General features: G+C 42.1%; 6 protein-coding genes and 1 pseudogene across 7 annotated transcripts; 4 read left to right on the forward strand and 3 right to left on the reverse strand.

Moving 5' to 3' along the window:
- Positions 1-2,634: 2,634 nt before the first annotated feature.
- On the forward strand, positions 2,635-6,495 carry ADORA3 (adenosine A3 receptor). Its single transcript, XM_022584082.3, has 2 exons — positions 2,635-3,674; positions 5,371-6,495. The coding sequence occupies exons 1-2, from the start codon at positions 3,292-3,294 to the stop codon at positions 5,975-5,977; spliced, it is 990 nt and encodes a 329-aa protein (XP_022439790.1). The 5' UTR covers positions 2,635-3,291; the 3' UTR covers positions 5,978-6,495.
- Positions 6,496-17,819: 11,324 nt separating this feature from the next.
- On the forward strand, positions 17,820-24,775 carry TMIGD3 (transmembrane and immunoglobulin domain containing 3). Its single transcript, XM_089908617.1, has 5 exons — positions 17,820-17,874; positions 19,958-20,305; positions 21,994-22,060; positions 22,782-22,879; positions 24,684-24,775. Exons 1-5 carry the CDS (start codon positions 17,835-17,837, stop codon positions 24,773-24,775), a joined length of 645 nt encoding a protein of 214 aa, XP_089764743.1. The 5' UTR covers positions 17,820-17,834.
- An 812-nt stretch (positions 24,776-25,587) lies between these two features.
- On the reverse strand, positions 25,588-37,504 carry C1H1orf162 (chromosome 1 C1orf162 homolog). Its single transcript, XM_089918063.1, is given in 6 exon segments — positions 25,588-36,461; positions 36,691-36,741; positions 37,017-37,155; positions 37,157-37,317; positions 37,320-37,365; positions 37,367-37,504. Coding segments are annotated over 6 exon segments (678 nt in total). The 3' UTR covers positions 25,588-36,318.
- Positions 37,505-46,838: 9,334 nt separating this feature from the next.
- Positions 46,839-64,005, reverse strand: ATP5PB (ATP synthase peripheral stalk-membrane subunit b). Its single transcript, XM_022584085.2, has 7 exons — positions 63,889-64,005; positions 63,575-63,611; positions 59,790-59,935; positions 56,874-57,037; positions 56,360-56,485; positions 51,394-51,573; positions 46,839-50,287 (listed from the first exon to the last, which is right to left on the reverse strand). Exons 1-7 carry the CDS (start codon positions 63,926-63,928, stop codon positions 50,210-50,212), a joined length of 771 nt encoding a protein of 256 aa, XP_022439793.1. The 5' UTR covers positions 63,929-64,005; the 3' UTR covers positions 46,839-50,209.
- Positions 64,006-64,107: 102 nt separating this feature from the next.
- Positions 64,108-72,316, forward strand: WDR77 (WD repeat domain 77). 2 transcript variants are annotated; one of them, XM_089918014.1, is made up of 10 exons: positions 64,114-64,413; positions 64,675-64,860; positions 65,645-65,786; positions 66,065-66,114; positions 68,504-68,574; positions 68,711-68,765; positions 69,229-69,300; positions 69,902-70,010; positions 70,552-70,620; positions 71,206-72,316. In XM_089918014.1, exons 1-10 carry the CDS (start codon positions 64,299-64,301, stop codon positions 71,363-71,365), a joined length of 1,029 nt encoding a protein of 342 aa, XP_089774140.1. In that variant the 5' UTR covers positions 64,114-64,298; the 3' UTR covers positions 71,366-72,316. The 2 variants fall into 2 exon arrangements, with proteins under 2 accessions (XP_022439791.2, XP_089774140.1); XM_022584083.3 differs by lacking the exon at positions 70,552-70,620 and having other exon boundaries at positions 64,108-64,413.
- Positions 72,317-72,429: 113 nt separating this feature from the next.
- Positions 72,430-103,110, forward strand: OVGP1 (oviductal glycoprotein 1). The gene is given in 12 exon segments (XM_089918003.1): positions 72,430-78,892; positions 79,112-86,504; positions 87,483-87,539; positions 89,209-89,374; positions 89,859-89,983; positions 91,264-91,372; positions 91,473-91,658; positions 93,325-93,441; positions 94,671-94,806; positions 95,793-96,245; positions 96,248-96,397; positions 96,400-103,110. Coding segments are annotated over 11 exon segments (1,803 nt in total). The 5' UTR covers positions 72,430-78,892; positions 79,112-86,424; the 3' UTR covers positions 96,624-103,110.
- LOC149750683 (NEDD8-conjugating enzyme UBE2F pseudogene) lies at positions 74,703-80,544 on the reverse strand (annotated as a pseudogene).
- Positions 103,111-144,171: the final 41,061 nt, after the last annotated feature.

Here is a 144,171-nt window from a genome sequence, read left to right on the forward strand (position 1 = left end):
AGAAGCATGTGCGTAGGTGAGAGGAAGTGAAAGAGCTCGCTCTGAGCCCCGGGACATGTGGCCCAGTGGCACTTATGGTTTCCTGATGAACCAGGCAACAGGAGGCTGCAGGGGCTGGGAGACCCCCTCACAGAGAGTCTCCAACGCCATTCCGAGGAGTCTGGACTTGATCGCGGGGGCAACATGGAGGCTGCACCTGGGGCTGGGTTAGGGGGATCAGAGGTGATGAGGGCAGTTCCCTGACTAAGAGTGGCTGTGGACTGGGTTGGGGGGATGGGGAAAGGGGACCATTCCTCCTGGTTTCTCTGTCCTCTTTCCCTGGCTGCCCTTTGGTGTTCGGTCTAGAATGAAAAGGACACTCAGGGCCCCCCGTCTTACACCAAAATGCTAAGTGGCTGTGAAAGCCTTCCTCCTCACCCCTCACATCAGCCCCCTGAGTATCGATGGGCTCTGTCTTCTCAGAAAATATAAAGGAAGGGCTTCCTTTATTCATGGAGAGGAAATGCCCCAGGTTTGTGCAGAGGATTCTGGGAACAGTTCCTGGGGAAGGCGGGGGGGAGGCGGTGGCTGGGTCGGTGGCACCAAGTGTGTCCCCTGTCTCTCCTTGTTCCTGTGGGTTACAGCTTCACAGGCTATCCTATCCCCACCACGCTGCCCTTGTGACTGGTCCTTGAGCAAAACCCTTCGACTTGGTTTCTCTAACCCAGATGAGATGGGCTGATTCTGGGAGGACTCACCTGGGTCTTAAAGGAGGGGAATTAGGCTGGAATCTGAAAAAACACACCAGTCGGGTTTCCAGCTCCCGCTGTCACTTCCATCCCTAACAGCTCGGCTCACTTCCGGTAGGACGGATCTGTGGTTCAGGGACTTTCCCTGGCCTCCACCTCCTTCTCCCTCCCCCAGGCTTCTGGCCCACAGCTGCACAAGGGCCACAGGCTTTTTTCTTTAAATGCAGGAACTGTCCACTGTCTGCCCAGCTCCCAAACACAGAGCAGCTGTCTGTGCTCCACTCTGCCATGAGCCCACTCGCTCTGTCCTCGGGCACCCCAGGCAGACCCGGGGTTACCAAACCCTCCAGGAAAAATGTTCCTTAGCTATACCATCACCACAGCCAGGCAACACGACTCATTGCTACCCCAGAGGGTCTTTCTCTCCCACAAGGTTTTGGTGCTACTGGGTGGCTGAGGGTCGGGAGCCAGGGTACATTGTTGGCAGTGAATTACCAAGATTCAACAACGGCTTTATAGCGAGAAGGACTTGTTTCGGTCTCACACAGCCTCCTAGAAATTGCTCTCTATGTCTTCCTTCTCCCGAGCAGAGATAAAGAGAGCAGCTGCAGTAGAGACATTTATGAGAGGTCACGTTGGAGGCTGGTGACACCTTTCATGTTCCCAAGGTGCAGGGATGTGGGCACGGCTAACATTGGAAAATGCTGGAGCGACAGAAATGCAGTTGGAGAGGACTGCCACTTAATGTCTGGGGAGTTGGCTCATTTCCCTGAGCAAGTCTAGCAGGGATTAGCAAGGCACACCAGACAGACTTGGGATGCGGTGGGGGTGGGCAGTGGGGGGGTAGGGGTGTCGACGGATGATGCCGAAGCAGAGCAACTAAAGAAGACCCTGGCAGGCCCCATGCTGAGACATCTCGCCAGTGCCCCAGTGAGAGGTGTTTGTTAGTAAACACCAGAACAGCACTCCTGTGATCGTCAAATTTTATTTTTTGGCTCTACATAGATTGGTGCTTAGAGGTAAGTATTATCAACCCTTCAATCCACAGTGTGGGCTTAGGTCCAACTGTTCCTTTTGCTGTCTCTCTAAATAACCCTTTTGGGCGGCACTGAGAAACCCCTGAACCAGGGGGACTCCAAATAAAAATTGCATTCAAGTGTCTGATTCCCAGGAGTTTCCAGGTGAGCAACTTCAGGGAGAGGGTCTGATTTTCAGGTAGATGGCTGTTCCTGCAGGGCAGGGGTGGGGCTTGGGGCCAGAGGGCAGGAGGTATGCTGTGTGATCATGTGTACATGTTGCCCTTTCCTTTCTTTCTGCATGGCTGGTCATCCTGTTGTCCCTCAAATAGATTTGACACAGGCTGGTTGCTAGTGTGAGGGCATGGTGGGTGTGTGGGCTGAGAAGGGAAGATGAGGGTCAGCAGATGTGATGCTTACGGGAGGTGCTGAAGTTTTGCTCATCTGAACAGGGAATCTTAGTTTGTCTCTTTGGCAAAAGATCTTTGATACAAAGGCTGTGTTCCAGCTATGCCCCAGCAGAGTCAACTCATGTGGCCAAATTCTCAGTCCTTACTGTTATGAGCTGTCTTAGTACCTTTGGGCTGATATAACTGAATACCAAAGACTAAGTGACTTAGAAACAAGAGAGATTTATTTCCCACATTTCTGGAGGCTGGGAAGTCCAAGATCAAGGCATAAGTAGAACCTGTGTCTGGTGAGAGCCAACTTCCTCGTACATAGATGGTGGAAGGGGCAAGGGAGCTCTGTGGAGTCCCTCTTATAAGGACACTAATCCCATTCATGAGGGCTCCACCCTCATGACCTAATAACCTCCCAAAGCCCCCACCTCCAACTACTTTGACCTGAGGGTCAGAATTCAACCTATGAGTTTTGGGGGGACACAGTCAGTCTATGGAGTGTGCTCTTTAGAAAGAGTACATTCTGGCTAAGTTTAGGAGCCTGCCACCAAAGTCTATTTCTTTCTCTTCTGTGGGTTCTGCTTGCCTCCTTACTGTGCGATCTTTCTGATAAGCTATCAGAAAGCCAGAATGTTACGTAGTCAGTGCTCCCAGCTCCTCTCCCACCCAGAGTGACGTTCTTATCTAGTCCTTGAGTAAATGAATGCTGAGTCTTCTCCATGCTATGAACACACCCCCACCCAGCCCTCATTCTTTCCATCTTCTTGCTGAGTGTTCCTGGCTCTGTGCTTCCTCTTGGCCCATCTCACTTCCTGAAACACCACTGAAGAGCATTGCTTGTCTTGATGGAGCTTAAGTAGCCCTCCAGGGGCAGGGGAACTAACAGAAGCAGCATTTTCACTTTCAGCCCACATAGAACTGTCCTCCAGGCTTCTGGGAGCCCAGGGGTGTACGGCCTGCATTGGGGCTGAAAGTGATGGCCCTGTGATGGACTGTCTCTAAGGAGCGGGGGAGAGGGGATTCCAACAGAGAAGAGAAGGAATGGGCGAGTTGCGAGTTCTGGATTGTGGCTGCTGCACCTGGACCTCTGGCGAGATGTCTGGCAAGAGCTAGGCTGACTGGTCCACACGGATCTTGTTGGCACAAATGTCACCTGGGAGGCTACACCTGGAAAGCGAGATGCCTGTCAACAGCACTGCCGTGTCCTTGGCCAATGCTACCTACATCACTGTGGAGATTCTCATTGGGCTCTGTGCCATAGTGGGCAACGTGCTGGTCATCTGGGTGGTCAAACTGAACCCCAGCCTGCAGAACACCACCTTCTATTTCATTGTCTCCCTAGCCCTGGCTGACATTGCTGTCGGGGTGCTGGTCATGCCTTTGGCCATTGTCATTAGCCTGGGTGTCACAATCCACTTTCATAGCTGCCTTCTCATGACCTGCCTGCTGCTGATCTTCACCCACGCCTCCATCATGTCCTTGCTAGCCATTGCCGTGGACCGATACCTGCGGGTCAAGCTCACGGTCAGGTAACTTGCTTGGAGAGGGGTGGTGTGGGGCAGTGATAGAGGTGCCTGGGAAATGGGGCTACAACCTCCAGATCTCAGACTTTTTGAGTGGAAACAAATCCAAATTGGCCTCTGAGCTTGAAAGAGGTTCTTTTCACCACTTGGTGTGTGAAGGGTTTAACAACGATGAGTAGAGACTTGGGAACTAGAAACAGAGGAACGCTCCAATCCCTCCCCACTGACTACAGGAGTATATGCTCAATACCCTGGGGGGCTAAAGATGATAAAAACTCGATGCATCTTTAATTAGTGAAAAATGCTCTTGACTTTTAGAAATGATAGAAACATACTAGATGATAAGATAAGCAGAGAGAAAAGAAGGAGATAAACTGGTGCTTCTCTTTGCAAATGTAGGCTATTTTAAAGTTATTTTAATTTTGTTTCCTCTTCCATGTTGAGAAGGGGACCACAAAAGTTCTCCATTACAGAAAGTAGTAAAAACTTTTCAGGTGACCATGTGAACAGAACAGATTGCCAAATGAAGAAATTGAATTCCCCAGGTGTCCTGAATTACATTGGTATCTTGCTGCTCCTCTCTTCTCTTGGGGAAAGAGCATGGTGAGGGAGCTACAGACAACTTTTGATACAAACGAGCCTGGGTTCAAGTCCCAGATCTTGAGGCCTGATCTTGGGCAAGTTATTTAGCTTTCTGTGTCTCAGTCCCTCATCACAGTGTTAAGATGCTCTGAACTCAGATTCACCTCCATTCCATTTTAGCTCCAACACTTTTGGCTTCTACAAGTTGATTAACTTGTCTGTTTCATTTTTTTCATCTATAAAATGGGGATGATAATTGTACCTTCCCCATAAGATCAAATGAGTTAATACACGTAAAGTTCTTAGAAAAATGCCCAGCACACAGTCTGTGCTCAGTAAATGGTAGCTGTAACTACTATGATTTTCACCATTACCATCAATGAAATGGAGATTGTCATAAAAATATCTCCAGTTTATCATGAGATTTTATTGAGAGAAAGTCTACTGAGTACATAGCCAGTACTTAAAATCTGCTTCCTTCTTATAGCCTATGTAGAATGTTGTCAGGAAGAATGGTTTAAGGAGAAATGGTGACTTTTGATTGGATGAGTCTTTTAAGGTCCTGGAAGCACCTCAACATGACGTTTGCAACTCCATGAGAGTGGAGTCTAACTCAAACCCCAAGTGTGGTGCAAATAGAGAAGCAGAGGCAGACACAGGTAGGTGGTAAGTGTGGGACAGGCAGAGTCTAATTTATGGACAGCAGCACAACAGCCAAAAAACAAACAAACAAACAAAAACAGTGCAGAGCACAGCAGGCAAACATGCTTTGAGCAGATTATTTCTCCCCAGGTAAGGCGATCCCAGGAGACTTTGATCGATAACTCTTACCCCCCAGGGACTGAAGAATTCTTGGGCTGGAAATGGAACTGTGAATGGGGTACACAAGCCCCTGACTCTAGGCAACGTACTCCTGTTGCTTTGGAGGTTGTACTTCTTTAGAAAAGTTCCCAGAGAACTTTGCTGTATTTTTCTCTAATCATTGTCTGCTCATCTTGTCTTCATATTCAGTAGAGTTTAGCTGAAATCACCATAGAATACCAACACCCTCCAGCTCCATCTCCCCCCATCCATTAGCAATTCCTGCTGTGAACTCACCGACTCTCTTCCATTCCAACAGATACAAGAGGTTCACCACTCAAAGAAGAATATGGGTGGCTCTGGGCCTTTGCTGGCTGGTGTCATTCCTGGTGGGATTGACTCCCATGTTTGGCTGGAACGTGAAACTGAACTCAGAGTACCACAAAAATCTCACCTTCCTTTCCTGCCAATTCCGTTCCGTAATGAGGATGGACTACATGGTCTACTTCAGCTTCTTCACTTGGATTTTCATTCCCCTGGTTGTCATGTGTGCCATCTACCTTGACATCTTCTATGTCATCCGGAACAAACTCAATCAGAACTTTTCTAACTCCAAAGAGACAGGTGCATTTTACGGACGGGAGTTCAAGACAGCCAAGTCTCTGTTTCTGGTTCTTTTCTTGTTTGCTTTGTCCTGGCTGCCTTTATCCATCATCAATTGTGTCATCTACTTTAATGGTGAAGTACCACAAGTTGTGCTCTACTTGGGCATCCTGCTGTCCCATGCTAACTCCATGATGAACCCTATCGTCTATGCTTATAAAATAAAGAAGTTCAAGGAAACCTATCTCTTGATCCTCAAATCCTGTGTGATCTGCCAGCCCTCTAATTCCTTGGACTCAAGCACTGAGCAGACTTCTGAGTAGCTATCCATGAAAGATGACTCTCCGTTCCATTACCCTTCAGATTCAGCAGGGACAAACACTTGAGGGCCTATCCACCTGGGCCATGGGCTCTCACGTGTTTGATTCCTTCCAGTGATGTGGGAAGCATTTGGCTGTCTGTCTCCAATTTTATCTTCCCTACTACCCTCTTTCTCTAATTCAATTTTTTTCTTGTCCTTCTTTTCTAATTCAATTTTCTGGGTGTCTGACTTGAGGAAAATATTCTATTGGTACTACTGCCTGTGTTCCTCCTTCCCAAACAGAAGTCATGGAATCTGAAGGATGCCTCATTGACTTACTGACAAAAGGGTCCCAACTGGGCTGGACATGTAAGTAATGGTGACTCAGTTCTACTCCATTATGGAACTAAGCAGAGAACCCTGCTCTCAGCAGATACCTGGAGGATGGATGGAATGCAAGGAGTGAACTGAGTTTAAGAGGGACTTAACTTGCTGGATTCACCTGTAAATGTATTTGAGTAAATAAAAGATGATAACTAATTGCTGTGTAGCTCTTTGCTGAGGGTCAGGGTCACTTGGGTCTTGAAGACCCAGCTGGCTCCTCCTGGCACTCAGCCTGCTTCTACCTGATGCCATGTGGCATGTTCGCCTGTGTAAATTCTAGGACTCTCACCCCTGGCCCCAGAACACCCTGCTCCTTTTTCCAGGGCTGATCAGAACATTTGTCAACTTTATGAACCATTCATCGAGTGTTAGAGAAGAAATGATTCTTAGAGCTGAGTCTTAATCATCTCCTCTGGTATTTTATTATTTAATAGGAATAGCGGGAGTGGGGCAAAAAGAGATACCAGACAGCTATTATATGTTGAGCACTTTCTATGTACTATTTTGCATGCGTTCTCTCTTTTGGTCCTGACAGTCTTTTAGGTACCACCGTTATTACCATCTCTATTTTGCAGAAGAGAAAACTGAGGCACAGAGGTGTTAAGTAACTTGTCCACGATCACACAGTTAACAAGTATGAGAGCCAGGATTTCAAGGCAGTCCTGCCTTATGGGAGAACCCAAGATTCTTGCTACCTATCCCTAGACGTGCAGAGTGACTTGTCATTTCTACAAAGTCCAAACTCTTAAGTCCACCTTATGTACAATTAACAGAATCATGGGTACAAACTATGATTTGTATACTCAAAGACTGCTGGGGGCTTCCCTGGTGGCGCAGTGGTTGAGAGTCCGCCTGCCGATGCAGGGGACACGGGTTCGTGCCCTGGTCTGGGAATATCCCACATGCCGCGGAGCGGCTGGGCCTGTGAGCCATGGCCGCTGAGCCTGCGCGTCCGGAGCCTGTGCTCTGCCACGGGAGAGGCCACAGCAGTGAGAGGCCCGCGTACCGCAAAAAAAAAAAAAAAAAAAAAAAGGACTGCTGGTTTTTTTGCATTAACTGCTGTTGCCAATTGGGACACCAGACAGGGATGGCGTTCTAGTCAAGTCATTCGGGCTTTAAGTGTGGCTCTGGAAGTTTGAGGTGACATCTTTGATTGGGCTATCCAAACTTGCAGCTGTGGACTCTCACTCCCAAGACAATAAATATATTAAGTTGATGAGAGCAGCAAGATGGGGATTTCAGTTAAACCACATCAAAGAAGATAACTGTACTGAAAACGCTTTTCTAATTAATTCTTAGCCAATCTTGAAAGGTTATCCTGATCCTAATCTTAGGCCAGAGCCTGATAAGCCTATTTATCTTGTTAACATTTCACTTCAGGGAAATGTCCTCGTGTCTTCTCTTGTCAGCCCAGGAATAATCAACACCATGTGTGATGTTGAAAAGCTCGCACATAGCATTTTCTACCGATGCCAAACCAGTTGGTCACCCCGCCCACCCACTTCCTGGTGCCATTCACAATCTTATGTTAGAGGCAGAGGACTGCAACGCACCCCCGCCCTCCATTCCTGGGTGTCCCTGGATGTGGGAGGGGACTTTTGTCCTGACAAATTCCCCATCAACATTTTGGGGGATCTTTTTTCTTTCAAAAGACAAGCCTCCCCCACCTCTAATTTTTTCTTAATGGTATCCCCTCTTTTGATTTCAGCATTTTCCCCCAAATTAATTTTTGTGTTTAGTTAAAATGCCCCTCCAGGACGAGGCCCTGGGTCTACTCTGGGGCATTGGGTGCTCCTGGCACACTGTTCTACCCACGACTCACCTTTGCCCAGTTGGAGACTTGAGGGAAGTGCTGGTTGGTTCTTGGCCTCTAACCCAGTTGCTATAGCAACATTTGGCATGTGCCCTTTCAGGAAACTTGATTTAAAGGGACCGCTTGCCTCACAAGAAAACAGCAGTCTGTCCTGAGTCATTTGGTGTCATCAGACAAGCTGTAGCTCCAGAGTTTCAGAAAAACTTTGTTTTTTCTCCCTTTCTCCTCCTCCCCTCCTTCTCTCTCTTTTCCTTTCTGACAGTCACTGCTTAGTAAACCCACTGAAGGCTTGTAGGAAGTTGTATTTTGGGGGCTTGAGATTCAATGAGAATCTCTTGAGCTCCACCAGCCCAGAAGAGGCCCTTACAGTGAAACGTCTTTTGGCGTGAACTCAAAAAAGATGAACCAAGACTCACTGGTGAGGAGTTGGGCTGGAAGCGGCGAGATCTACCCTGGTTTCACGTTTAGAGATTAATGTCACTGGAGTTTCCCTGAGTCTGTCCCCTGGCTAGCTCCCTTCAGCTAAACATTGTCAAAGGTGGCTGTTGGGCTTTCATTTTAAAGGAATAAGATAAAAAAGACCACCAAGACAAAACTGAGGTTTGCTTCCTCCTTCCTCCTCCAGACAGATTTGCTGGAACAAAGGTAGATGCTGAGTAGCTGGGCTTATTTACTCAATTTTTAAAAGCAAATCAACAGTAGAAATAAGTGAAGACCAACCAAATGAGAGCAAACAAACCCTATTTATTCTGAGCTTTCTATAGCAAAGGAGTCAGTCACTGCCCCTTGCTTTTTGGCAGAGACTTAAAGGCAGGCAGAAGAGTGAGATACTTTTATAGTAGAAAAAAGAAGGCTTCAGGTACACCCCGACTGGAGACTGTTGGCCTGGGGAGGCTGTAGGCAGGCCGACTAGAAGTGGGGCATCCTGTGTGATGGGTTAGGGGGCATACTTGACTTTCTCTGGTTGGTTCGTAGATGGAAGCAGGACAAAAATTAGGGAAGCTGTCAGTTATTCATCAGGTCCTGGCCATTCAGGGCCAATTGTTACAGGGATTATTGTTTGGCTTTCTGAATTGTTACTAGGAATAATGGCCTGAGTTCCTATAAGTCTGGTTTACATCAGGCTGGCTTCCTGGGCCAGTTACTATAGATAAGGGGCTGGTTTCCTGGGCTGGTAGTGGGCCAGAGTTCTATTTTTATATGTGGCCTGGCCATGGTCCGTTTGTATCTTCAGTTTCTTACAATTAAATTCACATTTTCTAGAGAAACTCTGCCCTTAGGTACTATACTGGGTACAATGGGAATGAGAAAAATTAGGCTGCATCTTGCCCCAACCACTCGGGTGACTGGCATAATGTAAAATCTCAACTCTAAAGTGCTCTACAGTTTTGCGATATTGTTACTACTGGGGAAGCAGAATTGAGCGATGGAAAGAACAATTTTTTCTTTCAGATTTAGCATGAGCTCATGGTGGCTGTACTAGCTGTGTGAACTTAAATTTAGCAGTTACTTTAACTGAGCCTCCATTTTTCTCATCTGTAAAATGGGAGACTAGTAATACCTGTGTCAACGTTTTGTTTTGTTTTTTACTTTTTGTTATGAAAAATTTCGAACACACAAAAGTGGAGAGATTAGAATAACGAAGGCCCATATACCTATTGTCCTGCTTTAATAATGATCAACTTACAGCCAGCCTTGTTTCATTAATGACCCCACCAACTTGCCTTACCCTGATTATCCTGAAATTTTGCACATCAAATTATTTCATCTGTACACATTGCGGTTTGTATTTCTAAAAGATATTTTAAAAATTTGGTTTATCCTTATGACCCATTTACCTTTTTATTTACACATCAAACAGAGTGAAAATTAATTCTACCCTTAAGAGGGAGCAACAGAACTAATAACACCAGATAATACTCAGAACGCTAATAGACACACCTGTTTATTCTCTGTAACTCTTGAGCCTGTCATTTGGTTTAGAATGTTACTTTTTCATGTCTTGGGCATTTTCCTGATATCTGTGCATAATCTCCTTCTGTTGGTACTTTTTCGGTTTCACGGTGTGACATCTCTGAGCAATACTGAGTGTTTGTTTTACGTGCAGCTCTCTCAGCAATAGGGACTACTTTAAAAAAAAATAACCACAATGTCAGTATTAATTGATTGCTATGTAATGAACTATTCCCAAACGTAGAGGCTTAACATTATTACTATTGTTATTTATTTATTTTTGGGGGGGTACGCGGGACTCTCACTGCTGTGGCCTCTCCCGTTGCGGAGCACAGGCTCCGGACGCGCAGGCTCAGCGGCCATGGCTCACGGGCCCAGCCACTCCGCGGCATGTGGGATCTTCCCGGACAGGGGCACGAACCCGTGTCCCCTGCATCGGCAGGCGGACTCTCAACCACTGCGCCACCAGGGAAGCCCAACATGATAATAATTATCTCTTGTACTTTCTGTGGGTCAGGAATTCAGGAGCATCTTGGTTGGGTGGGTCATGCTTGACGTCTCTCGCGAGATTTCTGGGTCTGTAGTCATCTGGAAGTTTGATGGTGCTGGAGGATTTACTCCCAAGGTGGGTCGTACATTTACTCCCAAGGTGGGTCGCAAGTTGATTCCTTTCCACGTGGGCCTTTGCGCAGGTCTGCTTGAGAGTCCTCACAACATGGCATCTGACTTCCGCAAGAAAGAAAGAGCAATGTGACTTCTGAGGTGGAAGTTGCACACCTTTTAAGACCTAGGCTTGGAAGTCATATGCCATCCCTTCTACCATATTTTACTGATCACATGGGCTAGCCCTGATTCAGATTAGGAGGGGATTACACAATGGCATGAATCCAGGAGCCATCTTAGAGGCTGGCTATGACAATATCATTATCACAACTGAAAAAAAAGTAACAATAATTTCTTTTTTAAAAAATTTTTTTGATAGATCTTTATTGGAGTATAATTGCTTCACAATACTGTGTTAGTTTCTGTTGTACAACAAAGTGAATCAGCTATGTGCATACACATGTCCCCATATCTCCTCCCTCTTGCGTCTCCCTCACATCCTCCCTACCCCACCCCTCTAGGTCATCACAAAGCACTGAGCTGATCTCCCTGTGCTATGCAGCTGCTTCCCACTAGCTAACTATTTTACATTCGGTAGTGTATATATGTCGATGCTACTCTCACTTTGCCCCAGCTTCACCCTCCCACCCCGTGTCCTCAAGTCCATTCTCTATGTCTACATCTTTATTCCTGCCCTGCAACTAGGTTCATCGGTACCATTTTTTTTTTTTAGATTCCATATATATGCGTTAGCATACCGTATTTGTTTTTCTTTCTGACTTAATTCACTCTGTATGACAGACTCTAGGTCCATCCACCTCACTACAAATAACTCAATTTCATATCTTTTTATCGCTGAGTAATATTCCATTGTATATATGCACCACATCTTCTTTCATTCATCTGTCGATGGACATTTACTTTGGTTCCATGTCCTGGCTATTGTAAATAGTGCTGCAATGAACATTGTGGTACATGTCTCTTTTTGAATTATGGTTTTCTCGGGGTATATACCCAGTAGTGGGATTGCTGGGTCATATGGTAGTTCTATTTTTAGTTTTTTAAGGAAACTCCATACTGTTTTCCGTAGTGGTTGTATCAATTTACATGCCCACCAGCAGTGCATGAGGCTTCCCTTTTCACCACACCCTTTCCAGCACTTATTGTTTCCAGATTTTTTCATAATGGCCATTCTGACCTGCGTGAGGTGATACCTCATTGTAGTTTTGATTTGCATTTCTCTAATAATTAGCGATGTTGAGCATCTTTTCATGTGTCTCTTGGCCAACTGTATGTCTTCCTTGGTGAAATGTCTATTTAGGTCTTCCTTCCGCCCATTTTTTAATTGGATTGTTTGTTTTTTTGATATTGAGCTCTATGAGCTGTTTGTATATTTCGGAGATTGATCCTTTGTCCGTGGTTTCATTTGCAAATATTTTCTCCCATTCTGAGGGTTGTCTTTTCATCTTGCTTATGGTTTCCTTTGCTGTGTAAAAGCTTTTAAGTTTAATTAAGTCCCATTTTTTAATTTTTGTTTTTATTTCTGTTACTCTAGGAGGTGGGTCAGAAAAGATCTTGCTATGGTTTATGTCAAAGAGTGTTTTTCCTATGTTTTCCTCTAAGAGTTTTATAATGTCTGGTCTTACATTTAGATCTTTAATCCATTTGGAGTTTATTTTTGTGTATGGTGTTAGGGAGTGTTCTAATTTCATTCTTTTACATGTAGCTGTCCAGTTTTCCCAGCACCACTTATCGAAGAGGCTCTCTTTTCTCCGTTGTATGTTCTTGCCTCCTTTGTTGTAAATTAGGTGCCCATATGTGCATGGGCTTATCTCTGGGCATTCTAACCTGTTCTATTGATCTATATTTCTGTTTTTGTGCCAGTACCATGCTGTCTTGATTACTCTAGCTTTGTGGTATAGTTTGAAGCCAGGGAACCTGATTCTTCCAGCTCCGTTTTTCTTTCTCAAGATTGCTTTGGCTATTCGGAGTCTTTTGTGTTTCCACACAAATTGTAAAATTTTTTGTTCTAATTCTGTGAAGAATGCCATTGGTAGTTTGATAGGGATTGCATTGAATCTGTAGATTGCTTTGGGTAGTATAGTCATTTTCACAATATTGATTCTTCCAATCCAAGGACATGGTATATTTCTCCATCTGTTTTGAGAAGAATGGGTGTTAGCTCTTCTCTAAATGTTTGATAGAATTCACCTGGTCCAGCCACCTGGTCCTGGACTTTTGTTTGTTGGAAGATTTTAAATTATGGTTTCAATTTCATTACTTGTGATAGGTCTGTTTATGTTTTCTAATTTTTCCTGGTTCAGTCTCGGAAAATTGTACCTTTCCAAGAATTTGTCCATTTCTTCGTGGCTGTCCATTTTATTGGCATACAGTTGTTTGTAGTAGTCTCTTATAATCCTTTGTATTTCTGCAGTGTCAGTTGTGATTTCTCCTTTTTCATTTCTAGTTTTTTATTTATTTATTTTTTTTGTGGTACGCAGGCCTCTCACTGTTGTGGTCTCTCCCGTTGTGGAGCACAGGCTCCAGACGTGCAGGTTCAGCGGCCATGGCTCACGGGCCCAGCCGCTCTGCGGCATGTGGGATCTTCCTGGACTGGGGCACGAACCCATGTCCCCTGCCTCGGCAGGTGGACTCTCAACCACTGCGCCACCAGGGAAGACCCTCTAATTTTATTGATTTACTTCTCCTTTTTTTTCTTGATGAGTCTGGCTAATGGTTTATTAATTTTGTTTATCTTCTCAAAGAAGCAGCTTTTAGTTTTATTGATCTTTGCTATTGTTTTCTCTGTTTCTATTTCAGTTATTTCTGCTCTGATCTTTATGATTTATTTCCTTCTACTGACTTTGGGTTTTCTTTGTTCTTCTTCCTCTAGTTGTTTTAAGTGTAGGGTTAGATAGTTTACTTGAGATGTTTCTTGTTTCTTGAGGTGAGATTGAATTGCTATAAACTTCCCTCTTAGAACTGCTTTTGCTGCATCCCATAGGTTTTGGGTCATCGTGTTCTCACTGTCATTTGTTTCTATGTGTTTTTTAATTTCTGTTTTGATTTGTTCAGTGATCTCTTGGTTATTTAGTAGCACACTGTTTAGCCTCCATGTATTTGGGTTTTTTACAGCCCTTTTCCTGTAATTGATTTCCAATTTCATAGTGTTGTGGTCAGAAAAGATGCTTGATACGATTTCAATTTTCTTAAATTTTCTGAGGCTTGATTTGTGATGCAAGATGTGGTCTATCCTGGAGAATGTTCCATGTGCACTTGAGAAGAATGTGTATTCTGCCGATTTTGAGTGGAATGTTGTATAAATATCAATTAAATATATCTGGTCTATTGTGTCATTTAAAGCTTGTATTTCCTTACTTATTTTCTGATTGGATGATCTGTCCATTGGTGTAAGTGGGGTGTTAAAGTCCCCTACTCTATTATTGTGTTACTGTCAATTTCTCCTTTCATGGTTGTTAGCATTTGCCTTATGTATTGAGGTGCTCCTATGTTGGGTGCATAGACATTTATAATTGTTATATCTTCTTTTGGATTGATCCTTTGATCCTTATGTAGTGTCCCTCCTTATCTCTTGTAACAGTCTTTATTTTAAATTCTATTTTATCTGATACAGGTATTGCTACTTCAGCTTTCTTTTGATTTCCATTTGCATGGAATATCTTTTTCCATCCCCTCACTTTTGGTCTGTCTGTGTCCCTAGGTCTGAAGTGGGTCTCTTGTAGACAGCCTATATATGGGTCTTTTATTTATCCATTCAGCCAGTCTGTGTGTTTTGATGGGAGCATTTAATCCATTTACATTCAAGGTTATTATCAATATGTATGTTCCTATTACCATTTTCTTAATTGTTTTGGAGTTTTTTTTGTGGGTCTTTTTCTTCTCTTGTGTTTCCCGCTTAGAGAAGTTTCTTTAGCATTGGTTGTAAAGCTGGTTTGGTGGTGCTGAATTCTCTTAGCTTTTGCTTGTCTGAAAAGCTTTTGACTTCTCTATCAAATCTGAATGAGATCCTTGCTGGGTAGAGTAATCTTGGTTGTAGGTTTTTCTCTTTCATCACTTTAAGTATATCCTGCCACTCCCTTCTGGCCTGCAGAGTGTCTGCTGAGAAAGCAGCTGATCATCTTATAGGGATTCCTTTGTATGTTATTTTTTTGTTTTTCCCTTGCTGTTTTTAATATTTTTTCTTTGAATTTAATTTTTGTTAGTTTGATTAATATGTGTCTTGGTGTGTTTTTCCTAGGATTTATCCTGTATGGCACTGTCTGTGCTTCCTGGACTTGGGTAACTATTTCCTTTCCCATGTTAAGGAAGAGATTATAGAGTTTTCTATAATCCCTTCAAATGTTTTCTCAGACACTTTCTTTTTCTCTTCTTTTTCTGGGACCCCTATAATTAGAATGTTGGTGTGTTTAGTGTTGTCCCAGAGGTCTCTGAGATTGTCCTCAATTCTTTTCATTCTTTTTTCTTTATTCTGCTCCTCAGCAGTTATTTCTACCATTTTGTCTTCCAGCTCACTTGTTCGTTCTTCTGCCTCAGTTATTCTGTTATTGATTCCTTCTTGTGTATTTTTCATTTCAGTTATTGTGTTGTTCATCTCTGTTTTTTTGTTCTTTAGTTCTTCTAGATCTTCGTTAAACATTTCTTGTATTTTCTGAATCCATGCCTCCATTCTATTTCCGAGATTCTGGGTCATCTTTTCTCCCATTACTCTGAATTATTTTTCAGGTAGATTGCCTATTTCCTCTTCATTTATTTGGTCTTGTAGATTTTTACCTTACTCCTTCATCTGAAATTTTTTTTTTTTTTTTTTTTTTAATGAGTGGGATTGTGTTCCTGTTTTACTGGTTGTTTGGCCTGAGGCTTCCAACAGTGGAATTTGAGGCTACTGGGTAGAGCTTGGGTCTTGGTGCTGAGATGAAGAACTCTGTGAGACCTCACTCCAATGAATATTCCCTGGGGTCTGAGGTTCTCTGTTAGTCCAGTGCTTTGGACTCAGAGCTCCCACCACAGGAAATTTGGCCTGACCCCTGGCTCATGAACCAAGATCCCATAAGCTGCATGGGGTGGCAAAAAAACAAAAAAGAGAACAATAACAAAGTAAAAAATAAAATTAGACTAGGAAACTAACAGATATGTTAGAAAGAATATAAAAATATAGATGAATCAACAACTGGAAGGTACGTCAGTATCACAATAGTAAAGAAGAGGAGGAGAGAAAAGAAAAAAAAAGGGGAGGGGAAGGCCTTGGCTGTGGAGGGCGGGGCCTAAGCAAGGGAGAGGTTTGGGTGCTGGGCGGGGCCTACGCTCAGGACCCACAGGGTTGGAAAAGGCCCTGGGGGCTGTGGGGGTGGGGCTTAGGCTCAAGGAACAGAAGGGGTCCAGGCGTGTCCCCCACCACTGGTCTCAGAGGACAGGGGACCTCACCTGGGAGCCCAGCAAGCTTCCTGGACTTGAGTGGGTGCGGCAAATGCCTTCCTCCCTTCTCCTGCTCCCCTGGTCCCGGAGGCCCCCTCCTGCCTGCCTCTCCTATTCTCCCCTCGGGCTCCTTCCTATGCCCCCAGGACCAATGCGGCCGGGGTGGGGTGGGGGGGCCTTGGAGGGCAGGGGACTGGCCTGGGAGCTCAGCAGCCTTCCTAGGCCTGAGTGGGCCAGGCAATCGCCCTCTGTTCCTTTCCTGCTCCTCCCGGAGAGTCCCTCCTGCCTGCCTCTCCTGATCTCCCCAGCCTCAGGGGCACCAATCTTGTCTGGCTTCCAATTCTTCCCCCTCAGTGCCCCCGTGTCCTACTGGTTCACTTGGGGGTTCCTCCTGTCTACTTGGGCATCAGGGTCCCCCACCAGTGGCCGGCAGGTGCCCTAGTTGTGGGGAGAGCCTAACTCAGCGTCTTCCCACACTGCCATCTTGATTCTGTCCCCCAACAATAATCTCTGAATATCATCAACTATCTAGTCACTGTCCAAATTTTCTCAATTGTTTCCTTCAGTCAGAATCCAAATAAATTCCATATATTGCAATTTTATCAATATGTCTCTTAAGCCCCTTTTAATCTATAGATTCCTGCTTCATTTTTTCCCTGTGCAGTTTAATTGTTGAACTCATAAATGTTTCATAAGGAATAAATGAGGCAATATAAGCAAAACACCTACCATGATGCAGGTAAAACACGTACCATGATGCAGGCCTGCTGCTGGCCCATATGCTGACTTGGTGTGAATTAGAGAAAGGCTCTCCTTCCTCAAGAGAGGACATTATTGAAAACCTGGACAATCACCCACGTCCAGCCCTTGATGAGAAGTGCTAGCTCTGGGATGTGATAAGTAAGCATTCAGCTTAAATTCAACCGAGGGTGGTTCCATAATTCAAACTTTAAAAATCAGTGGCCAGGCCATATGAGTCCCATTAGGAATAAGGGGAAGCTTCTGCTGCATGGACAGAGAGCCTTGCTTTGTCCCAAGAAAGCTTTCAAGATGTCTGTAGGCTGCAGCCTGTCTACTGGTGCACAAAAACCCACACTTTCACCTGCTCACATGCTCCGGATGCCAGGCTCCACCTGCTTCAGGCTCCACCCTCTATCAACTCAGAAGGCAGGATAGTTATGAATCTCATTACTAGTCTTCCTCTCAGCTAAATAGGAATTGGACTTCCAAGAGTGGTGAACAGACAAGAGGCCTGGCCTCTTATGATACCTGGACCATTGGCAGAACAGGGCACTGTTGCAAAGATGAATGTGTGCCAGCGATGGTGTGTGTGCATGTGACCTTCTGAGTGTGCCTTGTGTGCCAGAGTGGATTTACCCAGGAGGGGGATCTTCACTGCTGTTCTGGGCTCTACCAGGAAGCCCAGAATTTTCTCATATTACTATATAAGTAAGTTTATGTCCACAAATGGCATCCCTCTCATGAGGTACCCTTGTGCAGTGCACAACCTGGGTACCTATATATAGTAGCACTTCTTGGATTAACTGGTTGGTCCTTCTTTTCCCTGGTCACTCCAAACAGGATAAAACCATCTTAAACTCAAAGATTCCTATTTCCTGAAAACAGATCTAGGATTCCTAAGACCCTTGGGTCCATCTGGTCATCCCAGTTGAAGGTTCACTTCCTTCCAGTCATGAGGCTCTTCATTCTGCTCTCCTTGACTGTCTTTTCAGGTAAGAGATGGGGAAGGAACATCTCCAGCCCTCCAAGCTTCCCAGAGACTGTGCATTTTCTTTTCCTTTCCTACCTGGAGTTCTTGCCTATTAGCTCAAACCACCTAAGGAGGGGATGGGAAAATAAAAGGAGGTGGAAATAGATCTTGTCCAAATTAGTCCTTGTTCTTTGATCTGATGAAGGGGTTGTGGGGGGAATTTGAAGCCCTCAGCTAAAATGAGGGGTCTGGATTCTCACTCTCAGTTTAAGTTCCCCCTTCCTTTCCCCCTTCTCCCCTTAAAAACACTTGTGCTGATATATGAGGACGGGACTTTCCACTTTCTGCCCATGCCTGACCCCAAAGATGAGACTTAGAAGACTGGGTTGGCCCCAGCTCTGCCACTGTCCAGCCTTGTGACCTTTGAGAGTCACCGCACCTCTCTCTGAGTCAGTGTTCAGGCCAGTAAACTAAGTATCACACAATCTTTCTTATGGGGTCCATCTGAGAACAAAATATCATACCATGTCAAATGATATCAAGGATGTGAGCCTGCTTTGTAGGCTGGTCGCACCCACTGTGAGCTACACTTGAGGCAGCATTTGAGGAGGCCCCAGTGCACATCTGGAAGGCTGAGGGGTGGTCTCTGTTGCCCATCTCGTAACCTTGGTCAGACACTTCCCCAGCCACTGTCACGCTGGATGTGAAGTACACAACTTCCTTATTATGCAACATCCTGAGATGACAGATGTGCCCACACTGGTCTGGTATGGAGGAAACATGAAGTTCTTAGCCCCTGAGGACAGACAGAACCAGACATCTCTGTTTTCAGCCCTATACATCCAACAGAAGCCTCTAAACCTCCTTACTTTCTTTTTCTATAATTCTTTTCTTTTCTTTTTTTTTTGTTTTTTTTATGGTACGTGGGCCTCTCACTCTTGTGGCCTCTCCCGTTGCGGAGCACAGGCTCCGGACACGCAGGCTCAGCGGCCATGGCTCACGGGCCCAGCCGCTCCGCGGCATGTGGGATCCTCCCGGACCAGGGCACGAACCCATGTCCCCTGCATCGGCAGGCGGACTCTCAACCACTGTGCCACCAGGGAAGGCCTATTTTCTATTTTTTAAAATTTTATCGAAGTATATTTGATTTACAATGTTGTGTAGTTTCAGGTGTACAGCAAAGTGATTCAGTTATACATATATATATTTTTTCAGATTTTTTTCCATTATAGATTATTACAAGATACTGAATATAGTTCCCTGTGCTATACGGTAGGTCTTTGTTGTTTAGCTATTTTATATATAGTAGTGTGTATCTGTTAACCCCAAACTCCTAATTTATTCCTCCCCCTGTCCTTTCCCCTTTGGTAACCATAAGTTTGCTTTCTATGTCTGTGAGTTTGTTTCTGTTTCAAACCTCCTTACTTTCTTTTCGAGGATACCAAGGTGGAGTGGGGGGCTAGGGGCAGAGGATATACTAACAGTAAGCCTCGGGCTTTTCTACCCTCCCCCACAAGCAACATGAGAAGCCGCCTAAATTCTTGCAGAGGGGGAAACGTATTTTACCCACTCTTAGGCCAGGGAAGAAGTCTTCTCCAGGGCTGCTGTATTAGTTTGCTAGGCCTCCTGTAACAACCACAGACTGTGTGGTTTACACAACAAAAATTTGTTTCCTTACAGTGATGGAGGCCAGAAGTCCAAGATCAAGGTTTTGGCAGGTTTGGTTTCTCCTGAGGTCTCTCTCCTTGGCTTGCAGAGGGCCGCCTTCTCACTGTGTCCTCACATGGTCATCCCTCTGTTGTCTGTGTCCTAATCTTTTTTATTAGGGCACCGATCAGATTGGATTAGGGCACATTCTAACGACCCCCTTTTAACTTAATTACCTATTTAAAGGCTCTAAATCCAAACGTAGTCACATTCTAAAGTACTGGGTGGTTAACACTTCAACGTATAAATTTTAGGGGGACACTATTCAGCCCATAACAGTTGCCAACCCCAAAGCAGGCAAAAATCGGCCTCCAATGTTTAATTAATTTTCCTCCAGGGTGCAGGAACTACAATGTGTTTAAAAGAACAATAGTGTTTGTCTATGTGTGTTTTCACAGATGCTATGGTCATGGATGAAAAGGTCAAGGAAATCTTTGTGCTGGACACAGCTTCTGCCATCTGCAACTACGATGCCCACTATAAGGACCACCCCAAATACTGGTGCCGAGGTTATTTCCAGGACTATTGCAACATCATTGCCTTCACGCCCAACAGCACTGACCGCGTGGCCCTGAGGGACACAGGAAACCAGCTTATTGTCACTGTGTCCTGCCTGACCAAGGAGGATATGGGCTGGTACTGGTGCAGCATCCAGCGGGACTTTGCCGGGGATGACATGGATTTTACAGAGCTGGTTGTCACTGACAACAGAAGAGCCCTCGCCAACAATTTTTGGTCTGGGAGAGGTAAGAGCCTGTTGGGGGTCCAGCTGCGGGTACCCCACAGCAGTGCATGTTAGCTGATGTGGTAAATACTCAGAGAGCAACAACTCGGGCTCCCCCTAGGTTCTCTGGGGTAACCTGGCCTCTCCTTCCCTCCATAGTAGGAGAGCTGCTGCTGCTGCTGACAACTGACTTGGAATTTGGGGACGAGGAGGGTCCATTGCCCTGGGGTGCTCTTGGCACCTCTCTCCCCTCACAGCCATCTGGCAGATGGAACTTGGGAGGCTGACAGGTGCCAGAGCATTGCCTTGCAGGTCTAGAGTCTTGAAGATTCACTTCTTGAGGCGTGACTGAGGCTGTAAAAAGTGGTCTAAGGGCTCCCCTGGTGGCGCAGTGGTTGAGAGTCTGCCTGCCGATGCAGGGGACACGGGTTCGTGCCCTGGTCCGGGAAGATCCCACATGCCACGGAGCGGCTGGGCCCGTGAGCCATGGCCGCTGAGCCTGCACGTCCAGAGCCTGTGCTGCGCAACGGGAGAGGCCACAGCAGTGAGAGGCCCGCATATCGCAAAAAAAAAAAGAAAAAAAAAAAAGTGGTCTAAGCACCCAGACAAGCACCTCAAAAACTGTCCACTTAAATAATTTCATAATTTACAGGGATAAATATGGTCCAAGAGGTCAGTGCTTTCTTTTAAGGAGTACAGTTTGCACCAGGAAGCTGCCGGAAGGGTGTGGGTGGAGCAGCCTGGAGGGGTGAGTCTGTATAAGCCAGTGTGTTGCTCCTTTGGGCCAGGGCGAAGGCATAGGGTCTCCAGATGCTCCCCCAAATCCTTCTGTCCAATGCTGAAAACCTCTCTCAGGCACACTGTTTATGGAAAGTACTATCTTTCTTTTCTTCTTCTTTTCCTCCTATGGCTTCTCATTATTTCCATTTCTAGAAGGCATGTCTTTTTCTAGTGCAGTCCAGAGCACAGTGTCAGTAGGAAAACAGAGGACTTAAGGGAAGCTCCGGGAAGCCTCCTCCTGGTGCTAGAGGGCCTTGCTCACACTTGACCAACTGGTTATTTGTTCAGCAAGCCTCTTACTGAATGTGTGATACCCTTCACGCCTGCAGTGTTTCTACTTTGTGTGGTTCTGCTTTTACTTAACTGTGTAGTCTGTCCTGAGTTTTAGGCTCAGGATGAGAGAGGTCCCACCTAAGTGTGCTCCTTAGTTTAAATGAAACACAGACACCCCCCCCACACCCCAGTCTTATCACAGGTGGCAATGTGGGTGACCATAGTGGCCCTTCTCCCATTGGGCTTTGGTGGCTGTCAGAAGCATGATGTGGCAATTATGTTACCTACTGATCAGTTCCTTAAGGATAGGACTGGCACTCAGCCTGGCACTCTCTAACCACAGGCCATGTCTAGTCAACACAGCGCCTTTGTGCAAATCTGGAAAAGATGCCCCTTCCTCCAGGTGCATGGAGCCCAGTGGCAAGGTGCATGGTTTGGCAAACGAGTATAAGGGCTGGATTACAGCCCTGATTGTTCCCTCCACCTCTGCCCTGTGCAGGGCACCCATAAACAGCTGGACTTGACCCAGCAGTCACCCAGGGCACTAATTCTCTGGAGACTGAGGGAATGACAGGCAGAGGTGCAGAGATGCAGAAGGCAAAGGAAGGGCCTGGGGATGGGCCTTATTTGATTCTCAACAAATCCTTTCTGACACAGACCTATCAGGCAACAAGAACAGAAGCTGCAGTTCTTCCAAAGTTGTCCACAAGGCAGATCACTCCAGGTGAGTCATGACTTTAGGAGACAAGCAGACTTTGGTTGGGCAGTAACAACACAACATGACAATGGGTTTGCACCTGCTCCTTTTCAGCAGTGTATTGTTTCTCTTCCTGAACTGTCTTCAGTGTGACTATTTGCTTCTTTTCAAAAGAATATTGTTTAGGACTCTTGATCACAAGCAGCAAGAATGCTCTCTGGTTATTTTAGCTAAAGAGGGAAATTCTTCATAAGGAGAGAGCAATGGCTGATGAAATGAGAGGGCAGGGATGTGGTAGCCCTGAGAAAGGGTCTGAATGTCATCAGGATTTATCTCCATCTCTAATCTGCTACGCTTATGTGTGTTTGCTTCCTCTCTCTCCCCACTGCCCTTTTATATTTCATTTTTGCTATAGGAGAAGATAATCCATTTCTAGCTGCCGAGTTTATTTTTCCCCCGTTCAAGAGACTCGCCAGCCTGAGACTGCATCCTCCCACTTCCAGTCCCATGTTAGTTCCCGAGGAGGGGGCTGGGCCCAGCTTGGTCAGACACCCACCGCAGGTCCAATCAAGTGTGGTCTGGAGGAGACGGGTTGCCTCTGAAGGAATCCAGGTTGCCAGGCGTTGCTGGAACTGGGCGAGAGCAGGGGCAGGGAGAGGGGACGGGTCCCAGAAAAGGGGATCCTGAGCAGAGAACCAAAAGATGGTGTCTTCCAAGGGACACGGATGCTGTCTGTGATTCCTTCCAGGATGACCATTCTCATCGTTTGCTTGCTGAGCACGGGCTTGGGGATCATCTCTATAATCAGTTACTTGTCCAGAAGAAGGAGAGGTCAAATGAGAAGGGGTAGGTAGCAGTTGGGGTGGTGTGGGTGGGAATTGGGGAAAATGAAAGGGGTCAAGGAACAGCTTTCAAATGGGTGAATGTGACCCTCTTCTTTTTGCCTGGACTCCTGGAATCCCGTGCAGCCTGCCCATGGGCTAGGGGCAATTCTGTTTCACGGTGACAAATGCTCCCTGAGAGGTGGCAGAGAGAGCACTGTAGCCCTCATAAGTGGAGGTGTGTGTAGACCAGCGAGGAGGGAGGCTGAGACATCAGAGGAACTTCTGGGGCCCCTGGGTAAGCAGGCATAGAAAGGTCTCCTTGAGAAGAAGGGTCAGGATAGGAAGAGGACAGGCCCAAGGGCCTCAGACCCAGCCTTGAGCCATGGGAGGAGAGGCCTTTCAGCTTTGTGCCTCCTTCTGCCCTTGGGCGATTGCAGGTAAAGGCCTAGCCAGAAGCCAGAAAAGCAGCCAAGCTTCCTCTGTGGTCCCCACACTTCCGGTAAGTTCCCTCCTTGACTCTCCTATCCTGGGCCCTCTGCCCACCACACTCTGATCTGTAGGGCGCCCTATTCCTAAATAGAAGAAGGCCACCATGTGGTGAATTGGTTAGCCTCTCAAGTGGACACAGGGTAGAGAGAGCATCACCGACAAGTGCCACTGTTTGTCTAATAGGTTTTTTGTTGTTTTCTTTTTATGCTCAGAAGCCACAGAAATACCTTGGGCAATGGAGAGACTGTAGGCATAATTACAAAACAGACTCCAACCTCCTCTGGGTATGGAACTGTAGAAAACAACATTTTAGAGAATGAGAGAACACAAACAAACCAGAAACACCTGTTAATGAAACACAGGGTCTACAGCCAGACAAACCTGAAATCCAAAGCTAAGGCTGTGAGGCCTCATTCTCTGTCTGTGATAATTTGGCCCCGGGGGCAGAGCAGGAGTCCTGAGAAATCAAAGCAGTGGCTCCCATGGCATTTCTGGCCTTTTGCCGTTTAAGAGCTTTGGGAACTGTGGAGGTGGGGGATGCAGATAAGGCAAAATCTCGCTTGGTTTTACCCAAGACCCCTCCCTTTGGGACACAATTTGAGTCTAGGTTTTTGCAAAACCCATTGTCACTTCCTTAAGGCATGACCCTGGGAAACTTGTTACTTCTCTGGGCCTGTTTTCTTCTCTATAAATTGAGGACCCCATACTCCCCAGGATTTTTTACTAATTCACTCATTCATTCATTCATTCATTCAATAAACAAGGACCACGCCAGATTCTGGGATACACAGCTGAGGCAAAGAAATATTATCTGTCTTCATGGAGCATATAATGTAGAGTGGGAAGTAGGCAAGCCATCTCAGACACACACACACACACACACACACACACACACACACGTGAGATCATCAACTAGAGTAAGTACTCTGAAGGAGAGATGCGTGGTGCTATGCAAGTTGAAGCAATGGCACCCAACCCTATTTTTTTTTAGCAAGGAGTTGTACAACTTGGTTTAGCCACGGCCTGCTTCCTCACACTCAGGCAATGGGAACATGACAGCCGCAATCAGGGGCCTTTATGGGTTCTGAAGGAGTCCAGCTGCATTCACGTCACCAGAGCTTGGTGAGAGGTGAATGCAGGCCCCACGCACCAAGTTTCCTGCTGACTGACTGATGACCTTTAAAGTCATGATGTCTGATTTCCACCCTGAAAACAAACTTGGGTGTTTGGTCTCCATGAAGCACCCATGACAGAGTTTGCCACCTTTGCTGCAGAAATACCCAGCAGAGGTAGGCAACAAATCTCAACTCAATTTTCCTTTTCTGTTTCCAACAAAGTAGACAACTCTTTGAAGCCCCTCTCTCATGTCCTGACTCCAAAGGCAATGGCTCATACTGAACAGATGGGACTGAAGATTTCTTTTATTTAGTTGAAAAATAAAATGATGCTACAATAGAGTCACCATGACAACCGGCCCACATCTTGGGGACTGATTCTGATCTCAGGCATTCTGAAGGCCCCTCTAACCTTGCCAGCGATCATTTGCAGTTACGTAAGAATGGTGGCAGCCAGAGGGGCTGTGCTAGGCCACGCCTAAGTAAGGCCACGGTCAGATAACATCTCAAGATCTGAGTTCTCATGCACTTGGCTTGTCAGAAGCGAAGAAAAGGGCCAGATCTTGGTCAGAGGGCCAGGAGATCACTTGTGTTGTATTTTTTAGCCAATAAATTTCTGACCCAGTGTTGAATGAACTCCAAGGTATGACTAACTTCTCTCAGGATATCACTGGGAGAGTATTTCTGGAAAAGTTTCTTTTAAAGTATAGTATTCCAATTTACTTCTGAATTGGTATTACATGCTGTTCTGCCCAAAGAAGGGGAGAGAGGCTAAATCAGGGGTTCTTAGATTCTCTTGGCTCAAAGACTGTCCTGTATGGGAAACTGCCACTAGACTGAATGGATACTGCTTCTGATCAGTGAGAAGCCAAGGTGTGATAAATTAAGAGAAATATTCATTCACATCAGGAAACACAAATCAATACAGGGGCATCAGCAGTTGAGGGTGCAGGTGAGGTGATACTGTCATTAATGCCAGAATTACCCAAACTCTTAGCTCCTACATGAATGTCTGTATCCTCTCTTCCCGTAGAGTGTCTCTCCTGCTATTTCAGACCCTGGCGGCTCCCCATCACTGCCTCTGTTGCCCTCATAAAGACCCTGCTCTTCCAGTCTCTTCTGATAGGGTGCTGGCCAGTCTCTGCACTCAGGACACTCAGTGGCTCTCTGGTCTGAGCAGGGCTGGGACAGGGTTCTGCACATGCCCTGCACGTGTAGGTCCAGGCTCTCACACACTCGTTTATGAGCACAGTTCCTTCAGCTTCCACCCTGAGCCCTCTCTCCATAGGTAGGGAACTCAAAGCTACTCAGAACCCTGATGGGGAGAGGAGGGAGTGTGGATGCCACTCCATTGCTGTCATCCTCCGTGTTCCCACACAGCTGGCCCCCTCCCTCCCAGAGTCTCAGATCAAACAACATCAAAAGTGCTGTCTCTCAAATGCAAATCAAAACTACAATGAGGTATCACCTCACATCGGTCAGAATGGCCATCATCAAAAAATCTACAAACAATAAATGCTGGAGAGGGTGTGGAGAAAAGGGAATCCTCTTGCATTGTTGGTGGGAATGTAAATTGATACAGCCACTATGGAGAACAGTATGGAGGTTCCTTAACAAACTACAAAGAGAACTACCATACAACCCAGCAATCCCACTACTGGCCATATACCCTGAGAAAACCATCATTCAAAAAGAGTCATGTACCACAATGTTCATTGCAGCTCTATTTGCAATAGTCAGGACATGGAAGCAACCTAAGTGTCCATAGACAGATGAATGAATAAAGAAGATGTGGCACATACATACAATGGAATATTACTCAGCCATAAGAAGAAACGAAATTGAGTTATTTGTAGTGAGGTGGACGGACCCAGAGTCTGTCATACAGAGTGAAGCAACTCAGAAAGAGAAAAACAAATACCGTATGCTAACACATATATATGGAATCTAAAAAAAATTTTTATAAAATGGTTCTGAAGACCTAGGGGCAGGACAGGAATAAAGACACAGATGTAGAGCATGGACTTGAGGACACGGGGAGGGAGAAGGGTAAGCTGGGACGAAGTGAGAGAGTGGCATGGACTTATATAAACTACCAAACGTAAAATAGATAGCTAGTAGGAAGCAGCCGCATAGCACAGGGAGATCAGCTCAGTGCTTTGTGCCCACCTAGACGGGTGAGGTAGGGATGGTGGGAGGGAAATGCAAGAGGGAGGAGATACAGGGATATATGTATATGTATAGCTGATTCACTTTGTTATACAGCAGAAACTAACACACCATTGTAAAGCAATTACACTCCAATAAAGATGTTTAAAAAAAAAAAGTGTTGTCTCTCGCCTCAGCCACAAAACAACCCCAATCCTTCCCCTGTGGCCATGTATTGAATTTGCATAAAGAAGCCACTAGCCCACCAGTCCTGCAAATAGCAATCCAGTCTGGGCTGGCCTTGTACACTGGATGTACAAGTGGGCTTGTACATCCCACTACACAAGGCAAGATAGTAGGCAGCAATATTCCACAACAGATGAAGACATCCATAGACGTCTTGAAAGATTTACACTTACTTATCTGGAAAACTATTTCCCCTGAGAATCCTACAGGTTTGCTCTGGTTCCACGATCCAGCATCCACAACCGTGTTTCTTCCCACACCAAGCAAAGACTTGTTGAATCTGTGGTCAATTACTTAATTACTCATTTCATCTTCCAGCAAGGCTAGTCACGCACCGGTTTTCATGATAAAGAGACAAAAAAACAAGACTTTGTAAATGCAAGGCTGTGCTATTAAAACTGGGAAGCTTCATGAAAACAGAGGGAAGAGCGATTAATCTGATATTTCCCGTATTGTGTGGCCATAGGACGATGTTTACATCTCCTCTTGCAGCTGTTCATAAGGTACTGGCCCTGAACTGGAAAGCTGATGTGGCTTCTAGCTTCAATGTTGGTAGAATTGTTTTGATGTCAGCTCAGAGTTTCAGCTGAAACTGAGACAGTCCTACCCAAGGATGCACGCCACAGCCAGCGGGGGGAGAAGGGCATTCCTGGCGCTCTGCTGACCTTGTGTGGCTGGCTGCACTGCGGGTGGTGATGGGGGCTCATTTATCAACTCTCTCTTCCTCTGTCTTCCCCTCCACATCCAGCTGTCAGCAGTAGCTGCTCCATCTCAGAGTGAACATGCTCTCTCAAACACATCTCCTGGCTTTACCTTTCTAGTTTCTCTGCCACTATACGTACTCTGGGACAGCTTGGTGTGGAGGCAAGATGCAAGGAATTTGAAGTGAGAGGACTTGATTTAAATTTTGTTCTGCCACTCACTAGCTGGGAGACATTGGGTAAAGTATGTCACCTCTTTGCACTTTAATTTCCTTACCTTGATATTCAAAAATACTACTTAATGTTTTTTAAGAGAGATTCGTGGAGGAAGCTTCCTTCCCTGTGGACTGAGCTCCACTGGGGGGACACTCCTCAGTGACACCCCAGCGGAGGTGGAGTGGTCTGTCTGGTGAGTGAGTCTGGAGGTAGGAACCAGGTGTGCCTACTCTGCCCTTCCTCTTCATTTTTTCTTTTTAGAATTTTATTTCATTTTTTTATACAGCAGGTTCTTATTAGTTATCTATTTTATACATATTAGTGTATATACGTCAATCCCAATCTCCCAGTTCATCCCACCACCACCCCCTGCCCCCGCGCTTTCCCCCCTTGGTGTCCGTGTGTTTGTTCTCTATATCTGGGTCTCTACTTCTGCCTTGCAAACCGCTTCCTCTGTACCATTTTTCTAGATTCCACATACATGCGTTAATGTACCATATTTGTTTTTCTCTGACTTACTTCACTCTGTATGACAGTCTCTAGGTCCATCCATGTCTCTGCAAATGACCCAATTTCACTCCTTTTTATGGCTGAGTAATATTGCATTGTGTATATATATACCACATCTTCTTTAATCCATTCGTTTGTTGACAGGCATTTAGGTTGCTCCCATGACCTGGCTATTGTAATTAGTGCTGCAGTGAACATTGGTGTGCATGTGGCTTTTTGAATTATGCTTTTCTCTGGATATATGCCCTGTTGTGGGATTGCTGGGTCATATGGTAACTCTATTTTTAGTTTTTTAAGGAACCTCCATACGGTTCTCCATAGTGGCTGTATCAATTTACATTCCCACAAACAGTGCAAGAGGGTTCCCTTTTCTCCACACCCTCTCCAGCATTTGTTGTTTGTAGATTTTCTGATGATGCCCATTCTAACTGGTGTGAGGTGATACCTCATTGTAGTTTTGATTTGCATTTCTCTAATAATTAGTGATGCTGTGCAGCTTTTCATGTTCCTCTTGGCCATCTGTATGTCTTCTTTGGAGAAATGTCTATTTAGATCTTCTGCCCATTTTTTGATTGGGTTGTTTGGTTTTTTAATATTGAGCTGCACGAGCTGTTCATATATTTTGGAGATTAATCCTTTGCCCGTTGATTTGTTTGCAAACATTTTCTCCCATTCTGAGGGTCGTCTTTTCATCTTGTTTAGAGTTTCCTTTGCTGTGCAAAAGCTTTTAAGTTTCATTAGGTCCCATTTGTTTAGTTTTGTTTTTATTTCCATTACTCTAGGAGGTGGGTCAAAAAAGATCTTGCTGTGATTCATGTCAAAGAGGGTTCTTCCTATGTTTTCCTTTAGGAGTTTTATAGTGTCTGGCCTTGTGTTTAGGTCTTTAATCCATTTTGAGTTTATTTTGTATATGGTGTTAGGGAGTTTTCTAATTTCATTCTTTAACATGTGACTGTCCAGTTTTCCTTGCACCACTTATTGAAGAGACTGTCTTTTCTCCATTGTATAGCCTTGTCTCCTTTTTCATAGATTAATTGACAATAAGTATGTGGGTTTATTTCTGGGATCTCTATGCTGTTCCATTGATCTATCTTTCTGTTTTTGTGCCAGTACCATGTTGTCTTGATTACTGTAGCTTTGTAGTATAGTCTGAAGTCAGGGAGTCTGATTCCTCCAGCTCCATTTTTTTCCCTCAAGATCGATTTGGCTATTTGGGGTCTTCTGTGAATCCATACAAATGTTAAGATTTAAAAATTCTAGTTCTGTAAAATATGACATTGGTAATTTGATAGGGACAGCATTGAATCTGTAGATTGCTTTGGGTAGTATAGTCATTTTCACAATATTGATTCTTTCAATCCAAGAACATGGTATATCTCTCCATCTGTTTGTGTCATCTTTGATTTCTTTCATCAGTGTCTTATAGTTTTCTGAGTACAGGTTTCTTACCTCCTTAGGTAGCTTTATTCCTAGGTATTTTATTATTTTTGTTGCAATGGTGAATGGGATTGTTTCCTTAATTTCTGTTTCTGATCTTTCGCTGTTAGTGTATAGGAATGCAAGAGATTTCTGTGCATTAATTTTATATCCTGCAACTTTACCAAATTCATTGATTTGCTTTAGTAGTTTTCTGTTGGCATCTTTAGGATTATCTATATATAGTGTCATGTTATCTGCAAACAGTGACAGTTTTACTTCTTCTTTCCAATTTGTATTCCTTTTATTTCTTTTTCTTCTTTGATTGCCATGGCTAGGACTTCCAAAACTATGTTGAATAATAGTAGTGAGAGTGGACATCCTTGTCTTGTTCCTGATCTTAGAGGGAATGCTTTCAGTTTTTCACCATTGAGAATGATGTTTGCTGTGGATTTGTTGTACATGGCCTTTATTATGTTGAGGTAGGTTTCCTCTCTGCCCACGTTCTGGAGAGTTTTTTTTTTCAAAATTGGTGTTGAATTTTGTCAAAACTTTTTTTGCATCTATTGAGATGATCATATGGATTTTATTCTTCAGTTTGTTAATATGGTGTATCACATTGATTGATTTGGATATATTGAAGAATCCTTGTATTCCTGCAATAAATCCCACTTGATCATGGAGTATGATCCTTTAATGTGTTGTTTGATTCTGTTTGCTAGTATTTTGTTGAGGATTTTTCTCTCGATATTCATCAGTGATATTGGTCTGTAATTTTCTTTTTTGTAGTATCTTTGTCTGGTTTTGGTATTAGGGTGATAGTGGCCTTGTAGAATGAGTTTGAGAGTGTTCCTTCCTCTGCAATGTTTTGGAAGTGTTTGAGAAGAATGGGTGTTAGCTCTTCTCTAAATGTTTGATAGAATTCACCTGTGAAGCTATCTGGTCCTGGACTTCTGTTTGTTGGAAGATTTTTAATCACAGTTTCAGTTTCATTACTTGTGATTGGTTTGTTCATGTTTTCTATTTCTTCCTGGCTCAGTCTTGGAATTTGTCCATTTCTTCCAGGTTGTCCATTTTATTGGCATAGAGTTGCTTGTAGTAGTCTCTTATGATGCTTTGTATTTCTGCAGTGTCCGTTGTAACTTCTCCTTTTTCATTTCTAACTCTATTGATTTGAGTCCTCTCCCTCTTTTTCTTGATGAGTCTGGCTAACGGTTTATCAATTTTGTTTATCTTCTCAAAGAACCAGTTTTAGTTTTACTGATCTTTGCTATTGTTTTCTCTTTTTTTAAATTAATTAATTAATTAATTAATTTTTGGCTGCCTTGGGTCCTCGTTGTGTGCGGGCTTTTCTCTAGCTGTGGTGAGCGAGGGCTACTCTTGGTTGTGGTGCGGGGGCTTCTCATTGCAGTGGCTTCTCTTGCTGCGGAGCACGGGCTCTAGGTGTGTAGGCTTCAGTAGTTGTGGTACGTGGGCTCAGGTTGCCTATCTCCACTTCATTTAGTTGTTTTTCTGGGGTTTTATCTTGTTCCTTCATCTGGTACATAGCCCTCTGCTTTTTCATCTTGCCTCTCTTTCTGTGAATGTGGATTTTGTTCCACAGGCTGCAAGATTCTAGTTCTTTTTTTTTTAACATCTTTATTGGAGTATAATTGCTTTACAATGGTGTGTTAGTTTCTGCTTTATAACAAAGTGAATCAGCTATACATATACATATCCTCATATCTCCTCTCTCTTGCGTCTCCCTCCCACCCTCCCTATCCCACCCCTCTATGTGGTCACAAACCACCGAGCTGATCTCCCTGTGCTATGCGGCTGCTTCCCACTAGCTATCTATTTTATGTTTGGTAGTGTATATATGTCCATGCCACTCTCTCACTTTGTCACAGCTTACCCTTTGCCCTCCCCATTACCTCTCTTGTAGGTTTGTGTCTTTATTCCCATCTTACTCCTAGGCTCTTCATGACTTTTTTTTTTCTTTGATTCCATATATATGTGTTAGCATACGGTATTTGTTTTTCTCTTCTTGACTTACTTGGCTCCGTATGACAGACTCTAGGTCCATCCACCTCACTACAAATAACTCAATTTTGTTTCTTTTTATGGCTGAGTAATATTACATTGTATATATGTGCCACATCTTCTTTATCCATTCATCCAATGATGGACACTTAGGTTGCTTCCATGTCCTGGCTATTGTAAATAGAGCTGCAATGAACATTTTGGTACATGACTCTTTTTTTTTTTTTTTTTGTGGTACGCGGGCCTCTCACTGTTGTGGCCTCTCCCGTTGCAGAGCACAGGCTCCGGACGCACAGGCTCAGAGGCCATGGCTCACAGGCCCAGCCACTCCGCGGCATGTGGGATCTTCCCGGACCGAGGCACGAACCCGTGTCCCCTGCATTGGCAGGAGGACTCTCAACCACTGAGCCACCAGGGAAGCCCCTACATGACTCGTTTTGAATGATGTTTTTTTAAGGTATATGGCCAGTAGTGGGATTGCTGGGTTGTATGGTAGTTCTATTTTTAGTTTTTAAAGGAACCTCCATACTGTTCTCCATAGTGGCTGTATCAATTTACATTCCCACCAACAGTGCAAGAGGGTTCCCTTTTCTCCACACCCACTCCAGCATTTATTGTTTCTAGATTTTTTGATGATGGCCATTCTGACCGGTGTGAGATGATATCTCATTGTAGTTTTGATTTGCATTTCTCTTATGATTAATGATGTTGAGCATTCTTTCATGTGTTTGTTGGCAATCTGTATATCTTCTTTGGAGAAACGTCTATTTAGGTCTTCTGCCCATTTTTGGATTGGGTTGCTTGTTTTTTTGTTATTGAGCTGCATGAGATGCTTGTAAAATTTGGAGATTAATCCTTTGTCAGTTGCTTCACTTGCCAATATTTTCTCCCATTCTGAGGGTTTCTTTTGGTCTTGTGTATGGTTTCCTTTGCTGTGCAAAAGCTTTTAAGTTTCATTCGGTCCCATTTGTTTATTTTTGTTTTTATTTCCATTTCTCTAGGAGGTGAGTCAAAAAGGATCTTGCGGTGATTTATGTCATAGAGTGTTCTGCCTTTGTTTTCCTCTAAGAGATTTATAGTGTCTGGCCTTACATTTAGGTCTTCAGTCCATTTTGAGTTTATTTTTTGTATGGTGTTAGGGAGTGTTCTAATTTCATACTTTTGCATGTACTGTCCAGTTTTCCCAGCACCACTTATTGAAGAGGCTGCCTTTTCTCCATTGTATCGCTTTTACTGTCTGCCCTCTGGTGGACGAGGCTATCTAAGAGGCTTGTGCAGGCTTCCTGATGGGAGGGACTGTTGGTGGGTAGAGCTGGGTGTTGCTCTGGTGGGCAGAGCTCAGTAAAACTAGTCTGCTGATGGGTCGGTCTGAGTTCTCTCCCTGTTGGTTGTTTGGCCTGAGGCGACCCAGCACTGGAGGCCACAGGCTCTTTGGTGGCGATAATGACGGACTCTGGGAGGGCTCACATCTAGGAGCACTTCCCAGAACATTTGCCGCCAGTGTCCTTGTCCCCACCCTGAGCCACAGCCACCCCTTGCCTCTGCAGGAGACCCTCAAACCAGCAAGTCTCCTATGGAGTCACTCCTATGGAGTCACTGCTCCTTCCCCCTGGGTCCTGATGTGCACACTACTTTGTGTGCGCCCTCCAACAGTGGAGTCTCTGTTTCCCCCAGTCCTGTCAAAGTCCTGCAATCAAATCCTGCCAGCCTTCAAAGCCCGATTCTCTGGGAATTCCTCCTCCCATTGCTGGAACCCCAGGTTGGGAAGCCTGACGTGGGGCTCAGAACCCTCACTCCAGTGGGTGGACTTCTGTGTTATAAGTGTTCTCCAGTTTGTGAGTCACCCACCGAGCGGTTATGGGATTTGATTTTATTGTGATTGCGCCCCTCCCATCATCTCACTGTGGCTTCTCCTTTGTCTTTGGATGTGGGGTATCTTTTCCGGTGAGTTCCAGTGTCTTCCTGCCTATGATTGTCCAGCAGTTAGTTGTGATTCAGGTGCTCTTGCAAGAGGGAGTGAGCACACGTCCTTCTACTCTGCCATCTTGAACCAATCTCCTTCCTCTTCATTTTTAAATCTCTTTTGTGCAGCTTTCAAAGAGCACATGGTCTCTTCTTCAACTTCTGTGGGCAGGTGAGCCTCTGTTTGGGTTGCCGGGAGGGGCGGGGGCTCGCCATGGTGCATGGAGTTCAGGGTTCCGAAGCCCACTTCTCTGCAGCTATGGTTTATGCTTATATTCTCCTATGTTTGTAATAAAGATACTACTTTGTTCTCCATCTCCTGAGTCCTCTTATTTCTCAGTTGGTCTAGAATTCAGGTGGGAAATGTGAACACTAGGTATCAGGCTCCCTGAAAATCCTCAACAAGGTAAATGAAGAACTTCAAAAGTTACAAAAATGTTTTTAAGGGAAAGCATACCTCCTCCCATCCCTGCCCCTCAGTCCCTCAGTTATCACGTTCCTCTCCCCTGGGGCAATTACTAAGATCAGTTAGTGGTGTTTTCTTTTAGAGACAGACTAAATAAATACAAATACAGGTGCAAACTCAGTAATAGTGTGTAACAGTGTGAACTCAGGCAAGTTGTTTGACCTCTCTGTGCCTCCATTTTTGTATCTAAAATGAGAATAATAATAACTGTAACCTCCTAGTGTTTTGTGGGGATTCCATGACCACATGCCAAGCGCTCCGAATAGTGATTGGAGTATAACAAGACTCACTAAGTTTTAATCAGTTTGATGAATGCTGCAATTCAAATTACATAGGTGACTTCCCACATGTTTAAGTAGGATACATTCTTAGAAATAGAATTGGAAATGTTGTTAGCTGTTGCCAAAATGCCTTTCATAGTAGTTGTGTCAACTCACTCTCCCACCAGTAGTATATGTGTGTCTTAGTTCCCCACAATCTTGCCGAAACGTTTTGTTAGCAAACTTTTTGAATTTTGCTAATCTTATTGATGAAAAATATCTAATTGTAGTTCTAATTATGATTTCTCTTAATATGAGTAAAGTTGACTTTGTCTTCATATGTTTAAAGGCATTTATATTTCCTTTTCTGTGACTAGCCCAACATTATCCATTGTCCTTTTTCTTTTCTCTTGAGTTGTTGATTTTTTTTCCCTGTTGATTTATAGGAACTCTTAATACATTAAGAAAATCAGCCCTTTGTCTACAAGATGCTCTGCAAGTATTTTCCCAACATGTCATTTGTCTTTTGTCTTTTGAATATTACTTTGTAAGTCAAGCTAATTAGTCTTTTCTGGTTTATTGAACAGGTGTCCTGCATTCAAAGTCATGCTCCACTCTGTTGTTTTAAAAGTCCTCCCATATTTTCTTCCAGTACTTTTACGATTTTTAAAAATTTTTTGACACATCTGGACTTTTGATACAAGGAGTAAGATATAGATCTGATCTTATTCTCATCTACATGGTTACTTAATTGTCTCAACACCATTTATGAATAAACTAATTTCCCCCAAATGATTTGATGTGCCATCTTCATCATACTCTAAACTTCCTCATGTGTTTTTGGTCTATTTCTGGTCTTGCTATTTTATCCATTTATTGATTCATGAACCATTAACATGTTTTAATTAGACATTCTTAAGAAAACAGTACTTTTAGTCAGCTGTTAAGGCCAGGCTTCCCATATTTTATTTGCTTATTTTTATGAATTTTCCTGGATTTGCTTTCTTGTTTATTGTTCACATAGGAGAGTTAGAATAATCTTACCTAGTAAAAAATAATCTTATTCATATTTTTACTAGGATCTTCTATGGGGTTATTCATTGGGATTTGGCAGAGGTGGTTAACATTTAGATTAATTTTTATTTCCCATAGAGTGTTAGGCATATATCATATGCTATAGAAAGGAGATGGACATCCACATTTGAATAGTGCTTTAGCCAATAGGGACCATGTATTTGCGTAGAGCTCTGGGATGTACAGAGTACTTACATATATGATATCTTATTTATTCTTACATTAAGAGATAAGTGTTATTAGTTCTGTTTTCAAGATGAGGAAATAGAAGCTTCAAAAGTTTAACATACTTGCCGCAATGAATGAAGGCAACTAGTTAATGACAGAGTTTGAGACCTGTGTCCCAATCGATCCTGAGTTAGTTCCAGAGTACCATCACCTCTTTAGGCTTTTCTGGCTGTGGATGAGCTCTGCACCTCTGGAGGTGATGGGGAAAGACACACCAATGATGGAGAGGGAGCCAGCATTGCAGAGAGTTTGCTTTTATTTGTAATCCTCTCTAGATTGTTCATTTGGTTGACTTGTCCCAAGTTGATCAATGATGCTGAGGGAATCCTCTTTGTGCCCTGAGCTCTGTACCACACATTTGGAAGGGGACAAGGAAGGCAGTCTCAGCCCTCAAGGGGCTAACTCGCTGTCCGTCCAAGTGGAAGGGCCAGCAATCTTTTCTCAGGCCAGGAAAAAGACTGACCCTTGGTCTTCAAAACTGTTGGCTAGCATTGCCCAATCACACCCAGACAACTCCGACTGTGGTTTCACCCAGGTCGTAGTCCAAAATTTGTTAAAAGGGAAAGTGATGTATGAAGACAATGGAGCTGAGATGAGAGGAACGGGACTCACGCCTCACTGGAAAGGCAAGGTGAGTTTGTCACTTTAGTTTGAGCGTAGACAACGGAGTCTGAGTCTGCCGAATGGTTCACGGTCAGGTGATTGCTCTTTTCTTTCGAGATTTTGAAAGTCATGTTGGCATAGGTAAGTGCTTCCTCTGGGGGTGAAAACTACACAGGAAGAAGGAGGAGGAATGAGTGAGTTCAATTTGGAGGAAGGTGTCTCTTAGAAGCAAGTGACATTTAGAAACAAAGAGATCAGAAGAGCCTTTCAAAGAATCACTTGCCCAGTGCCCAGAGAAATAACACTACTCTAGTCGATAGAAGGAAACTCCCCTGGCAGCAGGCCTCCATATCCAGGAAACAGCGTGGTCGTCTTACCTTGGCTGGAGGAACTGAGAGGGGGATCCAGGGCCCGGGGACTGGAGTGAACTGCCACAAGTGCCAGGAAGAAGAGGGACAAGTCTCACCAATGGGGCCTGGAGGAATTGGAAGCTGCTTTCTTCAATTTTGGGTGAAGGGATGGGGTGGGGGGGAGGTGTTGGAGGTGGGCGGGGTGGAGGGTGGAAATGACCAGGAGAGAAGTAAAGGGATTTGAGTCCTCGGTCTGTAGAGAGGGTGGGCTATGCAAATTTTACTCCCCCTTAAAGCTAACTCTATTCTCGAAGACAGAAAAAGAAGGGCTGTCGCAGCTCTTGGAGACTTACATTTTCTGTAGCTCTTTATGATGAGGAAGACAAGGGCCATCAGCAGCAGTGTCAGTAGAACCCCACCAAGAAAGGTTAAGACCAAATATTCTTTGCTGTTGTGGCAAAGAAAATGAGCAGATGACCCGCTGGGCTTTTTGAAGTCCTTTCCTAAAGACCAGAGGGTAACCTTTCTCACCTATGGGTAAATCCCTGAAATAGCTTTCACAGTGGTTAGTTAACTTTCAATCTCACCCCCGGGTTTTCAACTTTTGGCTTTGGGGTTCCAGATCCATTTGAGGGCTCAATAAAAGCTGTGGCTCTCTTCCCCCTTAAAAATGTTCACAGGACTGCACATAGCAAATTTTATCTATAAGATTAGGGAATTCATGAATCTCTTGAGGCTTGGGGGACCCCAGGTTAAGAAACACACTCTGAAGGTAAAAAACTGATTTAGTTCCTCCTCTGTTTCTGGTCCCTTCTCCTCAGACCTCCCTCCCCAAGTCCATAAGGCAAAGCACTCAACACAAAATCAAATGCCATGCAGTGTGAGAGGAAACGGGTGGGAGGATGCTTGCTTACTCGGGGTGGCCAGAGAAGCAGGGTGCAGAGGTCACTGCCTGGGGCTGCCGTGGAGTGGGTGCTTTGTCTGTCTTTGAGAGAACACGAAGGGCATTAGTGCATCTGCCACGTCTCTCTCCAGCTTAAGGGCACCCACATACCCCACCTTATCCAAGCAACCAGTGGAGACTAACGACAGGGCTACAGCTCCTCAAAAGGAGAGAACATTGTGTACTTCAACGCGAAAACTAGATCAGGAAATAAACAACAATCAGCTACACAAATGAAAGAAGAGCCTAGTATTTCTGCAGCCCCATATGTCCCTTTGAAAAAAACATTGCAGGGTGCTCCCTTAAAGATTTTAATAAGACCCTAGGGACAAATGCTTCCTGGGACTTAAGCAGAGAATTTCAAGGCCAGGGGGTAAAGAACCAAAAGTGAAACCCAGAACTAGCATTTCCCAAAGTCCTGGGGAATCTGCCCTTGGGAATAGCTGCCTTTTTTTGTTCATTTGTTTTTCAGGGAAGCTATTAACAGTGGCTAGCCAAAGGCAGCCTTAGTGAGCTCTCCTCACACTTATGCCACAAATAGAATAGCAGTTAAGGAAGGGAGCCAGAGTCTCGTAAACTACCCAGATGGTCTAATATTGAGCACAGAGATACCCTTTCCTCAAATTTGGAGGATCAGATAATTCTTCCTTGCTCCCCTTTTCACTCTTCTTGGCATCAGACCCTGCATCATGGTAAAATCTGATTTTTCCAACTTCGGAAATGTCGCCTCATTACAGCCCTTCAGCAGTTTCCAGTGATTCCTGTCCCTTTTAACTCAGCAGTGAAGCAGGTAATGGGTTCTGTCCTGGACTTACTATTGTTTGGTTCAAGTTTGGAAATATTACTTCCCATGTTGCTTTCTCCTGAGAATTAAAAATGGTACCTCTTAGAAAGCTTGCAAGGAGACGTAGCAGAGTGGCCAATTCTGAGACTGTGATCTTAAAATTAGAGCCGTAATGTGGGAGAGAGGCAAGTGGTGGGTGGGTGTTCTAGTGAGATCAGTGGTCACATACTTTACAGTGTGAGTACTGTAGCTCAGCAGGCAGTCCTCAGCTTTGCAGGTTCATAAGTTTGATCATATCAGGGCACCAAGAATTGACTGATTGCTCCAGAACTGACTCACACCAACCAACTCACAGGAGACTGATGTATGAACTAGAATAACATAAGAAACAAGTTGGTATAACCAGTGCATTCTATCAAAATGTATGAGAAAGCCAATTAAAATCATAATTTTGCTTGATGAACATCAAACTGAAGTATGATAGAAGCAGAATGGCTGATTTTAACATTGAGCGCCATCTAGGTCTGATGCATTTGCTTCACTCTTCCCTGGCAGTGCTGGATAAACCGACTAACTTGTTCTTGAAGGTCCTTCCTCTAGACTGCATCAGACACTTCTATTTTGTTCACACATTATATTTTCGAGTGTGAAAATGCCCTTATCTAAGCTATAGTTCTATTACGTTAAGCTTTCTGTATTTCCCTCATTTATTTATACTAAAAAGCATTAAGTACCTAAAAGCAGAAAAGTAAAATCACTCAAACTTCCACTACCTATTGTTAATATTTTAGTGTTTTTCCTTTGTGTTGTATTTCATGCATTTTTAAAAAGCTAGTTGAGATACTTTTTCATACCTCCTTGTTTTGTTTTTTTTACTATGATTTTTACCATAAACATTTTCCTATCTTACTGAAAATTTCTTTAAGCCTTTTAGTGGTGATAGGTCTTTCTGTTATAGCTATGTACTATAGCTTGCTTTTCCAGTTTCCTGTTTGTTGATAAAAATTATTCCCACTTTTATTTAAACAGAATCAAATAACAAAAAATTTTAGGAGCCCACAATTTTACTTTATACTTAGGCAAACCCATGATAAGAATTTTTGGCTCTGCTATATCTACCGTATTTTAAGGTAATTTAGTTAGACAATAAATGCCATCGATCATTTGTGTTTAATTGCTCAGCTCTCCAAAGTGAATCAGTTTCTAAGTCCTTGGACATAGAGAGGATTGGGAGAAGGACACCTCATTGCCATGTACCAGTTAGAACAGCAACAGCAACATTATCAAGTGCCTTACAATCAAACAAGCTTTTTAAGAGCATGTAATCTAAGATAACAAGAAAGGTGCCAACAGGGAAATTTGATGAGAATTCTGAGCCATGAGAATAGAAAGTCCATCATCCATGGCAGAATCAACAGTGGCAACAATTTTTCTAGCACTTTTTGCTCCTTTTCTAGTATAAAAGTCAACGGTGTTCTTTGTAGAGCACTGTAAAATATTTATATAGTATTTTTAAAATATTGAAATACATGTTTACACTAAACATAGTATAAACATATCCTATGAACTTTTACTAGACCATATCACTGGGGAGGTGGAAGAGGGGAGGATCATAGGTTTCCATAAAATCTTAACCTTCCCATGAGTGGCTCTGAATTTACAACCATCCCAAAGAAATGTTAGCACAGCCATCTGAAACAAAAGCTCGGTCCCCCACCCTGAAAGACAAAACCATCACATGATGCTACAGGGAAATAGTTACTTACAGATCCAGGCCAAAAAAAGCAGGAAACACATTCCCTTTGAAAATGACACTCCAAACATTTGATAGAAGTATAAATTAAAATAGAAACAGTGCTATATATGTATACTTTTTCATATTTTGTCCAGCATTGGTGAACCTTACTGACTGTCATAAAATCTACCAACTAAATTCAGCCATTCAAATGCAACCCTTCCCCCATCAAATAAAGTTAAAAAGAAAAAAGTTACGGAAACCACTATAAATTAGGTAGCATTTTCTTTTGGTGATTATTTCGTCTAGATTAAAAGCATGGAGTAAACACGTTTACCTTTTAAGGAAAAGTCTGGTCCTAAGATGTCATTGTCTAAGACTGAACTTTTCACCTGCTGCTTCTGTTACCACCCCTACTTTTCAGAATGATGAAATAGTGATTACTGCCGCTGCCACTGCTACATCAAGCTGTGTGTCGCAAAGATCTTGTCTAAACTCCAGGGCAGACATCCTCTTTGTGGCCAACACTGTATTTTTTTAATTCCGTAAGCAGAGGGCTGCTTTTATATCTTTTGACACATGAATGCCAGAACACAGGGAGATAAGTTTATTTCTAATTAAGTATTTATTGAATATGTGACCACCATGCCAGATATAGTAGGGGTCACAGTGGTGTGACATTATCATTGTCATCAAGCATGTCATAGTCCCATTTATTCTAGCCAGGGAAATGCTCTTGATAAAGAAAAACAAAGAGCAAACGGTGTTAAGAGTTTAGTGAGGGCTGGACAGATTTTTAAGTGTTTTAAGATCATGGAGATCTCTTCAAAGGGAAGGCGAACCATTTACCTTGTAAACATTTATCGATAAAATAATATTAATAAATATGCTCATTAAATAAACACAGTGGGCCATGCAGTGGGCTAAGTGCTGTGGATATTTCAGAGAGAAGGCAGAAAAGCTCCTCATGGGGCCTACCGTCTAATTGAGAAGAGCAACGACAAACAAGAAAACAACAGATTAATCACGGATGTGTTACGGGCCATGAAGGAAAGAAGCAAAGTGCCATGCCGGAGAGTAAATGATGGGAGAACATCTTTAGATAAAAGGGAAGGCCTGTCCAAGGAGTGATATTTACCCTGAGAACCAGAGGATAAGAACGAGCTGGCCGGGCAAAGAACCTCCTGGGGAAGACAGCTTCAGGCCGAGGGCAGAGCAACTCGCAGGCCTGGAAGAAGGGAAGGGCTGGCAGAGCTGGCAGAATCAGGCAGGACTGTGTGCAGGGAGACCTGGAGGGTGGATGGGGGAGAAGAAAGGGACTGTGTGAGGAAATGCCCAAGCCCAGGATTGGTTGCTGGGCGTTGAGTGATTTCTGGGATATCAGCATGGTTCAAGAGTGGGGCCTTGGTAAAGGGTGAGACACAGAAAAAAGTTGCATAGATAGATTTGAGACATATTGTGGAGGTCTTTAAATCCAAGCAAAAAATATATTTTAAACATTAATGACAAACAACTAAAGGTTTTTGAATTGGGGTATAATACGATAAACATGGCCTTTAAGGAAGATTATATCACATCAAATAAGATAAATTGTGGGTAAAGAAAGAGACAAGGAAATAAGCTGGAGGAGTATGGCAATATCTCAGGTATTTAATAAGGGTGGGAGCATCAGGATTGGGGAGGCATCCACAGGTATAATAAGATTGGAAGTTCTAAGACTTGGGACCTGGATACAGGGAATGAAATAGCAGAATGAGTCCATGATTACTCCAAGTGTTTGAATCTCAGTGGCCAAGAGAATTCATTTGTTCATTCACTCCAAAATTGCTTACTGAATGTTTACTATGTGCCATGTACTGAGTTCTAAGTTCTGAGGACATAATGGTGGGCAAAAAAACAGCTTTTTGTGCAGGATCCCTGGCTGTATATGCCTATGATACAGGGAACGAGGGACAGCTTCCTGGAAGAGAATAAGCCAAAATCTTTTGTGAGATGGAGTTCCACTAGGCCAAGATGGGGGTGGGTGGTGCTGGTGGTGGTAGTAACGATCAAAGGGAAGAGAACATTGAAATTCAAAAGCTCTGTGCAAGAAAGGAGGGCAGGAAGTGCCCCACCCCATGCCCCCCGAAAAAAAGACTAGCATGAAAGAGCAAGGAAGTGTGTGAGGTGATGCTGGGGTGCTGGGGGTGGGTATGGAGTATGATGGGGATGAAGTTTAAGAACCAGGCGGGGGCCAGTTCCCTGAGAGCTTTTGTCTTTATGACAAGAGAGGTGAGCTTATCTGCACTGAAGGTATTTAAACAAGGGTGATGTGATCAGACTTGCTTTCTAAACAATCACGAAAACTGGGGGTGGGGGGGTGAGAATAAATTGGAAGGGAGCCAGAATAGATATGACAAGACTGGTTAAGAGGTTATTACAGTGATCCAGTTGAGGGATAATAGTAACTTGGACTAGGGTGGTAGGTAGCAGTGGAGAGACAAAGAAATGTAAATGAACTTGAGAGATGTTTAGGAGCGTGGTAGAAAAAACAAGGGAGGATAAAAAGTCGAAGACTACGATCAGAGATATCTCCAAAGGGCAGAAGGAGGAAGAGCAGCCAGAGAAGGAAACAGCAGTAGTTCCAGACTTAGAGTGACGATTAATTAATCAGACATTTACTGAGCACTTACTATGACCCAAACATACTGTTAAGTTCGGGAGTAAGTGTAATGAAATGTTGTAGATGCTGTGTCAGACATACAGGATGGAGTGGGACTCAAAGAGAAAGGGCTCAGGTTGCACAATAAGGAGGGAGGGTGGGGCCTCCCTGGTGGCACAGTGGTTGAGAATCTGCCTGCTAATGCAGGGGACACGGGTTCGAGCCCTGGTCTGGGAGGATCCCACATGCCGCAGAGCAACTAGGCCCGTGAGCCACAACTACTGAGCCTGCGCGCCTGCAGCTTATGCTCTGTAGCAAGAGAGGCCGCGACAGTGAGAGGCCCGCGCACCGCGATGAAGAGTGGCCCCCGCTTGCCACAACTAGAGAAAGCCCTCGCACAGAAACGAAGACCCAGCACAGCAAAAATAAATAAATTAATTAATAAACTCCTACCCCCAACATCTTCTTTAAAACAAAAAAAAATTCAAGCCTTCTCTCTAAAAAAAAAAAAAGGAGAGAGGGTGGGTGTCAAGAAAAGCATCATAGAGAAAATGATGTTTGAGTTGCATCTTGAAAGATGAATCACATTTTGTAGGCAGACAGAGGAAGGAAGCATATTCCAGGCAGAGGAACAGCCTGAGCAAACACATGCTTTGTCATGTTTGTGATGTTCAGGGAAATGCAAGTATTTCACCGTCACTGGTGCTACAGGGAATGAGGGTGGGTGGGGATGGGGAATGGAAAGAGAAAGGCTGTAGAGGAACGACAAGCTCACATGGTGGAGGACCCTAAACAAACTTCACCTTAGAGGCAATGGAGACAGTGCTGAAGGATGTAACGTGATTACATTTGGGTTTGGGCAACAGAGTGTAGGAGGGACTGGTGAGGGGCAGTGGGACAGAGAGTGGGCAGGGAGTCCTTTAGTATGGCAGAGTTCTAGGTGAGAAACAGGGATGATCTGATTAGAGGCACAGGCTGTGGGGAAGAGGAGGTAGGGCAAAAAGATGATGAATCTAGTCTTTTTTCAGTTGTGAGAGGAAGGTAAGGGGGAGAGAGGAGCTCAAGATAACTCCCGGGTTTCTGCCTTGGATCACCAACTGATGGTGAGAATACAGAAGGGGGGTGTAGGGTTGGGCATATATAATGAGTTTACTTTTGGACACATTGAGTCTAGGGTGCCTATGGAGCATTCAGGTAGAGATGTCGAGAGGGATGTTGGATGCACAGGTTGGGGGCTCATGAAAGGGATCTAGATTTGTGTGGTAGGGAGTACTAGTTCTCAACCCTAACCAGAGCTCCTCTCCTCCTGGCCTCTGAGCCTCATTTGTGGTTTAGTAGTGCCATGTGATAAGCTCTGGCTAATGGTCTATGAATGAAAGTGATGTATTTCCCTTTTAGTTGAAGCATTTAATTGCTTAAGGAAGACCTCCTCTGACCCCTTCCCCTTCAGGGTGATTATGGAGATTTTGTGATGAGAAGGTGAGGTTGCAAGCTCTAAAGCTGAATCACTGAGTCGCCGTATGGAGGATAGTTTCTCTGGAGGGTCACCTGGACCTGCAGTGGATTCTGTGTGAGCAAGAAATAAACTTTTTCATGTTACACTACTGAGATTTTGGGAAGAGAATAAGCCATTTAACCTAACCTACCCTGCCTAATAGATGTGAGGTATAGATTAGGAAGCCATCAGCATACACATGATAGTATCAATAGAAGCCATGGGGATGGATAAGATCATCCAGGTACAGATTGTAGAATGAGAATAAAACATTCCTAGAACTCTGAGGAATACCACTATTTAACAGGAAGGCAGAAAAAGTGGAGTCAGCTAAGGAAATTGCAAGGAAACAGTGACAGCAGTAATAGCACACATATGCTACTAGAAGCCAGGGAGGAAAAGAAGGAAGGAAAAGCTGTGGCCAACAGTGCCAGGTGCTGCTGAGAGAGAGGCTGAGTAAGATGAGGACTGGAAAGAGTTGATTGAATTTGGAAATGAAGAGATCCTGATCTCTTTTGCTAAAGCAGCTTGGGGTGTAGTAGTGGTGGGGAGTCAGACTTCAGTGGGTTAAAGAGTGAATGGAAATCCCTAGACCTACAGCAGATTAGATCTTTTAAAGAGATCCTCTCGTTAAAGAACACCAGCAAATGCTGGATAAAACATTTGAAACACCATAATTTAAAAATGCATGGCTGGGGACTTCCCTGGTGGCGCAGTGGTTAAGAATCCGCCTGCCAATACAAGGGACATGGGTTCAATCCCTGGTCCAGGAAGATCCCACATGCTGTGGAGCAACTAAGCCTGTGTGCCACAACTACTGAGCCTGAGCACCACAACTACTGAAGCCCATGTGCCTAGAGCCTGTGGTCCGCAACAAGAGAAGCCACAACAATGAAAAGACCGTGCACCGCAACGAAGAGAATCCCCCGCTCACTGCAACTATAGAAAGCCCGTGTACAGCAACGAAGACCCAACATAGACAAAAATAAAAATGAATAAAATAAATTTATTAAAAAAAATGCATGGCTGAACTAGATGTTGGAAATCCTCAAAGATCAGAAAGAGGGAGTTGAGTGAGACCTGAAGCTAAGGTTTGCTCTGGGAATAGCCACCAATTTTTGGTGACCTGAAGATTGGGTCTGAAGGCCTTGTATGAGGTCAGGAAACCAAGTGTAAAGCCTGCACCAAAGTGGGAAATTGGATTGGACCCCCTGAAAAGGAACCCACAGTGGGTGAATCAGGAAAAATCATGCTGCATGGAAATGGCAGGGATCCTTGCTGTTATCAGTTTTCTATCGCAGTATAACAAATTATCACAAGCATAGGTGGTTAAAACAGTACACATTTCTTTTCTCACAGTTTCTGTGGGTTAGAGGCTGGGACACAGCTTAACAGGGTTTTCTGTTTCAGGGCCTCACCGGGCTACAGTTCAGGTATTAGCTGGGGCCTTAGTTTCATCAGAGGCTTGACTGGGGAAAATCCACTTCACCTATTTGCTGGACAAATACATTTTCTTTCAGCTGTATAACTGAGGGCCCTGGTTGTCAGCTAGAGTTTGTCTTCAGGTCCTAGAAGCTGCCTGCAGTTCCCTGCCATGTGGTCCTGTCCACAGGCAGTTCACAACCTGGCAGTTTGATTCTTCAAGGCCAGCAGGAGAGTCTCTCTCCAGCCTGCTAAGATGGAGTCTTAACACAATGTAATGTAGTGATCGGAGTGCAAGTCTAGAATCATGTTATCTTCCTCCAAACAAGGTTTCTTTTATTGCTTTTGCCAGCCACCTGGGGGCACCAGCAATCTGTGATCACCTTAATCCAAGTTTGGGGCTTGAGTTTTTACTGGGTCATCTGCTCACAGCAGGACACTGTTCATTAAGGACTGGTTATTTATTTATTTTTGGCCACGCCCCACAGCTTGCAGGATCTGTTTCCCAACCAGGGGTTAAACCCACGCCACAGCAGTGAAAGCCCGGAATCCTAACCTCTAGGCCACCAGGGAACTCCCAAGGGCTGGTTATTTCTGTCTTCTTCTTTATTCCTAGAGTGCAGCTGACTGTACGAATGGTAGTGGTGGTGGTAGGCAGTGGTGGTTTACTAGGGTCTCTATTCTTGATGGGTCCTGGACTCCATCTTTTGTTCCTCTAGCCCTGTGAAGCGACCAAAAACATGACTAAGTGTCTTAGCCATCTCTTTCAGATGGGCAAATGCTCCCAGGACAAAAATGGTCCTGAGGGCTAACCTCACCTCTCTGAATTTCCACTGTCTCTCAGTTCTTGATCTGATGATTTCTCATGATCTCTTGGTGCTTTAACATTTTTTAATTTTTATTGGAGTATAGATGATTCCCAATGTTGTTAGTTTCTGCTGTACAGCAAAGTGAATCAGTTATACATATACATATATCCCCTCTTTTTTAGATTCTATTCCCATATAGGTCATTATGGAGAAGTGAATAGAGTTCCCTGTGCTATACAGTATGTTCTTATTATCTATTTTATTTTATTCTATTTTTTGGGGGGGGGGAAGATAATCTTTTTAGTAGACTGTGCTGAAACAATTGGGAATTCATATGAAAAACAAAAAAGTCTTAAACTCTTTATTTCACACCATCTACAAATTATGTAACATATCCTTACCTGTAGGAGCTAAAATTACAAAACTTCTAGGTTAGGCAGAGATTTTTTTTTTTTTAATTTTTATTGGAGTATAGTTGATTTACAGTGTTTTTAGCTTCAGGTGTACAGCAGTGAATCAGTTATACATATACATATAGCCACTCGTTTTAGGTTCTATTCTCATATAGGCCATTACAAAGTATTGAGTAGAGTTCCCCATGCTATATAGTAGGTTCTTATTAGTTATCTATTTTATATATATAGTGCGTGTATGTCAATCCCAACCTCCCAATTTATCCCCCCCTCCCCCACACTTTCCCCCTGGGTAACCATGAGTTTGTTTTCTGCATCTGTGACTTTATTTCTGTTTTGTAAATAGGTTCATTTGTACCATTTTTTAAATTCCACATATAAGCGATATCATATATTTGTCTTTGTCTGACTTACTTCACTCAGTATGACAATCTCTAGGGCCCTCCGGTGCTTTAATATTTTTAAGATATGTTTTATATTTCACCCAGATGCGAAAAATTTCTTCAGTAGGAGAGTTGGTCTGAATTACCTAGTCCACCATTACTGGAAGCAAATGTTACAGGATTTTGCATCTTAATTGCATTTAACCTCAGCAACAAAGTTGCAGGAATCTGAATCTTAATTTTCTTACTCCCACAAACAGAAAATTTACTTTTAAGCCAGGTACGTTTTATAATCTTAATAAAGAATAGAAAGTCTTTAGAATAAATCTTACAAAAAAAGGTACAGGACCTTAACAGAGAACATTAAAAATTTTAATGAAAAACACTATGACCCAATAAATGGAAGCATAATCCCTAATTTAATTACTTCCCCTGGTGTCATTTATAATGTCCCTCTATCTCCTGCATTTCCTGGAAACTGGAATTTACATCTTAAGTCCTGAGAGATTCAGGTTAAATACGTCTGGCTAGATTACATCACAGGTGATACTGTCTACTTCATATTTCAGCAGATCAGGAAAGATATCTGGTTATTCCACCATGAATGATGCTAAGAATAGCCAGTGAATTAGGTAACTGACCACTTGATGGAATGATCTTCAGATTCTTATTAGTTATCATGGATTAGAAATTATTTTTACGGTCATACAAAATTTATGACAAAAGAACCCAACATTCCCCTTTTATCATTGACAAATGTAATCCATTTCTTTTGCTAATACAAAAATACTTCAAATCAATTGAACTTTTTCATACCATACATTTAAAAATTAACTGTGATACTCTTGAGACTGCACAACCAATTACCATGCAGCCAATTTGTACATACCAAACCACATCCACCACATAGAAATGAATTTCTGGTATTCTGAAGGTAGAGATTTGGGGCTGTAGTCTGGAGTTTCGCCTCTAGGAAACCTGCTCAGCTTATTACCTCCTTTTCATTCCTGACTGGCTTCACTTTGCGTTGTGATACCATGCTCCTCGGGCACAGGTAAACAAACTCCTCCAGCACATCCTTGTCCAAAAGGAGCAGCATATGCTCTACAGCTGGCTGCAACAGTAAAGTCCAGGTGTCAGAGCATCGTGTTGGCTATCCATACAAACATGTTGTAAGTGTTGCTGTGAGTACAGGATGTCATTCATCTGGCTCCCTGGTTCTGGGGACTATGGGGCACACTGTCAGTCCCTGCTTGGATCTGATAGCCTTATGAGGAGACCCAGATGAAACTGTTCTCATTATGAAGTGACTGGCCAGAGGACTTTAACAGCCTCATGCCTAGCCTAGCTGTCTTTGCGAATGCAAAGAAGCAACTTTGTGGCTTATACGTACTGGTGCTAATCTGTTAACTCACCAATTGTAGCTGGGCCTATAACTTCCCAACCCTTCCCTGGGTCATCCTTCAGTTTCTCTAACCTTTGGACCAGGTGTGTGAGGAAAGGCTTGGGGTTCTGCAGGACAATCATACCATGAAGATCTGAGGTAATAAAAACTGACAAGGGTTTCAGTCCGTGCTTGTGATTTCCACTTGTTCCTACCCGCTCCCATTTCACATCCACCTTCCCTTCTTAAATGCCTGCTCCATGCACGTCAAGCTCCTTCATCAGAAACAAAGATTAAGAGCTTACAGAGATTGCTTAACCAGCTCCCATGACAGCATAAAGTCAAATCCCTTACCTATAAACATATATCCTAGTAGCTCTGCTTCTCTGACTGAATGCTGACTGATAGTTATGTACAAGGAAACTGATGAGGTTATTGAGACTACCTAAAATGGTGCTTGTCATTTCACTCTCCAAACACCTAAAATCTGTACTGTATCACATATTCTTACTGCCTTTCCAGTAGATATTTAACTCCCTGAGGTAGGAACTTTTTATCTCTGTATGACCAGTGCAGGATTGTGCTTAGCACAGCAATTCTTTGTTTAACGAATAATTTGGAACACCTCTGCTGACCCTATCAAAATCTCCTTTAAGTAACATCTTAATAATATCAGTCTGATTTCTATATAAGATGAATACATTAGCCATCAATAAATAAATACTGACTTAAATGATTGTTATATCATTAAAACCTCAGGAAGTCAATGAAAATGGCAATTATCCATATGGTACGTATTTTCAAGTATTTCCTATTATGTAAGTTATCCCTCTGTTTACAAGTAAATCCTTATACAAGTATGGGAGAATTAACTACAGACAAACCAACGGAAGGGCAGAACCTTCTAACTATCCGCTGGATTCTTCAGAGTGATTTTATGACACATTGAGTCCATAATACTTTCTGTTGACATACTACTAAAATGAAAATAAAGTCAATGATATAATTTGATATACAAGATTCCCTTTAGTTATTTTAAGCATACTGAAAAGTTTTAAATTCTCCATAACCTGTCAGCAAGAAATAGCTTACCACTAAGTTTTATAAACAATATTATCAGCTCAATGACATCTTTAATTTTTACCCATATAATAAATGTTGAAATAACATTTCAGAAAATTATGCATCTTGAAAAACTTTGTTTCAACGGTCACTTTATTGTAAGATGGCTGAATTAATTCAAATTTAAACTCTAACTTGACAATTTTTAGTCAGGTACCAAACTTTATTCAAAGCAAACTGCTTATTCAAAAGTGATCATGGAACAACTCAAAATGCAGAGCAAGAAGGATGAGAGAAACATCTTACTGGCCAATAGATTGTTTTAATTCTCTCATTATATGAAACTCAAACTTTTCATTTTTAGGAAAGGGAAACTAACTTCAGTATAGAGCAATACAGAAAGATTTTGTCACATAGACTAGTTTCCATTTAGTCAGTCAACTGTTTCTAGCTGTCTCAATTGGGACAGGTGCATTTACAGAGCTGGCTGTGCTTGAGCCTTCTTTGCAAGCAGCTTTAGATCTGCAATGCACTTGGCAATTGTCTCCTTCTCCTGTGATAAGGAAAGAGAAAGCTGGTTAGAACTTTTCAAATCATGGAAGGGTATAAACACTGTAATTCTAAAGGATACCTCCTATAAGAGGTTCCTCGGAATCTCAAGATGGATTACTGGCTTAATATGATAGACTACAAAAAATTCTTTAATTATTTAACATGGGGGAGATGCAAAATTTATTTTAAGCAAATGGAGGGAATTTAAAGTCCCCTGGCTCATAGCTTTCATGAGTGAAACCTGTTTAGAGGTTGAAGCTAGATACTCCTGTAACCATGTGCCACTGATGTTAGGTTTTACAGCTAACAGCTGCTTGAAAAAGACCAACCTAACAAACATTAGTAATAGAGAAATGTTAAGAAAGAACAAAAATAACTTCTAGTCTCTTTTGTATACTTTTGTCTTTTCAAGTTTCTTAAATAACACTTTTATGTAAAAGACAGTTTATTTTAAAAAACCCAAGGCATTAAATGTTGACAGACCCTGTTTTTCTAGTCCTGCATGGTTATGCAGAAAATGATCAGAAATGCCTAAGTATACTATAAATCTAGGAAAGAAGAAATAAAGTCAAAAGTAAATAAAGAACATAAAATTTAAAAAGGAAATCACATTTAGGTAAAAAATAGAAAACATTTCTGTTCAAGACCAATGAATTAAGTGGCTGGGAAGAGGAAATGGCATGGAATGGAAATCATGGAATTATTCAGAAAATGGAAGAGGCTCAGAAGTAGACTTGTCCAGCCTCTGTTTTACAGAGAAATGAAATATGTTGCTTAATATTTCCCAAATGTTGGTACTTGAACATACGTCTGTTCAACGAGTGTTCTCAACCATCTTTCCACTCTTCTTTTTTTTTTTTCCTTTTTTTTTTTTTTCTTTTTTTTTTCCACTCTTCTTGATCCATGAGGTGAGAGACTCTTTGGAAGCCAAACTTTGAGGAGGGAGGCAACCTACCAAGGCAGTTATACAGCATCTTCTAGGTTACCACTAACCAGAAAAGTGAACCAGGACCACCCCAATGTCTCTAGGCTAAAGACTCCTTACCAGCTATTTTTATCCTGTCAGAGATATCAATACAACTCCAGAAACTTCAAAACATCATGTACCTGCTGCACAGAGATGCTCTGTACCACGTTCTTCTCCACCCAGTTTATCATGTGCTCTTGTTCCTTCTGACGTGTCATATTCTGCACAGAGATGTGATAGTCCAGGCGATTCTTTACCTCCTTGTATACTCTATGCAGTCGTTCCCGGTAAGCAACTTCCAAAGCCATGGCAATGTTATTCTGAAGAAAATTAACAAGTGATGAAAACTGTTTGCACAGTTAAAGGATCACTTCCATTCTGAGGATTCTGCCCATTAGAATACCCATCATTACCTGTATTTTATGCAAAATTCATTTGTTTAATATGAATAGGTAACACATGCATGTGGTAGAAAAATTCTAACAGCATACAGTAAAAATATATTTAAAAGTATATGCAGTAAAAAATAAGTCTCCTCCAGCCCCTCCATAGGCTACCATCTTCCTCTATTTCTTGTATTCTCTCCCAGAAATATTTAATAAACAAAACATAGGCATATGTACACACACGAACATCACTTTTACTGATTATGACACAAAGACCCACCTTGATTTTAAAAGTTACATTGGATTCTACTATTTTGGTGTCTCATAATCCATAATTTATTTAAGCTCTATTAATAGATTAGGTTGCTTCCAATTCTTTAACAAATAATGCTGCTGCGTATATTGTATGTGTCTTTGCACTTATGTGTGGATACTTGCTGGGTCAAATAATAGCTAATAACTGTTGAGTACCTACTATGTTCTAAACACTGTGTGTCAATTCAATTAAATCTTAAAATCACACCATGGGATAGTTACTATTATTATACTCATTTTACAGTGAGGAAGAAACAGAGGCAGATGCTAAGGAATTTGTCCAAGGTTATAGAGCAAATGAACTGTGAAGCCAAGACCTGACTACAAGGAGTCAGGCTACAAAGCCCAGGCTCTTAAAGATCCATTTTAACTTGTGATTAACACTGTCCAATTCCACAGAAAAGTTGTACTGCTTCATACTCTCACCAGCAACACAAATGCTTGTTACTCTAAACCCTGGCCAATGGTGTTTATAAAACATTTTACTCTCGACTATTCTGATAAGCAGAAAAAAATATCAATTTAATTGTCATTATCTAAGGAGAAAATTTACATATTTAGAAACCATTTACATTTACTTACATTTTTATAAATTGTGCATGTCCTACACCTAGTTTTCTACTGGGATGTTGGTCTATCCTAAGGTAACTACCCTTTTGTATCATATGGAATGCATGTGTTCTTCCTAGTTCGTCTCTTAACTTTGTTTTTGGTAACTTCTACATGTAAAACTTAAATTTTTAATGAGATCAACTTAATTTTTCCTTATAGTTCCTGGATTTTTAAAAATTGAAGTATAACTGACATACAATATTACATTAATTTCAGGCATACAAACACAATGATTCGGTATTTGTATATATTGTGAAATGATCACCACAATGGGTCTAGTTAACATACGTCACCACACAAGTTTCTGCATTTTGTTGTCTTTATTAGAAAGGCTTTGCCATTCCAAGGGTATTGTTTTTCATGTTCTCTTTTTCTACTTTTATGGTTTCATTTCTTATCTAAAGATCTTTAATTCATCTTAAATTTGTTTTGGTATAAGGCAAAAAGTAGGAAAACAACTCTGTACCTACAAAGATACCCGTCTGTCTTTCCCCTCTAAGATGAAAATGTCACCGATCTAAACTACCTTATGAGTTTAGGTCTATCTCTAGACCCTCTCTCTCAAGTGCTGTGCCAACCTGACTTTCTATTCATGTAGTGTGCCAAGCTATTTATTTAAAGTTCCTTTACAATTTTGAGCTTTAATATTTGGTAGGACTGTTCACTACTTCTCTTTTTCAGAATACTCCTTAATATTTTTTACTTTTTCTAGTAAAAATCAATTTGTTCAAGTCCCAACACCCCCTACTCCTAGTCTATTAGTATTTTCTTTCTAGGAATGTGTAAAATTTAGAGATTAAAGTAGGGAAAATTTGATATCCTTATATTATTGAGTCTAGGTTCTTAGAACCTTATACCTCACAAGCATTTCACATTTTTCAAAGTAAAAAGACTGTATATTTCTAGTTAAGTTACTCCTAGGTATCTCTTCCTAAATGGTTTACCTTTTTCTCTTATATTTTCTAACTAATATTTATATACAGAAGGCTACTGATTTTGTTTATTAGTATTAATTTTGTACCCAAATACCTTACTGAATTTGCTTATGGTTTTAAGAGTTACGTTGATTCTCTCAGCTTTCCGAGGTATATAATCAGGTAATCTATAAGTAAGGATAACTTTATGTTTTCTAATTTTTATACTTCTTATTTCTTTCTCTTCTCTAATATCAGCTACTACTGCCAGAATAACACTGAATTAGTAATGGTGACAGGTAATTGTCATCTTCTAGTCTGTAATGAGAATCCTTATAGGTCTGCCTGTTTTATATAAAGCCTTGAGATATTAATCTCAAGTAGGCCCTTAATACTTCTAGGTACATTTTTTTTTTTTTTTAGTCCATTCACTCTGCTGTTCTTCTTTCTCCTGAAATCTCTAGTATATCTCCTTGACTACTTTCCTTTTCAACAAATGACCTACCTTCCTATTTCACTGAGAAAAAGGAAACAAAGAACTTCACAAACTTCTACCACCATATAAACCAATCTACCTGGACCCATACTCACATACTTTGCCTTCCTTTCTTTAACTATGGCTAAACTGTCTCTGCTCTTGAAGCCAACCCTTCCACCTGTGTATTCTAAACTCTCTGGCCTACTGAAGGACATTGCTCCAGCAAATTCCTCCCTACCCCCACCCCTTTCTTGCATCAATTTTTCTCTCTCTACTAACTTCTATCAGATGCTAACATGTAGTTATACTTTCCATCTTTTAAAAAATCTCCCTTGATTACTACATCCTACCTTCTGAGCTACTGAGTAATTTCTTTGCCCAATACAGTAAAACTCCTTCACAGTTTTGACAGTGATCTATACTCAGACTCCAATTTCTTTTCTTCCATTTTTTTTTTCCTTCAACTTACTCAAATAGCCCTTACCAAGGTCACCAACCTCCATGTTGCTAAATCCTATGCCAAACTCTTAGACCCTTACTACTTGACCATAAGTAGGGCAACTACAAATTAAAATAATCCTTGTTTCCTCCAGTTATTTTCCTTCATGTTCCAGTCTTACAGCTGTGCCTCTTGTAAGCTCATGATTCCCTCATCTCCAGTCTGGAATTCTCCCCAGTGATTCCAGACTCATATATCTAATGGTCTACCTAACAACTCTATTTGGCTAACTCACTGGCATTTCGAACCAATGCATACAAGATTGAAGGCTACTTTCAACAAGGCAATCAGAGTTGCCCTTCAAAACACGAGCAAGATCATATCACTCCTCTGCCTAAAAGATTCAGTGACTGTCTCTCTCATTCTGAGTACAAGTCAAAGTTCTCATAGAAGCCTATAAGACTTTACATGACCTAGCCCTTGGCCACTCTCTGCCTTGCTTCCTTTTACCTTCCTCCTCACTCATTCCACTTCAGCTACAGTGGCTTCCTTACTTTTCCTTGTCTATACCAAGCAAGCTTCCAGGATTAGGGCCCTTGCAATTGTTCTTCCCTCTGCCTGGAATACTATTTCCTCAGAAATCCACACAGCCTGAACCATCACTTTGACAGGTCTCTATTCAAATATCCCATTAGAAGCCTTTCTAGCCTGCCCAATAAAAACAGTAACTCCCTCCTTCTAAAATCTCTTTTCCTTTAACATAAGTTCATTATTCTACATGTACTTCATACCAGTTGACATTCACATCTGCTTAATTAGTTTTCTCCTGTCCTTCTCTCAACCCCTGGCTAGGAGAGAGACCCCAGGAAGGCAGACTTTGTTTTGCTCTCTGCTGTATTCCCAGCACCTTGCCTTGACCAGTGCCCACATATAAAATATACCTATTAAATATTTCATAAATAAATAAAAATTTTAATGACTATCATTGGAATCTTATAAAAAAGCTACATCTTCAAAAGCCAGATTTTGTTTGTGCATACATAGTTTCTATGAGGCAGGAAGCATTTAGATTGTAACCTAAATCTGCACGGAAAGATATTTTAAAAATTTCTGAGGATTTCAAACATTTATGTGCTTAAGAATCTCTCAGGATCCTATTTAAAAAAAATACAGACTCTTGGATAGCTCCTAACAGACGTTCTAATCTCACAGGTCTTGGAATGGGTCCAAATATTTGCATCAAAGATGACTGATGCACATGGTACCGAGACTACACTAGGAAATACTGGCCCAAACCCTTAATATTTCAGATACTTATTTTACCTTAGCACCTAATTTTTCATTTCATAGGTGTTTCTATACATAAAATTTCAATATAAGCTCATCTCACTTTAAATATCAGGCAAAAAGTACTGGGCTCAAAGTAAATAACAACAAAATGCTTGAACACGTTCCTAAAGTTGTTTTAGAAACTAAATATTTTAGAATCTAATTATGCTTTGATCATAGTAAAAAGCTCTCCGGCCATCTGAATCTGCTTTGTGAATTTGGAACGTAAGGTATCAGATTTTCTTATAGCAAGTATGTTAAGTAAGACTTTCTTAGAGCGAGCATGTATGAAATGCACAGCATATATTTCACCTACTGTATTTTACAGTGAATGCCATTTTTTAATCTGCTATAACTTAATGAATTATTTTCCCTCTGTGTGGATTCAAAATATGTCCTTTTATACTTTTTACTCTTTCTAGTTTTAGAGTATAATTCTAGTTATTTTTCTACTTGATAGGTCCACTGTATAGTTAATAGCTGTAACTGCTATTTAGACCCCCACCCAAATATTCTCTTTTCTAAACAAAATATGCTCAACTTATCCAACTATTCCTCAAAAGATTCTAATTTTTTGTGTTAAATGCACACAAATGAGTAACTTCACTTGCCTTAGAAAGTTCTGAAACCTACCCTCTGGACATCAAAAAGGTAATGGCGCTTTTGAACCAGTGCCTGATGTGACTTCTCCAGATCAATTGCATCTTGGATTTGTTTGATGGAAGCCTGTTTCACTTCTTCCAGTTCGGCAATTTTTTGCTGCAATTATGATATTTACAACAAAGATCAGTGAAAGTACCAAGGGTAATAAAAAAGTTTCATTTTATGCTTCCTCGAAGTCATACCCCTCATTTGTGAAAACACCCACACATAGGGAGAACTATACAAATCCTTGAAAAGAGTTGCCAAAAATAGCTATGCAGTATCTCGTTGAATGAACAAAACTATGGAAAAGCTGGAGAAAGTTTAGTAGATTTTTAAAACTTGATCTCAAGTTAGTAATAACATTAACACTTATAACTGAAATCATTATAATTAGATTCGTTTCGATATGCTCTGCCCCTATCATTCATACCAAAAACATCACTTGATGGCTTTGACACGACTACTACGGTCTAAAATGGGAAATAAGGTTTATGGTTCTTACCTCATTGAGTTTATCAGCAAATTCACCAACAGAGGCACCATATTTTTTAACTACATAGATAAGCACCCCTATTACTGAAATGGCAGAGAAGGTCTCTGCAGTTATCACATATATTTCTTTGGAGAGTAAATATAAGATAAGCCCAGTTCCGAGCACGTAGGGTCCTAAAAGAAGAAAAAGTTATTTTATGATGGATATGCTATGTCTAAAAGGGGAAGACAGAGATACTTCCGTATTTAATTAGTTGAAGACAAAGTTAATAATGATTTTAAATAATCAGATTCAAAGACGGAACACTAGATGAGAACCAGTATGGTAGGGTTGCAAGAACGAGGATCTGGACCCATGGAAATCTGACTCTGCAACTTATAAAACACTGAGCAATACAGATGATCTCTGAGCTTAGTTTCCTTAACTGTAATATGGGAATAGTACCTTCCTCATAGGGTTGATGAAATTGAGAAATAATGTATATTAAGTATCTGGTACAATTGCTCAACAAACAGGAAGTATTTTATAAAGATGTCAGGTTACTTCCAGAAGTAATCTGTGCAGCAAAATATACTATTTATTGAGTGGGGACACTGGTCAGAATAAAATTTATCCACTCTTGCCTATTTACTGAATAGGAACCTGACACTGGAAATAAGCAAACAAAACAGATACAACTATGAAGCATGTATGTAAAAGAACTAAATAACAGGATGCTCAACTCCTGTAGTGTCTTATTATAATGCTTCAAATATAGTCATCTTTTTCTTTAACCAGGCCATGAATTCTGAAAGGACACAAACCATAAGGTACATTTTTTAGGATTTTCCTCTATGCCTCATTAGATGCTAGGTAAGTTCAAAGCAGGTCTTTGGGGAAGCAGTTTACAATGTTTTTGAGCAATACACGTACCAAAGGATGTTAGGATGTACTATGAGAATAAAAGGGTTACATTCTCAAATATATTTTACCCAGTTTCCCATACAAAGTTTCAACAGTTCATTTTTTTAAAAAATTTGCCTTCAATGTATAAATTTTAAATGTGAATTGATAAGAAAGGCCTATCATATGTAGCATTTTTATCAGCTATGGTGGTCTGAGGAAATTAATGTTTCTTGAAATTTTAGTTACAGAAATGCTACCATAGGCCACTCCCTGGAGAGATTAAAAAAAAAAAAACTTTGGTTTTCAATGTTTCATGGTCATAGCAATATTTGGGTACAGCAAGAGAGGCAGTGCATGTAGTAGAAAGAACACTAAACTTAACTGTAGAACCTGTGTTTAAGTCCAACTCAGTCACTAAAGAGAGAATAAATCTCAGCAAATTCTTTGTTTTCTAGTTCTGGGTAATAAAAATGTCTTCATAGGGCTTCCCTGGTGGCACAGTGGTTGAGAATCCACCTGCTAACGCAGGGGACAATGGTTCGAGCCCTGGTCTGGGAAGATCCCACATGCCGCGGAACAACTAAGCCCGTGCGCCACAACTACTGGGCTTGCGCTCTAGAGCCCGCGAGCCACAACTACTGAGCCTGTGTGCCTAGAGCCCGTGCTCCGCAACAAGAGAAGCCGCCACAGTGAGAAGCTGGCACACCGCAACAAGGAGTAGCCCCCGCTCACCACAACTAGAGAAAGCCTGCAAGCAGTAACGAAGACCCAATGCAGCCAAAAATAAATAAATAAATTTATTAAAAAAAAGAAAGTCTTGGGCTTCCCTGGTGGCGCAGTGGTTGAGAGTCCGCCTGCCGATGCAGGGGACACGGGTTCGTGCCCCGGTCCGGGAAGATCCCACACGCCGTGGAGCTGCTGGGCCCGTGAGCCAAGGCTGCTAAGCCTGTGCGTCCGGAGCCTGTGCTCCGCAATGGGAGAAGCCACAACAGTGAGAGGCCCGCCTACCGCAAAAAAAAAAAAAAGAAAGTCTTCATAGAACTGTTGTATGGATTAAATAAAGTGAAAGCATATCGTATTATAAAAATGTGAGGTTTCAGTACAGTTTATGCCTTTTTATTTATTTTAAATAAAATTATTTATTTATTGGGCTGCGTTGGGTCTTCGTTGCTGTGCGCGGGCTTTCTCTAGTTGCGGCACGCAGGCTTCTCACTGTGGTGGCTTCTCTTGTTGCGGAGCAGGGGCTCTAGGTATGCAGGCTTCAGAGTGCAGGCTCAGTAGTTGTGGCCCACGGGTTTAGTTGCTCCGTGGCATGTGGGATCTTCCCGGACTAGGGCTTGAACCTGTGTCCCCTGCATTGGCAGGCGAATTCTTAACGACTGCGGCACCAGGGAAGTCCCTATGCCTTTTTAAAAGGGAAAAAAAACCCTGATAAATATGGTCCAGCTCTTTTTTCGTAATTATACATACAACACAGAGTCTCTATTGCCTTACCTGGCTTTATTTTAATCCATAGCTCTTTCTATCATTACCTGAAAATGTATTATACAGTTACTCAATTTTGGTTTTTTTGGCCGCTCTGTGCGGCTTGCAGGATCTTAGTTCCTTGACCAGGGATGGAAGCCGGGCCCCTGCAGTGAAAGCACCGAGTCCTAACCACTGGACCGCCAGGGAATTCCCCAGTTACTCATTTCCTTATTGTCTATCCTACAAAAGAATGTATGTTTCATGATGGCAGGCACTTTAGTTCACCACTGTATGCCTAGAACAGTGCCTAGCATACAGCAGGCAGTCAATAAATTTGGTGTAACAAGAAATGGAGACAATGTTATAAAATCAAGTTAAAATCCCAAACAAATTTATTCCAAAGACAAAGCAACCAAATCAATTCTTATATTGAATCACTTCCACACTTTACTTTAAAAACAACTGACTTGATTTTTCTGGTACATGTGGAAGAGGTTAAGAGACCACTAAAACGCTAGATTAACATAAACCATACCATCTAAACATACTATCAAACATTGGGCAAATGCTCACCTGTTACACCAGTTTTAGGATAAAGGAACTGGAAAAATTCCTCAGGGATCAGCCCAAAACGAACTTTTCCTCCATATTCAGGAAGAGGTGGTACAGGGGCAAGACTTGGCTGCCCTCTGTGAAAGATCCTTGTTGCCTGCAATACCCTACAGGTAGGAATTACACAAATTTAAAGCCTATTTTTTAAAGAGAACACAATGTATGAACAACTGTAGAAAAGAACAAATAGGGGTGAGGATTGAGGCTGTGTCCCACTGTCTTAATGGGAACAGAACAGACCAAGAACAGGAAGGTTAGGGTCCCATAATTAGCTGTGTGATAAGGGGAAACAACTTACTTAAAGCTGTATGTAACCTTCTACCCAATACTAGAATCCCTTCTGTTAAGTCTCACGGGTCATCTGTCTAGCACTTTATATGTCTATTACTAGCAATGAATTATGTAAGAACATAGACTCTGCAGCGAGACTATCTGGGTTCAAATTTCAATGTATGCTTTTGTAGTCTCTGATTTCTCTAAAGTAAAGTAGGAACAAAGAATATGACCTTAGAGAGTTGCTGTGAGGATTAACTGAGTTAATAAATGTAAAGTATATAGAATAGTGCTTGGCACATGGTAAAGTTTTATGTAAGTGGTTAGCTATTACATGTCCACTGTGTTGTGAGCTCCCTGATGGCAAGAACTTTGACCTTTTTGAATATTCTCTGTATTGGGGTGCTAAATAACCACTAAGTGAAACATGCTTTTTCAGTGTTGGATAGCTCTAACTATGATCATCCTTTGAATTGAACTGCTACATACATCCTTGAAACCTCTATCCATTGGTTCTAATATTATTCTTCTATGTAAGTTAACACTCATGTATCTGGGTTAAACATCTCAGTTCCTTCACAATCCTGACTGTCCACAAGCAGCAAACTGGTTTTGTTTACAAAAATGAAGTATACAGAACTGAACATAATACTGAACTGAAATATAGCTTGACTAATTCATTCATCCTACAAATATCAATACATATTGAGAACTTGCTATTGCCATCACTGGGCTTGAACCACTGTACTATTATCATGGATCTGCGAACTATTCTTATCTTTAAAGTAGCCTAAGATTGTATCTGTAGCAGTTACAGCATACTGGTACATAGGATTCTGATGAAATAAAATCCTCTAGCCTTTTCATATCTGCTGTCGAGCTAAATCCCCTTCAAATTCTAAGTATGTTTTTGTCCCTCACCTCCCCTCTCTCTTATTTCCTTGCAATGTAAGAGTTTACACTATTTCATTGATTATTGTTCACTGCCTGTCTTTTGAATATTATTTCTGCTTCCCAATGTATTGAGTTACCTCACCAACTTTTGAAATCTGAGAATCATGCTCAAGATTCTTTCATTTTAATCAGGGTTTCTAAACCTCAGCACTATTGACATTTTGAACTATTGACAACTCTTTGCTGTGGAAGGCTGTTCTGTGCACTTAGAGTAATTAGGAGGATCCCTGTGGCCTTTGTACACCAGATGCCAGTAGCATCCCCCCTCCTACCCAGTGGTGACAACCAAAAATGTCTCCAGACATTGCCAAAAGTCCCTTGGAGGGCAAAACTGCCCCAGGTTGAGAACCACTGACTTAAATCATAGCACTAAAGAACTTGCTTTAGGGGAACACAAATCCTCTCCCTAACTGGCTGTCTCACTTCAAGCCCTCATCTACTCCTGCCTAAACAAGTAAGTAACCCAAAATCTGTTCTCTTGGCTCTTCCTCAAATACCCCTTGAACCTAGCCCCCTCCCTGCTGCTTTGAAAGTTTTTAAAATGCAAATTTGACTTTAAAACTCTTCAACAGGCTCTCTCCTGCCCACAGAAAACAAACTACTAAATACAGCATACGTGATTCAGCACCTGTCAAATTTTATATCCTCATCTTCCTTCATTCTCCTACTCTCCAGCCATATGGAACTACTTACAGCTTTCAAAAACCAAAAAAAAAAAAACCTCACCGCTGCTCCTTCTGCCTGGTATACCTTTCACTTAATGACTGCCAAGACCAACCAGCCTTCAGAACATCTTGAGTATATCCTTTATAAAGGCCTTCCAATCTTGGGTTGACAATTACTCACTCAACAAAACATTTACTGACTTTCTGCTTATATTAGGCACCGGGAGTATAACAATAAGCAGACAAAGTCCCAGCCTCTGACATTCTAGTGGGGGTTTGGGAAGTGTGAGTGTATAGGTCCATACACAATTTCAGACAGTTGTAAGTGCCATGAAGAAAAATAGGTGAAGGAAGGGGCTAAGGAGCAGTGGAGTGAGGGAAAGGCTTTTTTGGTAGATCAGATGACATTTGAGCCAATGACCTGGGGAAAAGAGAGAAGAGCAAGTACAAAGATCCTGAGGCAACAATAAGCTTGGCAGTTTTCAGAGGAATAGCAAGAAGGCCAGTAAGGCTAGAGAATGAGCTTAAAAGAGAATGTAAGAAGATAAATCAAGAGGTAGGATGGGGTCAACTCATGGTGAACTTTCTGTGTTAAGGTAAGTTTGGATTTGATTTCAAGTGGGATGGGCAGCTCTAGAGGGCTCTGTAGGGGAAGGGTGGGGGGACTGACAGAATCCCTGTGGCTATTGTGAGGATGGCCTGTAATGGGACAAGAATACAGATTCAAGGAGACTAGTTAGGAGACAACTGAAATAGCCTAGGTGAAACGTGATGGTGGTTCACACTCCAGTAGCAGTAGTAGTGGAAGAAGTGGTCAGAGTCTGGATATCATCTGGAGAAAGAGCCTTACTAATGCATTAGACATGAAATGTGAAAGAGAAATCAAGGATGTTCCTTGCATTTTGTATATGTATTTATTATCTATATTACAATTATTTACTTGTCTATATGGAATCTTTCTTCTCTGAGAAGTTGGAAGCAGACAATTATAGCCTCACTTTATTGCTTATACAAAAATTACAGATAAACCAAAGCCACTTTTTCAAGCTACAGGATTGTTATCAAATTTTTCAAGATTTAGGACTAAGTCTGGAAGTAAAAAGAGAAATCCCAAAGAAAACTGACGTTTTATGAAATATCAGTAACACCTTCCAATATTTACTAAGCACATACTATGTACCAAGCACTGTTTTTAGGGTTCCCAGGAATTAATTCCCTTAATTTTCACAATCCATAGTGTACTATTCTATTTTGCAGAAGGGGAAATTAAGGTCCCACTTGTAAGTGGAGGAGCCCGGTGTACCCTCTTTCAGCTTTGGAATCCTCACTGTAAACTACCACTTTATAGCTGCCTCCTCTGGTAGACTGTGCGTGAGGTCCACGAAGGCAGGTACTTAACCTTACTCATTTTTTTATGTTCGGTTATGTGCGTGGCAAGATAAATATCTACTGAAACGACGAATAATTTCTCTGACCTGACAGTAAAAGTTGGAATCTGGGAGGCAGATTAAAAACAATATGCTTCATTGTTTTATTTAACAAAACCTGTCCTAGGGTATGCAATCTAGTAACCCCGACTAGGGATGCCGCAGCTGTGCCTACCTGAAGGTCACAAGGGAGAGGGGCGGGGCTTAGGGGACACCAAAACCAGTTTCTAGTTTAGTTAGAACACATTAAGTGACACAACGGTGTTCCAGGCAGTAACAGGAGCACACATGTTTGAATGAGACTTGAAGCGTTCCAAAATAACCTAAAGAAAGGTAATTACCGGCCCAAAGCTAAGAACAGATTACCCAGAAGTGAAATAGGTGATAAAACAAGGACAAAAGGGAGTATTACACCCCTTACACTTACCCTGGACCGAGGAGGGCTGCGTTCTTCAGAGAGGGAGCTAGAAATACACAAGGCACAGGTTAGCAAGGTCACCGTGAAATCTGGTTTGCCCCTTCCTCGGTCCCCGCGGAGCCCAATCACTAAGGCCATGCGTCCCCCATTCCTATCCCCCGAGACCCCCACACTCTCCTTCTGAGCGGCACTAATCAACTCTCCACGCAGGCCCAAATCCCGCCGCGCCTTTCATCCCCTTTCCTCCCACCCGCTCCAAGTAACCCTAGACGCGCTGGTTTGCAATCACTCTGCTAGCCTGGACTAGGGTCTGTACCTCTCACCTGCTGCGGTGGCGGCAGAAAGTACCACCCGGGACAGCATTGTCAGATAGCGTCCACACAACAGTCCTCGCGCCCCAGTGACCGCTACAGGAGACTCTGTCAGGGGCAGAAACAAGATGGTCGCTCACAAGTCTCGCGAGAAGAGAACATCGTGCCCTTTTCATCAACTTCCGGTCTTTTTTTTTTTTTTTTTTTTTTGCGATAAGAAGCACAGGGCACTGAGAGCCCGCGGCAAGAGGTTGCTCGCTGGAAAGCGGAATGGAATCGTAGAAGCAATTCTCGCGAGATGTAGAGAGGCTGTAGCCTGGCCAGAGGGGCGGAGGCCTATAACGGGGCCACGTGGTGGCTCGCGGAGCTGAGTCTCCGGCGGGCGTCCAGTTTGGGTCTAGGTTGGAGTCGGAATCGTGGAGATGCGGAAGGAAACCCCGCCCCCGCTAGTGCCCCCGGAGGCCCGGGAGTGGAACCTTCCCCCTAATGCACCAGCTTGTATGGAGCGGCAATTGGAGGCTGCGCGGTACCGGTCGGGTGAGCCTAGGTCCTGGGTCTGGGAGTTCCCTCACCCCACCCCGAATGCCCTTTCCCGGGACTAAACCTTCCAGCCTTCCCCCAGCCCCCCGCTTACCCCGCATGCCATCCTCACCCCTGCCTCGCGTCGCTGAGCTCAGTCCCCAGCCGTGCTCGGCGTTCCTGGGCTCCGATCCAAACCCGGCCAGCTGGCTGCTGGGCGGTCACCAGGGAGATTAGCCCTTCCACTCCTCACGCGCTGACAACTTGTATCTCCCTTAGATGGGGCGCTTCTGCTCGGGGCTTCTAGCCTGAGTGGCCGCTGCTGGGCTGGCTCCCTCTGGCTTTTCAAGGACCCTTGTGCCGCCCCCAACGAAGGTTTCTGCTCCGCTGGAGTCCAGACGGAGGCCGGAGTGGCTGACCTCACTTGGGTAGGGGACAGAGGTATCCTAGTGGCTTCCGATTCAGGTGAGTCACTTTCTCCTCAACCTTACAGGTGGGATGGAGGCCATGGGTATAGGTCGGGCTGTGCTCAATTTTTAAAATCCCATACTCAGTGCTTGGGGGAGCTTGAGGGTGTTGGTCCCGAAGGAGAGTAACTGTGTAGGTAGGAAATACCTTCCCCAAGATTCTAAATTGTTTGGTGGAAATTCGTAGTATAATCCATAACAAAATTAAGAAATTAATTGGAACTATTTTTCTTCTCTGTATCCACCCAACCCCAAACCAAGGATAATCTTGATCTTAAAGATGATGCCGAGGCCAATCTGTGCTCTTTCCATTTCTTCCCATTTTGTTCTTAAATGCTTTTATTCGGCTTTCTTTGCCTTGAATGTCAGTCTCAGCAATGGGGGCTTTGACATTAAAAAAAAAGAAATCAGAATATGGACGTTGGCAGGCATTGCATGGAAGGATAAGTGTGGGACATTAAAGATTGAGCCTCTCTGGCGATTGAGCTTGAACACTCTATATTCAGGGCAGCTATCTGATGATTTTCTATACTTAGTCACTGTACAACATATTTTTATGTTATTCAACATATTTTTATGACTCTAAGACATTTATTCAAATTGTTCAACAAATACTTTAGTGTCCAAATAACTGGGAATATTTAACCATACGGCCTGTGTGCTGCTCAGATCATTGGGGAGATTTCCTCCTTGTCTCCTGAGAGCTTAGAATCCTAGAAGCGGATTTCTGTCTTGGCATAATCCAAGCTTGTTTCCCTCACCCTACTCCCCACCCCCAACAGGTGCTGTTGAATTGTGGGAGCTGGATGAGAATGAGACACTAATTGTCAGCAAGTTCTGCAAGTATGAGCACGATGACATTGTGTCTACAGTCAGTGTCCTAAGCTCTGGCATGCAAGCTGTCAGTGGTAGCAAAGACTTCTGGTGGGTCCCTCCTCTCATCGCTCCTGTTTCTGGGCCTCCTTTGGGTGTCTTTAGCATCATATTAGCCTCATTAAATTATGTTTTGGGCTCATTATAAGAACCCAGTGACTAATTATGACATGCCTATAAGGTTTTCTTAGAGATTTTTGCAATCCATGGTAAAAGTAGGCTGTACCAGAAGTCCAGTAGGCAAAGACATAGGGCGTTCTTATTTGAACACACGTTTTTATGTAGGTAGTGTAGGTCAAATTAAGCCTCTGTTTCCTTTTGCTTCTTAGCATCAAAGTTTGGGACCTTGCTCAGCAGATGATTCTGAACTCATACCGAGGTGAGTGCATGTTCTTTCCTTTTCAGTCCTGGCCTTGGCTGTTTTGTTTTTATTCTCCCCTTTGGGCTCTTTGAACTTTGCTTGCATGTTAGTGATATCAATTCTTTGCTCTCCTGCCTGGTAGTGTATTTCTTCCAAAACTACGGTCAGGCTCCAATGTCGATTCTAGCCCTTTTCATAATTTCCCTATATATTTTTTTTTATTGACAGCCTCACCACCTTCTTGGTCACCTGAGGCTGAAAATCCCAGTCCTCTTCCACTCCTCCTGTTTCCCACTATCAGTTGGTCCCCAAGTTCTTTGGAGTCTTTTTCCATTTCGTCAGTGACCTTCTGTTCCATTTCTTATGCTCCCATTTACTTTCAGGCTTTATCTTATTACAGACGGTGGCACTCATCTCATTGTTCTTCCTGTAATCTTTAGTCTTTCATTGGTTTCTTGTGGCTTGCAGGTTACAATCTCATGTTCATGTCCTGGCATTCAAGCCTTTTTCCTGTCACTCCTTCAAGCATACCATGCTATCTAAACCCGATCACAGTAGATCTTTGGCATTCTCCAAGTATAAACCCTGATACTTGTGAATCTTGAACTTTTGCATATTCACCTCTATAAAATCTCATTTTTTTGGTGAGAACCATCACTTTCTATTAATGTTCCTTTTTCTGCTCACTTTCATTAGCAGCACTAGCAGTTGACTTTATTTTGGGAGCCATTCCTCATGAAGATACCAAATCTTAAGGAAGATAATGTATAGAACGTTAATGTGTGTGTGGCTAAGAGATGTAGATATGGGTGATCACTGGTTCCCCCAGTGACTAAGTGCCTTTCTCTGCCAGTTCTAACTTCAAAGTGCATGATTCAGATATGAGCGAAGCAAAATCATAAACTCATATATCTCCTGGAGCTTCATGGTCACTTGAACTATAGTTAGACAATAATGTTAAAATGTCAGTGCTCAAAGTCTACTGTACTTGCCTTTTGTTTCCTAGACTTACGATGTGTTTTTCCGGTCAATGCTAAATAACTCTTTTTCAGCACTTGTTCCTTTCAGCCTTTTTAATTAGTTCTTTGTGTTTATTCTTATTCCCCCCACTGATTCCAAATTCCTTGAGGGCAGAGGAACCACATATTTTTTTTTCATCTTTTGTACTCCCCCATGGTGTTTGTCCCAAAGCTTTGCTTTTCTCAAGTGAGCAATACATTCCTTTTCCTCGTGTTGGCTTTCCATGGATTCTATGGAAGGTAGTTTGAGCCCACACTTCTGTCTCAGGGCAGAGCCACATTCAGACTATCTCAGAAAGTCTGGTTAAATCACTTTGGAGAAGGTGGTTTCCACAGCCTGTAATTAACATTTAGCGGAGACCTTTAACAATTTTAGCATGTAGCCCTAAAAGAATTTTGAAAAAGTGTACCCTCTCACACATTTTAAAATTAGTATCTAATTTAAATTTAACTAGTTACAAAGAAAGTTATATCTGGCCATGTCATTTATTGTACACTTTTATAATATATTTTTGTCAAAATTTTGGATTTGCAGATTAAGCTCATTTAGTTTATGTAAAACATCTACCAAATAACCTAACTGCCAAAAACCATATGCACTGTTAAGCCAGTTGGCCAAGTGGGACTTAACTTTCAGTCAGAAAAAGTCTGACTTTATTTTTAAATTCAGATAAGCTTATGGATGTCCTTATGACAACCACCTGTCATATGTTTCAAAATTCTCATTATTAAAGAGAAGAGATCAGTCACAGAACCACACTTGTGTTTGTGGTGTGGCTGAGAAAGGCCAGCCTCCTTCACAGAATTTTACACAAGTGCTCTTTCTTTGTCTCAGGAAAAGCCCCTTTTGTTTTATTCCTTAGGTTTTTATACTCCTGAGCATCATGGTAAGGTTTGGGGTGGGTGAGAGGTGTGTATTTCTTCTACACATGGGAGAAGGGTGACTGTGAGAGTAGAGGTCAGCACTGGCAGGTTATAGGCAGCTTCTCAGTTCAATATGGAAGAAGAACATTAGAGAAATTCCCTTAAAACTCTCAGTGTCCAGAACTCCCTCAGAAGTCTTTGTATGCTACCTGGAGGCATGTGTGCTACTGCTATTCTAGGATGTCTTTACTGTAAATTCCTCTCCTGTTCTTATTCAGCATTTAATTTATCTTCCATGTCTTTAGTGATTCATTTTTCTCCAAGCCTTTTGAGTTTTCATAATGATATCAACATTTCCTCTTAGGTTTCATCTAATCCAAAAATCTCACAGAATTTGTTAATTTGCATCATGAGACTAGGCCTATTTCTCACACCCTCCCTCCTACCCCTTCATAGTGTCTGGGCTGCTTGATAGTAATGCCTGCATCTTCTCTGTCTTATTTCTTGTTCTGTCTCCTTTACAGCTCACTCTGGGCAGGTCACCTGTGTTGCTGCCTCTCCCCACAAGGATTCTGTGTTTCTTTCATGTGGTGAGGTGAGATATAATCTCTTTTTCCCTTCCCACATCCAAACCGCACTCAGACCCTTTAGACCTAAGTCTAGTGTGGAGGGCTTCTGGCCAGCAGCTTCTTCTTTGGATTGTGAAGCCCTTTTTCTGTCCCTTCTTTCAGGACAATAGGATTTTACTGTGGGATACCCGCTGTCCCAAGCCAGCATCACAGATGGGTGAGTCTGAGAGCCAGTGGTGGGAGAGTGATACTAGGAACCCACCTGGAAGAGGCTTTCCTTGGCCAGAGTCAGAGGCAAAACTGCCAGATGCCCAGTCACTGACACAAATGACACAATTGCTTTCTTTCCCACTGAGGCACATTGTGTGCAGTGGGTTCCAAGAGGAAGGGCTAGTTACTGGGTGGGTCCCTTACATTTCCTGGATGGGCGAACAAAGGGGTCAGAGCTGTTATCTTCACGCTTTGTTTTGAAACTTGCCCGTGATTCACGTCTGGAAAGGGCAGGAGGCTGATGGGTAGATGTAGGTTGTGAGGGTCAAGGATGAGGACAGGACTGCCTTAGCAGGGCTTGGGACACTGAATAAAGGTGCTCCTGGGATTGCGAGTGACTTCACCTGGGAAGCTTCGGCTCAGAGCTGGGCTCGGAGTCTCGTTCCAGACCCCTCTTCTCCCCTTTGCAGGCTGCAGTGCCTCTGGCTACCTTCCCGCCTCCCTGGCTTGGCATCCTCAGCAGAGTGAAATCTTTGTCTTTGGTAAGGCAGCATGTCGAACTGTGTGTTGACTCTGGGAAGGGGAGGATGAGCCAGAGAGCTGACCCCATAATTCGAGACTCTGGCTGCTCCGTCTCATCAGCACGCTTGGGCGCAAGGTGAATTATATTAATGGGGGTGCAGGGAGGTGGGGTGACCCAAAAGTGGTTTTAGTTTAGCTTTGGAGAACATGGTGATTTTTGCCCTCGTAGATTTGATTCCTGACTCTTTGCTGTGGCTCTTGTATTCATGGCTAGAAGTCAGTGGGCCGCAAAGCAAGTGGATTGCTACATGGGGAATATTGTTGTCTAGCAGGGACAGTTGCATTAACATGGTGATATGGCTGTGTGTATGGTGACATAGTTTGTGATAACAGTTATGTCATCCATTAATTTAATTTCCAGAACCCCCAAATGACTAGTTATTCCTACTTTACCAAAGAGGAAGCTGATGCTCAGTTTCTCCCCTTGCTCTGTAATGTTTCTCTGTAATGCTTAGGGTGGTTAACTTGTTCAGGATGGAGGACCTAGCATTCAAATCCAGATCTGGCTGAGTCCACAGCCCATGCTCGTAACCTCTGTGATGTACTCCCTCTTTCCTTCAGGTGATGAGAATGGAACTGTCTCCCTTGTGGACACCAAGAGTGCAAGCTGTGCCCTCAGCTCAGCTGTGCACTCCCAGTGTGTCACTGGGCTGGTGTTCTCCCCGCACAGGTACTGTTCTTTGTCATCAAGGGCCTGGTGGGCATGAATAGGAAGAATGAGGGGGGATGCTTGCGTTGACGTAGCATTAGCTGATTGGGTATCTCCTTAAAGCAGGCACTGTTGTAGCTGAGGTTTTGGAATGTGAAAGATCTCTTAAGACTGTAGTCCATTTTTGGGGTTGTATGGTCTCTGACTGCAAATGGCTAAAATATGGTCTTGTTCCTGCTCGACACCCAAAATGATTAATATTGTGGGCTTGTAGGGCTGTGTGGTTGGAAAGCCTGTGTTTCTGGATCATCACTGAAGCTACAGGGAGGGACTAGATGGGATGGTTAGTTGCCAGGATGGCTGTCAACCCTGACTTTGCTCCATTTTCCTCATCTTTCCTTGGAACTTGTACCTAGACTTGAGTGGTAGCCAGGCCTTAACCCAAAGTGGGGATCAAGCCACCTTCTCTGATCATTTTAGGTGGGCTTTGGGGACTACCCAGTCAGGTTTTGTCTTGAGAACCATGGGCTTTATGTTTCCCAACCCCCTCCTTCTCTCCTAGTGCTCCCTTCCTGGCCTCTGTCAGTGAAGACTGCTCCCTTGCTGTGCTGGACTCAGGCCTTTCTGAGGTGTAAGTGTGCCGTGGAGCCCTGTGATCAGGAATCAGGAAGGGGAGGAACACGTGGCTGGGTCCTTTTTCTCTTTGGAAAACTGGGTTGTCTCTTTCAAGGAGACTTGGTGATGGAAGCAGGCCAACTGCTGACTGTCTCCCTGTTCTGGGGGCGGACTCACAACCAGCTCTGTCCCTGGTAGAGGAGGAATGTGGTGGTGGGTGTGATTTCTGATCCTGACATTCCGACTGACTCCCAGAAAGAGACGGTCTACCCTTTTCACACAGAGAACCTCATGTAGGAAATGCAACCTGCTATAGGGTGAAAGGTACCAGACAGAAGATCTGATTGTACTTCCTTCTTTGCCATGAGATGCTGTCTGATACTGGCTCATATCACCACCCTTGGTCTAGCTATCATTTCTTCTATGAATATAGGGTCCTAGACTGGATGATGAAGTCTTCTGTGGGTAGCTACACCACTATGCTGGTGACTAGGCCATATATATGGTGAAGTGTACCCTGGGTGTGTTGGGTCTCTTCTTTCCATTTCTGCTTTTTCCTCTGTCTCTTACTATGCCCACACTTTTCTTTGTTCTCTTGTAGGTTTAGAAGCCGAGCCCACAGAGACTTTGTGAGAGATGCCACTTGGTCCCCGCTCAATCACTCCCTTCTTACCACGGTGGGCTGGGACCATCAGGTCATCCACCATATCGTACCCACAGAACCTCTCCCAGAGCCTGGACCTAAGAGTGTTGCTGAGTAGATTGGATTTCAGACAAAAAGCAAATCCCCAATGAGTATCCACTCCCTTTGCCCCTTCCCTCTCAGTTGGTGAGACAACACAGGAGCCTTTTACAGTATGTTGGTACACCAGATCTGTGCAGTTAATAGGCTTTGTCTCTCAGCCTGGGGTAGGCTGGATTCTGGGGTCCTGTAGCCAGGGAAGAAAAACTTCCTTGAACATGGATATGTATGTATCTGAGTGTGTATGTGGGTAAATAGCTTTTGTTGATGGGGGGAATAAAAAATCCATCCCGCATCTTTCCCAAGGCCCAATCCCCATTCCCCCCCGCCCCGCACCCGCCCCAAAGTTAACAAAAGATTTTATGCTTCCCACGTAGCTTTGCGTGAGGAATTTTGGCCATGTCTGTATGAGGTATGGGATGTGGGCATCCCTGGATTTTTGGAAGCAGCTCATAGAGATAGGAGCAATTTTATTTTTTTATAGAGCTTAAATTCACCTTTGTCATGGGCAGTGCTTCCATTCACATCCAGCCCAGCTCACCTTGAGGAAGAGCCAGGACACTCACCACAGTTTTGCGCATCCCTTGTTATTAAACTGAGCCAGAAGTCCAGTTTCTGGCTTAATAAGAAGGTTGGCTGGTACCTGTGTAATGCCCCCACCCCACCCCCGACCCCCATGGAGTTGTGTATATGAGAGATGAGTGTATTTCTGTCATAGATGCCATAGAAGAGTTTCAGGATGGAGAGCTTAAAGGCATTTCAGTTAAAAACTGACACAGACTTGCACAGGAATGTCTGCCACTTTCCCACCTGAAAACAGTCTGGGGCCTGACCTTTTTTGCCTCTGGGCCCCTGTTTCTGGATATAGGAAGCCTAAATGCTATTTTGGGGGACTCTGAAAATTTTGAATACGGCATCAGAGAAAGAATCGGAAGTACCGGTCAGTGAAATAAAAAGTTGATTCATTGTTGGCTTGTCTTTTGAAGCGTGTATGTCATGTGCCGTTAGACATGCTACTTATGTGAGTCATCAGGGTATCTCTTATAGCCTGTTACTTTTTTGTGTGCTTCCCCAGCCCCCCAGAGTAGCTAGTTGGAACTTAAGGTAAATATTTGGTTACTTGGTTGGTGGCTACTGCCACTTAGAAGTTATGGATCAATTACTGATTGTATTGAAACTAAATTAAACCAATTATGTCCTTTGTGTTTTGCAAGTTTCGTTTAGCTAAAATATTATGAAACTGGGGCAGTTTCATGGGCAAAGTATTTGTAAGTAAAACTTCTGTGTTTCACCCTTGCTGAGCGTGAGCTCTGTTCTCACAATTACCCTGGAGTAAAGACATGGGAATTTGTTGTCATATGATCTAACTGTCGGGTTTGAGGGGAGATGGAATTGAAGCCCTCACTGTTCGTAAGTGTAACTTCTTGGGAGGTAATAGGATGTGTTGGTAGAAACACTTAAGTTCTTCCCAAGCTTAAAATTTGTGATCACTTAGAGAAAGTGAGGTAGAGGGTGAGGTGGGTAGGAATTAAATTTTCATGGGCATGTTCCTCATGGACTGAAGAATGCTAGAGAGAAGAGTCAGTGAAAGAGATAAGAGTCCAAGGAAATGAATATAATGTGTCAAGGTGGTTAAAATGACATCAGCGAAGGAAAACCTAGAGTTTGAAGAACGATGTTACTTAATGTAAAAAATATTAGTTTAGATTCAGATGGATCTGTGCTGATGCAAGTAATTCACATCTATTCATGATCATCACCAAGACATTTGCAAATGTAATCGAAGTCACAGTAGGAATGACCCTCACAATTGTGACTGAATGTGTCTATAACAGTGAGAAAAAAAAAGATGGTTCAAAATAGAAGGTGACCTCAAAATAATCAGAAATGTAGTATCACATGCAGTGCTGTCTACTAGGCCATTGACTTGGGAGTAGTTTCAGTAGAGTGAGCACAGATTTGCTGACCACAGGTGGAAATGGGCTCATTTTGTTTTTTTTGTTTAAAACCATACAAGCATATATTTTGCATTTAATTTCACTGGTTCAAATATCCAATTGCTGGAGTAAGTCCATTTTCCTATCCTTATTCTTACTGTGAAGTCCACTAACCTGACCGACTATATTCCACCTCTGATTTCTGGTGCTCAGAACAACAAACACTGAGGTTGGCTCAAGTACTGTTTCAGGTAGCTCCAGACATCAGGCTGGTTCTCCAAGATCTGTCCTGCCCTACAGGACGGTAGGAGGCTGGTCAATTACCAGCTCTATAGGCATTAACTGCTGATCCACAGTCGCATTGAGGCAGCAAAATCACCCAAGCTCTGACTGCTCTGGACTCCCAGCCATGTTTCCTCTGGGCAGCATTATAGAAAGGGCAGGAGATTGGGAGGGTGGGTGTGGGAGGGTCTCTGTAGTTTATTTATTTATTTTTTTTGCGGTATGCGGGCCTCTCACTGTTGTGGCCTCTCCCGTTGCGGAGCACAGGCTCCGGACGCGCAGGCTCAGCGGCCATGGCTCACGGGCCTAGTCGCTCCGCAGCATGTGGGATCTTCCCGGACCGGGGCACGAGCCCGTGTCCCCTGCATTGGTAGGCGGACTCTCAACCACTGCGCCACCAGGGAAGCCCTCTGTAGTTTATTTTTTAATCACTCAGTTACAGAGGGCTCCAAAACTCTTGCCACACCTAGACCCAAAAGTAAAGGGCTCTGATTTGTAAAATGCAGATTTCTTGTTGCATTTGGACAGTATGAGCAATGTGCTTTCATATTCTTTGTATTTCTGTAGTTGTTTGACTTAACTGTATCTACAAACTAAAAGAATAGAAAAAAAAAAAGGTTTGTTCCAAACTATACTTACATAAGCATTTCCTTCAGTAAGACATACCTCAAATATTTGTATGCATCCTAGGGAAGTTTTAGGGCACCTAAAGAGAGCCAACATATGTGAAAGAAGCTGAAAGAATTCATATCAAATCACCATTCGTAGCAACTTTCTTACTGCCAATCTCTGGGTCACACTGAAATTTAGAATCACTTGTGCAGGGAACTGATTTTGTTTGGAAAAAGGGTGAGGAAGCTCTAGTCTCTATTTTGATGTAATTAAAATCTCTCAAGAGCATCAGCAGTCTATATAGCTTGATTTTGGAAAAGTAAAGGAAGCAGACCAGTTTTGAGCCCCAAACACATTTTCTTATTGAGTTCTCCATCAAAAACGGGCAGTTGTGGAGTTTTTCATCTTCATTACATGGTCGTAGGACTAGTGCAATCCAGGGAGTGAAGGAGGTGCAAAGATCAGGACAGGAAGCATTAACTCATTTTAAGTTATAGATACAGTCACTGATCGTAAAATCTTTTATCATCTAGAATAAGGTTTAATGTAGTCCTCAATGTATTCTGGAAACTCTCCTTGTCTTGTAAATGATGTTCTGCTTCTTCAGTATATAAGAGATCGTCAGAATTCAAAAGGTCAGTAAGTAAAGGGTTTCACCCCCAAACACCATCCTTTCAACTTTCTGGTGGGAAAGCCAGTGCTACTGGGTGCAAGTTCCTTCAGTGAATGTAGACATTTCATTGTCACTGTGATGTTGGTTGTCAGATTCTGGTATATTTCACTTTGGGAGGCACCATGTTATAAGCATTAGGAACTTCAAACTAAAATTTTCCACTCCAGTGGTAACCCTTATCTAGGATCTCAGCTGAAAGGAATGAAGCTTGTTTGAATCAGAAAATGTACTTTACATGTGTAAGTATATCAGCTTCAAATTCTCCCAGATCTTTAACAAGCAACTTGTCTCTCACAGAAACCCTCTGATTAGGATAGAAACTGGCTCATGTACAGGCCTCTGACCATTCTCCAATGTCAATTTGCCTGGCAGAGTTAGCATTAATGCTACCTTTGACCTCGGCACCTGGAGACACAGGCTGGGTGCCCCACACCATTCCTGGGCCCCTGTTGCAGTCTGTACTTGGCAGGGCCAACGTGGGCCTTGTTTGTTTTTCTTAAGTTGGTTTTTAAAAAAACATTATGGTAAAATATAAAATTTACCATTTTAACCATTTTAAGTGTACAGTTCACTGGCATTAAGTACATTCACATTGTGCAACCACCATCCATCATCCCAAATTGAAACTTTGTACTCATTGAACAATAACTCTCCTTCTCCAAGACCTTGACGACCACCATTCTACTTTCAGGTCTATGAATTTGACTATTCTAGGTACCTCTGTGAGTGGAGTCGTACAGTGTTTGTGCTATGTGTCTGGCTTATCATTTGATTTCATAAGGTGTTGACTTGCTCCTCAAAGTGTGGTCTGTGCACCAGCAGCATTGGCATCACCTAGAACTTGTTAGAAGGGCAGAATGTTCAGACCTCCGAAATCAGAGTATATTTTCACAACTTCCCCAGTGACTCCTGCATGTTAAAGTTTGAGAAGCATTGGCTTTATCTACTGAGAATTCTAGATGGGTCAGGAACCAGGCAGGGAAGTCACCAGACATTCAAGAGTGAGCAGCTGTGGTGTATCAGAAGCTTTTGGGCATTGTGTGTGGTAGTGAGCAAGACGGACATGGTCAGTCCACACTTTGGCAGCTTAGTCTAGAGAGAGAGACAGGAAGGAAATAATGTTTTAGTGCTAGCCAAAAGAAATAAAGATTGCTAAACAGAAGGATGATAGCCAGACATGAAGAAGTGGCAAATCTTCCCTGGTGAAGTGACATTTGGATTGAGTCCTAAAGGTTGGATGTGAGTTAGCTGATGCTTGGGGCTGGGGAAGAATTCCTGATGGAAGTGGCAGTGTGAGAGTCCTGCTGTGGAAGGAGCTTAGAGCTTTCTAGAGAAGGAGGTCACTGCAGCTAGGGCTAAATATGGAGGTGGGGGTGCAGGATAAAAGGAGATGAGGTTGGTTGCCACTGGATGGTGGGTGCTGTGAGCCATGCTGAAGATCTCAAACAGCGAAGTAATGTGTTGGATGTGCTTTTGAAATGGATTCCACTGATGTGCTTTGGAGGGGAGACTATGGAAGCTTAAAGGGGCCTAGGTTTTGTTTTGTTTTTTTCTTTGACCTAAGCCACCAGGGTGTAGGCAGCTGAACTAGGCTTGGCCATTTGGCTACTCCCATGTAGGACTTAAATCTGGAGGCAGTGCAGCAAAGATTCAAAGAATAGGTATCTGGCAATGACGAGTGACAGCCCAGTGGCGGCAGCACCAGTCCCACCAGTGGAACTTTCTAACCAGACTTTCTATGGCAGGACCCCGGCAGTCTTTTTTTTTATTTTATAAATAGTCTTTCTTGGATCCTGACTGTGTTTTTTTTTTTTGTTTGTTTGTTTTTTTCTGACTGTGTTTTAAGACTGGTTCTTGATACTGAGTTGTATGAGCTGTTTATAAATTTTGGAAATTGACTCCTTATAGGTCATATCATTTGCAAGTATTTTCTTCCATTCAGTAAGATGTCCTTTCATTTTGTTAATGGTTTCCTTTGCTGTGCAAAAGCTTTTAAGTTTGATTAGGTCCCCTTTGTTTAATTTTGCTTTTAATTATTTTGCCTTAAGAGACAGATCTAAAAATATATTGTTATTTATGTCAAAGTGTGTTCTGCCTGTGTTCTCTTCTAGGAGTTTTATGGCTTCAAGGCTCACATATAGGTCTTTAATCCATTTTGAGTTTATTTTTCTATATGGTGTTAGAGAATGTTGTAATTTCATTCTTTTACATGTAGCTGTCCAGTTTTCCCAGCACCACTTATTGAAGAGACTGTCTTTTCTCCATTGTATATTCTTGCCTCCTTTGTCATAGATTAATTGACAATAAGTGTGTGGGTTTATTTCTGGGGTCTCTATCCTGTTCCATTGATTTATGTGTCTGATTTTTGTGCCAATACCATACTGATTTGAGTAACATAGCTTTGTACTCAAGCTTTGTGGTATTATTGTTCTGAACACCTGAATTAAGGAAGTGTGATACCTCCAGCGCAGTTCTTTTTTCTCAAGGTTGCTTTGGCAATTTGGGGTCATTTGTGGTTCCATATAGATTTTAGGATTACTTGTTTTAGTCCTGTGAAAAATGTCATTGGTATTTCGATAGGTATTGCATTAAATCTGTAGATTGCTTTGGGTAGTATGGACATTTTAACAATGTTAATTCTTCCAATCCAAGAACATGGGATATCTTTCCATTTCTTTGTATTATTTTCAAATTCCTTCATCGGTGTTTTATAGCTTTCAGAGTATATGTCTTTCACATACCTGGTTAAGTTTATTCCTAGGTATTTTTTTATTTTTGATGTGATTGTAAATGGGATTGTTTCCTTAATTTCTCTTTCTCATAATTCATTATTACAAACAAAGAACCCAATTAAAAAATGGGCAGAAGGCCTGAATAGACATTTTTACAAAGAAGATATATAGATGGCCAACAGACACGTGAAAAACTGCTCAACATCACTAATCAGAGAAATGCGAATCAAAACCACAATGAGATACCACCTCACACCTGTTAGAATGGCTGTCACCAAAAAGTCTACAAATAACAAATGTTGGTGAGGGTGTGGAGGAAAGGGAACCCTAGTACACTGTCAGTGTGAGATTGTGAATTGATGGAGCCACTATGGAAAACAGCATGCAGGTTTCTCAAAAAAACTAAAAATAGAAGTACCATATGATCCAGCAATTCCACTCCTGGGTATGTATCCGAAGAAAACAAAAACACTAATTTGAGAAGAATCTTGCACCCTAATGATCATAGCAGCATTATTTACAATAGCCAAGGTACGGAAGCAACTTAAGTGTCCATCAACAGATTATGGGTAAAGAAGATGTGATGTACATACATACAATGGAATATTATTGAGCCATAAAATGCAATTCTGCCATTTACAACAATGTGGATGGACCTAGAGAGTATTATGCTTAGTGAAATAAATCAGACAGATAAAAATAAATACTCTGTGTTATCACTTATATATGGAATCTAAAAAATAAAACAAATGAATGTATATAACAAAACAGAAACAGACTTGCAGATACAAAGAACAAACTAGTGGTTACCAGTGCAGAGGAGGAAGGGAGGGAGAGGTGAGATAGGGGTAAGGGATTAACAGACACAAAATACTATGTATAAAATAAATAATCAACAGGGGTATATTGTACAGCACAGGGACATATAGCCATTCTTTTGTAATAACTTTAAATGGAGTTTATAAAAATAATGAATCACTGTGTTGTACACCTGAAACTAATATAATATTATAAATCAACTGTACCTCAATTAAAAACAACAGACTGATTCTACAACATGCCCATTGATTCTAAGTTGCCTTACAGGCTTTCCTTTGAATTCCTGTTTTGATTGATTTAGCCAGAGCTGGTGTCTGTTGTTTGCAGCCTCACCACCCTGACAATTACTGTCTTGGTCCAGTGGGGAAAATGCTGCATGTTCTGTGAGGTTGGAAGCGAAGAGAAGCTGTTGTCAGAGTTACGGGAATCTTCCTGCAAGGTCATCGCTGTCATCAGGAATAACAGCCCCTCTTCGTTGATTTCTATGAAGGGTATTTTCTGTCTTGTTCTGACCCCGCTCTGCTGACTCCACCCCCGCCCCCTTCCCCAAGAGTCTTTCTGGGCCCCATCCACTCTCATGTGTCACCAAAGGTTGGGCAGCTGCTCGTTACTGTATACTTCAATAACAGTGTAGCAGGTGCAGTTGGCTGTCGAATGACTATTCTCACTCCTTCCTCCACATTTACCAACAGGACTTTGATTTTGTTCAGGTACGGGTGGCCATGTCCTTTAGGGAAGAAACACATCAAGAGCTTGGGTCCTGGGTGGTTGTGCTGAGCACCTGGATTAAGCAGTGCTGATTAAGCCACGTCTTCTGGATTTCTTTTAATGTGAGTTAATAAGTTTTCATTTTGATTAAATTGCTTCTAGTTGAGTTTTCTGTTGCACCTAATAAATGCAAGTTAATAGTGCATTATATTTTTGAGTACTTACCCTTTAAACACTCTATTTAAAGTAATACTTTTAATCATCTGGATACTCTGAAAGGTAATTATTACTACTTTTGTTATATTCATTCATTTTTTGTTTGTTTTTAGATTCCACATGTAAGTGAAAACATACAGTATTAGTCTTTCCTTGTCTCACCTCACTAAGCATAATACCCTCCAGGTCCATCCATGTTGTTGCAGGTGGCAACATTTCATTTTTTTTGATGGCAGAGTGACATTCCATTGTACATATACACCGCATCTTCTTTATCCATTCGTCAGTTGATGGACACTTAGGTTGCTTCCAAATCATGGCTATTGTAAATAATGCTGCCATGAACATTGGGGTGCATGTATTTTTGTCAAATTAGTGTTTTCATTTTCTTTAGATACATACCCAGGAGTGGAATTGTTGGATCATATGGTAGTTCTATTTTTAATTTTGTGAACAACCTCCATACTGTTTTTCATGGTGGCTGTACTAATTTACATTCCCACCAAAAGTGTACTAGGGTTCCATTTTCTCCATATCCTCGCCAACATTTATTTTATTTTATTTTTATTTATTTAGTTTTTTCCAACATTTATTATTGTTGTATTTTTGGTGATAGCCATTCTGACAGGTGTGAGATGTTATCTCATTGTGGTTTTGATTTGCGTTTCCCTGATGATTAGCAATGTTGAGCATCTTTTCATGTGCCTGTTGGCCATCTGTATATCTTCTTTGGAAAAATGTCTATTGAGGTCTTCACCCATTTTTTAAATTGATTTGTTTGGTTTTTGAATTGGCTGAATTTTTTGTATATTTTTGGATTTACTCCCTGGTCAGACATATCACTTGCAAATCTCTCTCCCATTCAGTAGGTTGTCTTTTCTGAAACATAATTATTAATATTTTAATGTTATAGGTGGGAAAACAGGCTCATAAAGATTAAGCAACATGATCCAAGAGTATATGGTCTGTCAGTCAGGGTCCTAAGGAAAACAGGTGGTATACTCAAATTAAGATAATGTGAAGAGGGTTTATTTACAAAGAGACTAACTACAGAGTTTTGGGAGTGGTGTAGGGGAATCATAGAGCTAGTATAGGAAGCCAGGGCTAGAAGAGTGGAGCTGTTACAGGGAGAGGTTACCTGAAACTGGAAGAAGAGATAGTCAGGTCGAGCAGTCTTCCTTGAGAGGAGCAGTGAACCTCGAAGGAGGGTTATGGTCATCTTGATGTGACCTCACAGGGAGTGATCCTTAGGGGAATAAACACCCTGACCTCACTCTCCTTCCTCCCTCTACTCTTCAGTTAGGCAGAGCCCACTGAGTTATTGGATGTAGTCCAAACAGACTGACTTGCAGGGGCAGATAACAAGGTGGAGAAGGATGGGGAGATAGAGGGACAATTGGAAAATATCTGTTGTGGTCCAGCCTGTTTGCCCCCTACTGTCCTGTCTTGTCCGAAATGCAGGTCAAATGTCGTGACCTCAACACAAGAGATGCCCAAAGTTCCATCAGCTATTTATCATCATGGGATGATGTTCATTTGTTCATAATTTCACTTTAAACCTAAACAATTAGCCATCAACAGTGCCCTCATATAAAGTAACAGGAGGGAAATGGGAAGATAAAAACAAGTAATATAAAATATAGCCGTTACAATCCCTGCTTCTATAACTGGCCACAATGGCCAGTTGCCTCTTTCTAATCCAGAGTATGCTCCTTGGCTGTGCTTTTCCTTAGCTCATTCATTCCAAAGGCAGACCATTTAATTGCTGGTTCTGGAGCTACAAAGATAAATCAGTCACGTATCCTGACTAAAAGAGCTCACAATAGATGAAATAGTTATTTAATTTTAAATTTAGGGTAATAAGGGTTAAGTAGATACCTGATCTCTGGTTTGTGATGAAATTAAAAGAACAAGAAGAACAAGGAAAGCAACTCTGCTTTAACTGGGTTTTTTTTCACCCTTGGGATTATCAATTATCAGTAGTGGATTATTCTTTGCTGTGGGAGGCTGTCTTGTGCTCTGTAGGGTGTTTAGCACCATCCTCAGCTTCTACCCACTAGGTACTAGTAGCACCCCTGCCTCCATCGTGACAACCAAAAATGCCTCCAGACTTTGCCAAGTGTCCCATGGGGAGCAAATTATTGCCCAATGGAGAACAACTGGCTTAAAAAGTAAAGAAAGAGGCCACTGCATGGATGTGTAGCAACATATTTATATGTCTCCAAATAATGGTTATTTAGTCAGTTGGGATTTCCCTTTTGTTTTGTTTGTCTTTTGTTGTTACAAATAAACCTGCAGTGAACATACTTTCTTTGTGTACTTTGGGCAGATATGTCTGCATGGCAGATTTCTAAAAGTGAACTTGCTGGGTTATAGGATTGTGATGTTCTCAAAATGACTTCTAAGGAGATTGAATAAATAGTGTTACCTTTACTGCTTTATTAAAATATTCTTTTTCAAATTGCCTCAAGTTTTATACTTAAATAATATCTAAGAAATAATGGCGTTTTTGGATAATTACATTTTATAACACACATTAAAATAAACACATAGGGGCTTCCCTGGTGGCGCAGTGGTGGAGAGTCTGCCTGCCGATGCAGGGGACACGGGTTCGTGACCCGGTCTGGGAGTATCTCACATGCCGCGGAGCGGCTGGGCCCGTGAGCCATGGCCACTGAGCCTGCACGTCGGAGCCTGTGCTCCGCAACGGGAGAGGCCACAGCAGTGAGTGGCCCGTGTACTGCAAAAGAAAACAAACAAACAAAAAAAACACATAAATATTAAAATTAAAAAATCCTAATGTACAACCAAAAATCATCTTTTATATTAAATATTGGGAAACAATGCTCTAGTCTATCTCCTTCATTTTAGAGATGTGGTAAAGCTATTTCAAGTTTACACTGATCTGGAGTCAACACTCTTTGTGTTCTTATGTTATTCAACCAATTGCTTTTGTTCGAGTCATACATCTCCAATTCTTCCACATGAGAATCATGAAAAGTTTGGTCAGATGCTCTGTTAAACCTACAGCCCTTCACGTCTGTGATCTTGCCTTCATCTAGTTGAGTGTTGTAGAATGTGGAAGAGGTTGTGCTGCGGTGGGGATTTCTTCAGCAAGCCAGCTAAAAGGTATTGTACGTGCCTTTTCTCATTTCGTGAGAACAGGCTGAGCATTGGGAAGGAGTGTTTTCCAAGCATCTGGGTGGGTGTGAGAAAATACAAAGCAACGGTTGTACTATTGACAGTGGGAACCCAAGGAGGAGGATTGGGAGCGAGCAGTGCAACATGGCACAGTGACTTTCAACCTGACCCTCACTCAGCATTTCACTGTTCATCATCTCCTACACACAGAGGCTTAGTTGCCAATTCTTTGGCACAGTCATCCCGGAATGAAGCAGAGGTCACTCCTGGCATCCATTGTTATATCTTGCCGTTCTTCTCAGCATCATTAGTCACTTTTGAATGTATGGAAGAGGGAGGTCTGGGATCCAGCCTTGCCCACTGCAGCAGACTAGGAGCCCAGAACAGTGAGCCAGGTGCAGGTGAAGGAGGTTCAGTTGGCAGGCAGATCTGGCCCTGTGATGGGTACAGCATGAACAGCTAGTGCCCCTGGCAGGAGTCTGGGTGGAAGGGCACAAACCTCGTGGGAAATCTCAGTGATGTGGTATCTGGGGAGCAGGAGGTGGGGTGAAGGGAGGCTTGGAAGCAGAGAGAAGCAGACATTCACATCAGGGTGGTTTTAAAAGACAGGCAGTAAGGCCCCAGGAGCCTGGCAAGAATGAGTCAGGACCCAGGCCCTAGGAGCCAACTGTGGTGCCTACAGTTATAAACCAGGAAGAGCAATCAAAGCAGAGACCCAGAAACAAGACTTAAGGCACATGGGCTGGGAATTGGGAAACAAGTAAGAGCTTGGTCACTAGAGTTAGAAACCGCACCAGGGGTAATCTACCAATGGTACGAGATGTTGCCAAATCTAATCCAGCACTGCATTTATGAGGCTGAAGTATCTCCTGATTCTGATTAATATTAGCTGAAGGTATGGAGGGTGGCATTGAACGTGCAGGTGAGACCTAATGATAGTACAGAGCGGGAATTGGTTCTCAAGGTTGTTTGGAAACAAAACTCATGTGCTTTACTCTGCACTCATCCAAGAGATATAAGAGAGGGACACACACTGGCTCTGAGGAGTGTGATCCATGTGCTCACTAAACTAGAAGCTTCTTGAGCAGAAACTGTCTTCATCACCACATACCTAGGGTGCCTATCCGGGCCTGGCCTGTGCTGAGTGAATATTCATTGAATACATAAAGGAAGGCAAAGAGGGCTGAACAAATGGAGATACAGCCTCTGTTGGGTGGGGTATTCTCTGGCTTTCTCAAGTTTCAGTGAAATATCCTTGCCCTAAACATTCTATACCAACTTATTGTTCTTATTCCATGATATCCAAGCAACCTGCTGATACAAGTTAAACTTTCCTAGTTTCTTCGTATTGGAAGTCATTGTTACTTCCCAGTGTCATTGATTATATTGACATCTGGTTAGCACCTCAGTGGCATGTGGATTAGGTGAGCTGTGTGAGTCTCCAAGAGGATGGGCATAGTGGATACACTGAGAACATCCAGTTTCTGGTCCCCCCTGATTGAGGTTCACACCCTGAAATATGGGACCTACTCATGATCTGAGAGCCTCGATAGCAGAAAAGAAAACTGGTAGATCATGAAAACACTGGAGTATAGATCTGTGTTATTTATCCTTCATATTATTGTTATATTTTAAAAAAATTGCCTCCCAGGTGTCCCAAATTGGGCTCATTATATTCCTTAGGTTCATGACACCTCTCATGACAGTGTCACCATTGGCTCTTATACTGGCTCAAACATTGTTGACTCATACAAAAATTCAGATTTCTGTCTTCTCTTGGGAAATTGAAGAATCCTCCAAAAGATTGGTTCTGTTTCTCTGCAAGGCAGAAATTAGTGGCTACTCAGAGTTCTGTCCCTATTCATACCAATCTCTGTTATCTCCTGATAAGAGAAGTTGAAGTGTATCACTGGGCTTGAACCGTTATTCTAATCAAGTGGAAAGTAAACTATTCTCTTGTGTCCACTTCACCAATTTACATTACCTGCCCGTCAGCATTTGAGTTTGAGAACCCTGCTCTGGGAGGAAACTCCTGTGCCATCCCTAATAACTACTACCATTCACTGAGCCCTTACTATAGGCAAAGCACTGAACTAACAGTTTTTCACACGTTCTCTCTTTATTCATATAAAACCCTATGAGGTAAATTCAAGTGTTATCTCCGTTTTACAGGTGTGGAAACTGAAGCTCAAAGAGCTAAATAACTGCCCAAGATGATAAAACTTCTAATTTTTGACACTGGGATTCAAACTTTGGCCTGCCTGAGTCCATAGCCGGGCCTTTTTTGTTTGTTTGTTAACATCTTTATTGGAGTATAATTTACAATGGTGTGTTAATTTCTGCTTTATAACAAAGTGAATCAGTTATACATATACATATGTTACTGGGCCTTTTAAACTTTACATTACACAGCTTTTCTAACCATTAATCTTATAACAATAGAATTACTGCTGCCCTTCAGTGTTTCTTCCTCATACTCAGTCCACGTGGGGCTGAATTCCAGAAAGAGGGGCTGAGTACCGCCCTGCCCTCGCCAGGGCCCATGGTGGACACCCACTCTGTACCAGTGTCAGAGGGAGTTGTTGCTTTGTTGGATCTGAGAGCTATAGCTCTGCTGGGCGTGAGGACGGGAGATGCTGGGGTCACTGTGACTCTGGGGCAGCTGCCCGTTAATCACTGTTCCTGGTTTTGTGTGTTTTAGCTGGGCTATCCCAGTGTTGTCCCAGGGTCATACCTGGGGAAGTGCATATAAAGGGGCTCGAGGTCTAGACCTGCAGCTCTCAGACCACGGAGATGGGGAAGCTGTTGCTTTGGGTTGGTGAGTGTGGTGGGTCCCAGCCCCACAATGTCTCTTAGTTCAGGAGGGGCCAGGCTTCATAAGCTCATTGCCTCGCTGGTTCCTGGGAAGCATCCTGCGACTCGGGGCCCTAGATTAGGTAGAGGTGGGACAGGACACGGTGAAGGGCCAGAGGGGCCCAGGGAGGAGAGATCTGAGCGGTGGTGGTACCCTGGCTGCGCATTAAACATTTTTATGCCTGGCTTCCACCTCAGACCATTTCATTCAGAATCTCTGGGGGAGGAGCCAGTATATCACTACTTTTAAATTAGCATCCAGGGTTGAGAACCATTGACCTAGAGCTTTTGCTGGGATTTCTAAATGTCATGGTTGTCCCTGTGCAAAGCATGTGTGTATATGTATGGTGTTTACTGAAGTGGAAAGGACATTAGATAGATCTGGCTTCACCTGCTCAGTGCAGAGAAGAGGAAAGAGGGAAGGGTGTGTGTGTCTCCATTTGCTTGAGTTGGTGGGTGTACTCAGAACTGGAGGGTGTGCTGGGGTGTGTCACTCCGGGTGTGCCTGTGAATCTGCGTGTGATTCCTCCTTTGTGTCCTGCAGGGCTGGTTCTTGTGCTGAAACACCACAATGGTAAGGACCCTGTGTGGTCCTCTCCAGAGCCAGGGAGAGTGTCCACCTGAGAAGTGCTCCATGTCTAGCGCTCCTGCAGCCCCGCCCTGCCCTGGCTCCCTGTCAGGGATCACTGACCCAATGCAGTTCAGCAGAGGATTTTCAGTCACCTGCTGTTTGGCTCACTCCTTGTGCCAGGATCCAGACTCCAGGATCCATTCTGACCAGGGTTTCACAAGGCATTCTTCCCCCCGCCCCCGGGGACCCCAGCAGTGAGGGAAGGACCTGCCTTCAGTGTAGCTTTGGGGTGTGAGTGGGGGGTGTTACAGTGGCCTTGCCTCTTGAGCTGTGTCCACGCTGCTCTGTGGAAGCTGAGCTCCATCCCCACCTTGGTTTCTGCCAACAAATGCCTGCTCTCCCCTGCCAGGTGCTGCCCACAAACTGGTGTGTTATTTCACCAACTGGGCCTTTAGTCGGCCCAGCCCTGCTTCCATCCTGCCCCGGGACCTGGACCCCTTTCTCTGCACCCACCTGGTATTTGCCTTTGCCTCAATGAACAACAATCAGATTGTTCCTAAGGATCCCCAGGATGAGAAAATCCTCTATCCAGAGTTCAACAAGCTCAAGGAGAGGTGTGTTCACTTTGGATGTGGGGTTGTATTTTACAAATGGAAGAGAGTTAATCCTTTTCTCCTGTGAGTCATCAACTTTCCTCTGATTCTTGTGTCCTAGCCTCCTGTCCAGGGCGCTCCGGAGCTTTCCTGCCTTGGGAGCTCCCCACTGACCAGCACCCTGAGCTCGTCGTTGCCTCCTTGCCTTCGTGGCTGCTGTGGCCCCTGCTTGGAATGCCCTCCTCTCTCTTCTCTGCCTGGCATCCCCCAACTCACCCTTCAAGCCCCCTGTTGAGGATTCTATGTGTTAATGCTGTTCAAGCGCTTCAGAGAGGGCTGTGCATCACAAATGCTTCACAAATGCTAGTGTTTCTATTACCATCTCTCACCTGCAAATGAGCCCCCCAAGGGAAGGGCCAATGTCTGTGATATCTTTGTTCACCAGTGGCTGGGTCAGTGCCCAGCAGAGAGCTGGTGCTCAGTACTCCCTCCCCAGGACTCCTGGGCTCTCCTGGCCAGGGGGTGGTCTGTCACTGCATCCATGGTTATAGAAGGGTGGGGAAAATCCATGTCACCAGATTACAAGCTCTGGAGAGGAGAGCAGGGAGCTTATCCTCTGTTCACTGCTGTATCTCAAGCACCTAAAACAGTCAGTGGCAAATAATAATTGCTCAGTAAACATTTGTTGACTAAGAAAGTGAGTGAAGTGAAATTTTAGGCTGCTTTTTCTTTTCCTTTTTATGGGACTGTCATGGGAGCGGGGAGTTTGGGGGCCTTTGGACAGCCTGGGGGTTCCTGGGTGTGATGACTTTTGTGTGGGCTAGTTGTTCTCCCTCTTTTCCTTCTTCCCTTCTTGGGTTCTGCTGGGCTCTGCTCTTTTCTTCCTTAGGTTCCCCCACCCGTCTCCCCCTTCCGTTCCTGTCCTCCCATCCCCCCAACTTCCCAGTCACCAAATGAATGAATGAGAACCCAGCTCACAGACTCTGTCCTGCATCACAGGAACAGGGAGCTGAAAACACTGCTGTCCATCGGGGGGTGGAACTTCGGCACATCGAGGTGAGACTGTGCTGTCAGGTCTTCTCTCTGGGGTGGGGGCAGTGTATGGGGGAGGAGCAGGCAGGCCAGAGGTGAGGACAGACTGGGGAGCCAGCTGGGCTGTGGGGAGACACGCTAGTACTCCCCCGAGTCCTGACCTGGCCCTGGAGTCCAGGGTCCCCCGACCTCTCCTCCATGGTGAGTGAGGGGAGACAAGGCAGGTCCAGGAGGTGGTGAGAAAGGGGCTGGGGGGAAATGAGGGGAAAACGGGGTGCTCACAGTTGTCCCCTCAATGCTTCAGAAGGGGCAGGGCTTTTGCCTCAGAGAGGGGAGGAGTCTTGTTTAGGACATGGATAAACCCCAAGCCTCCCAGGGCCTGGGTTTCCTCGCTTTATAAATGGATCCAGTGGTATCAACCTGAAAGGATGGGAGGAAAGAAAGTGATATAAACCAGATGCTCAGCTGAGCACCTGGGCACATGGTCTGTGTCCAGTGCATGGTGGCTACTCTTCGTTACCCTCCACTAGGCAGTGTGGAGGTGACAAACTGCCTTCATGTTCTCTGAAGAAACTATTCCCCTCTTTCATGGCTGAGGCCAAGGGTAGAGAGTTGCCTCCCTTCCTGCCTTAGAGGAAGTAGCTGTAGCAGAGGGACACCTGAAGGCCTGAGAGTGGGGGGATGTGAGGAAGCACCTGGCACAGAACCCAGGAGCAATGCAGGGAAGATGCAGGGAGCTGGGTGAGAACCAGCTCTGCCTGACTCCAGGCCTCGCCTCTCCCTGGGCCACGACTTCTTGAACATTCGCTGTGTACAAACGCTGGCCAGAGGCTTTGCATGCATTATCTCATGGTTACTTGGGAGAGGCTGGCAAAGTGGCTGTTTACATTCTAAATTTTCAGAGAAAAGCAGGAACGCGAGCTTAAGAAACTTACCATATTTCACAGAGGTGACCATGAGAGATGGCCCAGCTATGGGTGGAAACCAGATAATGGAACTAGGCCTGCCTAAGTCTGAATCTGGTTAATTTTCTAATCATTGCACTCAGGACTAGTCCCAAATTGCTTAAAGTTCAACTCCGATAAGTTACAAGTTTTCCAATAGTGTCTTCACTGTGGAAGAGAAAGCACTAGAAAAAAGAAAAAGAAAAAGGAAGAAAACAATCAAACAGCCAAAGAACAAAATGGCAAAGAGTACAGAACTCCTAGTCTGAGCATGGCCCTCCTGTGCCACGTTAGCTCAGAGATCTTTCTGGAAATGCTGGCCCTTGGCTCATGTTCCCTCTGCTAATCTGTTCAGGCAGAGAAAGTCAGTGCCAGGACAGGGTGTCAGGCCTGAGTTGTTACCCACGAGGAAACAGCAGAGGGACAGTGCGTGGCTAGGGGCGGACCATGTTTTCAGAGGCCAAGCTGGCCTGAGCCTGCTCTCTCCACCCCAGGCTGTGTGCTTGTTTCCATCTGGCAGGGGAAGTTGTGGTTTGCAAATCCTCCCTGGAGCCTGAAGTCCCCATTCCTGGGTATTGGAGCCCTGTGCTGGGAGGGGCTTTAAGAGGCTCTGAGAGTTTCAACGACCTGCCTTCCTTTCCTCAGTCACATCCACTGTGCCCTCCACGGGATGTGAACCAAGGGGTCTTGTAAGGGAGGCTGAGGTTGTGCAGAAAACACTCCTGGCCTCACCTCTGGTCTCCCTGCAGGTTCACCACGATGCTGTCCACATTCGCCAACCGGCAGAATTTTGTCAATTCAGTGATAGCCCTCCTGAGGACACATGGCTTTGATGGTCTGGACCTCTTCTTCTTGTACCCTGGACTCAGAGGCAGCCCCAGGCATGACCGCTGGACCTTTGTCTTCTTACTTGAAGTAAGGCCAGCCTGGCAGCTCCCGAATCCAGAAATGATTCTACTTTGATCATATCTGGGCTCAGGGCACAGGGGAAGCCTAAGGCCAGGGACAAGGGCAAGACAGCGGTAACAGAAGTTTGTTTACTGCCATCACCTGCAGGTGTTGGACAAAGAGCTGCCTAGCAAGGGCCCTATGGCGGCTCTTTCTCTCTGTCACATCTGGGCCTTGGCCCAGCCCTCCAGCCTGAGTGATGCCTTCTCTGTGCAGCTCCTGGACTCCCTCAGGTGGGCTGTCTGAACTCTGCTCCTGGGCCTGCTGCCAGCCTTCTGTTCAATGACTTACCACATTGGCTCACGTCCGCCTTTCTCACGAGCCGGTGGGCAGGGCCTGTGTCTGACTCTTCTGGCTCAAGGGGCTCCGTAAATAAAGGTTTCTTGGATGAGTCTTGTTTTCCCAGACTCTGCTTTGTCTGGTTCTCGCGTCCGCCTCTCTTTCTTCCCAGGAGCTCCTGCTTGCTTTCAGGAAGGAGGCGCGGCTCACCGTGCGTCCAAGGCTGCTGCTGTCCGCTGCTGTCTCTGGGGATCCCCGTGTCATCCAAAAAGCGTATGATGTGCACCTCCTGGGAAGGTGAGTGGGTGCTGTGTTGGCGGGCAGGACATTGGAGGGAAGGAGACATCTCAAGCTCAGAACCCCAGAGGTGCCCAAGCACTGTCCTTGAGCTTTTCAAGTTCCTGCCCTGCTGTAAGTGTACCTTTGGGAGGTGGGCTGATCAGGAGCATAGGTGGGGACAAGGGTTATTCCATTATATTCTGGGCTTTCCTTAGGAGATCAGAGGGAGGTGATATAGTACCAGTCCACACCACAGCCTCCTCTTGGGTAGAGATCTGTATCGCCTATCACTGGGTCTCTAGGAGAAGAATCCAGGAGTCTGGCCTCTGCTGTCCCAGAGTCCCCTTAGACATACACTGCGTGCCAGATGGCTGGTATCATAGAGATGGATTAATTGCCAACTACTGCCACTGAAACAAAAATACGAATGCCCAGTCAGGCCCAGTTTTCAGAGTACAGATCTTCATGCAAAAGTTACAAAATCAGGCAAAGAGAGCTCCTAACTTTCTGGACAGCTCTGGACTAATTTTCTCAAAGCTCAAGAATCGGGTATTTACAGATGTGATAAGTGAGGCAGATGCAGAACACAAGAAATCACACGCAATTTTTGGAGACTTAAGGAGAGTGGTTCCATGGTGGCAGGAAAGATGAGAGACATAGTGGGGCACAACTGGCTAGTGTTGGTCCTACAGCCAGGCAGGGGTGAGTGAGATCACCTTCACCTGGCTGGCTCACCTTAGACAAATTAGATAACGGTCTGAGTTTCAATTTCTTCATTTTAAAATGGAGACAATTGTAGTACTTAGGGCATTGGACAGATTAAAATTAAATTAGATAATCCATGTTAACCTGGACACCTGTGACCTGGTAAGGCTCAATTATACTTTGTCATTTGGAAAGCTTTCTGGAAGAGGTAGGTTTCAATGGTTCCTATAATGGTAGAAGGACAGAAGCTTTTTCATGCTGTGGGTCAGAACTGCTTACACATGACGATTTATGCAGACCTCTGTTGCACTTGTATCAGCCTGAATGCCTTTGTTTTCTGTTCTGACCCCTGCTCACTCCCTTGGTTACACTCAGCATGGCATAGGTCCTGATGCACCGCTGTCCCTAACCAGCTGTGTGTTCCAGGGGCAGCCTCTCAAGTGGACGGCACAGCTTGGGCCACCCCCGCAGGCAGAAATGGCAGGGAAGTTGGGTGCCCAATTTACAGCTAGTTAGCTAGTCATCGCTGTGATGATCGGACTTGAAAATCTAGCTAGCACTATCTTCATATCTCCTCTTCCTGCCCCTTACAGACTACTGGATTTCATCAGCGTCTTGTCTTATGACTTACATGGAAGCTGGGAAAAGTTCACAGGACACAATAGCCCGCTGTTCTCTGTGCCCAAGGACCCTAAATCTTCGGTAAGAAAGAGAAAGCTCTCATGTGGCCCAGAAATCTGTCCCTGAGTCAGGCCATTGGCTCCTGGTAAGAAGGAGGGGTTTGTGTTCTTCCTGCCTGCAGGCATATGCCATGAACTACTGGCGGAAGCTTGGGGCAGCACCTGAGAAGCTCCTTATGGGGCTCCCCACCTATGGACGTACTTTTCGCCTCCTCAAAGCCTCTAAGAATGAGTTGTGGGCAGAAGCTGTGGGACCGGCATCTCCAGGGAAGTACACCAAGCAAGCTGGCTTCTTGGCTTATTATGAGGTGACAGGAAAGGGGAGCTCTGTCTATTAGTTAGGGCTCTCACACCCCAGCCCAGGGCAAGAGCAAGGACAGGGAGAAAGGCAAGAGTGAGGGCTAGAGACAGGACAAGGAGGTGGTTTACTGGGGCAAGGAAAACCCACTCTCTGGGATATTCTCTGTTTCTGTGGGGAAGTTATTTGAGTCCTTTGTTAGGGGTGAGGGACTAGGTGGAGTCTGAATGGAGCGGGACAGATATTTTACCCCTTAGAAGAATCTTAAAAGATATTGAAGTCAATCCTGACTTAATATATGGCCTAAACATAATTAATATTTGCAATATATATATATATATACACATATATACATATGTACATATATGTATACATATATACATATGTACATATATATATATATATATAAAATTTCAAACATTTGCCAAGGTAAAAGACTAGTATAATGTCCTCTCACTCTCCCTGATTTCCAGATACCCCTCACCCAGCTTCAATCAATAACCACTCATGGCCAATCTTGTTTCTTCCCTGCTCCCTGAATCGCTCCCTCCCACTACTAGATAATTTTGAAGTAATTCAAGGCATCTCCCATCACAGATTCTCTCTCCTCTACCCTAATTCCACTCCCTAATCCCCATCTCAGCAAAGCTTACTGTTGACTGAAGGAAAGAGACATGGACCCAAGGGATGTGAAACAAAAGAGAAGACAGTAAGGGGCACCGAGTGGGTGGCTATATTACCTGGGAAGGTCTTATGGCACAGGTGGATTTTGAGCAGATCTTTGAAGCACAGGTAGAGTCCTGATGGGCAGGAATGACAAGATGGGAAGGACCTCCTAGGCAGAGAACAGCAGGCACATAGACACAGGTGTGTAGGGGCGCCAGGGGGTGAGCTGTGTCTTTACCTGAGGTAGTAGTGGAGGTGCTGGTGTCTCTCCAATCTCTATTCTGTGCTGGCTGCCTGGAGATGTTTTCCTGCTAGTCCAATGAAGCATGGTTATGAGTGATAACATAGTTGAAGGAGTGTTCTTGAAGGACATTATGGGTCAAAGAAATTTTGGTAGACTAAACTTTTAATTAAAAAAACAAAAACAAAAACAAACCTTACACATTAATGTCTGCAGCCCAACTTGAACACATCTACGTCTTTGCAGTCTATGGTCTCCAGCTCAGGGATGGGTACCCAGTCCACACTCAATGCTTCTTTGATTGCAATAATCTAGTTCTCCCTACCTTCAAGACCTTTATATTTATTATAGATTCGAAAGTTAGTTTGATAACTACCTAGATGGGGCAGTTTATGTTGGTTTTAATGAACAGAGGAGATACTTGTTCATGAAAATTCTTTGTAAAAGATACAGGTTTGGTCCAGAGTCAAGTCTGTTACTGTAGTAGTTTGGTATTGACATTATTTACCAAACCCTGGTTTGGTTACTTAAGGATGTCAGCCACTCCTTGGTTCTCTCTCTGTTTATCCATCATGGATGTCAGAGGAAGGAATGTGCAGTAGTAGGAATTTTGCAGAATAGAGAGAAGGTCCTTTGTGAGTGGCTTCCCCACCCCCTCTTTGGTCTACCTTCTTCTCACTCCCTAGTGAGGGATTCTTGGGTTCTTTATCCTTGCTGGCGCTTCCCTCCATGGCACTTCACAGAACTGACCTGGTGATCTTCTTGGCAGATTTGCTCCTTCATCTGGAGAGCGAAGAAGCGCTGGATTGATGATCAGTATGTCCCATATGCCTACAAGGGGAAGGAGTGGGTTGGCTATGATGATGCCGTCAGCTTCAGTTACAAGGTGAGACCTTGTTCATTTCTTGCTCCAGCATAGAGTTTCCCTCTGCTTCCATGAGGCCTTTGTCTGTACAGTGTGTGAGTGTATGTGTGTGTGTACCTATAAAACTGGCAGGTTAACTTGTGAGCCTGTAAGTAGAAAAAAATCTCAGAATCTTCAGTTTCAAACTTAAGAATTATGGGGTTCATTCTTATTTTACATTTGGGAGAAGTAAAGCCCAGAAGGAGCCAACTGATTTGGCCTTGGAGCTGTTTGGATGTGACAGATTGTATCTTTTCCATCAGCCTTACAGAAAACACTCATAAAGTAATAATACAACCTGGATTCAAGGCTAAACCTCCTCCTTTTAGTTATATCTGGATAAAAGCCTTTATTTTCTTATATGTGTAGAAGGTACAATGTTATCTGCTCTACTCCTCCTTTCTAGCATCACTACGGTATAAGGTGCGTTGATGTGATTTTTAAAAAATAAAGCAAAATATCTATCATTTAATATGATGATAGTGGTGACTAGCCGGCTGGGGAGCCAGACAGTATTTAACATTTATGAACATTTACTATGTGCAAAGCATTGCTCCAAATATTTTACATGTAGGAATTTAAAAATTGTTTTTCCAATCGTGGCAAATTACATACAACATAAAAGTCACCATTTTACCCATTTTGTTACAGTTCAGTAGCATTAAGTACATTCACAGTGTTGTGTAACTAGCACCCTTATCCATCTCAGAACTTTCTTCCCAAAGAAAGTGTTGAAGTAATTCAAGTAATTCCTTCAGTCTTCCCAACTGAAACTCCACACCCATTAAATAACTGCCCATTCCTCCCTCACGCAGCTCCTGCTAATCCCATCTCTGCCTTCCGTCTCTATGAATTTAACTACTCTAAGTACTTCTGTGAGTGGAATCATAGTATTTGTCTCTTGGTAACCGGCTTATTTCACTTACCATAATGTCTTCCAGTTCCATCCATGTTGTAACATGTGCATGTAGGAGTTCTTTGGATCCTAAAAATGTTGGAAATGTTATTATCCATTTTTTTTTTACACGTGAGGCAACTAAGACACATAGCCTTATGTAACTTTTTTCAAGATCCCATAGCTCATGAGCAGTAGAGGCTAGATTCGGATAGGGACTGCATGCCTAGCCATCCTGCCATATTGCCTTCTGAGAGCCCATCTGTTTTTGCCATTGTACCTAGTACAGTGGGTTGACTGACTACTGCTTTTACAGGCGTTTTTCATAATGAGAGAGCATTTTGGGGGGGCCATGGTGTGGACATTGGACCTGGATGACGTCAGGGGCACTTTCTGTGGAACTGGCCCTTTCCCCCTTGTCTACACATTGAATAATCTCCTGGTGAAGGCTGGTGAGTAGCTATGACCTGGAAACTGGGGTTGGCTGTTGCACACCCAGCTACTGGTGCGTGCTTTCTGTTAGATCTAAAGGCTTTGGTGAGGCAACGTGACACTGAAAGAGGAGAATAAACTTTGATGCCACGCTAGTCTGCTTTCTAATCTTGGTTTGAATGCATGCTCTATTTGACCTCTGTGAGCTTTGTTTTCCCCATTGACAAAATGGGAGTAATCCTTACACTCAGGACATTATACAAACTAAATGAGATATGGAATGAAAACATGCTGGCTCACAGTGAACACAATATATGTTAGTTTATTTCTCTATTTCTTTTTTCTGTTTTCATGGAACAAGAGCCAGAAAAGGAAATTAGGTTTCTTTTTGATATCTCTTTGATAGTAGAGACTGCCTTGGCAGTTAGGAGATGGAACCTGGCATGCTAGAGCTGCAACAATCTTGGAGGTGGTCTATAACCCTCATTTTGTGAGGAGACTAGGGCTCAGAAAGATAATACAGCCAGTCAGGGGTGGAAATGGGACTCCAACCCAATTTTTTACAGCATGCTGTCTAGAGCAGCTTCCTGGCCCTCAGCCTTGTTCCTGGTGCCTCCCAGGACGGGGGGACACAAAAGGGTTCTCCTTGAGGATTCCACAAGTAAGAAATAGGCTTTGGGGGCAAGGTCTTACTCAAGGTGCAAAGGTCAAATCAAGGGCTTAAGCATAGAGAACTGGCAGGCTCATCCTTGGGGTTACTCACTGGAAATGTAACAGACCCACTGAGTGCCCATGGGTCCCTGGGATCATGTTAACATGATGAGGTAGGGGAGTAGGGCTTCCATGTGTTGAGATTTTGTCTATGTCCTCAAGTGGGTGCATTAGGAAATCCTCCAATTCTGGTTTGGGAGCAGGTACTTCAGCCCTGGAGTGGGTCTAGTCCTGCCGGTCATAGGATGGGAAGGAAGGGGTAGGAATCTCAACCTTTTCTGATGATTTCCTCTAGAGTTCAGCTCAACTCCTCCACCAAAATTTTGGCTCTCAACTGCTGTGAATTCTTCGAGAATTGGCCCAGAAAGGCTGACTGTGATCAAGGATTTGACCACTGATTTGGGGATCTTGCCCCCAGGAGGGGAGGCTGTGGCCACCGAGACCCACAGAAAGTCTGAAACTATGACCACAGTCCCCAGAGGTGGGCTTGTGACCCCTACAAGGGAAACTCTGTCCTTTGGAAAACACCCCCTAGCTGCAGAATGGAAGACTGAAACCCCTGGAGAGGAGACCATCACCCCTGTGGGCCACCAGGCTGTGACCCCTGGAGGGGTAACTGTGGCTCCTATGCATCTTCAGACTGGAGAGAAAATCATGCCCCCAAGAAGGAAGGCTGAAGCCCCTGAGAATATGACCATCCCCTCAGGAAAGATGACAGTCACCCCTGCTGGGCAGACTGAGACTCTTGAGAAGAGAATTTGACTTCTGAGGTGGACCCTGAACCCCTGGTGGGTTACTTTAGTCTTCACACAGAAGCTGAAAACTGGATGCTGCTCTCTGGTTCTGTCATCTCGCCCCCAGGACACACTCCTCTTGCTTTTGACAAGCCCTTTGTTCCCACTGATGGAATCATTCCTCTGATGACTCAGTAACCCTTCCAGTGAGTCCTCTCTCTCTAAAGAAGGAAAATCCAGAAAACTGCTGTGGACCGAGGATCCTAAGATCTGTTGTTGGCAGAAACTGGGGAAAGTCCTTGCCTTTTCTTCTCGGTCCCCTGACCAAAGCTGCCTGTGCCCAGCCATTCATAAACCATTCTTGGGGCAAAGCAGGCCCCAGGCCACACTGAGTTAATCTCTCTTCTGTTGAATAAACTGGAAGCATAAGAATTCATTTGAGTTCTCTGAAGTTCTTTTCTTGAAATGACCTGTGCTAGCCAGTTATCACCTTCTCCCTTTCAAGGTCACTTTCCTCTCCTGCTATTTTTGGAAAGAGGGAGTTTGTGTCTAGCCCATGCTGATGTGGATTCCAGTGTCCATTATGTGCTTCCCTCTCTGCCATGAACAACTGCTGACTTCACTGTTGGTCAGAGCCAGAATCTCCTCTAGAGAAGTTTTCCATACTCCCCAAGGGGGCTGAGAGAAGGAGGAGGGTGTTGTGCCTTCCAATTATATTCCCTACTTTGTAAAGTCTTAGCTGTCTCTGAAAAAACACCCCCACCTATTCTCTCCATAAGAAGTGGTGGAGGGGAAGACAAAATCATTATTTTTTGTGTTACCTGCAAACTTCTAGGTCTCCTCCAGAAACACCAGTTCCTATACTACACACTGCAGTCCACCTACAGAGTATTTTCCTGGGCATGATTGACCCTCATAGTCAATATAGACACAGGACCAATTTCTAGACCCCCTTTTCTGGGAAACAGTGATGCTAGTGAGTGTCAGATCTACCACCAATATTACCTTTTCTTTTGGAAGTGCAGCCTCCAAGACTTTAAGATAAGGGTCTCATTAAAATACCTGTGGGAGCAGGCACCTATCATAAATGATTAAAGCAGGTGTAGTCTGTATCCACACATGTGTGGGCACATGTCCCCAGGACCATGTTGCCACACCATAAATCCCAAATCAGTTAAGCTGCAAAACAAACCAACCTCAAAACTTAGTGGCTTACAAAACAGCTATTTATTTAGCTCATAGATCTAATATTTGGTAATTTAGGCTGTGTTCAACTAGGTGGGTTTTTTTTTTTTTGGAAGAATTATTACTTTTTTAAAATTGAAAAACCAGGTCGTTTTTATGGTCTGAACTGGTCTTGGCTGGAATGGCTCAGGCATCTTCAGTCAGCTAGTGGGTTGGGTTGGGGTGGACTGGTTTGTCATGGCCTCAGCTGGGCTGACTGAGGTCTCTTTGCATGAGAACTTGCATTCTTCAACTGGCTAGTTTACATGGTTGTGGTCTCATTGTTACTAGAAAGCAAGAGAGAAATCTCCAATAGACAATTTTTAAGTCTCTGCTTGAATCTTATTTACTGTTGTTCCATTGGCCGAAGCAAGTCAAATGACCAAACACAGAATTAGAATGGTAGGGAATTATCCAAGTGGACACAGGGAGGCAAAAATAAACTGGAGGATATTACCGCAATAACCTACCATACAAGCTCAATATTCCTGTGTTTAAGAGAAGCTAAACTTACAGGTGTGTGTGTGTGTGTGTGTGTGTGTGCGCGCGCACGTGCTTTGATAGCGCAATTGGATCAAAGGGTTCCATGTTCGTATTAAGGTTTGATGGAATAGAGGTGGGTTGTCATTTCATTCTGGACACTGGATTATCTTGTTTCTTCTTCTACTTTTTGTATAAACCCTATACTCATCTCCTTAAAGGTTAGGGCTTATATATTTAATTGGTCTCTCTTATAGTATAGAAAAGAGATAGAGGTGGAGCTTTTTCCACTAGCTCCTATATGGACAATAAATATTTCTGGTGAATCTTTGTGATATTTTTCTGTCCCCTTTTCTACATGTGCTTTATTCAAGGGTAATTTGTCTGGCCATTTCTATTTATCTCTATATTTTAAAAATCTTACTTATAAGCTTCTGGGAACTTAACGTTTTAGCTGTAAGTTGGTTGGAACTTCCAACTTCATCATCTCTTTCAAAACATAGATCAGTGGGCAGTAAAGTTTCTACCCTGTATTGGTCACAAGTAAAGGGGAAGCGGGGAGTTCAATGTTGAGGTCACACATTCTCTTGTGAACTTGTTCTGGAAGTGAACTCATTCTGCAACGAAACCTGACAAATACTGGTTTTATTCTGGTAGGCCATGGACTCAGGTAAATATTAGGATTTTTATACTATGACATATATAAAAGTAAGGACAGATATTGAGGGTAAATAGCAGTCTTTGCCATACCTCTGCCCTTTTGGCTATTCAAATATCTGTGCAAACCCTTCTTTTATGTTTAGAACCACTTATTATCTTCCTGGAAATTGACTCCAAAGTCCCTTCAATTACTGCCTGCAGCTCAAAGGCCAAGGTTTTTGGGTGGTACACAGTCCTCGTGATTATGTCCTAAGTTGACCCCCATGGACTGATAACCTATAAACTACAAGGCAAGTTATTTTCATCTCCCCCAGTAAAAATTCCCTTTGGAAAAATAAAAGAATGGGAAACATTACAAAGTTCATATCCTGTTGACTATGAATTACAAAGACTCCCTCCTTGGCAGGGTGTGAGTTCTTTGGTTAGTTCACCTGCCAGCCCCTAGTTCTCTCTGATAGGAATCTCTTGTCCATTTCAGAGAAGAAGCAGAGTGTGTGGTTAATGTGTGTATCCAGACCAGACTGTGTTTATTCTGATCTTTGCTTTTTTGTGACTTTGGGTAGGTTACTTACCTTCTTCAGGCTCCAGCTGCCTTGTTGGTAAATGTGAGGACTCAGTGTGTGAATTAATATGATTAAAACACTTAGAAGAGTGCCTGGCACATGATATGCTTGCCATATTCCTGACTGCTTTCTCGGAGCCTTCTCTTGCCCATTTCCTTCATGACCGCTTCTGAAGCAGGCTTTGGAGAGTCTACACTTCCAATGGGCTGTGCAGTATTTGTAGCTTGTTTTTTTTTGTTGTTGTTGTTTTTTTTACAGCATTATTATTTCTACTTCTGTATACACTACAGTGTGCTTACCACCAAAAGTTTAGTTTCCATCCATCACCATGTAGCTTGTTTCTTGATGGTGCACTTTTGGGGGGTGAGGAGTTGTTTTAAGATTTGAAAAATCACAGAAGCTTCAGGCTGAGCTAGAGTGCTTTAGAAATACAAATTCCCCAAAGCATGGCAGGGATAGAAATATACGAACAGAATCCAAATTTAAAGTAAGATGATGCTAATAATTGTCAGGCTGAGAAATCACACAACCCAAGAAGATGATGTTCATTTTCTGTTTTACCCCACTGTACCTGCTCTGGGGTGGTCAGTAGAGCTGGATCTCTCTCTCTCTCTCTCCTCTCTCTCTTACACACACACACACACACACACACACACACACACACACAAAATCTCTGCCTGCTTTTATTTGCCTTAATTTTGCAGACAATCTTCTTCATCTGATCAAGTCGATTGCTGCTGGAATCCCCAAAGTAATAGCTTCCCAGTGGAAGGAATACTTATCTCACGTGATAACTCTATGTCAGTTGCAAGAAAGACCCTGGTGGCCTCATGAGGATCATGTGCTAATCCTGGTATCAGTCATTGTTTCTAGGGAATGAGGCTCCAAAATTTTTCTGGGCCTAAATAATGTACCCATCACTGAGACCAGAAGTGGGAGAGGGAGCACTAACAGGGTTTGCCTCTCTTGAAGGAAGTGAAGGTAGGGGAAGGGTGAATTCCTAGGGAAGGAGTTTGGAGCTGAAAAAATCTAATATAACTCATGGTATTGTTGTGAATGCTTGTTGAACTATAGTATATAAATACTATATCTAAAACGAAAACAAAAACACTAATTTGAAAAGATACATGCACTCCAGTGTTCATAGCAGCATTATTTACGATTGCCAAGATATGGAAACAACCTAAGTGTCCATCAACAGATGAATGGATAAAGAAGATGTGGTATATATACACAATGGAATACTACTCAGCCGTAATAAAGAATAAAATTTTGCCATTTGCAGCAACATGGATGGACTTGGAGGGCATTATGCTATGTGAAATAAGTCCAACAGAGAAAGGCAAATACTGTATGATATCACTTATTATATGTGGAATCTAAAAAATACAACAAACTAGTGGATATAACAAAAAAGAAGTGGACTCACAATTACAGAGAACAAACTAATGCTTACCAGTTGGGGGTGAGGGAACAAAAAAGGGGTAGGAGAGTGGAGATACAAACTATTGGCTTAAGGATATATTGTGCAACACAGGAAATATAGCCAATATTTCACAATAACTGTAAATGGAAACCTTTAAAAATTATATTAAAAAATTAAAAATATTTTAAAAATTTAAAAAGTAAAGAATTATGGAGAGCAATCAATGAAATACCTTCTAACTATACTTAATATATGCAAAAAATAAAAATTATAAAAATACAAAGCCTGGGCTTCCCTGGTGGCACAGTGGTTGAGAGTCCGCCTGCCAATGCAGGGGACACGGGTTCATGCCCTGGTCCAGGAAGATCCCACATGCCGCGGAGCGGCTGGGCCTGTGAGCCATGGCCGCTGAGCCTATGCATCCGGAGCCTGTGCTCCGCAACGGGAGAGGCCACAACAGTGAGAGGCCCACGTACCGCAAAAAAAAAAAAATACAAAGCCTATAAGTTATATAATCTTGCTGGTCTATAAAGTTAATTAATATAGTCTATCCAATTATAAATAAAAATGTACCTCTAGAATTCTGAAAATAAGCACGTATTTTAGCTGTTCCTCCAGAGGGTCATTTGTTCATTTATTAACAGCAGAGTCAATAGCACAATGCTTTAAATAAACATGTGTCAATAGGCCTTACAATCATGCTTATATTGGTATCAAGTACCATAGTCCAGTAGTGCCACATATGGTGCTCTGGTGTGGTAAGGCATGTCATAAATAATTCGATAGAATAATAGTTAAAATACTGAAGGTAGTGACTATGTACTGCTTTAATATAATTGAAGACTCAAGAGTTTTCCTATTTTACCATTATAGTCCTTTTCATTTCAAATGTTTTCTTGAGCAGAAAATAATTTTCATAGCTACAATTAGCATGATGAGAATTGTGCAGATCCAGTGCAGGTCCTTTGGTTGTGTCTTGGCTGGTGAGGAACCATGTTGAGAATTGCCCTTCAGGCTACATTCATTCATCATAATGTTCTTTGAACTCATCACACAACTTTCCTCTTTTATGCTATTGCTCAAGCTTTTCTTCTGCCTCCAATGGCTCTTCCACTTCCCTTACTTCCTCATCTAGCTTCCTGTAGGATTGTTACTCAAATGTTACCTCTTCTGTGAAGCCTTTTTATCCCACCAGGAGCTATCCCTTCCTCTCTGCTTGCTTTATGAATACTCTTAATTTCACTCTCATTCATTCAACATCCATTTGAATGCCTAGAGTGATATTCAAGCCACATAGACTCATAATTTGAATATGTTTCAGTCATTCCAGCAGGAATGCAGAGGTTTACATACAAGGACCATTTCGTAATTATCTTTGTACTCCCAGAGCTTAGTGCAGAGGTGAGCACAGAGTAGGCATTCAATAAATTCATGAACTAAAAAAAAAAAAGAACATAGTGTGTCATGGACTATGAGAATCATATATGAAGGCTATAGGTGAGACTAATCAAAGCAAGAAGGAGGAAAAGGAGAAGAAGTAGAGAGTACACTGTAAATCTCAAAAAAGCACATACCTTCTGGAGCCAAAGAGCAAATTGTTCCATTGTTCTGGCATAAGTTGCCAGCAGCCATTTCCCAGTAGACAAGGGTGCCAGGATCCTTTGTCCCCAATGCATTTTACATTAGTTATCACATCCTAATCTTTAGTTTCCATCAGCAAAGCCATTAACTGCTTTTAAAATTGGCTACAAAGTGGATATTAAAGCCCGTGCACCACAATGAAGAGTAGGCCCCGCTCGCTGCAACTAGAGAAAGAAACGAAGACCCAACGCAGCCAAAAATAAATAAATTTAAAAACAAAAAAACATGCAGCAGTTAATTATATTTATTATGTTGTTACATGATATTTTTATCATTATATTACATCCCTAGTACTTATTTATCTTGTAACTGAAAGTGTATCTTTTGACCATCTTCATCGAATTCCCCCATCCCCCCACCCCTTACCTCTGGTAACCATAAATCTGACCTCTATTTCTATGAGTTTTTTATTTGTTCATTTATTTTTGAAGTATAATTGACCTACAACACTATGTTAGTTCCTGGTGCACAACATAGTGATTTGATATTTCTATGTATTACAAAATGACCACCAACGATAAATCTAGTTACCATGTTTCACCACACAAAAATATTACATTATTATTGACAATATTTCTCACTCTGTACATTTCATCCTTGTGACTCATTTATTTTGTAACTAGAAGTCTGTACCTCTTAATCTTCCTTACATTTTTCACTCATTCCCCTATCCTCCTCCCCTCTGGCAAACACCTATTTGTTCTCTGTACCTATGACTCTGTTTCTATTTTGTTATGTTTGTTCATTTGTTTTGTTTTATAGATTACACATATAAATGAAATAATATTATATTTGTCTTTCTCTGACTTATTTCACTTAGCATAATACCCTCTAGGTCCTTCCATGTTGTTGCAAATAGCAAGATTTCATTGTTTTTTATGGCTGAGTAATATTCCATTTTATATATATATATATATATATATATATAATATTTTCTTTATTCTTTCATCTATCAGTGGATACTTAGGTTGCTTCAACATCTTGGCTATTGTAAATAATGCTGCAATGAACATGGGGTACATACATCTTTTTGAATTAGTGTTATTGTTTTCTTTGGATAAATACCCAGGAGTGGAATTGCTGGATCATACGGAAGTTCTATTTTTAATTTTTTGAGGAACGTCCATACTGATTTCTATAGTGGCTGCACCAATTTACATTCCCACCAACAGTGCACAGGGTTCCCTTTTCTCCATATCCTCTCCAACACTTGTTATTTGTTGCCTTTTTTATAATAGGCATTCTGACAGGTGCGAGGTGATATCTCATTGTGGTTTTCATTTGCATTTCCCCGATGATTAGTGATGTTGAGCTCATTTTCATGTGTCTATTGACCATCTGTACATCTTTTGGAAAAATGTCTATTCAGGTCCTATGCCCATTTTAAAAATCGAGCTGTTTGCTTTTTGATGTTGAGTTCTATGAGTTCTTTGTATATTTTGGATTTTAACTCCTTACCAAATATATGGTTTGCAAATATCTTCTCCCATTTAGTAGGTGGCTCTTTTGTTTTGTTGATAGTTTCCTTTGCTGTGTAAAAGCTTTTCAGTTTAACATAGTCCTATTTTTTTGGTTTGTTTTTGTTTCCCTTGCCTGAGGAGACATATCTGAATAAATACTGCTAAGAACAATGTCAAACATCATACTGCCTATGTTTTCTTCTAGTAGCTTATGGATTCAGGTCTTACATTAAGTCTTTAATCCATTTTGAGTTTATATTTGTATATGGTATGAGAAAGTAGTCCAGTTTGATTCCTTTGCACATAGCTGTCTATTTTTCCCAGCACCATTAATTGAAGAGCCTGTTTTTTCTCCACTGTCTAATCTTGCCTCCTTGTCATAGATTAAGTGACCATAAAAGTGCGGGTTTATTTTTGAGTGCTCTATTCTGTTCCATTGATCAATGTGTCTGTTTTTGTGCCAATACCATCAAACGATTACTGTAGCTTTGTAGTATAGTTTGAAATCAGGGTGCATGATATCTTCAGCTTTGTTGTTCTTTCTCCAGATTGTTTTGGCTATTTGGGGTCTTTTGTGTTTCCACACAAATTTTAGAATTATTTTTTCTAGTTCTTTGAAAAATGCCATTGGTATTTTGATAAGGATTGCATCGAATCTCTAGATAGTCTTGGGTAGTGTGGTCTTTTTAACAATACTGATTCTTCCAGTCCATGACCTCGGTATATCTTTACCTTTGTTTGTGTTGCCTTCAATTTCTTTCATCAGTGTCATACAGTTCTCTGAGTACAGATCTTTTACCTCCTTGGTTAGATTTATTCCTAGGTATTTTTATTTCTTGATGCAATTGTAAATGGGATTGATTCTTAATTTCTCTTTCTGATACTTTGTTGTTAGTGTATAGAAATGCTGCAGATTTCTGTATATTAAATTTGTATCCCGCTACTTTACTGAATTTTTTTATTGGTTCTAATGATTTTTTAATGGCATTGTTGGGATTTTCTGTATATGGTATCATGTCACCTGTAAACAGGGACAGTTTTATTTTTTCCTTTGCAATTTGGACTCTTTTTATTTATTCTTCTAATATGATTGCTGGGGCTAGGACTTCCAATGCTATGCTGAATCAAGATGGTGAGTAGGGGCACCCTTGTCTTGTTCATTTTAGAGGAAAAGCTTTCAGCTTTTCCTGATTGAGTATGATATTGGCTGAAGATTTGTCATAAATGGCCTTTATTATGTTGAGGTATGTTCCTTCTATATCCACTTGGCTGAGAGTTTTTAATCATAAATGGATGTTGAATTTTTTCAAAATCTTTTTCTGCATCTATTGAGATGAACATATGATCTTTATTCTTCAATTTGTCAATGTGGTGTATCACACTGACTGAGTTGCAAATATTGAACCATACTTACATCCATGGAATAAATCCCACTTGGTCATAGTGGATGATTCTTTTAATTTATTGTTGGATTTGGTTTGCTAATATTTTGTTGAGGATTTTTGCGTCTATGTTCATCAATGATATTGGCCTGTAACTTTCTTTTTTTGTGGCATCTTTGTCTGGTTTAGGATCAGGTGATGTTTGCTGCACGGAATGAGTTTGGAAGCATACTTTCAGCTTCAATTTTTAAAAAGAGTTTGAGAAGGCTAGGCATTAACTCTTCTTTAAATGGTTGGAAGAATTCACCTGTGAAGCAAACTGGTCCTGGACTTGTGTTTGTTGGAAAATTTTTTTCTTATTCAATTTTCATACAGGTAATTGGTATTTCTTTCTGATTCCGTTTTGGGAGATTGTATATTTCTAGGAATTTATCCATTTTTTCTAGGTTTGTCCACTTTATTGATATATAATTGTTTATAGAAATCTCTTATGATCCTTTGTTTTCCTGTGGTGTCAGTTGTAACTTTTCATATTTTGTTTCTAATTTCATTTATTTAGTTCCTGTCTCTTTTTTTCTTGTTGAATCTGGCTAAAGGTTTATAAATTTTGTTTAACTTTTCAAAGAACCAGCTCTTAGTTTTATTGATAGTTTCTATTGTTTTTTGTCTTTATTTCATTTATTTCTGCTTTTAGCTTTATTATTTATTTCCTTCTACTAACTTTGGGTTTGGTTGTTCTTTCTCTAGTTCCTTTAGGTGTAGGGTTAGATTTTTCTTGTTTTCTAAGGTAAGCTCATATTGGTATAAACTTCCCTCTTAGAGATGTTTTTGCTGCATCCCATGGATTTAGGATCATTGTGTTTCTGTTTTCCTTTGTTCTCTAGATATTTTTTGATTTCCTCTTTGATTTCTTCAGTGACCCACTGGTTGTTTAGTAATATATTGTTTAGTCTCTCTGCGTTTGTGTTTTATGCAGGTTTTTTTTTTTTTCTCATAGGTGATTCCTAGTTTCATTTTGTTGTGGTCAGAAAAGATACTTGATATGATTTCAATTTTAAATTTATTGAGACTTATTTTGTGGCCTAACATGTGATCTATCCTGGAGAATGTTCATGTGCACTTGAAAAGAATGTGTATTCTGTTTCATATGGATTGAATATCTGTCTATCTATCTATCTATCTACCTACCTATCTCTCTATCTACCTATCTTATATATATATATATATTATATATATAAAAATTCATCTGATCTAATGTGTTGTTTAAGGCCAGTGTTTCCTCATTGAATCTGTCTGGATGATCTTGACATTGATGTAAGTCAGGTGTTGCAGTCCCCTTCTATGATTGTGTTACTGTCAATTTCTCCCTTTACATTTGTTAATATTTGCTGTATGTATTTAGGTGCTCCAATGTTGGGTGCATATATATTTATAATTGTTATATCTTCTTCCTGGATTGATCTTCTCATCATTATGTAATGTCCTTCTTTGTTATCATCTTCATTTTAAAGTCTATTTTGTCTGATATAAGTACTGATACTCCAGCTTTCTTTTCATTTCCATTTGCATGGAATCTTTTTCCATCCCGTCACTTTCATTTTGTACGTGTCTTTAGATCTGAAGTGAGTCTCTTGTTGGCCACATATGTATGGGTCTTGTTTTTGTATTCATTCAGTTACTCTATGTCTTTTGATTAGAGCATTTAGTGCATTTACATTAGAAGAAATTATTGATATGTATGTATTTATTGCCATTTTGTTAATTGTTTTGGGGTTGTTTTTGTAGTTCTTGTTCCTTTCTTTTTCTTTTGCTCTCTTCCCTTGTGATTTGATAACTACCTTTAAGTTATGTTTGGATTTCTTTCTTTTTGTGTGTATGTGTATCTATTATAGACCTTCAGATTTTGGATTGTGGTACCAATGGATTGTGGTACCAAAGTAATTTATATATATATATATATATATATATATATCATGTAATGTATATATAATATATTTGTAATATATATATAACATCTATGGAAAAAACCAAACGAACATTTTGGCCAGTCATATATATATATTTTTATATATATAAAACAACCCTATATATATAAAACATAAGTAATATATATTATATATAAACATAAGTTATATATATAAAACAACCCTATATATAATATATATAAAATGTAAGTAATGTATATTCTATATATATATATGTATGCAATTATTTTAAGGTAATGGTCTCTTTTTTTTTTAATTTTTGGCTGCATTGGGTCTTTGTTGCTGTGCATGGGCTTTCTCTAGTTGTGGCAAGCAGGGGATACTCTTCATTGTGGTGCTCGGGCTTCTCATTGTGGTGGCTTCTCTTGTTGAGGAGCATGGGCTCTAGGCATGCAGGCTTCAGTAGTTGCAGTGCGTGGGCTCAGTAGTTGTGGTTCATGGGCTATAGAGCGTGGGATCAGTAGTTGCGGCGCATGGGCTCGGTTGCTCTGCGGCACGTTGGATCTTCCTGGACCAGGGCTCGAACCCGTGTCCCCTGCATTGGCAGGTGGATTCTTAACCACTGTGCCACCAGGGAAGTCCCTAAGTTAATGATCTCTTAAGTTTGAATGTTATTCCCTTCACCACTTGTTAGGTATTTTGGGCATTATGTTTTCAATCTTTTTGTTTTGTGTATCCCTTAACTATTTATTGCAGATATAGATAATTTTACTACTTTTGTCTTTTAACCTTCCTACTTGCTTTATAAGTAGTTGACCTATTAACTTTACTATATATTTGCCTCTACCAATGGTATTTTTCTTTTCATAATTTTTATATTTCTTGTTGTGGTCTTTTCTTTTCCACTTAGAATAGTCCCTTAAACTTATCTTGTCAATTCAGTTCAGTGATGCTGAACTCTTTCAGCTTTTGCTTGTCTGTAAAGCTCTTTATTTCTCCCTCAAATATGAGTGATAGCCCTGCCTGGTAGAGTATTCTTGGTTGTAGCTTTCTTGCTTTTATCACTTTAAATATATCATGATACTCCCTTTTGTCCTGCAAAATTTCTGCTGAACAGTCAGCTGACAGTGTTATGAGAGTTCCCGTGTATAAAACTAGTTGCTTTTCCCTTACTGCTTTTAATATGATCTTTTTATGTTTAATTTTTGCCATTTTAATTACAGGGAGTCTTGGTGTACCTTCAAGACCTTCTTTGTGTTGATCTTGTTTAGGACTTGCTGTGCTTCCTGGACCTGGATGTCTGTTTCCTTTTCCAGGTTAGGGACATTTTCAGCTATTATCACTTCAAATACGTTCTCTGCCCTTTTTCTCTTTCTTTTCCTTCTGGGACCCCTAAAATGTGAATGTTAGTATGTTTGTTATTGTTTTAGAGGTCTCTTAAATTGCTTTCATTAAAAAAATTACTTTTCCTGTTCAACTTGGTTAATTTCTACCACTCTGTCTTCCAGTTTGCTGATCTGTTCCTCTGTATAACCTAATGTACTGTTGATTCCTTCTAGTGTATTTTTTATTTCAGTTATTATTTCTTCAGCTCTGTTTGGTTCTTCTTTATATTTTCTAACTCAAATTTCTCACAGTGTTTATCCATTCTTCTCCCGAGTTCATTGAGCATCTTTATGACCATTACCTTGAACTCTTTATTGGGTAGATTGCTTATTTCACTTTGCTCAGTTCTTCTTCTGGTGTTTCATCATGTTCCTTTGTTTGGAATATACTCCTTTGTCCCCCTATTTTGCCTATTTCTCTGTGTTTATTTCAGTTGTGTTTCCTGGTCATAGAGAAAGGACCTTATGTAGGATATGTCCTATGAGGCCCAACAGCACACTTCCCTCTGGTCACCAGAGCTATATAATCTAGGGGTGCCCCCTATGTGGGCCGAGTGGGCTCTCCTGTTGTGGCAGGGAAAACTACTGTGGGTGTACTAGTAGGCAAGTCTGGTTCCCATCTCGGTTGGCTGCCAGGCCCTGCCTAATGTGGAGGCTGCTGGCTGCTGGTGGATGGAGCTGGCTGAGGGCTGGGGGTCCTGGGACAAAAGCTAGCCCACTGGTAGCTGCAGCCAAGTCCTTGTGCAGCTGCCTGCAGGGCCTGGGTGTTATGGGTCTAGTGGCAGCCACTGCTGGGTAGTTATGGGTTCTGGGGCAGCTTTATGGGGAGCCTGGGGGAGCTCAGGGCTGGTGCTGGTCTGCTGGTGTGTGAGGCTGAGTTCCCACGTGGCTGGCTCCTCAGCCTGTGTGGTTCTGGGACTGGTATCCACTGGCTGATGGGCAGGTAAGCCCCTGGCACTAATTGGCTAGAGGAAGAGCTCCAAAGCTAGTACCAGTGGCCTCATGGTAGAAGGAGCTCCACCAAATGGCTACTGCTAGTGTCTATGTCCACAGGGAGAGTCTCAGTTCCCTCCTGCCTCTCCAGGAGGCTCTCCAAGATCAACAAGTGGGTCAGACCCAGAATCCTTTCAAATTACTGTCTCTGCAGTGGGTCTCAGAGTGTGTGAGATTTTGCATGTGTTTTATAAGAGTGGAGTCTCTGCTTCCTACAGTCCTCTGATTCTCCTGTAGGCAAGTCCCACTGGCCTTCAAAGCCAGACATTCCGAGGGCTTGGCTTCCTGGTTACAGGATCCCCAGTCTGGGGAGCTCAATGTGGGCCTCGAACCCCTCACTTTTTGGGGGAGAATCTCTACAATTGTGATTATCTTCCTGTTTGTGGGTCACCTTCATGGGTGTGTGAGTCTTGACTATACCACATCTCTGCTCCTCCTACCCATCTCATTGTGGTTCCTTCTTTATATTGTTAAATGTGGAAGATCTTTGCAACTAGTTTTCAGGTCATTCTCATCAATAGTTACTCTGTAAATAATTGTAATTTTGGTGTGCTCATGGGATGAGGTGAGCTCAGACTCAGAGTAGAGCTCCTACTCTGCAATCTTGGCCACTCCCCCAATAGAGCATTTTACTTTTGAGCACTTTTCCTGTTCGAAGTAAGCCCAATAGCTGAATTTGCAATACACTGTTATCAGTAATCATCTGGAGCAGGTTCTTCCCATGCAGAAATGCTGCCTCTAGGGAATGAAAAACTGTTATTGCTCTGGGATCTCAAAACTTCAACCAATATAATTAGGACATATCTGGAAAGAAAGATGCAAAGCATTATCAATTCAGATGTATGTGGGTTGGTTGTGGTGGATGTAGGTATGTATTTTTCTATGTCATTTCATCAGCGGTCTCTACTAACACATAGTGCATTGATTTTATTGAACTGAGTTGTCTCTGCACTTGAGTCATTCCTTCTTTCTTTTCTGCTGCATTTGTCTAATGGAAGAAATAGATTCTTTTTGTCAAAGGGAAGGGAGTTGCAGGTTAACCCCAATTCACCTCCATCCTCATCCCCTGCCTTGTCAGCCGCTGTTCCTGCCTCAGTATCACTTCTATTCATGTTCTGGCCTTTGACCTCAACTATTCAAAGCAAAGATCTTGAGTTAGAGATATAATTTCTGGAAAGTTCTCAATACTGAGATACAACACAATGCAAGTTATCTTGAGTCACCTGAAATTCATCAGCAGGAATCAGCCTGCTGGAACAACATATGAGGTATTGGTAAAGCCAGAGCTAGAAAATTCTATCTGCTCCTGGATTCTAGAAAATAACACCCAACAGAAACTACTCCACAAGTTAAAGTCTGTTCTGCCTTGACTATCACTGTGGAATGGGGACATGATTTATTAATATGTGACTGTTCCCTCACCTTTTACTAACACCCCTCTGTCTCTACTACCCTAAATAAAGATCTTACCTGCCCAATTATCATATCTTCTGTGATAGAGAATTGGAGGACTGGGAAGAGAGGGAGAGAGAGAACAAGTCCAGAAAGGTAGGAAGATAGATGATAGTATTTAGATAGAAAGAGCTGGGAGGTAACATGGAAGTGAGAAGGGATAGTAACTATGGAGGGTGGAGGTGAAGATAGAGCTCTGTTGGGGAAGATGTTCCAGAGCAACATCCCTGGAGGGGAACGTATGATGGAGATTTTGAGAAATGTTACCTATGCTTACAAATTCTAATTTTTAATGTTCTTCAAGAGCTATAAGTAGAGATTGGAATTCCCCTTTATTTATCATTGGCAACTGTAATGTGCTTTTTTTTTCATTTTTAAAAATTTTACTGAAGTGTAGTTGATTTACAATGTTGTATTAATTTGTTTTGTACAGCAAAGTGACTCAGTTATACACACACACACACACACACACACACACACACATATATATATATATCCTTTTTCATATTCTTTTCCATTATGGTTTATCACAGGGTACTGAATATAGTTCCCTGTGCTATATAGTAGGACATTGTTGTTTATCCATCCTATATATCAAAGTTTGCATCTGCTAATCCCAAACTCCCAATCCATCCATCCCCCAACCCCTTCTCCTCCTTGGCAACCACAAGTCTGTTCTCTATATCTGTGAGTCTGTTTCTGTTTCATAGATAAGTTCATTTGTGTTATATTTTAGATTCCACATATAAGTGGTATCATATGGTATTTGTCTTTCTCTTTCTGACTTACTTCACTTAGTATGATAATCTCTAGGTTCATCCATGTTGCTGCAAATGGCATTATTTCATTATTTTTATGGCTGAGTAATATTTCATTTTGTATATATATACCACATCTTCTTTATCCATTCATCTGTCAATGGACATTTAGGTTGTTTTCATGTCTTGGCTATTGTAAATAGTGCTGCTATGAACATAGGGGTGCATGTATCTTTTCAAGTTATAGTTTTGTCTGGATATATGCCCAGGAGTGGGATTGCTGGATCATATGGCAACTTTATTTTTAGTTTTTTGAGGAACCTCCATACTGTTCTCCATATGGCTGCACCAATTTACATTCCTACCAACAGTGTAAGAGGGTTCCCTTTTCTCCACACCCTCTCCAGCTAAATTGTCTTCATTTTTTCCCTCAAATACAAAAGTAACACACTAAAAGCATAACATAAATATTCCGTAATGTGGCCGATGGAATTTGCTATAGTTTCTGTCCGCTGATTCTAAAGTCAGCAAACACTGCTTGGACCCAGAGATGTGCCAGACAGAGGAGAACCCAGAAATAAAGCACATGGCCCTGGTAAAAACTGAATTCATGAAGACAATGGCCACTTGGGATGCTAGCTTATATTTTGGTTACACTTGTTATACTTAAAACAGGTTCTAGACATTTCTTTCTATTTAACTATTCCTCACGATGTCATCTCTGGTCAAATATCACTAATTCATAAATATTGATCAAAATCTCAGTTTATGTAAATAAAATTTTCCCTGATCTCTGACATTTTTCTCCCTTTCCTGTGCCTACTGTCCCACTCCCTATGAAGAGGTACAGCACTTGGTATCTCTGATAATGCATTACACAGTGCATTGGATTTTACCCATTTGCATGTATATCTCCACAACTAGATTATGCTCTCCTAGAGGGAAGAGGCTGTGTTATTTTTATCTTTAAATCACCAGGTCTTAGGTGTCTTGCAGATAAGTACTTAGCAGACATCTGTTGTACTGCCAAATTAATGAAAATACAAGTGAGATAAATGCTGTTACAGTGAATTCTGCCTGAGAGTTTCAGGAAAGAAGAAGGTATCACAGAGGAAATTAACTTTGGGCCTTGAAGTGTGAGTAGGAACTCATCAGGTAGGGAAAGTAAAAAGGCATCTCATGCAGAAAAACAGCATAAGAACAACACAGAGGCTTGGAAGAGTTTGTGCCATTGTAGATCAGTAGGGACTCTGAGTTGGCTGGAGCACACAGTACCTGGAAAGGATAGCAGGGAATGAGGCTGCCAGGTGGATTGGATCAGATGGGCAGGGCCTTGCTAAAAGTCTGGACTTTATTATCTAATCGATGGGAAACACAGTGGGTTTAGAAGAAGAGAGAGAATGATCAGAACATTGTTTGAGGAAGAGAGGTCTGCTGGCAGGGTCCCTCTGTTCCACAGCCCTCAGTTGGGGTTCCTCAGGTTCCCGTACCTGGTGGAGACACAACTCCAGAGAGATGCATATTCTTCATTCCTGGTAGAGCTTCTGCCTTAGGACCCTAGCCATTTTCCTAGCTCATGGTCATGGCTGAGAGACCTAAACAGAAGTGAAAGGCCCCAAAGCCCAGAATTTAGAGCCAACCCAAATCAGGGAGCTCTCAGCTTCCCTATTTCTTAGTTCCACTGTGACTCTTCACTTTACTATCCAAAAGTCACAGGAACCACAAAAACAGCTCCCCACAGTCCTGTTGGCATGTTGACCAAGGCCTCCTTCCCTGTCCCTCTCACAGTCAAAGACATGGCAAAAGGATTTTATCTTCTTGAGAAGTTTTGACACATAATGAGTTCTCTGAACTTGGCCACAGCTGGTGAGGGGCTGACAACACAATAGGCTGCCCAGGGACCTTGGGAATGGGACAAGTGTGGAGCTGGATGCAGGCTCTGCAGCTGGATTCTGGTACAATGCCTTGTGCAGCTGTTCTACTGTCACAGGGATAACGAGACCCCTCTCAGCTCAGATCTTACACAGAGTGACAGGCCCCAGGTCTTTGTGTGGGGACTGTATTAGAGATGGGGAGGATGCTGCTTTAGGCTGGTAAGTAACACAGACCCACTCCCCTCTTCTCCTCTAAATCCAGAGAATCCTCTTCATCAAGGCATCAGAAAGCAGGGATCCAGCCCCTAGCTTCAATACAAAAAGGCTCTGTTTGGATTTTTCTATGTCATTTCTCTTTTGTCCTGGCATGTGCCATCTCATCAAGCCCCTGCTTTGTTAGGCTATGGCTTCCTCTCTCTTTTGCATATGCTCAGGGCCCAGAATGAAAAGAGTGACATCCTCTGTGCATTGATAGAAAGTGCTAAAGCAACAAAGAACTGCATTTCAAAGTCTAAGCAGGTGTGTCCCAGAAATTCATCCATTCCCTGCATGTCTCTGGCTCCCCTGGGTGAAATGATTGTGCCTCAGAGCCATCCCTACGGACATATTGGGTGTTTCTTCCATTTTCTTTCCTCTTTCCTTCTCTCTTTCATCCCATTAATGATGTGCCACTTTATTCTGTTGCCTAAGTACAAGGAGGAGGCAAGTAGGGAGGGGGAAATATGGCTCCAAGGGAGTAGGAGATATCTGGAATGAGATTGGGGGATCTAGGTCAGGGCAGATTCATATTCCTATTCTAATCACACCACTCATTCAATCAATAAGTATTTATTAAGAAGTTACTATAGGACAGGTACTGGGCCATTTTTTAACCAAAAAGCAAATCTCAATATCATCAGACAGTATTTGACTCCCGTTCAATCCCTTGTGTTTTTAGAGCTCTTTCACATTCATTATTTAATTTTATGGCATGAAAACCTAGAGGTGACAAAGGTCACAGTATTACTCCGTCTCTGACAAGGGAGTGAAGACTTAGTCCAGGGTAGTGAATCTACTTGCCTGAGTGCTTGCCCTGAGCCCAAGCCCAAGCAGGGCCTGCATAATGGTCTCCTAGAGACAGGGCATCTAAGCCAAGGCACTGCTTCTATAGCTTCCAATCCAAGTCCCATTTCCTCTCTCTCTCTCCAATATTTCACTTAATAGAATAATTTTTACAACTCCTAGTCTCCTTCATCCATCACCTCTCTCACCACCCATTTCTTGCCCAATGAGCCCTTCTGTAAAGGAAGAACTAATGCTACCCTCAGTGCTCAGATCCATGAGCTGGCAACACCCCACTCCCAAAGAGCCTTGGAAGGCTGTGGTCCATGAACACCTGAGGATGCTGAACACCACCAGGGGGAACAGCTCATCCAACAGGCTCTGGGGTGTCCTGGGCATCAGTGAGAATGCAGAGCTGTTCAGCTGTTGCCCTCACTGAACATTCAGCTGAGTTAAGACAAGAGCAGAGGGCTTCCCTGGTGGTGCAGTGGTTGAGAGTCCGCCTGCCGTTGCAGGGGACACGGGTTCATGCCCCGGTCTGGGAAGATCCCACATGCTGCAGAGCAGCTGGGCCCATGAGCCATGGCCGCTGAGCCTGCACGTCTGGAGCCTGTGCTCTGCAACGAGAGAGGCCACAACAGTGAGAGGCCCGCGTACTGAAAAAAAAAAAAAAAAAAAAAAAAGACAAGAGCAGATAAGCTGGATCTTGGCTTAAGGTCATTGTCGAAAGGTGAGAATCCAGTCCATTGGAGCCTTGATGAATACGCCAGGTAAATGGGCTAATGGTTTAATTAACACGCATTGGGAGAGACCTTCAAGTTGGTGGAAGAATAAGACGTGGAGATCACCTTCCTCCCCATAAATACATCAGAAATACATCTACATGTGGAACAACTCCTACAGAACACCTACTGAATGCTGGCAGAAGACCTCAGACTTCCCAAAAGGCAAGAAACTCCCCACGTACCTGGGTAGGCCAAAAGAAAAAACAGAGACAAAAGAATAGGAACAGGACCTGCACCACTGGGAGGAAACTGTGAAGGAGGAAAAGTTTCCACACACTAGGAAGCTGCTTCACTGGCGGACATGGTGGGTGGCTGGGGGTAAGCTTCGGAGCCATGGAGGAAAGTGCAGCAACAGGGGTGCAGAGGGCAAAGTGGAGCGATTTCTGAACAGCGGACCAGGGCCGACCAGCACTCACCAGCCTGAGAGGCTTATCTGCTCACCCACCAGGGCTGGTGGGGGCTGGGAGCTGAGGCTTTGGCTTCGGAGGCCAGATCCCAAGGAGAGGGCTGAGGCTGGCTGCGTGAGGACAGCCTGAAGGGGGCTAATGCACCACTGCTAGCTGGGAGGGAGTCCGGGAAAAAGTCTGGACCTGCCTAAGAGGCAAGAGACCATGGTTTCAGGGTGTGCAAGGAGAGGGGATTCAGAGCACCGCCTAAACGAGCTTCAGAGACGGGCGCGAGCTGCGGCTATCAGCACGGACACTAGAGACAGACATGAAACGCTAAGGCTGCTGCTTCAGCCACCAAGAGGCCTGTGCACAAGCACAGGTCACTATCCACACCTCCCCTCCCGGGAGCCTGTGCAGCCCACCACTGCCAGGGTCCTGTGATCCAGGGACTACTTCCCCAGGAAACACACAGCTCACCTCAGGCTGTTGCAACGTCATGCTGACCTGTGCTGTCGCAGGCTTGCCCCGCATTCCATACCCCTCCCTCCCCACAGCCTGAGGGAGCCAGAGCCCCCTAATCAGCTGCTCCTCTAACCTGTCCTGTCTGAGTGAAGAACAGACGCCCTCAGGCGACCTACACAAAAAGGCGGGGTCAAAGCCAATGCTGAACCCCAGAAGCTGTGCAAACAAAGAAGAGAAAGGGAAATCTCTCCCAGCAGCCTCAGAAGCAGAGGCTTAAATCTCCATAATCAACTTGATGTACCCTGCATCTGTGGAATACCTGAATAGACAACGAATCATTCCAAAATTGAGGCAGTGGACTTTGGGAGCAACGATATATATATATATATATATTATTCCTTTTTCTCTTTTTGTGAGTGTATGCTTCTTTGTGTGATTTTGTCTGTATAGCTTTGCTTTTACCATATGTCCTAGGGTTCTGTCTGTCCTTTTTTTTTTTTTTTTTTTTTAGTATAGTTTTTAGTGCTTGTTATCATTGGTGGATTTGTTTCTTGGTTACGTTGCTCTTTTCTCTCTTTCTTTTTTTTTCTTTTTTAAATTACTTTTTAATTGTTTTAATTTTTAATAATTATTTTTTACTTTAATTATTTTATTTAATTTTTTCATTCTTTCTTTTTTTCTCCCTTTTCTTCTGAACCATTTGGCTGACAGTGTCTTGGTGCTCCGGTTGGGTGTCAGGCCTGTGCCTCTGAGGTGGGAGAGCTGAGTTCAAGACACTAGTCCACTAGAGAACTCCCGGCTCCATCTAATATCAAATGGTGAAGGCTCTCCCAGAGATCTCCATCTCAACGCTAAGACCCAGCTCAATGACCAGCAAACTACAGTGCTGGACACCCTATGCCAAACAACTAGCAAGACAGGAACACAACCCCACTCATTAGCAGAGAGGCGGCCTAAAATCATAATAAGGTCACAGGCACCCCAAAACACACCACCAGGCACGGTCCTGCCCACCAGAAAGACAAGATCCAGCCTCATACACCAGAACACAGGTACTAGTCCCCTCCACCAGAAAACCTACACAACCCACTGAACCAACCTTAGCCACTGGGAGCAGACACTAAAAACAACAGGAACTATGAACATGCAGCCTGCGAAAAAGAGACCCCAAATACAGTAAGTTAACCAAAATGAGAAGACAGAAAAACACACAGCAGATGAAGGAACAAGGTAAAAAGCTACGAGACCAAACATATGAAGAGGAAATAGGCAGTCTATCTGAAAAAGAATTCAGAGTAATGATAGTAAAGATGATCCAAAATCTTGGAAATAGAATGGAGAAAATAAAAGAAACGTTTAACAAGGACCTAGAAGAACTAAAGAGCAAACAAACAATGATGAACAATACGATAAATGAACTTAAAAATTCTCTAGAAGGAATCAGTAGCAGAATAACTGAGGCAGAAGCATGGATAAGTGACCTGGGAGATAAAATAAGGGAAATAACTACCACAGAGCAGAATAAAGAAAAAACAATGAAAAGAATTGATGACGGTCTCAGAGACCTCTGAGAAAACATTAAACTCACCAACATTTGAATTATAGGGGTCCCAGAAGAAGAGAAAAATAAAGGGACTGAGAAAATATTTGAAGAGATTATAGTTGAAAACTTCCCTAATATGGGAAAGGAAATAGTCAATCAAGTCCAGGAAGAACAGAGAGTCCCGTACAGGATAAATCCAAGGAGAAACACACCAAGACACATATTAATCAAACTATCAAAAATTAAATAAAAACAGGGCTTCCCTGGTGGCGCAGTGGTTGAGAGTCTGCCTACCGATGCAGGGGACATGGGTTCGTGCCCCAGTGCGGGAAGATCCCACATGTCATGGAGTGGCTGGGCCCGTGAGCCATGGCCGCTGAGCCTGCGCTCCGCAACAGGAGAGGCCACAACAGTGAGAAGCCCGTGTACAGCAAAAAATAAAAATTAAAAAAATTAAAAACAAAAAATATTAAAAGCAGCAAGGGAAAACAACAAGTAACATACAAGGGAATCCCCATAAGGTTAACAGCTGATCTTTCAGCAGAAATTCTACAAGCTAGAAAGGAGTGGCAGGACATATTTAAAGTGATGAAAGGGAAAAACTTACAACCAAGATTACTCTACCCAGCAAGGATCTCATTCAGATTCAATGGAGAAATTAAAACCTTTACAGAAAAGCAAAAGCTAAGGGAATACAGCACCACCAAACCTGTTTTACAACCAATGCTAAAGGAACTTCCCTAGGCAGGAAACACAAGAGAAGGAAAACACCTACAATAACAAACCCAAAACAATTAATAAAATGATAATAGGAACATATATAATGATAATTGCCTTAAATGTAAATGGATTAAATGCTCCAACAAAAAGACCTAGAGTGGCTGAATGGATACACAAACAAGATGCATATATATGCTGTCTACAAGAGACCAACTTCAGACCTGGGGACACATACAGACTGAAAGTGAGGGGATGGAAAAAGATATTTCATGCAAATGGAAATTAAAAGAAAGCTGGAGTAACAATTCTCATATCAGACAAAATAGACTTTAAAATAAAGACTATTACATGAGACAAAGAATGAAACTACATAATAATCAAGGGATCAATCCAAGAAGAAGATATAACAATTGTAAATATTTATGCACCCAACATAGGAGCACCTCAATACATAAGGCAATTACTAACAGCCATAAAAGGGGAAATTGACAGTAACACAATCATAGTAGGCGACTTTAACATCACACTTTCACCAATGGACAGATCATCCAAAATGAAAATAAATAAGGAAACACAAGCTTTAAATGATACATTAAACAAGATGGACTTAATTGATATTTATAGGACATTCCATTCAAAAACAACAAAATACACTTTCTTCTCAAGTGCTAATGGAGCATTCTCCAGGATAGATCATATCTTCGGTCACAAATCAAGCCTTGTTAAATTTAAGAGAATTGAAATTGTATCAAGTATCTTTTCCGACCACAATGCTATGAGACTAGATATCAATTACTGGAAAAAAATCTGTAAAAAATACAAACACATGGAGGCTAAACAAAACACTACTTAATAACCAAGAGATCACTGAAGAAATCAAAGAGGAAATCAAAAAATACCTAGAAACAAATGACAATGAAAACACAATACCCAAAACCTATGGGATGCAGCAAAAGCAGCTCTAAGAGGGAAATTTATAGCAATATTTTCCTACTTCAAGAAAGAAGAAGCATCTCAAATAAACAACCAAACCTTACACCTAAAGTAATTAGAGAAAGAAAAAAACCCCAAAGTTAGCAGAAGGAAAGGAATCATAAAGCTCAGATGAGAACTAAATGCAAAAGAAATGAAGGAAACAGTAGCAAAGATCAATAAAACTAGAAGCTGGTTCTTTGAGAAGATAAAATTGATAAACCATTAGCCAGATTCATCAAGAAAAAAGGGAGAAGACTCAAAACAATAGAATTAGAAATGAAAAACGAGAAGTAACAACTGAAACTGCAGAAATACAAAGGATCATGAGAGATTAATACAAGCAACTGTATGCCAATACAATGGACAACTGGAAGAAATGGACAAATTCTTAGAAAAGCACAACCTTCCAAGACTGAACCAGGAAGAAATAGAAAATATAAACAGACCAATCACAGGCACTGAAATTGAGACTGTGATTAAAAATCTTCCAACAAACAAAAGCCTAGGACCAGATGGCTTCATAGGCAACTTCTATCAAACATTTAGAGGAGAGATAACACCTATCCTTCTCAAACTCTTCCAAAATATAGCAGAGGGAGGAACACTACAAAACTCATTCTATGTGGCCACCATCACCCTGATACCAAAACCAGACAAAGATGTCACAAAGAAAGAAAACTAGAAGCCAATATCACTGATGAACATAGATGCAAAACTCCTCAACAAAACACTAGCAAACAGAATCCAACAGCACATTAAAAGGATCATACACCATGATCAATTGGGGTTTATCCCAGGAATGCAAAGATTCTTCAATATATGCAAATCAATCAATGTGATACACCATATTAACAAATTGTAGGATAAAAACCATATTGATCATCTCAACAGATGAAGAAAATGCTTTCAACAAAATTCAACACCTATTTATGATAAAAACACTCCAGAAAGTAGGCACAGACGGAACTTACCTCGACATAATAAAGGCCATATATGACAAACCCACAGCCAACATCGTCCTCAATGGTGAAAAACTGAAACCATTTCCACTAAGATGAGGAAGAAGACAAGGTTGCCCACTCTCACCACTATTATTCAACATAGTTTTGGAAGTTTTAGCCACAGCAATCAGAGAAGAAAAAGAAATAAAAGGAATCCAAATTGGAAAAGAAGAAGTAAAACTGTCACTGTTTGCAGATGACATGATACTATACATAGAGAATCCTAAAGATGCTACCAGAAAACTACTAGGGCTAATCAATGAATTTGGTAAAGTTTCAGGATACAATATTAATGCACAGAAATCTCTTGCATTCCTATATACTAATGATGAAAAATCTGAAAGAGAAATTAAGGAACACTCGCATTTACCATTGCAACAAAAAGAATAAAATACCTAGGAATAAACCTATCTAGGGAGACAAAAGACCTGTATGCAGAAAACTATAACACACTGCTGAAAGTAATTAAAGATGATACAGAAAGATGGAGAGATATACCATGTTCATGGATTGGAAGAATCAACATTGTAAAAATGACTATATTACCCAAAGCAATCTACAGATTCAATGCAATCACTATCAAACCACCAATGGCATTTTTCATAGAACAAGAACAAAAAATTTCACAAATTTCTAGGAAACATAAAAGCCCCTGAATAGCCAAATCAATCTTGACAAAGAAAAATGGAGCTGGAGGAATCAGACTCCCTGACTTCAGACTATACTACAAAGCTATAGTAATCAAGACAGTATGGTACTGGCCAGAAACAGAAATATAGATCAATGCCACAGGATAGAAAGCCCAGAGATAAACCCACACACATATGGTCACCTTATCTTTGATAAAGGAGGCAAGAATAATACAGTGGAGAAAAGACAGCCTCTTCAATAAGTGGTGCTGGGACAACTGGACAGCTACATGTTAAAGAATGAAATTAGAACACTCCCTAACACCATACACAAAAATAAACTGAATATGCCTTAAAGGCCTAAATGTAAGGCCAGACACTATAAAACTCTTAGAGGAAAACATAGGCAGAACACTCTATGACAAAAATCACAGCAAGATCCTTTTTGACCCACCTCCTAGAGAAATGGAAATAAAAACAAAAATAAACAAATGGGACCTAATGAAACTTAAAAGCTTTTGCACAGCAAAGGAAACCATAAACAAGATGAAAATACAACCCTCAGAGTGGGAGAAAATATTTGCAAATGAAGCAACTGACAAAAGGTTAATCTCCAAAATTTACAAGCAGCTCATGCAGCTCAATAACAAAAAAACATACAACCCAATCCAAAAATGGGCATAAGACCTAAATAGACTTTTCTCCAAAGAAGATATACAGATTGCCAACAAACAGATGAAAGAATGCTCAACATCATTAATCATTAGAGAAATGCAAATCAACACTAAAATGTGATATCTCTTACCAGTCAGAATGGCCATCATCAAAAAATCTAGAAACAATAAATGCTGGAGAGGGTGTGGAGAAAAGGGAACCCTCTTGCACTGTTGATGGGAATGTAAATTGATACAGCCACTGTGGAGAACATTATGGAGGTTCCTTAGAAAACTAAAAATAGAGCTACCATATGACCCAACAATCCCACTACTGGCCATATACCCTGAGAAAACCATAATTCAAAAAGAGTCATGTACCACAATGTGCATTGCAGCTCTATTTACAATAGCCAGGACATGGAAGCAACCTAAGTGCCCATAGACAGATGAATGGATAAAGAAGATGTGGCACATATATACAATGGAATATTACTCAGCCATAAAAGGATACGAAATTGAGTTTTTTGTAGTGAGGTAGATGGAACTAGAGCCTGTCATACAGAGTGATGTAAATCAGAGAGAGAAAAACAAATACTGTATATGCTAAAACATATATAGGGAATCTAAAAAAAAAAAATGATTCTGAAGAACCTAGGGGCACGACATGAATAAAGACGCAGACATAGAGAATGGACTTGAGGACACGGGGAGGGAGAAGGGTAAGCTGGGACGAAATGAGAGAGTGGCATGGACATATATACACTACCAGATATAAAATCGATAGCTAGTGGGAAGCAGATGCATAGCACAGTGAGATCTGCTCTGTGCTTTGTGACCACCTAGAGGGGTGGGATAGAGAGAGTGAGAGGGAGAGGCAAGAGGGAGGAGATATGGTGATATATGTATATATGTAGCTGATTCACTTTGTTATACAGCAGAAACTAACACACCATTGTAAAGCAATTATACTCCAATAAAGACCTTAAGAAAAAAAAACACACATTTATTTCATTCTCACTATAATGTCACTTCTGTAATGTTAGATAATGTTATTTCAGTTATCTAATACTCACAATATATTTTGAAGTGGGTTTTAATCTCCCCATTTCTGTTTGTAAGCAAATTGATATTAGGAGTCATGTGACAAGGTATCCAGCATTCTGCAGCTGGAAGAAGAGCCAGGCTTCAAGCACAGCAGTATCTGCTCAGAGCCCATGCTCTTTCCACTCACCACTGACTAGGTGGGGGGGAACCCAGCTCCAGGATCCCCTCCTCCCCAGGGTGGCTTAGGCACATGTTGTGAAGAAGAAGATCTGTGCAGGACTCACCAGGAGCTGACTGTTCATTGTTAGTTACCCAGCAGGGCAACAGGTCTGTAGCTTCCCCGGGAAGCCCCGAGCTGAGTCATGTATTTATTGCCTTTTTACAGGTCTGGCTGTGTTGCTGCAGCTGCAGCTTGGTAAGCATCATGAGTGTCTTTCCTTTTGACAGAGGAGTTTCCACCATCGGCAAACTTACATATTTGAAAATCTGAGAGAGCTGGAATCTCCACCTCCTATGAGACACTTAAAATTATTACAAAAAAGAAAGAGAGAAAGGAAAGAAGGAAGGAAGGAAGGAAGGAAGAAAAAAAGAGAGAGCTTCCTCAACTCTACCTCCTATACCCCCGTATCCACATTCCTATGAACTAGAGATGGGAATGAGAGTGCTGAGGATCACGATGACACTTGTCAGGGTAAGGAATTAAGATAGCGGTACAATGGGTTAGTTTAGAGTGGACCAGTCTTCAACTCCATAGAAATTAGAACTCTTCAGGGAAGGTGGTCCTCTTTATCCTGTATTTGTTCTGACTCCATTCCCAGGCCTTTGAGAGGGGAATTTTAGCTTGTAGTCTTAACTTAGCAATCTGGGCCTTTCTCATGTCTTCCTCACACCCCCCAGTGTACACAGCTCATCTATGTCTTCACCACTATGGTGTTGGGGCCCAGGGCAGGCCACCCCAAAACATGCCTCAATGGCATATTGACTATTTTGAATTAAATTTGCTTAAGAAGTGGCTGCTGCAAGAGGAACACTTTGACCCTCTTTTCTGTCTCCCTGAAAGCAGGAAATAAATCTCTCATGTGAAAGTGTCACTCCCTGCATCTGGAGGTAGAAGGACACCCTTATCCCCAGAGACAGGGAATTCAGGACCAAGAAGTCTGCATAAACAAATTTTGTTACTTCTTCATTAGTCTGCCACCCCAAGTGCTTACCCCTTTGTTTTTTTAAATCTTCACAAGTAAATGTTTCTTTGTTTAAAAATGATATATAAACAGTCTGATTTGGTCACTTTGGGAGTCTGATTTCTTTGAAACCTCCATGTTTATGAATTAATTTTTTTTTTTTACTCCTGTTAATATGTAGTGTGTCAATTTAATTATTAGACCAGCCAAAAGAATTCAAGAGGGATAAAGGGGAAATTTCCCTTCTCCAAGAATGGTTCAAGATCAAGATGTCTCCCAGTGGAGTGATGATGCCATTTACCCCGTGTTCCAGGCCCTCAAGCAGCAGTGAGTACCTTGTCCTGGAATATCTGGGAGAGTCCTGTCTGAAACTCAAAGCTATTTTTGGGAGCCATCTCCCAACTCAGGGCTAAATTATGCAATACGGACAGGGTGGCTCTGGTGGAGACAGGAATGAAAATGACAAGCCACCGTGACACAAATCAAAATGACTTCCCTTTCCTCAGCAGTAATTTTGCATGCCACAGTAACTGGCTTCATTGCTCTAATCTTCTCTTTCCCTTTCCTTAACTTTACTTCTGTGAAAATTAATAAAGACAAACTTCTTTTAAAATGGAATTGAGATGCCAGAAGGGGGAGTTCTCACACAGTACCTCTCAAGGTCAATAACAGGAAGGACAGTCGCTTAGAGACCCCAACAGGAAGAATCATCATCAGGAAAGAATCGTCAATTACAGGACTCAACAGGAAAGATGTACTTGCATCTCCTACAGGAAATGGACTACCCCAGCTACCTGGCCTATGAGAACCCATCATCTCTCTGAACTCCCACTTTCCTCCTTTCCTTCAAAACAACCCCTCCCAACTTCCTCCTTTTTACTCTGTAGAATAACTTTCCTCTCCTTTGTTTGTTAGATTTCCCTTGGCTTTTGCTATAGCCTGCATATCCAAAATTGTAATTCTTCGCTGTTCCTGAATAAACCCATTTTGCTTGAAAAGTAACTGGCTGTTTTATTTTTTAAGTTCACACTTGTAAACTGGAAGGCCCTGTAGTGCTCCATCACGTGTCCCTTTGAAGCTATTTAGCTGAAGGCAGTGAGCAAGGGAAAGTTCAGAATTTCCAGAGGGAATTAAAAGGAAAGCAATCTCAGAGACTGATTGAAATTAGCCTCAGTTAAAGAAATTTCTAGCTGAATTACCTTCCTACTGACATCAGGATGAGAGAAGTCAACCCAGTTTGGAAAATCCTCATTTTTTTCTGTTTTCAAATTGGTGAAGCAATTGATAATTTTGTGTGGTGATGTGGTGGTGGTGAGGATAACCTGTAGAGTCTCAGGGGTGCCTTTGGATAAATAGAGTTTATCCAGATCTAGGATAACAGGATGAAGAAAGGCAGAGAACTAGAGAAAGAGAACCAGCATGAAGGGTTACTCTGTGGAAGGAATCTGTCATATGACATACATATAGTATATGATAAGTTTATTTGCAGTGCTTCCATTTATTTCAATAAGTATTTACTGAGTCCGTTATTATGTGCTTAGTATCACGATAGGTACTAAGGATAAGATAGATGCAAGATATCCAAGGAAGAAGGAGCTATAAGAGAAGAGATCTTAATATAATGTCTCCTACTATGTCAACTAGAGCAAAGAAGATAAATGGGGGATATTGCCAGCCTGGGGAATGCATGAAGGATATTAAATATTGTTGGGATAACCCAAGGATATTAGATATCTGTTAATTAGCATAGAGCCAGAGCCTTTCAAGACACTAGGAGAGAAAACGTGAATGAAAGAGTCCCAGGAAGCTTTTTGTCTAGTGGAGAAATAAACATGTACACACCCAGCTGAAAACTGCAATGGAGTGCCATGATGGAATACGTAAAATGTCGTCAGAAAATGATGAGAAAGCAATGGTAAATTCTGCTTGGGTGAAGGATTTAACAGTAGGTAACATTTGAAAAGGGCAGTGAATAATAAGTAGAAGTTTGTCAGAGAAGAATGGGAAGGACATTGCAAGAGAATGGAACTCCTCGAGCAAAGGCATAGAAGTGCGAGTGTATAAAACGAGTGTTTGGGTGAACTCTGAGCAATCGAATAGCTGTAAAACCATATCCTAAAGAGAGGAAAAGAGAAAGAGGGAGGGAAGAGTGATAATGAATATCTTGTGAAGGGAGATGTCATTTTTCTTTCCCTACTGCTGCATTATGATGCCCTTGCTGAAGGGATTTGGGAGTTAATGAGAGGACATGGAGTGTGACTGGTAAGTGGCTTCAAGAAGACCCTAAAGTAACTAAGGGGTTGTTCATCTGCAAGCACCAAAAGGCCAGGTGAACTATATTGACTGCCTTATAGGCTCTATAGGAGGATTTTTATGATATCAGACTACCAGGAGCAGATGCTGGAGATGAAGATGGATTGCTCAGACAGGGCTTCATGGGCTGGTGATGATTCCTCTGATATTTCTTGGAGCTTGGACTAGATCAAATCCATATGAGTGAAAGAAGGAAAGGGAACAGGTGATGGCATCTGAGTGCCACTCAAGATCATGCCTTCCCCAGGTTCACCTCCACGGTGGCCAAGACTGGCAACTGTAAGGTATTCATTGACTCAGTGATCACATACATCTGGCTGGATGAGTTTGATGGCATTGACATTGACTTTGAGTACCTGGGCCGCCAGAGCAGGGGAAAATATTCCAGACACTTTGGTTTCAAGCCTTAATTCATTCACATGCACACACACACACACACACACACACACACACACACACATACACACACACATACCTGGTAAACATACATTCCAGTCCACACAGGGAGATTTTTTCCCTACCAAATATTGTTATATTTTATATATATAAAATTTTATTTTATACAAATTTATATTTATTTATGTATTTATATATACTTATATTTATATAAATTTATATTTAAATATAAAATTTTATATATTTAACTTAAAATTTGGTTCATGTATGAATCCTGTATCTTCCCTAAAATTATTACTATTATAATCACCAATACTGTCCTATCTTTTCCAACAGGAAATGTTATCAGCTTTTTTTTTTAACAACTTTATTGGAGTATAATTGCTTTACAATGGTGTGTTAGTTTCTGCTTTATAACAAAGTGAATCAGCTATATATATACGTATATCCCCATATCTCCTCCCTCTTACGTCTCCCTCCCACAGTCTCTATCCCACCTCTCTAGGTGGTCACAAAGCACAGAGCTGATCTCCCTGTGCTATGTGGCCGCTTCCTACTAGCTATCTATTTTACATTTGGTAGTATATATAATACAATGGAATGTTAGCCATAAAAAGAAACAAAATTGAGTTATTTGTAGTGAGGTGGATGGACCTAGAGTCTGTCATACAGAGAGAAGTAAGTCAGAAAGAGAAAAACAAATACTGTATGCTAACACATATATATGGAATCTAAAAAAAAAGGCTCTGAAGAACCTAGGGGCAGGACAGGAATAAAGATGCAGACCTATTAGAGAATGGACTTGAGGACACGGGGAGGGGGAAGGGTAAGCTGGGACGAAGTGAGAGAGTGGCATGGACTTATATATACTGCCAAATGTTATCAGCTTTTGAGGCTGAGGCTCAAGCCATCCCTGTCTAATGATCTTGGCAGTTATGTCTGCAGGCAAAGGAACTGTTGTTTTGTGTTATGAAATGGCCAAGATCAGAGCATGAGTCAGGCAGCAATACCCGAAGACCTGAACAGCAAGTCTCATTCCAGGGTGAAATTTACACCTGAGGGACCCATGGAGCTGCAGTCAGACTAAACTTAACATAGTCTGTACATCTTTTCCTGGTGTTTGTGGGGTTCCCCTCCCCTTTCTCTTCCTCAAGTCTCTTGCCTGACAGCTGCTGTATGCTAACGATTCTCGTCTCCTGCTTAGGGCCTAGAGAGTGTTCCATGTGTCCTACATGACTTGAGGCTCTCCATGGGCTTGCATGAATGCATGTGGCCCAGCTACTGTACTGATCCAGGGAGAGGAAGGCTTGTTGCATCCACTGAAGGCATGCCACTAGTGAAAGCAGAAGAGGAGAGTTAGAGAAAGATCTTTATTCTGAGTGCAATCAAGCCTACTGTCAATGCCCGCCTGAACAGTGATGGGGCAAGCTAGGTGTGTTGATAATTCCTCTGCTTGTATTTTCCCTAGGACCGTTCTGGGAAAATGTTTTTACATTATAGCCTGACACTAGGCATGAAGAGGTGAAAGGGGTCTGGCTCCAGGGTATTCTTCCCAAGACTCCAGCAATAGCTAGTTCATCAACCCCCTGATCTATCCACTGCATGAGAAACCAGAGGGGTTTCTGAGGTCATGGAGCATCATTATCTAGAGCTGAAGGAAGCCTACTTGGAATGGACCTGAATGGCACACTAGTTCATTGGAGATTTAAAGGAATAGAGAAGTTTTTTTCCTGGAAGAAATTCTGAGATCCAAGTTGACAGATAATCAAAGTGCTTTGCAGAGTGACTGTAGTTAATACAGTGTTGCATATTTTTAAAAGCTGCTAAGAGAGTAGATCTTAAAACTTCTTATGGGACTTCCTTGGTAGAACAGTGGTTAAGAATCCGCTGCCAATGCAGGGTACATGGGTTCAAGCTCTGGTCCAGGAAGATCTCACATGCCACAGAGCAAGTAAACCCGTGTGCCACAGCTACTGAGCCTGCACTCCAGAGCCTGTGAGCCACAACTACTGAAGCCCGTGAGCCTAGAGCCCATGCTCTGCAACAAAGAGTAGCCCCCACTCACTGCAACTAGAGAGAAAGCCTGCATGAAGCAAGGAAGACCCAATACAGCCAAAAGTAAATAAATAATAAATTAAAAAAAAAATAATAGCAGTTTGGTAATGATGTACAATAAAGTTAATCTAAAAAAATTAAAGTTCTCATCACAAGGAAAAAAATTGTAATGATGTAAGGTGATGGATATTAATGAAACTTACTTTGGAAATCATTTCACAGTGAATGCAAATATTGAATCATGTTGTATACCTGAAACGAATATAACATTCCATGTCAATTATTTTTTAAAATAAAGTGCTGAGTTTATTTTGTTTGTTTGTTTGTTTTCTTTGTGGTACGCGGGCCTCTCACTGTTGTGGGCTCTCCCATTGCGGAGCACAGGCTCCGGACACGCAGGGTCAGTGGCCACGGCTCACGGGCCCAGCTGCTCCACGACATGTGGGATCTTCCCAGACTGGGACACGAACCCGTGTCCCCTGCATCAGCAGGCGGACTCTCAACCACTGTGCCACCAGGGAAGCCCTGCTGAGTATTTTTTTTAATTAATGAAACTACCATATGATCCAGCAGAAAAAACCCCAACAAAACAAAAATAAAGTGGGGTAGGGGAATCATGTACAATTACATCTGAGAGCACAGACTTATTTTGTTGGTCCTGAATGAAAAGCTAGTGCCAACAGGAAGAAATTACAGGGAATCATTTTGCAGATCAATAAAACAATTAACTTTCTAGGGCCAGTTGTTAGATTGAGAGCCACATCATAATGGTATCAAATGCCTGATTAGGTGGTTAGCTCAAAAGTGTCCAGCAAAGGCTAAATGAAATTTTTAATGCTCTGGTGGGAACTTACATCAAACCAGTGGCTTTAAAACTTTTGAAAAAGCGTTGTAACTCCTTCTCAAATGAAATATTTGTCAGATCTCTAATCAGAAATATAAAAGTGAAGGGATTCTGGTTGACATGGTTCATGCATCCTTGTCCAGGTTTCTAGGATTCTGTGGATCACCAGTGGAAAACAAAACAAAAACCCACACCACCAGATAATCCACTGGGTCCCTGAGAAATGTCTCAGCTGCAGGTATAGCCATGGCCATGACCCCTGTCTCAGCCATCATGACAATGACAGCTTCAGCTGCTGTTCACCCTCCTGTGCCATTTCCCTCCTAGACTCCTGGGCTTCATCATGTGATGAGCTATGATGTTCATGGAGGCTGGGACACTGGCACAGGACAAAACAGCCCCCTGCACCAGGATTCCACTGACCATGGAAATTTTGTCTATTTCAACCCTGTAAAGTAGGAGCCATTGGTTAGGACTGGGAAGCAGAAATGGGGAGGAAGGTAGACAGGAACTGGATTTGAGCCTTAAGCTGAATATTCCCCCAGGAACTTGCCACAAGAATATTGGTGAGATGATGGAGTTCCTGATGAGAATCTCATCATGGGGTTCCCCACGTATGGACAGACCAAACACCTTACTTCTTCAAATGGTGGGCAGCACCCACCTCAGGACAGGGTCTATTGGGACCCACACCCAGGAGGCTGGCTTCCGATCTACCATGAGGTAACTCCTCCCAGGAGAGACTGCAGTGGAAACTCTGGTCAGTTAGGGAGTGAGATTAGATAAATTTGGGATCCTTTTGTTAATAAAATAACTCTTGTTGCATAATTGCTTATGTCTCTCCATATACCCCTATTGGAGATGAAAAACCTTCCCCAGGAAGAGATGAATCACCTTGGAAATTGAAGTGGTCTTCCTATGTATAAGATAACCTTAGTTTGACTTATAGAAGTGATAAGCTCATTTTAATAGTAAGAGTTTAAACCCAAGTAAAAATGCAAATTTCTAAAATCTCTGCTTTTTAATTTTTAGAATACAAAAGCTTTCAGGGAGATAACTCTTTTGTGAGCTCAATGTAATACTCAAGCTACTTCTGTTTAATAAGTATGTCTAAGATAACTTATTGAGCACTTATATATGTCAGGCAGTGTGCTGGACATTGGGAATATAGTTAAGACATAGTTTCTGCTCTCATGGAGCTCATAGCCCAAGTATAGGAAGCAAAAACACAAAGGAATAATTACAATAAAGTGTGATTTGTGCAACAGTAGAATTGTTCGCATGTGAGCATCTAAGAAAAATATTCACCTTTCCTATTGAAAACCCCATCCCATGATTTTGCTCACTTGGGTCCCTCTGATTAGATATGCACATTTCTTTTTACCTCAAGCCACCATCTCATGGATTAAAGACCAGAAGCCCCCTTAAGACTACAAAGGAATGCATGGATTCGGTTTGACAATACTGAAAGCTATGAGCATAACGTAAGTTTCAGCCCATGGACCTTAAGACTATTTACATTATCTCTGCCCTTGAAAAATTCACTAAGTGGGAAGAGCCCTAGTTAAGATGACAGGAAATAACAATTACAGTTACAGTTTTGTTATGGTCTCACTGTGATGTTAGGCCAATAATTCCCATTATTAAGCCTGTTTCCTAATTTTTAAAACAAGGCCACTGGAATGGATAATTTCTGAGCTGCCTTTCTTATGTTCTTGTGAGACATAGGAAAGGCAACTCAGAAACCAATGATTGAGATAGCCTCATACACCAGAGGGCAGACAGCAGAAACAAGAAGAACTACAATCCTGCAGCCTGTGGAACAAAAACCACATTCACAGAAAGATAGACAAGATGAAAAGGCAGAAGGCTATGTACCAGTTGAAGGAAAAAGATAAACCCCCAGAAAAAACAACTAAATGAAGTGAAGATAGGCAACATTCCAGAAAAAGAATTCAGAATAATGATAGTGAAGATGATCCAGGACCTGGGAAAGAGAATGGAGGCAAAGATCGAGAAGATGTAAGAAATGTTTAACAAAGACCTAGAAGAATTAAAGAACAAACACTAGAAGATTTAAAGAACAAACAAACAGAGATGGACAATAAAATAACTGAAATGAAAACTACACTAGAAGGGATCAATAGCAGAATAACTGAGGCAGAAGAACGGATAAGTGACCTGGAAGACAGAATGGTGGAATTCACTGCTGTGAAACAGAATGAAGAAAAAAGAATGAAAAGAAATGAAGACAGCCTAAGAGACCTCTGGGACAACATTAAATGCAACAACATTCACATTATAGGGGTCCCAGAAGGAGAAGAGAGAGAGAAGGGACTAGAGAAAATACTTGAAGAGATTATAGTCAAAAACTTCTCTAACATGGGAAAGGAAATAGCCACCCAAGTCAAGGAAGCACAGAGAGCCCCATACAGGATAAACCCAGGGAGAAATATGCCAAGACACATAGTAATCAAATTGGCAAAAATTAAAGACAAAGAAAAATTATTGAAAGCAGCAAGGGAAAAATGAAAAATAACATACAAGGGAACATCCGTAAGGTTAACAGCTGATTTCTCAGCAGAAACTCTATAAGCCAGAAGGGGGTGGCATTATATACTTAAAGTGATGAAAGGGAAGAATCTACAACCAAGATTACTCTACCCAGCAAGGATCTAATTCAGATTCTATGGAGAAATCAAAAGTTTTACAGACAAGTAAAAGCTAAGAGAATTCAGCATCACCAAAACAGCTCTAAACATATGCTAAGGGAACTTCTGTAAGTGGGAGACACAAGAGAAGAAAAGGACCTACAAAAACAAACCCATAACAATTAAGAAAATGGTCATAGGAACATACATATGGATAATTACCTTAAACGTGAATGGATTAAATGCTCCAACCAAAAGACACAGGCTTGCTGAATGGATAGAAAAACAAGACCCATATATATGCTGTCTACAAGAGACCCACTTCAGACCTAGGGACACATACAAACTGAAAGTGAGGGGGCGGAAAAAGATATTCCATGCAAATGGAAATTAAAAGAAAGCTGGAGTAGCTATACTCATATCAGATAAAATAGACTTTAAAATAAAGAATGTTACAAGAGACAAGGAAGGACACTACATAATGATCAAGGGATCAATCCAAGAAGAAGATGTAACAATAATAAATATATATGCACCCAACCTGGAGCACCTCAATACATAAGGCACCTGCTAACAGCTATAAAAGAGGAAATCGACAGTAACACAATAATAGTGGGAGACTTTAACACCTCACTTACACCAATGGACAGATTATCCAAAATGGAAATAAATAAGGAAACAGAAGTTTTAATGACACAACAGATCAGATAGATTTAATTGATATTTATAGGACAATCCATCCAAAAACAACAGATTACACTTTCTTCTCAAGTGCACATGAAAGAGGTTAGATCACATCTTGGGTCAGAAATCAAGCCTTGGTAAACTTAAGAAAATTGAAATCATATCAAGCATCTTTTCTGACCACAACACTATGAGATTAGAAATGAATTACAGGGAAAAAAACGTAAAAAACACAAACACATGAAGGCCAAAGAATATGTTACTAAATAACCAAGAGATCACTGAAGAAATCAAAGAGGAAATAAAAAAATACCTGGAGACAAAAGATAATGAAAACATGATGATCTAAAACCTATGGGATGCAGCAGGAGCAGTTCTAAGAGGGAAGTTTATAGCTATAAAAGCCTACCTCAAGAAACAAGAAAAATCTCAAATAAACCATCTAACCTTACACCTAAAGGAACTAGAGAAAGAAGAACAAACAAAACCCAAAGTTAGCAGAAGGAAAGAAATCATAAAAATCAGAGTAGAAAGAAATGAAGTAGAAACAAAGAAAACAATAGCAAAGATCAATAAAACTGAAAGCTGGTTCTTTGAGAAGATAAACAAAACTGATGAACCATTAGCCAGACTCATCAAGAAAAAGAGGGAGAGGACTCAAATCCATAAAATTAAAAATGAAAAAGGAGAAGTTAGAAGAGACACCACAAAAATACAAAGCATCCTAAGAGACTACTACAAGCAACACTACGCCAATAAAATGGACAACCTGGAAGAAACGGACAAATTCTTAGAACCGTATAACCTTCCAAGACTGAACCAGGAAGAAACAGAAAATATGAACAGACCAATCAGAAATAATGAAAATGAAACTGTGATTAAACATCTTCCAACAAACAAAAGTCCAGGACCGGATGGCTTCACAGGTGAATTCTATCAAACATTTAGAGAAGAGTTAACACCCATCCTTCTCAAACTCTTCCAAAAAATTATGGAGGAAGGAACTCTCCCAAACACATTCTATGAGGCCACCATCACCCTGATAGCCACACCAGACAAAGATACTACAAAAAAAGAAAATTACAGACCAATATCACTGATGAATATAGATGCAAAAATCCTCAACAAAATACTAGCAAACAGAATCCAACAACACATTAAAAGGATCATACACCATGATCAAGTGGGATTTATCCCAGGGATACAAGGAATCTTCAATATACGTAAGTCAATCAATGTGATACACCATTTTAACAAATTGAAGAATAAAAACCATTTGATCATCTCAATAGATGCAGAAAAACTTTTGACAAAATTCAACACCCATTTATGATAAAAACTCTCCAGAAAGTGGGCATAGAGGGAACCTACCTCAACATAATAAAGGCCATATCAACAAACCCACAGCAAACATCATTCTCAAAGGTGAAAAACTGAAAGCATTTCCTCTAAGATCAGGAACAAGACAAGGATGTCCACTCTCACCACTATTATTGAACGTAGTTTTGGAAGTCCTAGCCACAGCAATCAAAGAAGAAAAAGAAATAAAAGGAATCCAAACTGGAAATGAAGAAGTAAAACTGTCACTGTTTGCAGATGACATGATGCTATACATAGAGAATCCTAAAGATGCTACCAGAAAACTACTAGAGCTAATCAATGAATTTGGTAAAGTTGCAGGATACAAAATTAGTGCACAGAAATCACTTGCATTCCTATATACTAATGATGAAAAATCTGAAAGAGAAATTAAGGAAACACTCACATTTACCATTGCAACAAAAAGAATAAAATACCTAGGAATAAACCTACTTAGGGAGACAAAAGACCTTTATCCAGAAAACTATAACACACTGATTAAAGAAATTAAAGATGATACCAACAGATGGAGAGATATACCATGTTCTTGGATTGGAAGAATCAATATTGTGAAAATGACTAACTACCCAAAGCAATCTACAGATTCAATACAATCTGTATCAAATTACCAATGGCATTTTTTATGGAACTAGAACAAAAAAATCTTTAAATTTGTATGGAGACACAAAGGACCCCGAATAGCCAAAGCAGTCTTGAGGGAATAAAATGGAGTGGGAGGAATCAGACTCCTTGACTTCAGACTATACTACAAAGCTACAGTAATCAAGACAATATGGAGCAGGATAGAAAGCCCAGAGACAAACCCACACACGTATGGTCACCTTATCTTTGATAAAGGAGACAAGAATGTACAGTGGAGAAAAGACAGCCTCTTCAATAAGTGGTGCTGGGAAAACTGACCAGCTACATGTAAAAGAATGAAATTAGAATACTCCCTAACACCATACAGAAAAATGAACTCAAAATGGACTCAAGACCTAAATGTAAGACCAGATACTATAAAACTCTTAGAGGAAAACATAGGAAGAACACTGTTTGACATAAATCTCAGCAATATCTTTTTTGATCCACCTCCTAGAGTAATGGAAACAAAAACAAAATAAACAACTGGGACCTAATGAAACTTCAAACCTTTTGCACAGCAAAGGAAACCATAAAGAAGACGAAAAGACAACCCTCAGAATGGGAGAAAATATTTGTGAATGAATCAACAGACAAAGGATTAATCTCCAAAATATATAAACAGCTCATGCAGCTCAATATTAATGAATCAAACAATGCAATGCAAAAATGGGCAGAAGAGCTAAATAGACATTTCTCCAAAGAAGACATACAGATGGCCAAGAAGCACATGAAAAGCTGCTCAACATCACTAATTATTAGAGATATGCAAATCAAAACTTCAATGAGGTATCACCTCACACCAGTTAGAATGGGCATCATCAGAAAATCTACAAACAAAAAATGCTGGAGAGGGTGTGGAGAAAAGGGAACCCTCTTGTATTGTTGGTGGGAATGTAAATTGATACAGCCACTATGGAGAACAGTATGGAGGTTCCTTAAACAACTACAAATAGAATTAACATTAATTCAGCTATCCCATTACTGGGCATACACCCAGAGAAATCCATAATTCAAAAAGACACATGCACCCCAATGTTAATTGCAGCACTATTTACAATAGCCAGGTCATGGAAGCAGCCTAAATGCCCATTGACAGATGAATGGATAAAGAAGATGTGGTACATATATACAATGGAATATTACTCAGCCATAAAAAGGAACGAAATTGGGTCATTTGTTGAGACGTGGATGGATCTAGAGACTTTCATACAGAGTGAAGTAAGTCAGAAAGAGAAAAACATATATCGTATATTAACGCATGTATGTGGAACATAGAAAAATGGTACAGATGAACCAGTTTGCAGGGCAGAAGTTGAGACACAGATGTAGAGAACAAACGTATGGACACCAAACGGGGTAAACTGTGGAGGGGGGTGGGGATGGTGGTGTGATGTATTGGACGATTGAGATTGACATATATGCACTGATGTGTATAAAATTGATGACTAATATAACCTGCTGTATAAAAAAATAAATTAAATTAAATTTAAAAATTAAAAAAAGAAATCAATGATTTACATATATGTCAGGATTCATTTTATGTATTATATATAATTTATATAACACATATATAATATATATAAAATACATGAACATGAATCACTGACATTTACCTTCTTAGACATGTACACAGACACACATATACCCTAATACCCCAAAGACCTTTACAAATAAACGCACTCACTTCCGGTTCTTTTAATCAAATCCAGGGGTTGTGGTAGAGAAGAAATTGAAACTGGAATATTTGTTTTTTCTTCACCAACTCCGACCAACTCTTTTATCTCTAACTGCATGTTCTGCCTTGCCTTTCTATCTCTGTTCTCCCTCCTTTGATAAGTTTAGAGAAGAGTAAGCAAAGGTAAGACAAAGGAAGATGAGATTGTCCTGGGGCAGCAGGAAGGAGGTTCTGAGTGTTCATACCCCTTTGTTCATAAGAGAGGAGATAGAATTAAAGCTGCCAAGAGGAGGAACATTACCCCTTATATTGATGAGCAGGGTAACAAAAGTGCCAAACTTTTACCATGGCGGGGTGGTCACAGAGGGCCCAATAATTTTCCTGGCATAACTTTTAAGAAGGAGATGATAAAGCTAACCATAATCAACCCTATTACCACTAATGCAAGTGTGTGAGAAGTGGGTAGCCTCAGTCTCTCAGACCTTGACGATTCATTGGTGACCAAAAGGGGACTTGATGGTTCCTGTAGGTGCACTTGCCAATAAAGTCCTGGCCTCAGGACCACGTCTGCATGCTTGTTGGAGGCTGCTGGCACTCCATAAGCGTAACTGAAGACAAAGCTCTCTCTGCTTAGAGAGTTCTTTTTTGAGATTATGACAAAATTTATTTTTATTCCATGGAAATAGAAGGAAATCTACATGTTATTGATTATCTACAATGTGCTAGCTTTTTAACATATGTTATTCCATTTAATTCTTATAATAAGCCTAGAGGCTGGATTACATGAAGAACACATGATGAATGTATGCTCAACAAATGGAAGTGTTATTATTATGAAATATGTATTATAATTTTCATTTTCCAATAAGGAAATTGATGCTAAGAGAGGTTAATTTACTTTTGGAGGACATATAGTAAATGGTGTACTAGTATTTGGTTTACAGGTCTGAATAATTCCAAACTTATCCTCTATTCACCACACCTTAACAGACTCCCAGTTTGTAAGAACACTTGTCATTCCAAGATCCCCTTGTATAGGGTTCAGTTGGCTTCCTCTTTTGGAAAACAATATGGCTGTATATAACAGGAATTGTGTAAATATGTATACTCTTTAGCCTCCAATTTCAATTCTTGGGTATTTTTGGAAAGACAATATGATCAAAGCATTTATGTATTAAGGTATTTCTCAGAGTCTTGCTTATGATTGTAAAACATCACAAGAATGAATAATGGTGTATTAAATTGTATTTTGTAAACATGAAAAAGTATTTTAAATCATTAAAAATAAGTATAAAGATTAAGCAGAAACATGAGAAATGTTTATTTGTCATCCAAAGTGAAAACAAAGATAAAAAAAAGGATAGAGATGGTTTTTATGCTGTGATGGTGACCTTGTAAATAATGATGGTGGGTGCATGAAGACTGTGATTAACATGCAAAAGTGATGCGTTATTTTAGAGTGGTATGATGATGTTTTTCTTTATATTTTCTTTTTACAAAGGTATTGCATAATGCTTTCAATAATTTTATAGTGTTTTAAGAGACTTTGTGCTAGGTTGATAGATGACACTCATAAACTTCACAAGTGAAGTTTCTGAAAGCCAATGGATTTGACAGATGGTGCCATGGTTTGGGGTCTTGGCTTAGATGACTTCTTGGGAAACTTCTAAAGTGAGGGTTTATACCTTCTGATCTCCAAGCTCAAGTCTCTGCTGGGGCTTTAGACACCAGGTAATTAGAGAAACACCTTGAACCAAAAAAACTATACTTCCATACACATTGGTTCACTTACTGATTCTCTAGGAAGCAGAGGCACAAGGCATGATTCCTGCTGTGGGGATTTAAATTTATTTTTGCAGAGAAAAATTAAAAATTCTAGTAAGGATGACCATATGCTTTACTTCCCAACCTGGGATACTTTTTTTTCCCTTCTCTAAAATCAACTTTATTGAGGTATAGTTTACATACCATGAACTTTACTCATTTTAACAATACAATTTTACAATTTCACTCATATTGCAATTCAAAGATTTTTGCAAAATTTACAGACCTGTCACCACAAATCAATTTTAGAACATTTTCATCATCCTAGAAAGATCTCTCAGGGAACTTTCCTGATGGTCCAATGCGTAAGACTCCATGCTTCCACTGCAGGGGGCGTGGGTTTGATCCCTGGTCGGGGAACTGAGATCCCACATCCTGCGCAGTGTGGCCAAAAAAAAAATCCCTCAAACAACCCATTTGCAGTCACTCCCCATTCCTCCTCAGCCCCAGGCAACACTAGTCTGCTTTCTGTGTCTACAAATTTGTCTCTTCAGATACTCATATGCTTGGAATTGTAGTATTCATGTTGTAAGTGTATCAGTACTGGGACATTTTTGAGTGAATAATAGTACAACCCTATAGAGTCCACAGAAACATGGGATGGATGGTCATCCTATTTAGAGTAGGCCAGAGCCCATGAACCATTTCACCTAGGCATAGGACATTACAATTTAAATGATGTACCATGAGAGTCAGTACGTTGAACATCAAGACAACTTATGGCTTCTAACATTCAATAATTTCTCATCTGAGAGTTTGAGATGGGCTTTTGAGGTAAATTATTGAACAAAACCCTAGAAAATATGCACTTTTCCATCTGTCAGTATGTTATATACAAAATTACTGCCTTGCTATGGTGAACTTGAGACTAATTCATTTTGCCTATGAAGAAACAGCTATTGCTGTATAACCCAGCAAAGAAACTAAATACCAAATATTTCAAGACTATATATTTTCTCCAGTCTATCTAGTGAAAGGAATAAAACTAGCATTCTTTTCACTTTGAGCAAAGAATCCTGTGGTAATCTGCAACTCTGCTCTAATCTTTGGTGAAAAGTGTCTTCCTACCTCTAATCTGGATTGATTTGGATTTAAGAAAAGAAGACTTTTCTAATTTTGTATGTTTAGGGTATTGATCCCTCTACTATTCTAGTGAAGAGTTCACTTTAGACTTATCTGAATGTGGAATCAGTATGTTGTTTTCTTTCCAGAGATTACCATTGATAAAAAGATGATTCAAATTATAATAAACTAAAAGATCTAGATGAATAAGTTGTAGGGAAACATGAACTAATCAAATTGACATAAAAAGAGGTAGAAAACTTAAACAGACCAATAACATTGGAAGATGTTGAAAGTGCTATTAAAAATTATCCCCAAAGATACCAGGCCCAGACACTCCTCAAACATTTAAGAAAGAATTAAGAACTTCCAGAGCCTAAAAAAATCTTTTCAATTTATTTACATTTCAACTAAACCTGATAGAGATAAAGAATAAGCACATATGTATTGAGCATCTATTATTTCCCAGGATTCTGCTAGGCCCTGGGGATCAGAAGCAAATAAAATATATAAATTTCTTTTCTTCATAGCTTTTCTAATCCATCAGAATAAATCATATACCTATATGGGAAAGCTCAACATTATAAATTTGTCATTTTTCACATAGTAATTTCTAAATGTATCACAATGTAAAAATCCCAGAGCTGCGCGTGTGTGTGTTTTAATTGGAAAAACTGATTATCGAGAAAAATACACTACTGAAAGTGGTCAAGAAAATATTTCTTTAAAAATTTGGAATACGGCTTCCAAATTGCCTTTCAGTGATTCTTGACTCCTTGTCTTCATGCCCTTGTATCATCCCCTCCCACACTGATAAGACTGGCCTGTGTAACCAATAAGGACACTGTGGATACGTTGGAGTGGGACTTCCGTCATGCTCTTTCTTGGTTCATTTACCCTGGGAGAATCAGCTGATGTTCCCCCAGCCCTAAAGAGAGGCCCACAAGGAGGTACTGAGACCTCCTGCCAACAGCCAGCACCAGCTTGCCAGCCGTGTGAGTGAGTCATTTTAGGAGTGGATCCTTCAGACGCAGTCAAGCCTTCAGTAACTGCTCCAGTCAACATCTTGACTGCAACCTGCAGTCCTCATCAGAGAACCCAATCCAGAGCCACTCAGCCAAAGCTGCTCCTGAATTATAGACTCTATACGAAATAATACATATTTCTTATTGTTTTAAGTGGCTAAGTTTGGAGATAATTTGTTATACAGCAATAGATAAGGAATAGAGTCAGGAATAGCTTGGTTGTTGATATTTGTCCATGAGATTGCCCAACACCAGAAGTGTTGAAGAAGAGACATCCATTTATTCAACCAACTTGTACCAAGTGCCTAGTCTGTGTCAACTTCCAGGGATCCAAAGATGAACTCGAGAAGACTTAAAGGAGGCTAGATACACTGAAGAAATTCTTGGCTCAACCTGAGGACCTGCTTTAAGGCCAAGGCTGGCAGCTGCCCCTCCACCTGTGCCAACTCTTAACTGCCCGGTTGGCTTAGGGCCAGTTTTGAGAGATGTGGCTGCTGGCAGTGGCAAATCTATGGCCTCGGGGCATCAGGTGAGCTAAAACAAGCCCTGACCTCTGTAACTCCTGCCCGCCTTGTAGCACTGACTACTCTCCCAGGCACACCTCTCCCTCCTTCCCCCACACCTCTAAACCTCATCTGTTTTTCCTAAGGAGTCAAGCTCTAGCAAAAATAGGACACAATGTTCCTTGTACCCTAATACCACCATCCCTCCAAGGATGAGGAGGAGGGGGCGGAGATACAAGGTCCATGTTTCTCTGTCAGCAGCTGCTTTCTTTCCATCTCTCCCCTGGGCTGGAATAAGGGGGGAGAGCTGGCAGCTGCAGCATCCTATGTCTGCCCCTGTCCTTTCCCTTCGGAACTATGACAGTAAAATCACTAGGGGACAAGGGGGAGAAGATGAGCAGGGCTAATCCTTTCCTGAACCAGGTTCCTTCCAGGACCCTTGCCACTGGCCTTAAATGGTCCTATAGGAGGAAAATTACATGCCTTAAATGAATACTCAATATCGCAAACAACTGCCCCCTGCAATGTGTTTTCCTGGTTCTGGGCCCTTACCTTGGGACCCTCACTCCAGCATTGTGCCCTTCATTCCTTCCCTGGGCTTCCACATCCCCAGGGAGACTTGGCCTCAGTGCTAAGCTAAGGCTTCCATTTGTAAGCAGTTCTTTCAAAGTAGCCAGGCCTGGGCTAGTGAGGGAACTCTCCTGGGATTCTCTTCCCCTTAGATTCTCATGAATCTGGGATGAAATGGGATGGGTGGAGATATGAATGTGACAGCCTCGGGCATCTGTGATCATAAGGTGGCAGCTGTGCTGTTATCTGAATGATAAAATGGGTCTCCTCTTTACATAAGGACTGCGCCAAGAGGCTGCCCAAGGTGGACAGTGTGTAGGCATGGTGGGGAGGATGCTGCTCTGGGCTTGTGAGTCTCCTACCCTTTTTGCCCTTCTTCCTTCCCACAGGTCATGGGGTGTCCCTGGGAATGGGGAGGAGGGCAGGCTTCTGTTTCAGTGAGGCTTCTACATGCTGCCCTCCCCCTCCCCCGCCCCAATGCCTTGGGCTCTGAAAGGCCACTGATAAATCCAAAGGCCTTTGGGCCCTTGACATCCTGGAAGTCTCCTGGGTAGGAGCAGGTCATAACTGGGAAGCCCATTTGAGGACTCCTTGTTTTTGTATTTTGTTTCTTTGTTTGTTTCAGGCTTGGCTCTTCTGCTGCAGGTACAGCTAGGTAAGGAGTAACACAGCCTCCTGTCTACACTCCAGTTTTCCTGATCATTACTCCTTTTTCCCTCCTTCCTTCCAACTCTGCATTTCCTTCTCCTTTCGTGACGTCAGGACTAGAACCCCAGTGTGGGTTGGGGCGCAGGCTGCTGTGGTCCCAGCAGCAGTCAGCATCCCAGACTGATCCTGATCCACTGCCTCCTTAGGCTCCAACAATGGCTGCCCTTGCCCTGTTGAGATGCCTTCTGGGTCCAAGCCAGCTACATCCCTCACAACTACACGGTCCGCTGGGCCATAGCAGCTCTGGCCCTACTGTGGAGCTGCACTGCAGAGAAAGAGTAGCCAGAGCGGGTGCTCTACTGAGGCTGGGGCACGCACTGGGGCAGTGGTGGGAAACCGGTCTGAGTCCCAGGCAGTTTCAATCTGCTTCCTCCACCTTGTTTTGAGGATAAGCAAGTGTGTGTACACTCTTCAAGAGTGGAGTCTAGGCTTCTTATAGCTCCTTGCCAGTCCCATTAGTTTTCAAAGCACCTAAGGGGACTTATCCTCCTGGTGTTGGACCCCAGGGCTGGGACGTCCAATATGTGGCCCACCAGGGAGGATCTCTGAGCCCACATAATCCTCCTCCTCTTCTGTGTCCCTTCCCAGGGTTGCAGGTCCTGACCTGATCACTTCCCTTCCCTTCCTACCCGATTACATGTGGATCTTTCTTACAGCTTTGGTTGTATAAAAGTCATTCTGCCAGTCTCCAGTTTGTTTTCAGTGAGAATTGCTCCACATGTAGATGTGTTTTTGATATGTTCATGGTGGGAGGTGAGCTCCACGTCCTCTCACTCCGTCATATTGATCTCCCCTCTGAGGGTGTATAAACATGTGTTTATAGACTATAAAACTGCTGACTATGGCAGAGGAGCTAAATTTTCTAGATATTAAGGCACCTTCAAATACAGGATTCAGAAAATATTTAATAGCATATTCTTTGTGGTGTCAGAAGTGCCTCATTAAATGTATTCACAGATTGTAAATCACATCTTAATTTGGGAACAGTAAATATAGAAAACAAACATCATAGAATCAAAGAAATATAGTTATCTAAACCACTGCCCTTGAAAGATCTCACTACAAAAGAAAATGTACATGTACCTTTGATCTTATGAATAAGTAGAAAAATACTATTCAATGGGTATACCAAAGAAAAAAAAGTTTAAATTAAAAATATTCATCCATTAATTAACATTAACATTTTTGAATTCATCTTAACTGTAAAAATACAACAGGGGTTATTATAAAATGCAAATTAAAAATTAATATTAGAATGGTGTGGGGAGGATTCCTGGATCTGTGATGTTAATACAGACAAACTCTCTGCCTAGATTCACCACCATGGTCTCCACAGCTGTCAAAAGCAAAATCTTCATCTGTCCTGTCATTGACTTCCTTTGTCAACATGGATTTGATGGCATTGACTTGGATATAGAATATCCAGGGATATAGAATATCCCAGGGAATATCCCTCCCACCTGAGGACAAACAGTGATTTACCATCTTGATTAAGGTGGGAATGAAGCACTAGCTCTGTGTCTTCTTGTAGAGAGGCTGGTACCTTAGTAGATTTTCTGTAAGAGTTGCATTTCCTGGGGATAGCAAAGGATGCTGCCCTCGGAAGTACACTAGTGAAGGTGTTTGTGGTTTGCAGGCAACAGAAACAGACTAGCTAACTCAAGCCAAAAGAGGATTTATTGATAGGATACTGGTATCTGAAGGAACCCAAGGAGGACATTCTTGAGTTGAGGAGGTGGAACCATTTGTTTTTTCATTTGTTCAGTAAGTATTTATTAAGCATCTACTGTGATCCAGACATTGTGCTTTTCACTAGAGATAGAGCAGTGAACAAGACAAGCATGATCCCTGCTCTTGTGGGGTTACAGCATAGTGGAGGATACAGAGGGGGAAAAAAAAAAGAAAAGAAAGAAAAATAAAATGAAAAAGAAAAAATCAAATAATTGCAAATGGTGATAATAGCAGTGATAGCCAAAT

This window comes from Delphinapterus leucas, chromosome 1 (genome assembly GCF_059928025.1).
Source record: "Delphinapterus leucas isolate spDelLeu-1000000601 "Yukka" chromosome 1, BTC_Dleu_Yukka2, whole genome shotgun sequence".
Taxonomy (NCBI): Eukaryota; Metazoa; Chordata; class Mammalia; order Artiodactyla; family Monodontidae; genus Delphinapterus; species Delphinapterus leucas.

Bases quoted from the DNA above. Each gene is read 5' to 3' on its own strand.
- ADORA3 (XM_022584082.3), top strand. From the start codon at position 3,292: ATGTCACCTGGGAGGCTACACCTGGAAAGCGAGATGCCTGTCAACAGC. The intron at 3,675-5,370 runs GTAACTTGCTTG...CCATTCCAACAG, and splicing joins CGGGTCAAGCTCACGGTCAG to ATACAAGAGGTTCACCACTC.
- TMIGD3 (XM_089908617.1), top strand. From the start codon at position 17,835: ATGAGGCTCTTCATTCTGCTCTCCTTGACTGTCTTTTCAG. The intron at 17,875-19,957 runs GTAAGAGATGGG...GTGTTTTCACAG, and splicing joins CTCCTTGACTGTCTTTTCAG to ATGCTATGGTCATGGATGAA. The intron at 20,306-21,993 runs GTAAGAGCCTGT...TTTCTGACACAG, and splicing joins CAATTTTTGGTCTGGGAGAG to ACCTATCAGGCAACAAGAAC.
- ATP5PB (XM_022584085.2), bottom strand. From the start codon at position 63,928: ATGCTGTCCCGGGTGGTACTTTCTGCCGCCACCGCAGCAG. The intron at 63,612-63,888 runs GTGAGAGGTACA...GTGTATTTCTAG, and splicing joins TTCTGCCGCCACCGCAGCAG to CTCCCTCTCTGAAGAACGCA. The intron at 59,936-63,574 runs GTAAGTGTAAGG...TCCTACCTGTAG, and splicing joins GCAGCCCTCCTCGGTCCAGG to GGTATTGCAGGCAACAAGGA.
- WDR77 (XM_089918014.1), top strand. From the start codon at position 64,299: ATGCGGAAGGAAACCCCGCCCCCGCTAGTGCCCCCGGAGGCCCGGGAG. The intron at 64,861-65,644 runs GTGAGTCACTTT...CACCCCCAACAG, and splicing joins CCTAGTGGCTTCCGATTCAG to GTGCTGTTGAATTGTGGGAG. The intron at 65,787-66,064 runs GTGGGTCCCTCC...TTTGCTTCTTAG, and splicing joins AGTGGTAGCAAAGACTTCTG to CATCAAAGTTTGGGACCTTG.